The 142,206-nt window shown below is 39.2% G+C and overlaps 11 protein-coding genes, 2 long non-coding RNA genes and 3 pseudogenes across 18 annotated transcripts; 11 read left to right on the top strand and 5 right to left on the bottom strand.

Annotated features, from left to right (window-relative positions):
• Positions 1-38,040: 38,040 nt before the first annotated feature.
• LOC147486058 (uncharacterized) lies at positions 38,041-39,072 on the bottom strand. Its single transcript, XR_015202526.1, has 3 exons — positions 39,023-39,072; positions 38,621-38,765; positions 38,041-38,467 (listed from the first exon to the last, which is right to left on the bottom strand). It is a non-coding gene; the product is annotated as an uncharacterized LOC147486058 (long non-coding RNA).
• A 1,486-nt stretch (positions 39,073-40,558) lies between these two features.
• Positions 40,559-43,004, top strand: LOC147486057 (uncharacterized). Its single transcript, XR_015202700.1, has 4 exons — positions 40,559-40,909; positions 41,078-41,350; positions 41,591-41,800; positions 42,716-43,004. It is a non-coding gene; the product is annotated as an uncharacterized LOC147486057 (long non-coding RNA).
• Positions 43,005-57,024: 14,020 nt separating this feature from the next.
• Positions 57,025-61,694, top strand: LOC147486056 (indole-3-acetaldehyde oxidase-like). The gene is given in 8 exon segments (XM_086573634.1): positions 57,025-57,208; positions 57,531-58,649; positions 58,652-58,773; positions 58,776-59,220; positions 60,052-60,311; positions 60,456-60,686; positions 61,033-61,251; positions 61,641-61,694. Coding segments are annotated over 8 exon segments (2,607 nt in total). The 5' UTR covers positions 57,025-57,051.
• A 984-nt stretch (positions 61,695-62,678) lies between these two features.
• On the top strand, positions 62,679-66,626 carry LOC147486054 (indole-3-acetaldehyde oxidase-like). The gene is made up of 5 exons (XM_086570991.1): positions 62,679-63,581; positions 64,196-64,291; positions 64,562-64,660; positions 65,164-65,353; positions 66,222-66,626. Exons 1-5 carry the CDS (start codon positions 63,333-63,335, stop codon positions 66,449-66,451), a joined length of 864 nt encoding a protein of 287 aa, XP_086427117.1. The 5' UTR covers positions 62,679-63,332; the 3' UTR covers positions 66,452-66,626.
• On the top strand, positions 62,698-63,327 carry LOC147486055 (abscisic-aldehyde oxidase pseudogene; annotated as a pseudogene).
• A 1,118-nt stretch (positions 66,627-67,744) lies between the features above and the next one.
• Positions 67,745-73,416, top strand: LOC147486053 (uncharacterized). The gene is made up of 10 exons (XM_086572467.1): positions 67,745-67,762; positions 69,077-69,338; positions 69,424-69,628; positions 69,749-69,839; positions 69,929-70,074; positions 70,233-70,476; positions 70,615-70,719; positions 71,986-72,168; positions 72,376-72,580; positions 72,688-73,416. The coding sequence occupies exons 2-10, from the start codon at positions 69,116-69,118 to the stop codon at positions 73,170-73,172; spliced, it is 1,887 nt and encodes a 628-aa protein (XP_086428593.1). The 5' UTR covers positions 67,745-67,762; positions 69,077-69,115; the 3' UTR covers positions 73,173-73,416.
• A 181-nt stretch (positions 73,417-73,597) lies between these two features.
• Positions 73,598-76,039, top strand: LOC147486052 (cytochrome c-type biogenesis CcmH-like mitochondrial protein; annotated as a pseudogene). The gene is made up of 4 exons (XR_015202749.1): positions 73,598-73,877; positions 74,741-74,900; positions 75,629-75,772; positions 75,854-76,039. The product of XR_015202749.1 is annotated as a cytochrome c-type biogenesis CcmH-like mitochondrial protein (transcript).
• Positions 76,040-79,566: 3,527 nt separating this feature from the next.
• LOC147486051 (uncharacterized) lies at positions 79,567-83,954 on the top strand (annotated as a pseudogene). Its single transcript, XR_015201977.1, has 10 exons — positions 79,567-79,674; positions 80,276-80,586; positions 80,669-80,873; positions 81,035-81,123; positions 81,215-81,360; positions 81,691-81,934; positions 82,038-82,142; positions 82,304-82,486; positions 82,881-83,085; positions 83,272-83,954. The product of XR_015201977.1 is annotated as an uncharacterized LOC147486051 (transcript).
• A 3,769-nt stretch (positions 83,955-87,723) lies between these two features.
• LOC147486050 (uncharacterized) lies at positions 87,724-92,966 on the top strand. 2 transcript variants are annotated; one of them, XM_086569857.1, is made up of 10 exons: positions 87,724-87,915; positions 88,449-88,733; positions 88,828-89,032; positions 89,110-89,200; positions 89,317-89,462; positions 90,684-90,927; positions 91,019-91,123; positions 91,265-91,447; positions 91,972-92,176; positions 92,320-92,966. In XM_086569857.1, the coding sequence occupies exons 2-10, from the start codon at positions 88,514-88,516 to the stop codon at positions 92,799-92,801; spliced, it is 1,881 nt and encodes a 626-aa protein (XP_086425983.1). In that variant the 5' UTR covers positions 87,724-87,915; positions 88,449-88,513; the 3' UTR covers positions 92,802-92,966. The 2 variants fall into 2 exon arrangements, with proteins under 2 accessions (XP_086425983.1, XP_086425984.1); XM_086569858.1 differs by having other exon boundaries at positions 87,776-87,915; positions 88,497-88,733.
• A 2,695-nt stretch (positions 92,967-95,661) lies between these two features.
• Positions 95,662-105,941, top strand: LOC147486049 (uncharacterized). The gene is made up of 10 exons (XM_086570936.1): positions 95,662-95,778; positions 96,354-96,582; positions 96,659-96,863; positions 97,397-97,487; positions 97,626-97,771; positions 97,875-98,118; positions 98,225-98,329; positions 98,447-98,629; positions 98,840-99,044; positions 104,626-105,941. Exons 2-10 carry the CDS (start codon positions 96,363-96,365, stop codon positions 105,111-105,113), a joined length of 1,887 nt encoding a protein of 628 aa, XP_086427062.1. The 5' UTR covers positions 95,662-95,778; positions 96,354-96,362; the 3' UTR covers positions 105,114-105,941.
• Positions 105,675-108,481, bottom strand: LOC147486048 (uncharacterized). The gene is made up of 2 exons (XM_086570935.1): positions 108,329-108,481; positions 105,675-107,211 (listed from the first exon to the last, which is right to left on the bottom strand). Exon 2 carries the CDS (start codon positions 107,152-107,154, stop codon positions 105,994-105,996), a length of 1,161 nt encoding a protein of 386 aa, XP_086427061.1. The 5' UTR covers positions 107,155-107,211; positions 108,329-108,481; the 3' UTR covers positions 105,675-105,993.
• A 1,565-nt stretch (positions 108,482-110,046) lies between these two features.
• Positions 110,047-115,523, top strand: LOC147486047 (syntaxin-132-like). Its single transcript, XM_086574964.1, has 13 exons — positions 110,047-110,235; positions 110,401-110,499; positions 110,603-110,659; positions 110,793-110,841; positions 112,410-112,498; positions 112,587-112,660; positions 113,593-113,635; positions 113,715-113,775; positions 113,879-113,904; positions 113,998-114,075; positions 114,341-114,421; positions 114,962-115,027; positions 115,145-115,523. Exons 1-13 carry the CDS (start codon positions 110,218-110,220, stop codon positions 115,316-115,318), a joined length of 915 nt encoding a protein of 304 aa, XP_086431090.1. The 5' UTR covers positions 110,047-110,217; the 3' UTR covers positions 115,319-115,523.
• Positions 115,524-115,998: 475 nt separating this feature from the next.
• LOC147486046 (uncharacterized) lies at positions 115,999-116,388 on the top strand. The gene has a single exon (XM_086573633.1). It carries the CDS (start codon positions 115,999-116,001, stop codon positions 116,386-116,388), a length of 390 nt encoding a protein of 129 aa, XP_086429759.1.
• A 178-nt stretch (positions 116,389-116,566) lies between these two features.
• LOC147486045 (putative glycosyltransferase At5g03795) lies at positions 116,567-122,103 on the bottom strand. The gene is made up of 3 exons (XM_086574963.1): positions 121,614-122,103; positions 117,407-117,971; positions 116,567-117,120 (listed from the first exon to the last, which is right to left on the bottom strand). Exons 1-3 carry the CDS (start codon positions 121,987-121,989, stop codon positions 116,592-116,594), a joined length of 1,470 nt encoding a protein of 489 aa, XP_086431089.1. The 5' UTR covers positions 121,990-122,103; the 3' UTR covers positions 116,567-116,591.
• Positions 122,104-122,344: 241 nt separating this feature from the next.
• Positions 122,345-131,299, bottom strand: LOC147486044 (putative glycosyltransferase At5g03795). 2 transcript variants are annotated; one of them, XM_086574961.1, is made up of 3 exons: positions 130,524-131,299; positions 129,348-129,912; positions 122,345-123,024 (listed from the first exon to the last, which is right to left on the bottom strand). In XM_086574961.1, exons 1-3 carry the CDS (start codon positions 130,894-130,896, stop codon positions 122,493-122,495), a joined length of 1,470 nt encoding a protein of 489 aa, XP_086431087.1. In that variant the 5' UTR covers positions 130,897-131,299; the 3' UTR covers positions 122,345-122,492. The 2 variants fall into 2 exon arrangements, with proteins under 2 accessions (XP_086431087.1, XP_086431088.1); XM_086574962.1 differs by having other exon boundaries at positions 130,548-130,980.
• A 2,139-nt stretch (positions 131,300-133,438) lies between these two features.
• Positions 133,439-141,931, bottom strand: TSL (Protein kinase superfamily protein). 2 transcript variants are annotated; one of them, XM_086571320.1, is made up of 16 exons: positions 141,422-141,931; positions 141,236-141,331; positions 140,950-141,159; positions 140,129-140,179; positions 139,840-139,947; positions 139,705-139,749; positions 138,891-139,003; positions 138,260-138,326; positions 137,350-137,416; positions 136,919-137,013; positions 136,662-136,841; positions 136,084-136,294; positions 135,664-135,928; positions 135,092-135,146; positions 134,146-134,307; positions 133,439-133,762 (listed from the first exon to the last, which is right to left on the bottom strand). In XM_086571320.1, the coding sequence occupies exons 1-16, from the start codon at positions 141,638-141,640 to the stop codon at positions 133,649-133,651; spliced, it is 2,058 nt and encodes a 685-aa protein (XP_086427446.1). In that variant the 5' UTR covers positions 141,641-141,931; the 3' UTR covers positions 133,439-133,648. The 2 variants fall into 2 exon arrangements, with proteins under 2 accessions (XP_086427446.1, XP_086427447.1); XM_086571321.1 differs by having other exon boundaries at positions 133,439-133,725; positions 141,422-141,902.
• Positions 141,932-142,206: the final 275 nt, after the last annotated feature.

Raw genomic sequence — 142,206 nt, 5'->3', positions numbered from 1 at the left:
AGAGAGGAGGAGTTCATTTGTTACCCCATTAGGAAAAGGTGTGTGATTCACTTTATTCAACTTGATATCTCTGTGATCATCATACTTTCTTTGGCTATCTTGATACCATTTTTCAGTATAATTCTTCCTTCTAGAGCAGTAAATTTATTAAATCAGAATAATTGTTTTGTTAGTCACCTTTTTTTTGGATTATTGTCTTTCTTAAATCCTTAATTTTTGGATGTAATTGTGGTTTGGGGCCCTTACACATGAATTGAATAATGGTTGTTCACTGTTAAAAGGTTTCTTCCTTCTCTTTTTTCTTCCTTCCATTGACAATTTGTTTGAACTTAATTTTTGAAAATAGGTTTTTGGCTGCTGTAGTGTGTTTACAGTTACTATTCCCTCCAAATGCGAGACCTCATAATGAAGGATAACTTGGAGTGATCTTATGGTGGTCTATTGGTAACGTTACTTGCATAACTTACTATCACCTTTCAAGGTATAGGTATGGATTCCTTGCTTTTCATGTGAAGTTTGCGATCTCTTTGTCGCTTGTGATGATTAACCTGTTTGCAAAAAGTATGCATTATTACAATGATATCCTTCTTCTAGCATATGCAACCGCCTTATAGACCGTCCTTTTTCGCTTTGCATATTAAGGTTTTTAATATTAGGCATTGGGGTTGGCTGTCGATCAACTCTATACATGTCAAACTAGTTGAGAGTAATCGCCATATGAGGGTACGTATCCTTGGTCCAAGCAACACAAATTTTGTAGGTTTGGCAATACTTTTGAATCTATAATTCTTTTCTACCTACAATTATTTGTCAATGTTCATGGTATTGGAGTTTTTATTAATATTTGGTGCTAGGTTTGTTGCCGATCAACAAAGGAACTAAAGGTGGAGTGATTTGAAAGAACAAATTGTTACTGGAAATAAAAGTCCATTTGGTTACTAGAATTGCCCATATTTAACTTGAAACTTTAGATTTAGTACTAAATTTTTCTGATGCATCAATGTTGCTTGAAGTTTTGTGGTTGGTGTGTTGTGTGTGGAATCTTTTCAGTGCAATTATGCAGTACATATATGGATTGGACGTTCATGACAAAAGAAAAAAATGTAAGTATGCGAACATATAGTTTACCTTCTAACTCTTCCGTGTCTGTATTTTGCGCTTAATACCATGTTGAACTCGATAGTGTTGGTCGTATATTAGTAGTTGACTATAATAAAAAAAATAATAGTAAAATGAAGCTGGGAGGGACTAGATCAATTGTTGGGGCCTGTTTCCCCAAAAAACAAAAGTTTGTCCTGGAATCTTTGCCACCATTGTGCAAATAGCGTCATTTGCCAAATGGACAACATATTGTGTTCGAGTTATCTATCACTATTTTTTATTTCTTTGATTAAAAAAGAATTGAGTCAATTGACATTTACCTTGCAGTTCTAAAGTTTTTAATGCTTAGATGTTAGGCTAGGGTATTGGCATTGGTTGTTTTTAGCTTTTGCTATCCAACCCTTCTAACGTGAGTTGGCATGCAATGCTTACAGTGTTAACATAGGCAGCCATGGTAGTGTATCTTTGAGGAACCATCCCTTTACATCTATTATGGTATCCCTTTACACTAAAGTCACTATTATGAATGATTTTTACTGGTTTGAGAAATAGGTTGAAAGGGTTGATTCCTTCTTTTACCTTTTGAACTCCTGCTGAAGGCAGAGTGCTTGGACAAGGCCGGACAGAGTGATATTGCTTCGAGATAATATAATCGCTCTTCGTGCCTTGTGGCCATTCTTGGCAGAGGACATACCAGGTTTGTGTTTTGGACTTATCTATTGTGCTACCAAATATTCTTTAAAATTACACTGCCATCCTTAGCCAAAGATCAATGTGGGTGTGTCAGGTTTGCCTCCGTGGAGCCAGTTATGGTCTACACATCACACTTACAGGGAAACATACCTTATTGCATCGCCCTGATTTGCGAGGAAAATGTTGGTGTCTTATCAATCCAAGTTTTGGGCAGTGTTCCATTTAATGGTACTCCCATAAGTTAGAAAACTCTAATATATATGTTAGCTTATAAGGTGACATTTGGGCAGTTTTCTGTTACATCAAATGCTTTCATTGTTTCTTTCTCTAGGTTGGTGAGACCCCTTCTAAGGGTGTTATCTGTTGTTGGCCTGGAACAAAAAATACTTAGGCGTTGCCAACAGATCAGCTCCTTGATTCATTTGTGTTATTCGAAGTGAACACTCTAGCTGGATATTTTCCAGTGGTCTGAAAACTTTATCAGGTTACAAAGTATTGCATTTTGAAAACAATAATTCGTCATGCATAATGATTCACAATCAAAAGTTTCCGAGCATATTAATGTGTTTGTCATTTGATATTTAGTTTTAAATTGCAGAGATTTCTAATTAGATACCAACTTGGTGAGCGTGAATTGGACTGGGGGTCGAGGCAAGTATGTTGTTTACCAACCCTATTATCAAAAATGAGATTGTTTAGGAGATCCTGATGACAATAGTCCAGTCTTGAAAAACGCTGGACCTGCGTGGGGTGCCAAATAGATCAGTTCCTCGTTACTCTTTAACACTCGCACGCTAACCCAGAAACTGACACCACCGACGATTGGAGAGTAAGTGATGTTATAATACTTAATTTGATTGTTACTTGAGACGTTAAATGCCTATACCTGAATTTCTCAAGCAATCTTAAATGACTTTAGTTGACAGACGCGTATCATACACATGATGCAAATACGCTTTGGAGCCCAACCGTTACCTTTGCCCTTTCCGAAGTTATCAAGTAATATTGAACAGGAACCAGGCACCAGTTACACCTGACCAATGTGTCCAAAGTTTCAGGATCATTTCAATTCCTTTCAACGTCTTCCACAAGTCAAATCAATGCTTAGGACTTGACTCCGATAGAGTTATCACCATGTGTACTACTATTAATTGTATCATTTAATTTTGTCATGTCCGAACTGTAATCACTTTTGCAACTGTGCTTCATACTTTACCCAATCAATCAAATTTACTTATTGAATATAATTTACCAATTCCAGAGCTATGGGCAATGCCAATTATGTTTTTATCAGGTCTGAATTTCCTTCCAATTTTTAAAGGTTAAACAGCATATATGCTGTCCAAACACGATGAGATATGTAGATATTAACCTCATTGGATACTAACATACCATCACAATATGTTGCTATAAAATACAAATGCGGTGCGCTACGCCAAGAATTCTATTTCACCAAGTATCCTATTAGTATAGGTTCTAAGATGTGTCAGTACTATACAAAGCATATCTTATTTTTGTTAGTGTTTTACTTGGAGATTATTCCATGTGAATTCTCCATATTAGTTGATACATTACTAAAGGTCCTCAAATGCAACAACACTACACAAAGATCCAACCTTTGTTTTAGAGAAAGTTTTTTTTTTAGTTATGCAGATTGCGAACTAAGGATCCTTACAAGAAATTTCATTAACAGAGTGAGTCGAGATCTTTTATCAGAGTTCTTTGGACAAATAAAAGGGTTAGTCCATCACAAGTTGAATCTATGTGTTAATGTGTTGATAGGTTGGATGTTACTATCTAAATCCAACTTTTATATGAACTGCAGGTTTCCAAACATTATGGAGTTGCAACATAGAACTCAACACCACCACTTCTGCCTTCCTAGACTTTGGATTCTTCGCCACTATCATCGTTAGACAAGCGCCGAGAGTCTCACTCTTATTTGTGCGCACTACATGCACAAAGTGTACTACAATTTGTGTACAGCGGAAATATTATGCAATCTTGAAGTTAGGGATGTTAACCCGAGGAGTTTGTAGATGCCTATAGAAGAGAGAAGGTCACTGTTGATGGGATTATTTGACCCGCATGCATATAGTCTAATGTATATTAAACTGGAATACTATGAATTTTTTTATTATATTATATATCCATTTGCATATGAATATTGCAGTAGTTTATTGTTCATATATCCATATTATGGCTTAAAATTATAGCGATAAAAAAAAGACGGAAAGCAATGATTTTGTTTTAACTGATAAATAAATTATGTTGTTTCAAAATTTGCTCCCATACTAAGAGCTAAGAAGATGGTACAGTTACTAGGCAATTACACGTATCTTACATAAGTTGCATGTTAACATTGAACAAACACGTACCAAGACTTTGATATTTTGACGCCCTGTGGGACCATAACACTATAAGCACTGGAACAGGTATTATACAAGCAAGGAACACAACTTTCTCAATATGAAGCGAAACAGTTAACGGATACTGTTAGTCCAATAACATTGTGAGAAATATCGACAGTTGAGCCTTTTGTACTCAAGCTTTTAGATTATTCTTTTATCATTTCTCTTTAATTTTCAATCCGGTAAATCGATCTTCAAAATAGGCTGACATAGATGGCAATGCATATAAAACAAAACGGATGGACAAGAGCATCTCTATACTGCATTCCAATTCCAATACTTTGATCAAGATCATAGTGGGTACGTCATATTAGAACAATTATTTTAGTCCCATAACATAATTATAACAAAAATGACGAACACTCCTTCGTAACAAAAAAATGTTGAAACTCCAAAATCATGTTAGGTCGTTTAGGAGGCCATGATTTTCTCATTGGTTATGGAACATTATGCGAAGTGCCAAATAGTATTGACACCAAATAATAACTTAACATAAGAGTTTCACTTATGTCTTCAGCAGCCGTTTGTTTAGCATGTACTCTCTAGAGGAATTTGAAAGTAATTGGGCTGCCAGTGGTTGCAAAATGTTACTTATGTAGCTAACATGATTGTATGAGACGTGGGAGAGATGGTCTTTAGTTGACACTAATGATACATGTTTTGCATCAATATACAAGAGTGAGTGTTGCTAAATTACTTAATTTGATGGTTACTTGAGACGTGCAATGCCTATACCTGAGTTTCTCCCGAAATCTTAAATGACTTTAGTTAACAGACGTGCAACGGACAAATGATGCAGCGCATCCTTTGAGTCCAGCCATGCATTGCCCCTTTTGAAGTTATCAACTGATAGTGAAAAGGAACCATACACCATTTACACCAAACAAATGTGTCCAAAGTTTCAGGATCGTATCCTTTTAAATGTCTAACACAAACCTGATCAAAACTTAGGACTTGACTCCGATCGAATTATCACCATTCGTACTCCTGTTAATTAAATCACATAATTGTGTCCTGTCTGAACTATAAACACCTTAGCAACTGTGCTTTATACTCTACCCAAACAATCAAATTTACTTATTAAATATGATTTACTAATGCCATGGTTATGGGCAATGCCAATTATGTTTTTATCTGGTCCAAAACATATGATTCTAAATAAACCATTTGGCTTAAAAACAAATATTATTAAATCCCGACTCCATAAAAACATGGTTCCAATTTTGGGCCTTTAATTATGCCTTAACAGTAGCGACCAACGTATCCAGCACTTTCCTTTCAAATGCTTCGTCTCCAACAATATTTACTTCAATTCAGGCAAACCATTTTAAAAACGGAAACCCTTTGAAGCAAATGTTATTACTCTCTCTACATAACTCCTCACCCACCATTATTCCCCACACAACATTAATAGCCGATCAATGCATATGGCTGTTCATTTTATTTCTCTTTTGCATTGGTTTTACTCCTATAAATACTGATAAGTACCCAAAACTGTAATATTAAACCCCATTAAGACATATAAATTTGGTTAATTATATGTTTAATAATCATGAAATAAGTATGTTTTAAATTTTTTTGCGAGTCGTCGCCAGAAAGATGAAAATATTGGTTAAACCTGCGTTAAAGCACGGGGAACGATGTATATATGAATTCTTCCAAATCAGCCATGTGAAGCCCAACAAATCCGCACAGAAGCATCAAACTTCTAAAGCTCCCACCTCTTGAACCAGGACTCCGAATCCGACAAGTGAGCTGCTCAGACAATCAAGGCGATGAACTCTACGCATAGGCGAAAAGTTGTAAAACTGCCAAAAGACCGGACCGCCACTGGAGTGCACGCGGACCCACTATGATGGCCCGTAAGATTTGATGAGTCATCATACAAGTCAAGACAAAGGTGCAAATAATTGGTGCAAAAGTGACACCTTGCATGTAGTTAATAAAGTTAGATGAGATTAGGTGTTAATAGTGAAAAAAGATAGGTGTCACTTTGTTGTGGATTGTGTGGTTAAGAAGGAAGTAAATATGGTTTGGTGTTACACGTGGGAGGAAATGAGATTTCTCTCAAATGAAGAAGAAAACAAAACAAGGGGGGACACTCCATTTACTCCCTTGACTTCTTTTCCTTTACCATATATTATTTTAGTTCCTTAGTCTTAGTTTTTATTTTTAGTTTTTAGTTTTGGTAGAAAGCTTGTAATAGTTTTAATGGAGGAAACCTTGTGTTCTTCTAGTTGAAAATAAATCTAAATGCAAGTGAGTTTATATAGATAATTCTTCTTCTTTTTGTTCTCTCTCTCATTCTACATTCTACACTTGTCATATTTTCCCAAGGAACATGAGCTAAACCTTCCCTTTGTGGGGAGTTAATGATGCTCATGTAAGGGAAACCTTTGTTATTTGATTTTAGTAAGTTGTTAGGAAGAACAACTAGACCTACATCCTATCACAAAATGGTAGTTGGTATAGAGTCTAGTTAGGAATCAAGGTGATGAGCTTAGAGATAAGTCATTGCTTTGGTTCTACATGCTAGCATGTATGATCTTAGAGATGAGTCATATATGTTAGGGATCAAGTTAATTTTTATTAGGACTTGTCTAAGAGTTCTAGGAAGATTAAGATGCACTTACTAAAAATCAAATAATAGAAGTTATCTTCACATGAGAAAAATTAACTCTCCACTTTTGTTTTAGTAAAATTTTATCTTGTCTTAGTTACATGTTTACGTAACTTACGGTTTTCAATTTTTGTGCATTAAAAGAAACCAAGTAGTTAGTATTAATATAATTATAGCTAAACTTACTCACTTGTTTCCTAAAAGAGTAAAACCAGTTGTAAGTGGTCCTAGAATTTAGGTTGGTTCGAATCCCTACTCAAAACCATATGAACACGAAGATCGTGAGTAAGGAAAAAAAATCTTTGAATTCGCACTTTGTTCAATAAGAGATTCATATCTCTAAGATACGCAAAAGGTGAATATCAAATACCGTCTATTTTATTACATTTCCTATACATTTACTCTCCTTACTTCTTCATCCTCTCAAACTCGGCAAACAAAGTACGTGTGTTATGCTTTTGTATTGTGCTCTCCACGGTCATATTTGAATTTTTCTATTTTCTTCATAATAAGTTAACTTCTACTAACTAATTCTTTTGCCTTCTTTGGAGATTCCGTTACAGGCCATGGTGTACAACAACGTACCAATTTCATTCAAGAACTTACTAGATGAGGCGTCTCGGATACTAGGAATGCATTTACCTACTTATGGATCAAATTTCGTCGCCGACCGGTATGTGTTGTGGGTTGAACTACAACCTACGAAAAGGACATTTTTTGGATTGCCCACACTATTTAGGGATGATTCGAAACAAGTGGCGGCAAGGTTAGCCGTTAGCTACCTAAAACAAACATTTGAAGTTGAAATAATTGATTTCAGTTTTAGTGAACTTCATGAAACACGTACGCAAGTCCAAACTCTTGGAAACCAATTAACTAACCTTCGGAACGAAATTTCCCAAGTTCGCAATAGGAACCTAATACTACAACATCAAGTTCAAAATTTGCAACACCCACTTGCCAATCCCGAGGTTATCAAAATGGCGCCGCTACCGGGGAATATCAAAATGGCGCCGCTGCCGTTCTAAAGACCAAGGACTTGTGCTACAGACTAGAAATTGCTCCAAGGGGAACCCCTACCCTCATCTTTCCTTCCTTTTTGCTGTTTTCTATGTTTTTGTTTTATTTTCACATTTTTGCCTCGTAAACGACCTGACGATTATCAGATTTTTTGCTGTACTTCCAAGAACAAAAAGTTAGGACCGGAAAAGTTAACTACACAAGAATCTAAGGTTGCTGTGAAAATTTTAGCTCATTGTGGGAGAATCCTCGGCGTCTTGTGATGGTCAAGTCCCCGGACTCAATACATGCGTCACGGGCGCCGATCCATCGTCCCGTGCAGCGATAAGCCGATTTTCTCTCTTACGCTCTATCCTTCATCCTCTTTTTTCGCGGGCTTTGGTCCAAGCAACGAATCCTTTGGCCTTGGGCTTCCAAATAGACTTTAATATAGGTCCAAGTCGCATCTTTAACGTAGCTCGATTCTTTGGCCTTCTCCATGATTGTCCACGGACCTCCCATGTGATCATTAATGCTCCGAATTGCTTCGTTTTACCCTATTTTCTCTAATATTCTACAAAACTCTCTTTTTCACCTGTAGAATCTTAAAACACAACTTATAAACACTATTAGTCCACTAAGATGGCTAAACAAGAGGCATAATCGAGGGTTAAATAGCACTTTTTGAGCACTTATCAGGTACTAGACTCGCGTCCGCAGGTGGAGCCTGCGTCCACGGGTGTCTTTTCTTTTTTGCTACTCATGTTCTAGCTCCAGCATCTACTGATATATCTTGAGACATATCCAGGCCTAACTCTCTGGAACTGTAACAGAAAATTCAAATATCTTCTGGGATTAATTACGTTGACAGATTGAAACGTCTACTTCATTTCTTTGGCGGACTAGCGGGACGCTACAAGAGGGTTTATTTTCTTCCATACTCATTTATCCATCCATTTTGCCTTTCTCCTTGCCCTTTTCTTTACTTCATCCACCATGGCATCTTCATCAAACATTGCATCTTCATCAAGCATGACACCTCTAAAACTCATTCCTGGGCAATCCTTTCAGTTTATGATGTATTCCAATACTTATGGCCATCTCTTCTGTGACTACATCACTAACATTGGGTGGTCTTCCCTAGTTCTTCAACCTGACCAAACTTATTCTCCAAGTTTGGCGCGATACTTTATGCTAATATGGAGGACACACCAAAGATTCAATCATGCGCGTGGCTTCTACTTAGACAGGTTCACAATCCTAGTTGGTGACACACATCATATTTTTTCTGAACAACAGCTTGCCCGAACTTTGGATCTTCCATATCACGAACCGGCCACATAATGGCATTACATCTATCATAATTCTTACCGTTCCTTTCAGTGGCAAGTTTTTCACAAAACTTACGGTGATGGTCTTGAGATTAAACGAGAAGGAGATGGCCATGTACCATGGCGCGACATCACCATTCCCTTAGCAAGCATGACCATGAACATGGGGACTGCGATGTTGTTTATACTCTTGAACATCATGGGAGATTGGCATTTTTCTACTGCCAATGAGGCTGCCTGCGTAGTATTCAGTGTACTAGCTCAAGGTTATACATTATTTAACATTTTAGGTTGTGTTATCTCCAACTGAAACGAGAGCTCGCGACTTTTCGGGATAAGTATATTCTTTTACCCAGAACCGCTTTGCGAATCATGAAGACACATTTCCCACGGTTTGCGGCTACTTTTCATGATCGGGTCAAGGTAGATTCTATGTGCCCGACAAAACAAAATCATTCGTTCATTAAGGTTTAGGCAATGGAAACGTCATTTCGGTACGAGGCATGTTAAGTTGTTACCCGGAAGGATGAAAATATGAAGAAACATTTGAACAAATCAAGACAAAGAATGGGCGAAATTTGGCGGACTATTAACTTTTTGGTGCGATGCTAAGGAAATGCATTTCCTTATTGAGGGCGCTGACCAACACACATCCTTGGATGGATGGTAAATTTGAGAATGACATTGTACATATATCTAGCTAAATAATTATGTTTCATGTGCTATTGTTTTTCATTGTTTCTTTCTGTATAATATATTATGTTCTCCAACCTTTGTGACCCAGCAATCCAGACCTAATTTTGCTCACGGTTCTCAGGTAATTTCTTTCTTTATCTATTGATACTTCGAGGACTAAGCATCATTTTGTTTGGGGGTGTCTTAAACCTGTAGCAAAAATTAGGCAAATTGTAGCATGTATATAGTTTTTATTTTCTTGTTAATAATTGCACTTAGTGACAAAGTCTTGTCTCCTTTTCAATGATGAAAATTGTCTTGAAATCTCACATTAGTATCTGAATTAGGATTTGTTTTTAAGAAACTTAAGATAATACGTATGTAATAGTTTATACATCTTTTCATGAACATTCATGAACTGAGTATCATTGATTGTACATAGCAGTAAGTTTCTGGAATCAACGGTTAGTTACTTAAACGATTAATCCTATGAGAATCTAACCAAAAAGCTTCGATATGTGTGATATGTGAGTAATGACATAGAGGAGTAGTTTTTCCGATTAGAGAAAATCACGCGTCTACTTACTTGATCACCACCTGAACCCTAGGCGAGAATTTAGGCCTTCTTCGGATCGACATAGCTAAAAAAATTCTTACATGTTACAAATTTTACCGCTAGTTACTCCACTGAATCTTTCATCAAACCTTTCACTTTCACCAAAAATTCCTTACCCATCTATTAAACCAAATAAAATAACCTACCTAAGTGATGAGTATGAGAAATAGGATGAAATGTGGAAAAATAAAGAGAAAAACTTGTCCCAAATAAAAGTCAGTTACTTACTTCAGGAAAGAAAAATAGAATCATGTTCTTAAGTTATACAAATAAATAAATAAAAAAGCATCAGTATCCAGAGGCTTAAGAACAAGGTTGGAAAACTCAGTTAGAAAAAGGAAAGAAAACAAGGATTTCTCTAGTATAAATATCTTGAAGACCCTATTATCTCATACTCGTAAATTTTGATTATCCATTTACATTTTCTTCTACACCATCACCTAAGCCCCATAATACCTAATAAAGACCTCTAGCTCATTTAGGAGTAGGAAGGTGTGATAATAAGTAGTAGATGTGATTGATCGACCTCAACTCCTCTGACTGTCATTGAGATGTGAGGAAACGTGTGCCCACTGCACACTGGAGTTAACGAAATCTGAGTGGAAAATTTTTGAGTGAATTTGTGTTTCGACACAGACCTGTGAGAACCCATTTAGGTACGCTCTCCAAAGGATCCTGAAATGACCCTGCTAGTACATTTCAATGAAAAGTTCACTGCATGTATGATCATATGTAGATGTTTTAATTATTGAATGCATATTAACTTGAGTTTCAAAGAAATCAATCCTCGTTCCCTGTTAAGGAGATGTATGGATATCTGAGATTAATTTAGGAAACAAGTTTTTGTCACTGAGTCGTTGTAGTATAAATGAAGTTTGTGAATATCTTCTCTGGAAAACTCTCACGAGGCTATAACTCGTCCACTAGGGAATTCCTAGAGGTTTAAAGCCTTGTTGCATATGGTCAATGCAACCGCACTCTGCGAAACAAGAATTAGTTAGGACTACACATTTTTGGTCACTTATCTGTTTTAATGTCTTTCCTTTGCTTGAGAACAAGCAAAGTGCTGTTTGGGGATAGTGTGATAAGTACCCAAAATTGTAATATTAAACCCTATTGAGACATATAAATTTGGTTAATTATGTGTTTAATAATCATGAAATAAGTATGTTTTCGTACTTTTGCAGGTCTTCGCAGTAAACATGAAAATATCGGTTAAACCTGCATTAAAGCACGAGGAACGATGTATATATGAATTCTTCCAAATCAGCCATGTGAAGCCCAACAAATCCGCACATAAGCATCAAACTTCTGAAGCTCCCACCTCTTAAACCAGGACTCCGAATCCGATAAGTGAGCTACTCAGACAATCAGGGCGATGAACTCTACGCATAGGTGGGAAGTTGTAAAATTGCCAAAAGATCGGACCGCCACTAGACTGCACGTGGACCCACTATACGGGCCTGCAAGATTTGATGAGTCATCATACAAGTCAAGACAAAGGTGCAAATAATTGGTGCAAAAGTGACACCTTGCATGTAGTTAATAAAGTTAGATGAGATTAGATGTTAATAGTGAAAAAAGATAGGTGTCACTTTGTTGTGGATTGTGTGGTTAAGAAGGAAGTAAATGTGGTTTGGTGTTTCACGTGGGAGGAAATGAGATTTCTCTCAAATGAAGAAGAAAACAAAACAAGGGGGGACACTCCATTTACTCCCTTGACTTCTTTTCCTTTACCATACATTATTTTAGTTCCTTAGTCTTAGTTTTTATTTTTAGTTTTTAGTTTTGGTAGAAAGCTTGTAATAGTTTTAATGGAGGAAACCTTGTGTTCTTCTAGTTGAAAATAAATCTAAATGCAAGTGAGTTTATATAGATAGTTCTTCTTCTTTTTGTTCTCTCTCTCATTCTACATTCTACACTTGTCATATTTTCCCAAGGAAAATGAGCTAAACCTTCCCCTTGTGGGAAGTTAATGATGCTCATGTGAGGGAAACCTTTGTTATTTGATTTTAATAAGTTGTTAGGAAGAACAACTAGACCTACATCCTATCCCAAAATGGTAGTTGGTGTAGAGTCTAGTTAGGAATCAAGGTGATGAGATTAGAGATAAGTCATTGCTTTGGTTCTACATGCTAGCATGTATGATCTTAGAGATGAATCATATATGTTAGGGATCAAGTTAATTTTTATTAGGACTTGTCTAAGAGTTCTAGGAAGATTAAGATGTACTTACTAAAAATCAAATAATAGAAGTTATCTTCACATGAGAAAAATTAACTCTCCACTTTTGTGTTAGTAAAATTTTATCTTGTCTTAGTTACATGTTTACGTAACTTACGGTTTTCAATTTTTGTGCATTAAAAGAAACCAAGTAGTTAGTATTAATATAATCATAGGTAAACTTACTCACTAGTTTCCTAAAATAATAAAACTAGTTGTAAGTAGTTCTAGAATTTAGGTTGGTTCGAATCCCTACTCAAAACCATATGAACACGAAGATCGTGAGTAAGGAAAAAAATCTTTGAATTCGCACTTTGTTCAATAAGAGATTCATATCTCTAAGATACGCAAAAGGTGAATATCAAATACCGTCTATTTTATTACATTTCCTACACATTTACTCTCCTTGCTTCTTCATCCTCTCAAACTCGGCAAACAAAGTACGTGTGTTATGCTTTTGTATTGTGCTCTCCACGGTCATATTTGAATTTTTCTATTTACTTCATAATAAGTTAACTTCTGCTAACTAATTCTTTTGCCTTCTTTGGAGATTCCGTTACAGGCCATGGCGTACAACAACGTACCAATTTCATTCAAGAACTTACTAGATGAGGCATTTCGGATACTAGGAATGCATTTACCTACTTATGGATCAAATTTCGTCGCCGGCCGGTATGAGTCGTGGGTTGAACTACAACCTACGAAAAGGAGATTTTTTGGATTGCCCACACTATTTAGGGATGATTCGGAATAAGTGGCGGCAAGGTTAGCCGTTAGCTACCTAAAACAAACATTCGAAGTTGAAATAATTGATTTCAATTTTTGTGAACTTCGTGAAACACGTATGCAAGTCCAAACTCTTGGAAACCAATTAACTAACCTTCGGAACGAAATAGCCCAAATTCGCAATAGGAACCTAATACTACAACATCAAGTTCAAAATTTGCAACACCCACTTGCCAATCCCGAGGTCATAGTTGTCAGCGATGATGAGGAGCACGATAATGTTGGCTCGGAATATGAACCCTCTGTGGACTTCAACTATGAGACGGCGACCGAGGATTGAAGCTTTTACTGTTTTAGCTGTTTTTTTATCCCGTTTCTTATTGTTTTTTTTTTAAGTTTCCCTAAAACATCAATTAATTACTTCATCCAAATCTTACTTTGTATCAAAGTGATTTATGGATATGCTTAGTATTGAATTGAGTAGTTCATCAATGTAAAGAGTGTTTCGGTCCTCTAAGGCCTATCTATGAATTGAAGTATCAATTTTATGCATGTGTTTGTCGAAAAAATCTAGCTGTTTGCTATTATATTTCCTTTAGCATTGCAACTTATAACAATGTTTTACATGCTTTCACTCTTATTCTGTGTTCATGGTTATTAGTGTTGGCTATAAATTCAAGACATAATATGTGTTATGTTTTATTTTTTTCCCCGATCGTCCTGTTATATATCTACTCAATAGCCACTTTATGTTCTTAATTCATGTGATGCCCTCGCTGCAGGTCTAGCTGCATAAAGTTTGTCGAACTGTATTGAATATGGAGTGTTTGTGTTTGTGTTTGTGTGGGGTGAGGGGGGAAGATTGTATATCATTCAAAAAGCTTAAGCAAAAAAACTTGCGGAATTTCCAATTACAGGAAAATTAGGTGTGATACATCCATATTAGAAACTTACATAGAGAAGCATGCTGTTTTCTGGACTCAAGACAGTGATATCTATCAACTTCAAAATACCAACTTTGACTCTGCAGACAAGAATTGCACAACAACACCTTCAACATTATTAACAAAGACAAGACACAACCACGGTCAAAGGCTGCCATTTGAGCCTTCTCCATAGCATATAGCGGGTCTCCATTTGGCCAATTCAACTTGGTTTTGTAGAAGGAAGGCAGTTGGCGGCAAAGAAACCCCTCATTTCAGCAAACCTTCATGTTGTTTGTGGTATGTTAAAGGAATTGTTATTTTCTCTCGGGTCTATACCTACATCTATGTTGTCAAAAAAAAATGCATCTGACTTCATCGTCTCATTCACTCTCCCTTTGTTAGTTGAACTGTGATAGTGGTATGGCTGAATGTGTTTTGCAAATACTTTGATATTGGTATGGCTGAATGTGTTTAGAAATACTTGCTGAAAGTTGATGAGATGATAGACACTGCTGCAAGTGAACCAGTAGTTGTGGTCCTTAAGTTGGGGCAAATGAAACAATTTATAACCATCATATTGAAGAAGATACCACCACTTTGTTTATCTTAATTTAACTGTTTTTTTTAATTCAACTCCATTGCCTTCTGGACTGTCTGGTGACATTATGCAATACTTTTGATCTAGATCCTCATTGGCACAGATTGCTTTTGTTAAATCTTCTTCTGATAATAGTTAAAGGTTTATCATTTTTTTTTCTTCTTCGATCAGTTAGGATTTTTTTTTTCCTGAAATAAGTGTTTTCGCTTTATAGGATCGAAGTTGTACTGGAACTTAAGGATTTCTATCACTATTGCATAGGTTTGTACCTTCCTATTTTTCCTTCTTTTCTTACGATAGTATTCTGCATGTAGGATCAGTTCTTGCTTCCGTTAAAACTATGCTTAATTATTGACTATGATTGTTGTATGATATAATCAGTTAAAACCACGTCCATTCTATTTAGACTACTGTTTTAGTTAACGAGAATGTAGCTGCATTTTATTTCTGTCATGCAATTCTTATTGATTTTTAAATCCTATAAGGCCATCTCTGTGGAGACTATTTTATCCCTAAGCCTTTCTGCCCCATGCGGATGCTCATTTGGAGCTCTGTAGCTATGTTTTATTTTCTTCCAATCACACATTAGATCAATGTCGTTCCTGTGCTTTTTAAATCTATGTAAATAAACGATGTACATGCTTGGATCGCATCAAAGCTATATCCGTTGCAGCAAAGCAATATCCGATGCATTTGTTTAAAATCTGCTTTTAAAAACTGTTTCACTCGACCTTCCTTTGGTTTACCAGGCGTCTTAGTAACTGCAGCTTGCAAGGACCAGTTCAAGACCTAAGCAGAATACCAAGTCTTGGCTACTTATAAGTTTGTGCGTTTCGCTGGTAACTTCTTCAGTTTCTTATCGTAGAATGAATCAATGGTGAATCTCACCACTTCCACAGGTTGAGATAAGCTGCATTTTAGTAATTGATGATGGGAATGTTTACTTTGGTTATGACATTCAATTTCCAGAGATCTCAGCTGGAACCAGCTCCATGGATCAATACCATCAAATTAGCTTTCTGATGAAATCGCTACCATGTATGTATTGTTATTCAATTCTGTTTGTTATGCTTTGTCTGTCTCCATTTAACATATTTTATATTGTGGAGAACATGTATATCTATGATTTAAGGGAAGTTTTAATCTCCATCTATTCAATCTAGTGATCCTTTCCTTGGCTGTGGAACAACGGAACTGATTATGTTGTACTATATGCAGTGATGTGTCATACAACAACCTCTGAATTTTAAATCCTATACGGCCATTTCTGTGGAGACTATTTTCTCCCTAAGCCTTTCAGTCCCATGCGAATGCTCATTTGGAGCTTTGTAGCTATGTTTTATTGTCTTTCAATCACATGTGACTGTTACAACTCTTTTTATGTTACAAGAACTGACCCCTTAATCCCCTGACACTTGCTACAGTCCCACTCCACCCTTGTTACAGTTCCTTCCCTTTCTTCTCTCGCCTTCTCTCTTTTGGACCCTATCCCCCCCTTTCTCTCTTGATAGCCTCCTCTCTTTCCCTTCTCCTCACTTTCTCTTTATATCCTTCTCCTTTCTCCATCCGAGCCCTCCACCTGTCCCCCCATCTCGCGGTCCCATTCTCTACGCGTGTAGGGTTTCAGATTCGCGACCACGTGACCTAGCTTCTATCCCATGCGCCAAGGTATACTATCTTCCGCTAACTCGGGTGCATCCTCTCCTTGACTCTTTGGGCCCCCGATACTACCACTACAGATGCCCCCTCTCGAGTCCGCGACCATTTGGTGATCGAGGGGTCGAGAGTCCCTGATATCACGTTTCCCTCCGCGGTTCCCCACGATCCTTTTTCCTTCTTTGTACTCCACGAGTCCCATCACCATTATAGCCCCGCAACCCCTCGTTTTTCTTGGCGTCCGCAGCGTCCACTCCACTGGCCCGATCCCTTTTAGTGTCGCCTCGATTTCAGCCCCTCCCAATTACTCTTTTGCCCTTTCCTCTTATAAAAAGCCCGCTCGATTCTTTTCTTCTTCCATTCAGTTCCTCATTTTCCTTCTAACTGCTCTCCCTTTTCTCTACTCTTCTCCTTGGCTAACTGCTCCGGTCACGCGCGCGGTTGTGCTTCCTGTTTTCCTTTGTGAAGGATTTCGTTCCTGCTGCTCCTCTCTTCCCTCAGGTTGGTCCCCTTTCCTTCTTAATCCATTATTTGCTATATTTCGAGTTTCTCTCTTGAATTCGTGACTATCCAGCTTCTTCTCTCTCCATCTGGTCTTGTCTGTTTACCTTCTCCCCTGACCTCGATGTCGGCTCTCAGATCCGACACCTCATCCTCCTCCCCGTCCCGTGGTGCCGCCTCCCCCCCTCACACCGATCAGATCGGGGCTCCTTCCACTTCCGGGCGCCCCTTTGCCCTTCCTCAGGCCCCACCCCGCAGCCGCCGACCTAATCTCGAGGCTGTCAAGGCGGCCTATGGCATACCTGGCGCGGCGTCATCTTTGGAGCATGTCCTCGCCCTAACCTACTACCCTCACCGGGTTCCCTATAAGCCGGCTGTCTAGTTGCCCGCGGTGGGGGCAGATTAATAGCCGACCTCCGTTTGCCCCTTACCGTCTCGGCGTCGGGTATGCAATCACTTCAACATCCCTCCTTGCCAAGGCATCGGCAACCGGAGGGTTATGTTTGCCATGAACCACTATAACCGGTCGAAGTCCCCAAAATAACGGTCCAGCGACATGACCGCCCATTTTTATATAAAAAAGAGCACCAAGGATGTTAGCGTGGGATACCACTCCTTCTGTGTTCGACCTAGGAAACAACACTTTATACTCCGTGTCACCTCCTCGGACAAGTTGTGGCATCATTACCCCCTTTACATCTCCGGGAACTTCCTCTCCGCGGATCTCCCTCCCAACTTGAGCCTTAATCATCTGGCCTTTCTCCCCAGCGGTGAGTTTGCCTCTTTACTAATCCCTTGGTGTAGGTTTTCTTTGCTCCCCCTTCTGACTTTTTGACTGCTTTCTTTTTCAGGTTGGCGCCCGGACTCTAAGTCGCAGCCCTACGATAATTTCTTTTCCACCACATTCAAGAAGATTCGCGACCTGGGACCGGCCCAGTCTGCGGTATTAGGAATTGACCCTGTCACTACCACTCCCCTCCTCTCCGACCCCCAGCTGAAGTTTATTGGGAAATACTGTTCCCCTTTTTACCGCCCCCACCACCCAAAGAGAGGAAACCTCGGGATTCACCTCCTCCCAAAAAGAAGAGCCCGCCAAAGCTTCCCCCCGACACCGATCAACTCGCCGCCCCTCAGTCATCCTCCGTCTCCCCACCTCATTCCGCTGACCCACACCCTTACCGATCTCTGACCTCTTGGGAAGACCAATACTCTTCCCCTCATTCGCTTTCCACTTCGTCCCCTCATTCCGACATGGGTGCCCACAAGCGCAAGCTTTTTGACAGTGACTCCGATGACGAGGGTGTCACTCCTGTCGTTCCCCCGACTGCCGCTCCCTCCCCCCCTCCTCCGACTTCCAAGCGTCCGCGGACGTCTGTATCTGAAGAGAACCCCACCCAACAGTCCGCGGACTCCCTGCTTTCCCCACCGGCGGCGGCACAGAAGAAAGTTGCCCCCGCCTCGAAAGAGGGGGCTCGAAACCATTCCACCTTACGCCCCACCTTCAAGGTCCGGAACCGCACTCTCTCAATATCCGCGACTTCGGCCTTGGACAACGCCGGTTGTGGCCTCGTCTCGTTCTATGGGTCTCATCTCCCGGGGACATGGTTTCGGAGGAGGGACGTTCGACTCTCGGACCTCATACCTTTTAATCGGGGGAGAAGGTACTCTCTCTATTGTACTTTGTCTTTCCCTTCCTCCCCTTTGAATGCTTTAACCTCTGTTGTTTCTTTTCGGATGAGCTGGACATCTCTTATATGATCCGGGCCTTTTTTGGCGAGGGGCGGATCGACCAATTTGGGCGGCGCCGCTTTGGAGCAAAAGAATGAGGCTTCTGAGATGGAAAGCTCGGGGCCAGGGCGAAATTGAAGGCTGGCGAGCCGCCACCTGGCATATATGGATAAGGTTAATGACCGCTGAGTAGTCGGAAAACCCTCTTGGCCCGACATACCGCGCCACGGCCTCCTCTCAGAAAGCACCGCAGGCGGGCGGCGGCACTCCTCAAGCAAAGATGACGGAACATGGATGAGCTCCGGATCACTTTCGTTTCGGGCCGACAAGAGGGTGGCCAAAAGATTAAGGAGGAGCACGGCGGCTTGTCAAAGAGGCGACTTCTCCCGGGAAGCCCGACGGCCCCCCCTCGGTGGTGGCGGAACCCCCCGGCATCGATCCCGCCGGCGGATGATGCGGCTTGTGATAGTGGCGGGGTGTTAGATCTTTTTTCTGGCGCCGCCCCTCGAGGAAGCCGTGGAGTCAGTGATTCAGGGAGAGTGTTTAAGAGTGTGTTGCTTGAAATGGCCTGTTTTGTGCCCTGGCCAGGCTTCTTTGTTACTCTGTGTAGTATCTCTGTTAACTTTTGTTTCATTTTTACTCTCCCCGATTGAGGTTAACTGATTATAGATATGTCGAATATTTTGTTTTTGTAAATCCCACGTGTCCTTGGCGGTATCCGATATTTGCATGATTTTAATGGTAAGGATCCTCTATCCTCATCTTCACCAGTCTGGCTGGGAGCCTCGCTCCCTTTGCCCCGGTTCAGGTCGGGACAACGCCCTGGACCTGTGCTCATGTCGGACCCCTTGTCCGCGGTCAGAGGAGGCCTCTTCGCCTCCCCTGGCCGGCACCTCATCTCGGGTCCGGGGCGACTCCCTTCGCCCCGGCTCTCCTGAGATCTCGCACCCGTCGGGGACACTCTTTTTGCCCCGACGGAGTTTCGGACTTCTCGTCCTTGGAAGGCTCTCTCCTTCCGTTACCTCTACTCTGAAGGCAGTAACATTTCACGCAACCTTAACCACCTCAAAAGTGCTAAAGTTTTATATATGTACAACTAGCTCATGTGGTTTACATCCACTCCCCATTACATTTACTCATGAAACTTTTTTAACAACCGTACATTCCAAGGTTTTTCAACAACTCTTGCCTCCACGGTTTGCAACCTGTAGGTGCCTGAGCCTCCCACCTCAATCACTACATAAGGTCCCTCCCAGGTTGGACCCAGCTTGCCCTCACCCTTCTTGGTGTTGGGGTTACTTTCGCCTCGATGCCGGTCTCCCACCTTAAAGCTCCTCGGCTTCACCCTCTTGTTGTATCGCCGTTGGAGGCGGCGATGGTACTCTTCTAGTCGGATCTTGTGGCGGTGTCTCTTCTCTCTTCACCAGATTCATATCTCGGCTAAGATGCCCCGATTTGAGCGTCCCTCGATGGCGCAGATCCTAGTAGTGGCTGCCACCAGTTACTGGTATCCGCGGCCTCAACACCATCACGCTAAAGAAAAGGGGGTCTCCATTGTAGTAGTCCGCGGCGTGGTTCGGTATGCCCATAATACATGGTTGAGCTCGTCGGCCCAGGATCCTTTCTTGCTTTCCAACTTTCTCTTGAGGTTGTTTAGGATGGTCTTGTTGGAGGACTCCGCTTGCCCATTGCCCTCGGGGTTGTATGGGGCCGAAAACCCCTGCTTCACATGATAGGCCTGCAGAAAGCTCTTAACTCTGCGCCCGTGGTGAGCTCCATTATCTGCAACGATAGCATCACGCAATCGAAAGCGACAAATGATGTTCTCCCACAAGAACTTAATTACTTGGGCTTCCTTTACCACTTGCAAGGGGCGGCCTCAATCCACCCGTAAAGTAGTGCATTTGCGACCAACGAAATCTCCTCTTTCAGCGGGCCATTGGCGTGGCCCCATATGTCGAGGGCCCACATTGCAAAGGGCCACGGACTTGATACACAGTGCAGCGGCTCGGCTGGGGCCCATATCAGCTGAGAGAATCTTTGACATTTCTCACACTTCCTGGAGAACTCCACAGCGTCTCTTTTCATATGCGGCCAAAAGTAACCCTGCGTCAACAATCGGTTAATGCCGTTATGCGGCCCAGGAATGGCTCCCCGATCCCCCCTCGTGAAGCTCACTGAGCACCTCTTGAGCCAGCTTTGGCCCCAAACATTTCAATAGAGGCCCGTTGAAGTTCCTTCTATATAATTCTCCTCTAATCGATTGTTATACCTCGGGCCTTTGTTCCAATCGCCTTTTCTTTAGGGTCTTTCACCTCAATCCCTCAAGACTGTTTGAGCGGACCCATCCATCCATCATCACCCTCCGTCGTGCTCATTACCTCTAACTTGTCCTCCGTATTTTCGGTTTGCTCAATTTCCTTATCTCATTGTCATTTCCTCGGATCACGGTATGGCGGCGCTACATAAGCGAGCATCGGCGTGGCGGTTCTCCCCACGGTTCGGATGGATGAATCGGTTTGGTTGAACCGAGGCCCAAACCCGCGGGACCCCCAAATACCTTGCCATTCTAGGACATCGAGCCGCGAACCCTCCATTCGCTGGCATACCACCAAATTGAGTCGAATTATCACGGTGAGTTCCCTCACGCCCCCCTCTTGCCATTCTCATGCCCGCCGATCACAGCCTCATACTCCGCCTCGTTATTTGATCTTTTGCAAAGCCCAATCTCATTGTTTGCTCCAACCTATTGTTCTCCGGCGTGACCCGATTACCATGCCTATTTCCGCGCCGCATCATTTGGCTGATCCGTCCGCCAAACACCCTCCATCCATTCCTTGCATCGGGGGTTCGGACAATCCAGTTCCTCCTCTCCTCGGGCTCCAAAACCATCTCCCTCCCCATGTTGGATCCTCTGCGGGGAACTCCGCCAAGAATTCGCCATTGCTGAGCCTTCTTCTCCCCCGACTTGATCTTGAATCTCATTATGAGCTAAGCATTCTGACCCCATTTCAGCATCCTCCCTGATTTTTCAGCCCTCAGAGCCTGCTTGAGGGGCAGGTTAGTCACCACGATTACTGCGTGAGCTTCGAAATATGGCCTCAGCTTCAGGGCCGAGAATACAAGGGCTAGGGCGTACTTCTCCATTCGACTATACCTAGTCTCTGCGTCCAATAAGGTTTTGCTCTGGAAGTACCGCGTGGTCTTTCTATTTTATCTACTACCCGAGCGAGGACCGGAGCTGATGGCGTGTCTGTGACCCCAAGTATAAAAATGTTTCTCTCCTTCCGGACGCGGCAAAGAACGGTGTCTCTTCTAAATAACTCTTAAGCCCCCGGAACGCCTCTTCGCACTCCGCTGTCCATCTGAAGTCCGTGGTGTTCCTCAACAGTCGATACAGCGGCCTACATTTGTCGGATGACTTTGAGATAAACCTGTTGAGAGCTGCGACTCTTCCTGCCAACCGCTGCACCTCCTTCACTGTCTGTGGCGACGGCATTTCCACCAGCGACCTTATCACGTTGGGGTTTGCCTCTATTCCCCATTTAGCGTCCGCGATGTATCCCCTAATTTCCCGTGGTGACTCCAAATGTGCATTTCTCCGGGTTAAGTTTCAGGTTGTGGGCCCGCAGTATCTGGAATGTCTCCCTCAACCCCTCCAGGTGCTCTAATTCTAACATGCTTTTCTCCACCATATCATCGATGTATATCTCGATGCCCCGCCGGATCTTGCCCTCGAACATTTTCTCTCCCAACCGCTGGAACGTAGCCCCTGCATTTTTCAATCCGAATGGCATCCTCGTATAGCAGTATGTGCCCCCTTCCACCACAAATGATGTCTTCTCTCGGACGGGGCCGTACATCGCGACACGGTTGTATCCCATGGACGATCCATAAATGAGAATATTAAAGCCCGCCCGTCCGTCTACCAATTCGTCCACTTTCATGGCATAGGATAACTATCCCGGACATTCCGGTTTACGTCCGGTGAAGTCGACACACATCCGCACCCTTCCATTTTTTCTTGGGACGATGACCACTATGTTGGACTGACCACTCCGTGAACTTCGACCTCTCTTATGATCCCGCATTCTTTAGTCTAGCAACCTCTTCCCGGATCCTTTCCGCGTATTTAGCCCTCATTCCCCTCATCTTCTGTCTCACCGGCTTCGCGTCCTCCCTCATATGTAGGCGATGACATGCGAATCCCGGATCCAAGCCCATAACATCCTCTATTCCCCATGCGAACACGTCCTTGTTCTCCGCCAAACATTGCATCAACTTGGCCTTCCACTCGCTTGACAGCCTCGATCCAATTGACGTCAACTTCCCCTCTCCGCCCTCTCCCAGATCCACAACTTCTGTTTCATCCAAAGTCTTTGGAACCTTCGCGGACTCTTCAGCCCCCTCCACGGCCCCACACTGTAATTGCTATGCCGCCCGCTTCCTCGGGTTCGCCGACCCATGCCCCGGCTCCCAGGACATCCTCTTAATTGTGTTCTGGTGGCTGTTCTTGGCGGCCACCTGATCTCCACGGACCTCGTATGTTCCCATAGGGGTAGGGAAACGTATGACCTGATAATAAGTCGAGGGCACCGCTCTCATCTCATGTATCCATCTCCTCCCTAGGATCGCGTTGTACTGGGATTGGGAGTCCACCACCATAAACCTCGAAAACACCGTCACCGGCCCCGCTGTCACTGGCAACAAGAGTTCCCCCATAGGCTCCGTGACGCTCCCATTGAACCCATACAAGCTGGTCGGCGGGGGCCTCAGTTGCCCCGGGTCCATCCCCATCTCCTCTAGAGCTCCCTTAAACAGCAAATCCACGGCGCTGCCACAGTCAATCAGGACTCTTTTGACCACATAATTACCCATTGCCACCGTGATGACTAGCGCATCTTCATGCGGAGTATCCACAGTTCGGAGATCCGCATTGGAGAAGGTAATCCCCTCTTCCCCTTTCCTCATTCCCGCGCGTAACTCTCCCTCGCTTGGGACTCATTAACTTGTTGGATGCTCGCTGTCCTCCGGACCTTATCCCGGTGGTCATTGTGGCTCAGTGCCTCCCCACTGAAGATAACGTTTATGGTTCCCAATATTCTCCCCGCATTGGGCACCGGCTCCCTGTTCTGAGGTTCCGCTACAAACTCCCTCATCACTCCTTTCTCAACTAACCTCTGGACCACCATTTTAAAAGCATAGCGATCGATTTCCATGATTGTGTACGGTGATATTCGCGGTAGGGTTTATTAGGCATTTCGCAGAAATGTTCGCGGACCTTCATATCCCGGCACATTCTTTATCAACGGCGATATCTCGCTTCAACGGTCTCGCCAGAAGACTTGCTCCACCTCGCGGTATGGCTTTCTCTCCTCGCTCTCTGCGTGCCACTTCTCTCCCCTCTCCAAACCAGCGGTGTCTTGTCTTGCGATACCTTCCCTCCTCTGTCTTCTCTCTGCCTTCTTCCCCCCTCCTCCTTTTTCTACGGCTGAATCGCCTTTAGCTCCCCTCTTCGAGTCCTTCTGCATAGTGTCCTCATATCTGATATACTTCTCTACACGCGGATAGAGCTCGTGCAATGTCGCAATCTCATTCTTTGCCACGGACTGATGTACCGCTGTACCTGGCCGCAGCCCTCTCTCGAACGCTATCACCGCCGTCCTCTCATCCAGATTTTCCACTTTGAGTGTTTCTGCCTTTGAAGCGACCGCCAGTACTCCCCGACAGATTCGGTCGGACCTTTGTCCGCGTTGAATAAGGTCGCGCGATGTCTACCACCACCCCGCTTCATGTATAAAGTGATCCACAAAGGCTTGCTCCAACCCTTGAAATTGGTTATGCTCCTTGACGGCAACCGATAGTACCAGGTCGGAAGCCCCTCCTTTAAGACTGGCCGGGAACATCATACACCGCAGACCGTCGTACTTGGCCTCTTGCGAGAGAGGCATCTGTTGTCGAAAATGATGAATGTGATCTGCCGGGTCTCCCGTTCCGTCATATCTCTCAAACCTTGGCTGATTGAAACGTTTTGGCACCTCGGTCCATCCATATCGCGATCTGCCCGGCCGGTTTTCGCGGTTCGATCCGCCACCACCGGCCGGCCGCCCGTCTGGACTTTCGTTTGCAGCATTTCGCCTCCGGTCGTTGTTAATCATTTGTTGAACTTGCTCCATCGTCAGCCCTGTCACCGGGTTGTCTACCAGAGTCGGACCCTGTTCCTCCTCCTCTTCCACCCTTTCGTTCTCCGATTCCTCCCTCGTCTCATCCCCGGACTCCTCCTCACTCCTTTCTCTTTCTCTCCTCAGCCCCTCATTTTCTTCCCTCAGCCTTTCAATCTCCTCCCGCATAAGTCGAATTTCTTCTTCTCCCCTTCCTTCCCCTCGCTCTTCCCCCTTCTTCCACCACAACCGGCATCTGCTCTATGACTCTTGCTTTCCAGGGTCTACCCCGCCTTCTTTGGTGCCATTTCGTTTGTTCCCACAGACGGCGCCAAATGTTACAACTCTTTTTATGTTACAAGAACCCGAACCGACCCTTAATCCCTCGACACTTTGCTACAAATTCCCACTCCACCCTTTGTTCTGGTTCCTTCCCTTTCTTCTCTCGCCTTCTCTCTTTTGGACCCTATCCCCCCCTTTCTCTCTTGATGGCCTCCTCTCTTTCCCTTCTCCTCACTTTCTCTTTATATCCTTCTCCTTTCTCCATCCGAGCCCTCCACCTGTCCCCCCATCTCGCGGTCCCATTCTCTACGCGTGTAGGGTTTCCAGTCTTCGCGACCACGACCTGCTTCTATCCCATCGTAGCGGTATACTATCTTCCGCTAACTCGGGTGCATCCTCTCCTTGACTCTTTGGGCCCCCGATACTACCACTACAGTGACATTAATGTCGTTCCTGCAATTTCGAAATCTATTAATGTATTCCTCTGTTTGTATTCCCTATTTTAGAATCCTCAATTTGTTATTTACTTCTTTACTTCATTGGAATTAATACTTTTGCCACCACGCATGAGGGTTGTAGGTATAGTTGTTAATTTAGCAAAAAATTAATGTGTAAGTAGGTAGGAAGTTTTGGTTTAGTCCTTGGGTAGTCCGCGTTGTGGTTTACTCGGCTTAGAGATTATGCAAGTACCCAAAATTTCCACGATTTTTTGTGGAATGGCCTGTTTGCGGATGTGTTACAATCTTGTTAGATCATGCTTGGAAGTAGGGACCATTCCAAAAAGTTGTTCTCTCGTAAAAGTTTTCAACCGGTTTCAATAACTTAACCTAACCCATCTCCGTGGGTGCGGAGAAATAGTTTTTGAGTTGAGTTATACAATAGAGTGATTATCAAAAGATCTAATGCCGTAACTTCTTTGTCGAGAGGGACTACTCCAGTGCAGCACCTTGCCTAGATATAATGGAAAGACCATAAAGGATCTCACTTTCATCAGCAATTGGTTTGAAATTTGAAAACTGAAAGGGTTCTGCACTCTGCTTAATGTTGTCAGAACATGCTCAATATCTGTATTTGGATGCGTGGAAGGGCTGTTTGCTTTAAAACTAACCATGCTCTTGGCTTCCTCAGTAAAATGGACAAAACAACCTACTTAACGACATATGTAACACGTACATTGGGAGATACAAAGGATCCAATAATGATTTGTTAATTTCATCGAAAACTGCTACGTTTCTTCGGTTAGGGACCATGCAGTTATCTATCAACCTTAACACACAAGCGAATGAGATTTATTGAAGGACCCGATGTATGTGCCATACAAGATTTATTGAATGTCATTGCGTATGGAACGTGGTTATTGAATGTCAACCTTGAGAGATGTGGTAAATATTTCTGCTCCTCCTGGTATGCTTCTATGCAATCCTACGAGCAGCAACTTCTCATGATTTCAACTCCATGGATTTCTTTGCGACCAGATCGATGCATATACCATTTATTCTTCTTGGCATTGGTGACAAAACGGATAATGCAAGCTCTTCAGACTAATCTTGATGAAAAATCAAAGCAGTATATGGATCCGGCCTTGACTCAATCGTTTCTTATGAACAACATCCACTATATGGTCATATCTGTGAGAAGGTCTGAGACAGCCGCTGGCAGTTGGAATTAGTAGACTAAGGATATATAATTGACTAGAGATAAAGCTTTTTTCTTTTCTAGGTCAGAGACAAAGGATTTGTTAGGCGATGATTAGGTGCAAATACATCGTAGGACAGTGCAACAACATGCAAATCAGCATAAAAGAGTCTCATGGGGAAAGGTTTTCTTCTCCACTTTCTTCTTGATTGTTATGTATATCATTTGTCGTATCTCAGTGTGTGCTGCTTAAACTGTTTTTGCTTGAGCTCTAAATTTGGTTTAAAATTCCATTCTTTGAACTTCAGACTTTTATAAAACTTTTTTGCTCTGCAAGTCAAACTTGCTCGCAATTCTTTTCTAATTATATAGATATTTGAGGGGTGAGGTTGAGCATTTGTCTATAGACCGTCTTATTGCACATTAGCTGAATTTGACGAACCTGATCTAGATTCAAAATTAACTGTTAAAGCTTTATTGTGCAACATCACTTCAAGGATTCCCGTGTATGCGTTTCGGTCGTCAATTATCAAAAACTTAGCAAGTAGAGATAGTCTATGGGGATCATGAGCAAAAAAAGTTATTATTTGGGTATAATTAGTGATGTGAGAGAAGCTATCTTCCTATGGATTTTCGCTTCTTCTTTCCTCTGTTAGTTATTGCCTGTAAACTCTCTAAGGTGGTTATTCCATCATAAATGGATGTTCCTAGAGAGTTGTCGTACTTAGATTAACTATCTTGAGTTTGCTGTAGTTTCTCTTTTGAAGTTTATAACAGATAAGGAAAGACAATAATGTATTAGATTGGGCTTTCCCTTTTGGGAAGTAGGATGTAGCCTCACTTCCGTAACTAGCTTGCAGTTCTCTAAGGGGAGTGAAGCGAGGTCCCTCCTCTATCTAGAAGGAGGAGCGTAACGTCTAAGAGTATGATCTACTTTTTCTTTTGATAGCTCGATAGTGAAACCTGAGGCAAGTAGCTAACTGCATCGAAAGCATTCCGCCTTCTTCCTCTATCATTATCACAATTGCTTCCGCAGATCTTTGGAAGCCAAGTTGGTTACACCCATACCTCCCGGGCCATGATCGATCCACCTTCCGGGAATCATAATCCTAATACCAAAGCGTGATTATCACATGGGAGGAGCAGGCACCGACCGATAGATGTTACAATCGATAAACCCGGTGCAAGATCTTATTGACAAAGAACTTCAAGTTTGAACCACCGAAGAGAAGCCTCGGCGTCTGCCGCTATTGATGCATCCAATTGCCATTGAATTTGCTGTTGTCTTTGACTTACTTAACTTGGTCCAAGGCCTTACCTTAGTTCCTTATCTTTAGCTTGAGAGATGGGAATTGAAGGAGAAGCCGTGATCTGAACTTCTTTTGCCCGTTCACAACTCTCCAATGAAGGCTTTCGTGCCTAACCACGCTTATTTTTCGAGGAAGGATGGAAAGGATTGACCCTACACCCGTTCAATTCTGAGTGAAATCCCCCAAAGAACGCCCCTTTTAACTTACCGGCTCTAGGGAAGACATTCTTTTCTTTAGGAAATGACCTCAAGCTTTGATTTATATTTATTCTAAAGGCAAAAAGGGGGGTGCATCGCGATTTAGCCTGTTGTCGAAAGGGAAGATAGTTCTTTGATCCGGTAGTTCTTCCTCGAGTTGAACCCATTCGGTGAGACCCTCTTAGCTCTTTGAAGCAGATGTTGAAGGAATAAGGGCTGCTATTAAGCGGAATCAGATCTCTTAGTTGAACTAGCCGAGGAAAGATAAGTCAGAACCCAAAACCCGAAAAAGGTCTTCCTTTCAAAAGGCCTATTTCATCATGATCGCGCAGCCCACGACGAGAATATTTCAAATCTTAGGCGGAAAATAGATTATTTTCGCATGGCGGATGAGACCTTCATGGCTGATAGGCCTACGACGCTTTTACGCCCGGAATAGACTTGCTTTCACGCCTTTCAGCTCCCCTCTTTCCTTAGATCAGGTTAAGCGCTTATGCTTTGCTTCACGCAATTATATTCAATAAATTGAGTCGAGAAGAAAAAAGCAATTGAATCGGCCGTCCATACTTCCTTTTCGCCCTTGAGTTCGCTAGCCGTTGTATGGAATGACCGGACTGACTTCAGTGAAGAAAGTGGTGACCTACCAAAGGCAAAGAGTTGGGTTCTCTACCGCACCAAGCAAGCCGTTATTGGGCTTTCCCTTTCACCAGCTACTGGGAAACTTCCACGAGCTTCGTTTCCCGGTAGGGTAACCTCTGCTTCATGTTCACATCTTTATCCGACTCTTTCTTTCCTTGCACCTTTCCCCCTCGAAGTCAAATCTATCCTCTCGGTCTCGAACTCATATGGTCCATTGTCCTCATCCTTGAAACTATCATCTACTCGGTTTTGAAAGTTTGGAAAGCCATCACTTTCGAGCACGCTTTTGAACCCTATATCCGTCCCCTTTCAAGCCATTTTCAAAGTCACCGTGATCGGTCTTACATCAAGTAAGTTAGTCACTTTCGAATTGGAAACGTCTTCATTTAATCATTCAATGTCGCTAAATCTATCATTTGATAAACATCGCCAGGGTCGACCCAAGGCCGGGGATTCAAACTAAATCAAGTTCGTCTTGGAAGTTGGAACTTCGTTCTTTGCTTTGTTTGCTTTCGCTTTCGACTTGATCATTCTTGCTTTCTCCTTTCTTTATATCGTACTTCACTTTCCCCGCTGCCGGCTCTTTCTGCTGAAGTCTCTGTACCGGTCAAAATTGAGGACAAGGTAAGGGCTATGTTCTTCTTAGCTTGACTCTCCTATTGATCCTCGGCTTTGCCCTTCTGCCTTATCGTTCGAGTGATTTTTCTTTCTTTCTCCGTCCAACCGTGAGCTGGGATTAGGAATAGAGTAAGATAAAGGCCCACCGAGAGTTAGTTGTACTCCAGAGGTTCTTTCTCTCTTTCTTCTTTCTTTAGTGGACCAAAGTTCCAGCTATAACCAAACAACTGTTTTGCTAAGATTTCGTGCCATTCTTCCAATCAAGATCGAAAAATCAATCATTACCGGTTGCCCGTGAGGCAGCTGATGTTGAAGTTGTGTTCGACAAGCCCAGCACGTAGATGAGAAAGCCTTGAGAAGTAGGTCCATGTAGGGGTTGGAACTCTCCCTATTCAGTTGCCTACTTCACTTGGAATAGATGGTGACAACTATCAGAGCTATTCACTTATTTATAGGCAGGACAAAAGAGGTACTAACATCTGCGACATCTATCAATTAAGAGACAAAGAAGAGAAGGGATAGTTGTTGATTCATCTTATATGAAACTCTTCTTACTAATCACTCAGGCCTCTGGTATCTGTTGCTGTTTTGAATGTTTTCATGGTGGCTACACTAAAACTGTTGGAAGCAAATTTCAAATCTTAGGTTCTTCCATGTTAGTTTTGAAGCAAGATTAAAAAATGAAATTCTCTTGGTTGTTTTCACCCATGCATCTTCTACTGCAGATTTTGCAAACTCTTTCGGTTCAGGGCATGACTTCGTCAGGGGGTGGTAGTGGAATGGGAGGTGACGGAGGAAGTAGCAATGGGGTTTCAAGAGCATTGGTTAAGGACAAGTCATAAATATGATGAAAGTGTACCAGTTCAGTGTACTGGACCTCAACTGGTTTCTCTAGCACCAACAAAAGATGCGTCTATTGTAAGAGGTTTCCCTTCTGCTATTAAAACTCACATGGAGAGCCAACATAACGGGGGATAACTTATTGAAAACAATAACGTATTTGTGAACTCTCAATCTGAAGTCCCCCATCGGTGGGAAAGAGTTAGCACACCGCAACTGGATAGTGGGGCCTCTGTGCTACAGGACCAACCACAGGTATGCACATTTACTCAGCTACTCATCAGTAAATCTCATTCATACTTGAATCTATAAGTACCTTGCTTTATGTCTTTCTATAACTGTTTTTTATTTACTATACTTCATCTAAATCAATTAGCCTACTGTTAATCAAGAGTTCCTGAAGTTTCATATATTGTCACAACACGTGAGTAGAATCAGGTTTCCCGTTTAATTAGGTAGTCTAATTATTGTGAGTTCAAGACACAACACACATACGTACACTCTCCTATAAAAAAAAAATTGTGTGCTTTCTCTCAAAATTTGCTAGCTTCCAAAAAACCCAATTTGAAGATTAATAAAAAATGGCGAAGTAAAATTATGTTTACACTTTTCGGCAATTTTTTTTTAACATCGCGTGCATAGCACGTGCATCTTGCTAGTATATATATATATATATATATATACGGCCGGCTACATCCACATACTATTCTAACATACTATCTTGACATACCCAGCCGACCCTTAGATCAAACAAAATCTAATGGCCAGATCTACTTCTAGAAAACCAAACAAATAATTAAAAAAAATAAGAGCAAAAATGACATTTTATTTCACAAAAGGAAAAGCTTTCTTCTTCTTTGTAGCTTTTAAACTTTTACACCCAAAGAAAACACCAAAGAGCTGAACTTTTGAATGTTTGCTTCGATTGCCTGCTATTTGTTATCCCGAAGAAGAACGTCGAGGTTCGACCATTTAGTCTCATCAAAAGAAACTCCAACTTATTCTTTTGTGGTATAGGTGGGCGGAGGAAGTCGTGGTGTTCTCTCTGTTCCTCCCATAGACTATTTTTTGAATCAAAGCAAAGAAGTTGTAATGAATAAAAGAAAAAATCTCGCCCCGATTCGGGTTACCGGTTTTGAGCGTGGAATTCCTTCATAAATTCATTCAGTATGACGTAATTATCTGATACTGAAAAGAAATGACCGGATGAGTAGTGGACCAAGATCCTTCTTGTCTTCTCGCCCTCTTGTTGAAGCACACCTTCATTGATCTACTCCTTCCGTGCCTTTGGATAGCACGCCTTCGCTATATTATTACGATTACGGAAAGTTAAAAGAGATGTGAATTCTTCTATTGCTTCATCACTACTTTTATGACGAAGAAGTACATGCATGCGTGTTTTAAGCATCAATAGAATCCCAAAACGAAGCCAAAGATTGAAAAGTCTAAGAAATGAATGAAAAAAGTGAAGGGGCCAAAGAAAACACCTCCAAGTCGACTTCGAGGAGAGTAGCTCCCAAACCGACGACTCATCGATGACAAAGATAGGACTTTAACAGATAAATCAAACAACCAACGTTACATTGACTCATCCAAAGGCCAAAGAAGATGAAACTGCATCTCTTGATGAGCTGTGATCATACTGATTCGTTATATGTTAAAAGGTTCTTATCCCCATTTTTCATCAGTGGTGAAAGTTAATCGCTGATTGCAAAGGTATAGGAAAGGTGTTGTAGCTTCTTGAAGCAGTAATTTGTTGGGAGATTTCACTAGAAAGTCACACCTCAATCTAGTTACTTTCTATCCCAAATGATTTTAACTTGGAGCTCACACCAAGGAAATCACCCACCCAAGACTTTGGTAGTTATCACAACAAACTCAAACAAGCAAAGCCACTAATTTATCATCACCCATAGCAAGCAAACAATAAATAAGGAAGTAAATATGCAAAGAGACACAAAGATTTAGGTGGTTCGGTAAATGTTACCTACATCCACACAAGAGCCAAGTTTCCTTTATAGCAAAGATTGGAGAGTTTACAAGAGATATCAAGAATCAAGAACAAGAGGCCTCACTCAAACCCTAGCTCAATAGAGCTCCCACAATACCCAAGAAATGAATCTCTCAAAAAGTTGTCTCAAAACCCTAATCTATTTCCTTTATATAGGTGTACATAGAAAAAAGGGAGAAAAGGTTTGGGGCCGAAATATCGACAAATCGTCGAAATTCCGAAAAGTTTCAGAACTCTAAAGCTTGCTGGTGAGATACCGGAGCTTCATACGCTCGACGGTTCCACAGCCCAACAATCTCCCACTTGGAACCTTCGAGATTCTACATGCACATCACATCTCAATTGTAACAACTCCATCCAATTCTAATTTACTAAAGAAACACTCGGCTCATCCATCATGGTCTTCAAGCAAGAAGACCCACCGAAGTTGAACACAACTTCAACTTCTCAGTAGGCACGGTCTTGGTCAACATATCCGCCGGATTCTCACTCCCTTGGATCTTCTCAAGTGCCAAAACCTCATCCTCTAACAGAGATCGGATAAAATGATACCGGAGACCAATGTGCTTGGTCCTAGAATGAAAGGCGGAATTCTTAGCAAGATGTATAGCACTCGACGGCGTCACAATGCAATACTTCTCTCTTTGCTTTATCCCAAGCTCTTCCATCAATCCCTCAGAACCGGATCATCTCTTTGCTTGCCTCTCATGAATCTGCCACATACTCTGCTTCTGTGGTAGACAAAGCAACAATCTTCTGTAACTGAGAAATCCAACTCACTGCAGTAGCACCTACTGTAAAGACATAACCAGTAGTGCTTCTTCTGCGATCTACTTCTCCTGCAAAATCGGCATCCACATACCCTTGCAGGTTCACAACACCCCTTCCATAACATAGGCATTTCTCTGTAGTACCTCTCAGATATCTCAATATCCACTTCACGGCTTCCCAATGTTGCTTGCCAGGATTAGACATAAATCTACCGACAAACTCCTCCCTGCGCTAGGCTGTATCCGACGACGACAAAACCATGGCATACATAAGACTTCCAATGGCAGAGGCGTATGGTACCTTAGCCATGAAGTTTCTTTCCTCAACAGTCTTGGGAGAGTGTTCCTTGGACAACTTGAAGTGGACTGCCAAAGGTGTGCAAACTGGTTTCGCACTACCCATGTTGAACCTCTTCAATACCTTCTCAATATACTCAGCCTGAGACAACTCCAGAATACCTTTCTGCCTATCTCTTCTGATCCTCATCCCTAGAATCTGTTTCGCTGCACCCAAGTCCTTCATAGAGAACTCACTTGCTAACTTCTCTTTCAATCTCCCAATTTCTGACATATCAGAACTTGCTACTAACATATCATCAACATATAGCAACAGGATGACGTAGCTGGAGTCGAACCTCTTGAAGTAGCAACAATGGTCAGCGTTGCACTTATAGTAGCCATTTCCTTGCATGAAGTTATCAAACTTCCTGTACCACTGCCTAGGGGCTTGCTTCAAACCATACAAGCTCTTTCTGAGCCTGCATACCATATTCTCTTTACCCTTCTTGATGAAACCCTTCGGTTGCTGCATGTAAATTTCCTCAACTAGGTCACCATGGAGGAAGGCAGTTTTAACATCCAACTGCTCAAGATACAAATCTTCCGCTGCAACAATACTCAACACTGACCAAATAGTATTCAGTTTCACCATTGGGGAGAATATCTCTATGAAGTCAACGCCTGCTTTCTGCTGAAAACCCTTGACTACTAGCCTCGCTTTGTATCTCTGGGAACCATCATGTTCCTCTTTGACTCTAAACACCCATTTGTTCTGTAGAGCCTTCTTGCCCATGGGTAGTTTGGCTAACTCCCACGTGCCACTAGAGATGAGGGACTTCATCTCATCTTGCATAGCAAGCTCCCACTTGCTTGCATCACTCACCTCCAATGCTTCATCATAGCATTGGGGCTCGCCACCATCGATGAAGTAGCAAGTAATTCACATAGGTGGAGGGTGGATATCTCGTTACTTTCGGTACATGTGGCCTGGATGTCTTCCTTTGGGGGCCGCGAGGTGGAGATAGACTTCGGTGGTGTAGTATCCTCATTATTCTCTCGAGTCACTACTACTTGTCATCCTCCTCACCGGGGGCTCCCACTATACCACGACTTACATCGAAGTCTTCCAACTCAACATACTGCGTGCGCTCTCACATGCCCGATTCCTTGGTTTGTGCTTCATCTCGTCCTTGTACATCACCTTCTCATTAAACACAACATCTCTACTACGAATGATTTTCCGATTTTGATCATCCCAAAAGCGATACCCCAAAATCATCACCGCCATAGCCGATGAAGGTGCACTTTAGTGACTTAGCATCAAGCTTGCTTCTAGCTTGGTCACTAATGTGGACATAGGACACACAACCAAACACCTTCAAATGGGAAAGGTTCACATCCTTCCCGCTCCACACTTCCTTTGGAATCTTAAAATCCAAAGGTACTGATGGTCCTCTATTGATCAGGTAAGCTGCGTACTAACGCGCTTTCTGCCCAAACTGCTTGGGCAAGCCTCGCTAGTGTAATGATACACCTAGCTCTCTCTCGTCGGTGTTCTATTCACCCGCCTCTGCAACCCCATTCTCTGAGGTGTCCCCGGCAAAGTCTTTTCCATCTTGATGCCATTGTCAACCGACAAGATTTCTTAAAACCTGAATCCTCATACTCTCCAATCGTTGTCCGGATCTCGGCTTTTTACTTTCAAGCTTGTCTCATTCTCAACCATGGCCTTCCAAGTCTTGAATACTTCAAATACTTCGACTTGTGTCTCAAGAAATAGATCCACACCTTCCTAGTATGGTCATCAATGAAAGTCACAAAATATGACTTTCCGCCAAGTGAAGAGACATTAGTTGGCCCCCGCACATCTGATGAATCAACTCGAAGCCTTCTTGCTTTGAGTCCGACCCATTCTCACGAAAACTCACCCGCTACGCTTTCCAAATACCACGGTTCTCCGCGAAGTCAATTTCAGTCGACCAGTAACTTTGGGAGTTTACCGTAAGAGTGAAGGATTTTCATTCCTTTCTCACTCAAGTGACCAAGTTCAAGGTGCCAAACATTCGGATCCTCTTTGCCATGTGCCCGCGGCAATCTACTCACAACCATGTGCGGTCATGTAGAGTTACCATCTTTCTTACCATTTGCAACAATCAATGAACCGCCCGGGACCTTCCAAGTATCACCGTGAAGATCAGTAACAAATCCTTCACTTGCCAATTTGCCCCACAGAAATCAAATTCTTCCTCAATCCGAACGCGTGTCGACATCCCTCAATAACCATGACGAGCCATTCATCTTGACATGCACGTCACCCTTGCCGATAATGTCACAAGGTTGGTCATCACTGAGAAAGACCGTTCCAAGGTCACCTTCGGTGTAGTTCTCAAGGAACTCTCGATGTGAGGTAGCATGGAAAGATGTGCCGGAATCAAGTACCCAAGACTCCTTCTTATGCTCTATCGAACATATCAAAGCGTCATCTACCATCTCAACAACATTAGCTTCTTGATTCTTTTTCTTGTTCTTATTAATGTTGTTGTTGTTTCTTGGTGCCGGACAATTGGGGCTATAGTGGCCAGGCCTACCACAATTATAGCACACCACTTCACTTATGTCTCGAGGTTTGTGTTCAACACTTTGCAATTGGGGGGCTTGAGATTTCGATCTCCCCCTCCACTTCTTCTTACCACGATTCCTGTTTGAATTTCTCCCCCTACTTTCAGTGCTCAATGCCGACCCCGAAGTTGACCCCGAAGATGAAGGACAATTCTGTCTCCAAATTTCCTCGGTTAGTACCATACTAACAACGTGCTCAAACTTCAACTTGGTCATTCCCGCAGAGCCACTAATAGCCGCAACTGTAGCCTTCCAACTTTGAGGCATTTGTCCAAGTATCGCCAAAGCTAGCACCTCATCACTAAATGTAATCTCAACCGACTCCAATTGGTCCTTAGTTTGGTTGAATTCATTTAAGTGATCCTTGAAGGATGTCCCCTCCGACATTCTCATACTAAATAGCTTGGTGATCAAATAGACTTTGTTCGCGGCCGAGGGTTGTTCATACATCGTAGTAAGTGCCTCCATGAGAGACTTCACCGTCTTCTCAGTCTTAATATTGAAGGCTACCGACTTCGAAAGACTCAATCGGATTGTGGCCAAGGCCTTTCTATCCTGCAAATCCCATTTGTCTTGCGGAATCTCTTCAGGCTTCTCACTTATCAACGTTTCCATCAAATCCTTTTGATAGAGAACGTCCTCAATTTGTATCTTCCAATAGCCAAAGTTTGTTCCATCAAACTTCTCTATCCTGTAGCTTTCTTTGTCGGTCGTCATGACTTTACTGAATCAAAACCAACGGTGGAGAACCTCTCAGAGGAATTTCCTCAAACACCTAGCCTCCAATGCTAAAGGTGGAGTCTTTTCCTCACACACCCTGTAGCTCTGTTACAGTCCTGTAGCTCTGATACCACTTGTTGGGAGATTTCACTAGAAAGTCACACCTCAATCTAGTTACTTTCTATCCCAAATGATTTCAACTTGGAGCTCACACCAAGGAAATCACCCACCCAAGACTTTGGTAGTTATCACAACAAACTCAAACAAGCAAAGCCACTAATTTATCATCACCCATAGCAAGCAAACAATAAATAAGGAAGTAAATATGCAAAGAGACACAAAGATTTAGGTGGTTCGGTAAATGTTACCTACATCCACACAAGAGCCAAGTTTCCTTTATAGCAAAGATTGGAGAGTTTACAAGAGATATCAAGAATCAAGAACAAGAGGCCTCACTCAAACCCTAGCTCAATAGAGCTCCCACAATGCCCAAGAAATGAATCTCTCAAAAAGTTGTCTCAAAACCCTAATCTATTTCTTTTATATAGGTGTACATAGAAAAAAGGGGAGAAAAGGTTTGGGGCCGAAATATCGACAAATCGTCGAAATTCCGAAAAGTTTCAGAACTCTAAAGCTTGCTGGTGAGATACCGGAGCTTCATACGCTCGACGGTTCCACAGCCCAACATAATTTTGATGCGGCATCAAGTTATTTTCTTGCAGGGTTGGCTAAATTATTGAGATATATGCCTTTGGGCTTGCGGCATCCTACACAACTTGAGGATAGAATAGAGAAACTATATTGATTGGGAAATATGTAACCTGCACTAGTTGGTAAGCATATGTACAATTATGGTTTATCTGTGAGACAGAGTTTTGTTCTTTTTTCATCTTGTTTTTCTTAACCACATAAAGTTAACACCAGTTTGTTTCATTACAAGTCAATACCTACATACTTGCAAATTTGTTATTGAAGATCGAGTGAACCATTGATAGTACTATAGTAGTTCCAAAGGTAGTTAAAAATCTGTCTTAAACTGAAAAAACACAAACTTTTTATAACTATTCAAGTAGTGTTCTGGAAATATATTTGCCACATAAATTAACAAACCGCTAAGTACAAAATTTATAGAAAGCTTCTGGGAACATAGACCAGGCAACAAACATAATCAAGAATCATATACCAATCCACTATAAAACCATGCAGACGGGTAGGGATGAAATAAAAGAAAGTCCCTGCCAATTTCAAAACCTCAACTGCTTCCACATTAAAAGCTTCTCTCCAAAACATACAAAACTACAATAACAGACACTAGACACTGAGTGACTATAAAACCCAAGCAAGCTTAGTATCGTTTTCCTAGGATAATGCCAATAATCACAGATGCCAAAGCGATTCCAAAGATGAACTTAAAGTTCATGGCAGAAGAACCCTTTGAAGTCGGAGCATGGATCACTGAAGTTGAAGAAGTTGGAGTGGATGTTGCTTCTGATGACCTTTTCTTATGCTTCCTTTTTGATGGAATCGAGACGCTCAATCCGATATCTCTGGATTTCACCTCTACTCCTTCATTCTGCTCAACCTGAAAATGGATGAAAATACTTGCAATCAGGAACACACTATCGATCTTTGAATAAAAACAAACAAAACCTTCACAAAAATTCATAATTAGTTTCATATTACTGTTTTTCGTAGTCGTGATGGAAACAAACAAAGTTTGACATGGTAAACTTGCCTGTTCCTGGGAGATGTTACTAGCCAACTTTAACTTGTTCTCTAGTTCCTCAATCTTCTTCTCTAGTTCAGCAGTCCAACTAGATTTTTTTCTTCAAGTCATCTAACTCTGCATGGATTACGGCTAGTTTCTTGGTTTCTTCATCCTGTGAGAGTTCTGAACAGGAGAGAACAAATGAGTATGAAATTGTTTTTGAAATGCACATTCTGCAAGAACTCACAAGATAGCTACTTGTGAAATCCGGAGATGCATGCTTAAGGGAGCAGCGACTTAAACCAAAACAGAGAATTGTAAAAATGTATATGTTTAATCAAATCATGCAATGACTTGGGTTTTCAAATGTGTAGGTAGCTAGTGTAGGTTTAATGGTGAACAAGCAATAGTCATGAATATTGAACTGACCTTTTCTATAGATTTTGCATCAGCAAGATGCAATTTCTGTTCAAGTTCCCCGGCCCCCGGAGAGATGCGGAAAGAACGGTCAATTTTGGAAAGGAGCCTTAAGACAGCTGGGGCAAATCGATCACACCTTTTAGCTCAGGAGAAGAAGACGGAGGATAGATTCTCAACGGGTAAAACCTTGATTCAGGGATTTCCTTCCAGTATGCTAGTTCAGGAGCTGCCGATCCGAGGCGGTAATGCCATGTATCTGAAAAATCGGGATATCGGGCGTCGAAATAGGAGTTGTAGCGACCCAATTTATGATGGCCGATGGTCCGGCGGGTGATGGATCCAGAAAGAGGACATGCAGTGGGGTGAGAAGTATTCTATTAGGGCCGCGGACATAGGAGTCAAGTATGAAGGCTGAGAACCGAGGACTGACAGTGTAGAGCCGCGACTTGAAGGGATAGCTGACCTGGAATTGTACCATCAGGACACGTTCCCAGTAGGAGCACGGGAAAAAACCTAGGGTCGTACGGGAACCCTCCACGCGACAATCAATGAACCGAGAGATGGAGGGACAGGTGGATGGCCTAAGAGAGAGATGAGGGATTATAAATAGAACAGGAGAGGATGAGAGGAGGGGAGGTCACAACATTTGGCGCCGTCTGTGGGGAGAGAGAGTGGAAAATAGTGAGATGGCAACAAAAAGAAGAGTGGGTCGACCAAAAAAGACGACGGTCCACTACTACAAAAATGCACATTAGCCACGGTTGGTCATTTGGTATATACCACTGTTTCCCTAATAACAATGGTTTATACTCATTTACCACGGTACAAAATAGTTTCCTAATTTTGGAACAAGCAAATACCACTGATGTTGTAAAACAATGGGATATAATACACCATATACCACGGTTGTATCAAATATAACTTAATAATGTTTTTGTATTCGTATACTCCACTGTTTCCTTGAAAACAATGGTTTATATTTTGGGCAAAATTAAACCAGCCGTGGATAAAGCAGATTTAGAGAAAAAAATTAAGAAGAAGCAAAAAAAAAGAAACCCACTTCTCCCACTCGCACTAGAACTCTCTGTTCCACTTCTTTCTCTCCTTAATTTATGTCCCTAGGGTTCACGAGTTTCTTATAAAAAAACAAAAAAAGGGTTCACGAGTTGAGAGAAATCAATCGTCCAACTGCAAGGTTTCTGCCTTTTCGTGTAAGTAGGTTCTTCTCAAACTGTGTTGACTAATCACTCTTCGTGTAAGTAGGTTTTGTAATTCTTGAATTCGCTTTCTAGGGTTTATAAATTTCTTGTTGATTGAGTTTTAAATTTTATTGTTTTTACCCGGCTATATCAGCGTCATGGGGACTAAGAGATTACCGTATCCCGGCGGGGTCTTTGATCTTGTCCGATTATTATTAATGCGTTATAAGGTACCGTGGCACATTGAAGGTATTTCTATCTTGCAATGGCTTTACGGTGATGTTATTTAGTATAACTGCTCTTACGTTCGAACTCATTGGGATTTGAGTATGCAAGTGGCAAACTTCTTTTAGAGTTGAACCGGGTTTTGCAACCTGGTGGTTACTTCGTGTGGTCTGCTACTCCAATATACCAGAAGCTGGTAGAAGATGTTGAAATTTGGACATGTATATTACGTTACTAGTTGTCTATTTTGAATAGGGAATTGATAGATCGCTAGCTCTGTTCTGCAAAATTGATGCAGCCATGTCTGCACTAATGAAGAAGATGTGCTGGGAACTAGTAGTGATTAAAAATGATACAGTAAACCAAGTAGGTGCTGCTATATTCAGGAAACCCACTCAAATGAATGCTACGAGCAAAGAGCATAAAATGAACCTCCACTGTGCAAAGACTCTACTGATGCAAATGCAGCCTAGTATGTGTTTTTTATTTATTTTTTTATGTGCAATTTTAAATGTTTGACCTGGTGAGCTATACGCATGTTAAAAATAAAGGCGATTTAGTGCCCTCATTTGATAGGTTTCTAGCCCAGTTAGAACACATTGAACTAAGCTTCCTGACACTTGATTATTTATCGTCGTAGGAATGTGCCATTGGAGGCATGTATGCACAAGATCCCAGTTGATGCATCTGGGTAGGGATCTCAGTGGCCAGAACAATGGTCTGCAAGGGCGAAAAAGGTGCCTTATTGGCTAAAGAGTTCCCAGGTTGGTGTTTACGGCAAAGCATCCCCAGAAGATTTCGCGGCAGATTACGAGCATTGGAAACATGTTGTGAGCAAGTCATATCTGAATAGGATGGGAATTAGCTGGTCTAAAGTGAGGAATGTCATGGACATGAGATCTGTTTATGGAGGGTAAGCAAACGGATTTATAGTGACAATATCTTGTTATGCATTGGATGGTTAAGCAATTGCTTTACTGTCGTATTTTTGTTTCACTGTGTTTTGCGTCAAAATTGAAACACTTGTAGTTTTCTTTTTGGTAATCAACATGTGCATAATTTACTAATAAGATAAAACAAGTGAAATGTATGTATAATCACTCTTCTAATTTTCACTAGTCTTTCATGTTCATTTTGAAATATTTTTTTGCAGTTTTACTGCAGCTCTGAAAGACTTAAATGTGTGGGTCATGAATGTGGTGCCAATTGATTCTCGAGATATATTGCCCAGCTGTATCAAAAGAAAAACAAGTTCCAATTTGTTTTCAATTCATTAGCATTTGTTAGTTCTCCATAGGAAAGAGAAGCGAGCGAGCGAGACCAAGGAGCAGCAATGGTTACCACTCTCTCAATCTATCATCAGGTAAGAATTAAACCTGTATGTTTTTATATTAATTAGCAGCTTTGATTTCTTAAAGGTTTTTTTGAAAGTGAATACTGGCTGTTTGATTAAATTTTTGAAAGAAATTGATTTTTCGAAGGCTTGGTCTTGTATGTGCTTGTTCTTTGGCTTATCGTTGGTGCACCTCTGTTGGTTTCGAGAGTCTAGCTAGGGTTGGATATGCAGAAGATACATACTAAACATGAATGAACATAAATGCTAAGTTATATTGACGTAGACCCACATGTCCGTATCCAATGTGGCAAAATATAAAAAATTGAGGTATAACGCATACAACATGTGTCTAACACGGATATGTGGATCGATAAACAAGGATTATTCTTATAAATATGGCGTGTCCACGTAACATATCATAAAGTTGTGAATTTCCTGGTCAAAAGTGTAGAAGTACTTATTCTTTTTACTTAATTATCATATTGAGTGTATGCTTGAAATATTTTGCGTTTCCAAAAGTTGATGTTGATTTTTCTCGATCCTCTATAGATAGGTCATACGTAAAGGTTATCCGTCGCATCGGCATAACCACTATCTTCCTAGTTCCTCTGTGTGATTCTCTTGATTCCGACATAATTTCTCTTAGTGATAGACCTTGGTTATTGCAAGCTGCCATACATAGTCTATCATATACATCTATCTCTTTTCAATCAACCACTCATGTCACCCCTGTGTGCTCTTTAGACTGCCCTAAAGGAATATTATTTGTTGCAGAGAGTAGCCTACATCTGGTATTTATTGTCTTCTAACACTGTTATGCGTGTCTTTTTATTGTTTGGACTGACAATGAAAAGTTTCTTTTGTTAAATCTAGTGATTATCAGTCATCTTCATTATTTATATAATTATGTGTGTCATTGATCCTATTTGTGTCCTGTTATAGGTGGAGATGGTCCACAGTAAGGCTTAATGTGCAGAAATTCCATCTTGGAGGCACCCCCCGCAAGGTTCTGTATAACAATGAAAGCAGGTTATGTCCAAGTTAGGTTTTTTTAAGAATATGAAGCGTTGATGTTTGTATAAAAGTGGTTGCAGGCAAATTTATTTTGTTTATAATAATCATTTTAAAAAAAATTGACTTGGGCATGTGCGTGGCATGCAGACTTAGGCACACTTAAAGGTGCAATCTAGTGAACCTACTGATGACTGTAGGGTTCAATGTGGGTGACTATACTGTTGTGTCACCTTTCCTTGTGTCTCAGGCAGCCTTCAATGCACTTCGACTATCCAATGAGTGGATATTCATGTCTTCCTCAAACTAGAAAGATTAATATTTATCAAATTTTGTTGAAATCTCTGATACACTTGTATTTATTTCACGTTTCAAACATACTTACTCATCCTTTCTCAGTATCTGTGTTTATCCAAATTTTACCAAAGGGTGTGTACTTGTCCTCTGCCTTGAGCACATACATGCAAAATTCAAATAGCAGTTCATTGATATATTGTTCAAAGCCGCTTTCATCTTCTCATTCTTCACCATTTCGCGAAATAGTTGGGTATGCTACTGAACAACCATCAAGCAAGTAGTCTTTCTGCACCCCCTGATGATAATAGCTGTGATGGAATTAAACTTGAAGAAACCTGAAGCTTGGCAACTCGATTAGCTTACCAAGCCATGCTTCCCGGAGTAGTACTTCTTTGTGTGCCCATATCTTGATCGCTACTTTTTAGCATCTACTGGTAATAGCGTAAGTTGTGTTTCACTATTGTGAAGATGCAGGGTGAATATAAAGTGTATCTCGAATTCATCTATATTACAACACATTTTTCATCTTTTCATGGCTAATGTGGATGTCTAAATTTTTTTTTTTTTGTTAGTTGCAATATGTTTTTTAAAATCAGTGTGGAATGTTGTATGGCGGGGCTATTGCAATGGACAGGCTGTTTGAAAATAATTTTGCAGGTGGTTAATATGGTGAAAAGAAACAATAAGTGATTTATTTATTTTTACAAAAAATATTATAAACCACGGTTTCAAAAAAATTGAGGTATACAGGGACATTATGGTGAAAAGAGACATTATAAACCACGTTTATTTCCAACCATGGTAATTGTTAGCGCTATTAGCCACGGTTTTGGATATCCTAATATCACGGTTTTAACAAAAACTGTGGTAAATACTAGGAATCTAATACCACGGTTTTGTTAGGAATATTAGTCACGGTGGCTGTTACCACGGTTCTAAAACAGTGGTTAAAAGCTTTTTACCACTGTATATAACAGTGGTATATGAGCTTTTCTATAGTAGTGGTCGCCGAGATAGATGTGGAATCAGTAAGGAGTGAAGGGGAGGAGCAAGGTAGGGAAGAGACAGTAATGTCAGAGGCGGAGGAAACAAGGTTGTTGCATGAGGAGATAGCGAGGTTGAGAGAAGAAAATGAGGGGTTAAAGAGAGAGAAAGAGACAATAAAGGAGTCGGAAGGGGAAGTATAATGTTCACCGATGCGGACCTTCAGGCCATCGATTCCCCGCATGAGGACGCGTTGGTGATCACAGTGGCGATGGGAAATTACATGGTAAAGAGGGTGTTAGTGGATCTGCTTGGCGGTCACGATAGATTTCTTTTTTTAGAGGGACAATGGAAGAAATGAAGATAGAAAGGAAGCAGTTGAGACCCTCACCGACAAATTTGTATGGGTTCAACGGAAGCATGACGGAACCTTTAGGGGAGCTTCTGCTCCCAGTGACCACGGGACCCGTTACAGTGTTCTCGAGATTCAAGGTGGTGGATGCCGACTCGCAATACAATGCCATCCTGGGAAGGAGGTGGATTCACAAGATGAAAGCAGTTCCCTCTACCTACTACCAAGTGATTCGATTCCCTACCCCTACCGGGGTATATATAAGAGGTCCATGAGGGATCGGTGTCGGCTAAAAGCACCGCGAGTACAGGTGAAGAGATTGATCCGCGGATCGAGGAAGAGACTTTCGCGTTCGGGGAAGAAGGCGGGCATAGCAATTCTGATTACAACCGTCGGGGGGGTGGGCGGAGTTAACGAGGACCAAAGACCTTGGATGAGATAGAGGGTAGTGAATTTGGGGAAGGCGACGAGGAGAAGTTCACATCGGTGGGGTCTAGTTTGTCGAGGAATGGAAGGTTAAGTTAGTACAATTTTTTGTCACTTGATAAAGATGTGTTTGCGTGGGCGATTGAGGAGGTCACCGGATTAGACCCGCACTGCATGTCATAGGTTACATATGAGGGAAGACGCCAAGCCGATAAGACGAGAAGATCACGAGGAATTAGACCGGCACCCGAAGGAATTCGCGAGGAGGTCGCGAGGTTAAAGGGGGCAGGTATAATACGAGAGGTGTCGTTTACCGACTGGTTGTCAAATGTAGTCGCGGTGCCTAAGAAGAATGGCAAGGTACGTATGTGCGTCAACTTCACTGACGTGAATTCAGAATGTCCCAAGGACAGCTACCCCATGCCGAGAGTAGACGAGCTGGTGGATAGAACTGCAGGGTTTAAAGTGTTTTCCTTCATGGACGCATCAATGGGATATAACTAGGTTGCTATGTATGGGCCAAATCAGGAGAAGACAGCCTTCGTGGTGGAAGGAGGTACATATTGTTATACGAGAATGCCATTTGGATTGAAGAACGCCGGGGCCACATTTCAGCGGCTAGGGGAGAAAATGTTTGAAAGCAAGATCCGAAGGGGATTGAGATTTACATAGATGACATGGTGGAGAAGAGCATGTCGGAGGAAGAGCATTTAGAGGGTTTGAAAGAGACGTTCAATATACTGCGGTCGTACAATTTAAAGCTTAACCCAGAGAAGTGTACGTTCGGCATTACTACAGGAAAGTTTCTGGGATACATAGTTACTTACCGGGGAATAGAGGCCAATCCCGAGTAAATAAGAGCCCTAGTGGAGATGTCGTCGCCTCAAGACGTCAAAGAGGTGCAGAGACTTGCAGGAAGGGTCGCGGCTTTGAATAGGTTCATCTCAAAGTCATCGAATAAGTGTAGGCCGTTGTATCGGTTGCTGAGAAACACTCTGGATTTCAAATGGACCGCAGAATGCGATGAGGCATTCCAGGAGTTGAAGAGTTATCTAGGTAAGGCTCCTCTGCTGTCCATGGCCGGACGAGGGAAAAAATCAACACTTGTATTTAGGGTCACGGGTATGCCATTAGCTTCGATTACTAGTTAGAATTGTGGGTAAGTTAGAAAAGTGATTGTACTTCCAAAGTAAAACATTCTTTGGATGCGAGACCCGGTATAGCGAGTCGAAAAATATTTCTTGGCATTGGTGTTCTCTGCCAAGTTGAAACCATACTTTGAAGCACACTCTGTAGTGGTGGTGACAAATCTGCCTTTAAAGCAAGCATTGAAAGCGAAAAAAGTCCGGGAGGATCTTTGAAATGGGCGAATGTTGAGTTCTTCACGAGATACAATATCATATCGAACAATGGCGGAGAAGGCGCCAGTGGCGTAATTCTTAGCGAGTTTCCACGGAGGATCCCACAGGGGAGAAGAGATGATGATGGGCGGAAAAGATCATTGAACAGGGGACTGGTTGGACCCACAGGATCGAAGAAATGGGTGGAGAGTGTTCGCCCGACGTGTCAGACCACGCAACTTGCGATGGGATAGAGTGGTGTTAGTCACGCCGAGAACAACGAGAATGGAGTTAACCATGAAGTTAGGGTTCGCGGCATCCAATAATGAAGCAGAGTATGAGGCGGTAATAGTGGGCATGAGAATGGCAGAGGATGTGAGGGTAAAAGAAATGACAGTGTATTCGGACTCGAATTTGGTAGTGTGCCAGGCAAACGGGGGGTTTGCCACGCGATGCCCGCGGATGGTAAAATATTTGAAAGTGCTGCAAAAGAGGGCCGCCAGGTTTGCAAAGATCAAGTTCATGCATTTAGGTCGCGGCGAGAACAGACATGCCGATGCCCTAGCATATGTGGCTGCCGCAATTCCTGAGTTTGAAGAGAGAGTGATAAAGGTAAAGTGATTGGAGAAACCTAGTACAGAGGAAGTGGAAGAGGAAGAAATGCTGATATGTCGGTGAAGGAGGAAGAGGGGGGTTGGATTAAGCCCATCAAGAGTTTTTTGTCTGGGGACGTGGTGAAAGATAAAAAGGAGAAAAAGATATTAGAGCAGACTTCTCAGAGATACGTACTAATAGAAGGGGAGCTGTATCGAAAGAATTTTAACGGGCCTTTGCTGAAGTGTCTCGGGCTGAAGTTAGCCCTAGAGGTGCTGGCGGAATTACATGGGGGAGACTGTGGAAGTCACTCAGCGGGCAGAACAACGGTGCACAGATTGATAACGCAGGGCTACTTTTGGCCACACATGAAGAGGGATGCCGTGAACTATGCTAAGCGATGTGAAAAATGTCAGAAATCTGCTCAGATGATCTTTGCGCCAGCGAAATCACTACATAGTGTGTCTAGTCTGTGGCCTTTCGCAATGTGGGCAATGGATATAGTGGGTCCGCTGCCCATGGCTATCGACAAAAGGAGATTTATGTTGGTGGCCACAGATTATTTCACCAAGTGGATTGAGGCAGTGTCCCTGCAACAGGTCAAGGAAGCTCAAGTGATCAAGTTCTTGTAGGAGAATATCATTTGTAGATTTAGGTTGCCATATATTATCATAGTGGACAATGGAGCCCAGTTCACCGGATCCAAAGTGCAGGCATTCTTATAAGCATACAAGGTGAAGCAGGGGTTCTCAGCTCCGTACAATCCAAAAGGCAACGGGCAGGCGGAATCTTCTAACAAGACCATTATGAACAATCTTAAAAGGAAGCTAGAGGATAAGAAAGGTGTGTGGGCAGATGAACTGAGTCATGTTCTCTGGGCATACAGGACAACGCCTCGAACGTCAACCGAGGCCATGATTCCCTCGGAAATGATGGCAGCCACAACGCGGACAAGAGCGGTGGAAACAGGACTAAATGAGAGCATACTGGCAGTGGATATGACTTTAGCAGAAGAGAGAAGAGACGCGGCGCGAATCAGACTAGAGGAATATCACCGCGGTCTTCAGAGACGTTATAACAAGATAGTAAAGCCACGATAGTTCAGAGTAGGGGATGTCGTGCTGCGACAAGTGACACACAGTACCAAGAGAGAGAATGACAAAAAGCTGGAACCGAACTGGGAGGGGCCCTATATAGTGGTCGACATAGGAGGAGCTGGTACTTACAAGCTGCGAACAGCGGAGGGAAAAGTGCTAGAAAAGCCATGGAATGTGAGAATGTTAAAAAAATTCTATGCTTGAATGTAATGAAAGTCCAGAACGACACACTAGAGCTGTTTGTAAATATATAATACAATGGCACTTTTGGGGAGTAAATTTCGCCCTTACGCATAAATGTAACAGTCAGGCTAAACACGGTTTGAGGGAAAGAGATGGCCAAGTACGAGAGGTCCACCTCAAATTAAAGCCGCGGATTCGGGAGAGCCATCCGCGGAAGAAAGGCATACGCTGCACCCGGGGGCAAAAAGAGAAGCCTAGCGGTTAGCGAAGCCACTCCAAAAGAGAGGCCGCGGTGGGGATGAACCCTCCACGGACAAACTACTCAAATCATGTCCATGGCAGGTTGAGCTACCCCGATGGACCTCGTAGTCTATGAGTGCCTGCGAAGTGAAATGAGATATTCACGAGTGAGAGGCTTGGGTCACACATGGGGGCAAGAAGAGAGAAGGCCCCAGTGTATAGACTGAGAAAGGGAGAGAGAGTAGAGACGGAAAGGGATGAATAGGAGTATTTCAGGAAAAACAATAACTAAAGCCAAGGGATCATACATACAATGTGGGGGAGTGAAACAGTTCCTAACCAAACAAACACACAAGTAAAAAAAGAAAAGAAAAAATAATAACAATGGCACACTTAGTCGGAAAAGTTAGTTACAAGACAGCTAGTAAAATGACAGATAGCCAACATGGGGACTAATCTAAGTTCGGCAACAAGTCTTCAGCGAGGGGTGCATGGTCGAGAGCACTCGAGGCATGGCCCGGGGAGGTGGCCTCACAAACAGGGTCTTCGGGCAGTAGATCAAGAGTGGCAACATCAACTGAATCAGAAATAGTCTGGTCCTCGGCAATTGGGACAGTGACAACTGGATCTTCTGACATGGGAGAGGGAGGTTTTTCTGGGAGGAGTCGGCCTTCTTTGATTAAACGTGCATGTTTGTCAGCAAGCTTCTTGGCCACACGCTTGTCGGCTTGAGCTTTGAAGCTTATCCGCAGCTGCTCCATGTCTTGAGTGTGTTGCAGAAGGAGAGCGGCAGTATTCTCGGTGTGTTGGAGGACAAGGGCTTCCCGCTGCTTGCTCAAGCGGTCATTCACTCCGTTCATAAAGTCCTGGTGGGAAGCTTCGCCAGTCCTTAATTCATCTTCATCTCGAAGTTTGGCCATGTTCGCGGCTGCCAGATCAGCTTGAAGGCATGCACAGGTGGCCCTTAGTCCATTGGGACTGCCGACCTCCTTCTCTAAAGATTCCACAGTACCCAGGGAAGAGAAGAGGTCACGGATCATGTAGGACATGTCCAAGCTCACCTATCAACGAAGAAGCAGTCAGAACAATGGATAAAGCAAACAGTGGAAGGTGTGGAAAGAGGGACATACCTTCTCCCAGTCGGCATAGAGGGAGGTGCGATGCTGTTCAAAGGTCCCAGTATCTGCATAAGCCAGGTCGCGGGGGAGATGGGAACCATAGAACATGGTTGAGGCCACAGCAGGGTTTTCTAGAGCAGAGTCCTCCACGTTGACAGAACGACCGCACACCTTGAAGGTGGGGCAGAAAATTTCCAGAGCCGCGGACCCGGGGAGAGATCGAGCAGTTTCCTTACCAGGGCGCTGCATCTGGGAAGAGGGGTGAGGAGCTGCAGAAAGTCTTACGGGAGGAGAGGATCTGTTGCGCTTGTGTGAGGGCTCTTCAGACGAGAGATCCGTGGACGTGGGGGGGGGGGGCAGCTGAGGCCGGGACAGCTTGAGAGTTGGGGACTTCAGTTACTTCATCGTCAGAGTCACTGTCGAATAACTTAATCTTTGATACATCCATGGGGGAAGGCGGGGAGTCGACAGGAGGGGAAGTTGGAGGAATATATTGATCTTCTCAGTCAGCGAGGGAGCGGAAGGAAGAGGGTGTATATCAGTAGGACTGAGAAGGAAAGTGGGCAGTGGATTTTCTGACTATCTCCGCTAGAGCACGAGCCTTGGCCTGAGACTTGGTGGTTTTGTGAGTGAAGCCGCGACTGCGAGGCTTACTCTTGGGAGGATGGGACGCGGATGGTGGAGGAGGTGAAGGCCAAGGCTTTCATTCTTTGGGGGGCGGTGGACAATAGAATGGAGCAGAGTATTTACCCAAAGTATGCAAAGTGGGGTCTGTCAATAAGGGGGTTCCGTGGGAGGGATCTATCTTGCGAGAACTTCAAAGAGAAAGAGCCAGTTCTTGGATTTGTTCAAAGACCGCGGACTTCACACCGGTTAATAAAAGCGAGATTTCGAAATCGGTCCTCCAACCTGCATAATAGAGAAATAAAGATAAGGAGTGAGTCCACCGCCTGTCGATATAAGAAAGAGATGTAAATAAATCGAACTCACCGCGAAGGCGTGAAGGTGAGATGATTGAGAGTCACTTCGGATGGAACATCCGAGACAAGAAATTACCGGAGACGTCTGAGGGGTAATGGTGCCAAGTTTTGTCCGAGGTGGTGAGTTTGAGGATCGAAGATTTCTTCAGGGACGGACCGTAGGAGTGATATCCAACGCTCACGTCTTTGGTGCTTTTGTGTATATAGTAGTGAGAAATTATGTCGCGGAGGACTATTCGAGGCTCCTGGTGGAGGTTGTAATGGTTTGCGGCATACATGATACGCCAAAAATTGCCTATACCCTGGCAGGGGGGAATGTTGAAGTGGTTACATACTTTGTCATCTAGTAGAGATAGTGGTAGCCGCAAGCCAGAGACAATTTGACCAACCGTGGCCATGAGACATCCAGGTCTGGGGGGAACCAAATGGGGGAAGTGAGTCACATCAGGCACGTGCTCAAGGAGGATGTCGTCAGGTATACCATAGCCAACCCTAATCGTTTCTAGGTTAGGTCGACGGGAGCGTGGGGGAGGCGGCGGAAGTTTGAAAGGCCGCCCAGTGGTGGAGGGGGCCGCTGTGGGATCAGACGGAGGAGAAGACGCCTCCGCATATGACCGCGAGGAAGTCGAACCCTCTGATTGGGAATCCGACATGGAGAGAGAGCTAAGGAAGATGAACAGTTCATGAAAAGAAATGCAAAAGAGAAGAGGAAAGATTACCAACCTGATGCGTCAACCCAACAGTAAGAGCAAGCACTTGAGCAAGCAAGGTATATAGAGAGGAAGGGTGAGAAGAAAACTAGAAAGGGGAAAGGGTTGAATGTAAAGAGGAGAGAGAGTAGTGTAGGAAGAAAGTAGGAAGTTCAAAAATGGTGTCTGGTGAGAAAGAAGAAGAAGAGTGAGGAATAAGTGAGAAGGAGAGAGGGAGCGAGTGGAAGTTGAAGTGTGAAGGGGGTAAAAGGGTAAAAGAAGGGGAGCGGAAACCAAGAGCCGTCAGTTGAACCAGAGGATGCGTGACACATGGAGGAGCGGGAAACGAGGTGATCCGAACCAAGCACGCATGGGACACGTGTGCCAATGATAAGAAAGCGTGAAACAGAAGCCAAGAGAAAAAGCAGGCAAAATGAGTTCTCGAGCCCACGAACATTCAAGAGGTTCGCGGACTCGAGAGGGGGCATTGTAGCGACCCAATTTATGATGGCCGACGGTCCGGCGGGTGATGGATCCAGAAAGAGGACATGCAATGGGGTGAGAAGCATTCTATTAGGGCCGAGGACATAGGAGTCAAGTATGAAGGCTGAGAACCGAAGGCCCGGCGATGTAGCCGCGACTTGAAGGGATAGTCGACCGGAATTGTACCATCCGGACACCGCGTGCCAGCAGAGCACGGGGAAAACCCTAGGGTTCGTGCGGGGAACCCTCCAAATGGACCGAGAGATGGAGGGACGGTGGATGGCCTAAGAGAGAGATGAGGGATTATAAATAGAACGAGAGGGAGGAGAGAGGAGGGAGGTCACAAATGGAGTTCTACGATAGGGAGTGAGACCGGCCCCTTTGTTAGAACTTCTTCTTCAGGATAACAAATAGCAAGCAATCGAAGCAAACACTCAAAAGTTCTTCTCTTTGGTATTTTTTTTGTGTGTAAAAGCGTAAAAGCTATGAAGAAGAATAAAGCTTTTCCTTTTGCGAAATAAAATGTCATTTTTGCTCTTATTTTTTTTTTAATTATTTGTTTGGTTTTCTAGAAGTAGATCTGGCTATTCGATTTTGTTTGATCGGAGGGTCGTCGGCTGGGTATGTCAAGATAATATGTTAGAATAGTATGTCAACGTAGCCGGCCGATATATATATATATATATATTTGTTTTTGTCTCATTGAATGATTAGATATTTTATTTGGATGTGATTGAGCAACCTATGATTACCAGGAGCAAAAGGCATTGCATGCTGTTACGTGTATTTAAGTGGTTAGGTGTGTTGTAACATACTTTCCAGCGTAGCTTTTTTCTTTTCCTTGAAACATGACAGTAAATACATGATTGTAGCATGCTTAAGTCCCTAGACTGAACTCTAGAACCTCCAACATATTCCCTGTTTATTTTGTTTTTGGGTGCATATAACTTATATGTATAACACTATCAATACCTTGATCCAACTTGAATTGGTTACACCTAATTAAACAAGTCTGTCACGTTTATGTTTGTCGCAATTTGGTTAAGTAAGCTCTTAGTCATATGTTGTTTTAAACATGTTTCACTTCTACTTTTGCTCTAATATATATATTTATTTATTTTCGTTATATCATGCACAAAGGCGCAATATCTAGCATATATGCTATGTCAATCATTTAATAATATAGCCAACAATGTCGTATTTGTGCAAAATCAAGTGAAAAATCCACTGCGTAGGTGTCAAAACTTTATGATAATTGGAAGCGCCGATGGCATTGGCATTCAACAATTTGGAAACCTCATAAGACGACCAACTGATTTTGTCGGCTTTTATTGAAATGAGGAACTCACTATGATCTCTTGGGGGCTAATCAGCAAGTATGTTGACACTTGAATCTGAAAGGTGCTGGATATTGCAAATTGTTGAAGAAAGAACACGCTTTAAGTTTTTTGTGCTGGAGATGTTCTTTTACTGTTAGTGCGAGATCTGGTGTAAACTTAAAGCCACCTCCACTAATATTGATATTAGTAGTCCGAAAATATACGTTTTATTTAGCGTTGTGGTTATTTGATTCCTCAGATGCAGTGGAAGCTTATATGGGACGCTTACCTTGCACAATTTGTTACCTTTACCAACATCAGACTCTTTCGACATGTCGGGAATTAGTTTTTCTAAAAAGTCTTTGAGTTTTTTTATTGTACTTGTTTAATAATCTCTCAATCTTATAGAGTGCACGATTTTGAATTTCCTCATCAGTGAGTGTTAGTTCATCGTTTTTGAGTCTGTTTCTTTCGTCGAAGAGAATGTCATCAGAAAATAATTTCCAATTTTTGTTCCATAGTTCTAAAGGATCGATTATCTCGCAGTACATCAAAAGAGTGACGAACATTTGTCTCAATGTTTTTGGTAATGCTGAAATTGTTGCTTCTTTGATTGCTTCATGCCATTCACCATCGTCTTCCAACAGTCCTAGTGCAAGGCACGCTGACTTGTAGGTCCGATGCACTTTTCCATTTACTGTTCTTATCTCTTTAAAGTTCCTTGGACCCTTCACCGTGTTAAGAAATAGACGAAGATAAAACTGTTCACCTGTTGTCGGTGGGGTATAGTATATCCTGCCTATAGTTCTTCCTGATTTCCTTCTTGTCCATTTCTTGTCATTGTTTGCATCCCATACCCATTTTGTAGGAAATTCAGCATATGTCAATTGCCTTGCATCTTCGTTCTCCGCATTCGTCTTCATCCACTCGGTGAACTGAGTGTCGTGCACTCCACTCCTATTTGCCACATCATGTATATAATCACTGTCCTGGTATATGGTATATGGTAGGCTGTTGGTTTTCCAAGTGGAATGAAAGACGTTCGACTGCCGGGTTTCGATATTGAATGTGAAAACCGAGAATTCTCCAAGCTGCCTCATGTCCTGATAGATAATGACAGTCTTGATATTGTTTGACCTCGTCAACTTCACGCATGACCTGTTCTCCATTTGATTCGCCATTTACATGGTTTATCTTATGTATCCTTTTGTTTTTGGATACCCTGGAATGCTTCAAAGAATCCATGGTAGGCACCAAAAAAAGAAAAAGAAAAAACAGTCTGGACTCTGGACCATTAGCATAACAAACTGCTTGTCTTATTTCCCCTCTAAAAATGATAATATCCGATTGTTTTTAGCACAGCCAGCTCATCTTACTTTAGTGGAATTAAGTGTAACCAATTAAGTCTAATCGGCTTCTTTTCGGTTCATATGATCTTGTTAATTGTATGCAATCTTTATTACGATTATGAATTTTGGGGTTTCATCAACATTCTTGTCAGAAACGCTTTTTGCAGTAGGTCTTGGGTAGTTAGGTGTACCAAAGGAAAGTCTGAAGAGACTATAAAGAACAAAAACATCAAGGAGAGACAAATTTTCGAAAAGAAGAAAGGAAAATTCGAAGCTAGCTAGGCGCTGCCAAGATTTTGATCTATTTCGCATTCATCTCAGTTCTCAGCTATGATTTTTTTATTCTGTTTCCTAAACACAACAATAAGAACCTTAAAAATACACATTGCAATTTGCAGTTTTACGCCAGTGTAAAGAACTTAACTATCCTCTTATAGATTCGATTCATGTTATGCATCCGTATGCGATGGTTCATGGGTGACAAAGAAATCGGAGCCGGGCAGATGGTTAATGGGTGACTAAACTTCGAAAACGGATTTATTTGTAGTTCGATGAAGTATGACGTTTGCTTTATCTGCTTTGACCGTGTATTTCTTCCTTCTCTGGGTGTGCGTCTGTATATTGTAGCTTTTTATTGTAGTGTTGGGTCTAGAGCCGATAGTTCTGATAAAGTTGATAAGTAGTCCAGAAATAAAACAAAAATAGGTGTTTAACTTGGTGTGGGTTGAAGTTATTCTATCTATTGCTGTTGTATTCTACTGACTTACAGAGAGTCTAGGTAAGTTATTCTATCTATTGCTGTTGTATCCCATTTATTTTGTACGAACATTTGAAGAAAATCCTAATGACCATAAGTAGAGTTTAAAGAAATAGAACGTTTAGCTACAGAGCTTAAAGATGCTCACAATAGTAACGATGAACTTGTCATGGAGAAAATCCTTTTAGAAGAAGAGTGCATAGACAATATATTCAAGGGAACTCGATGGGAATTCACTAAGAATCCAGGACCATTCAATGTCAAAGAGCATGTTCTGATAACTACAGACTCTGGATTTTCATATTCAGTTCATAACTATGATTCTTTCTGGTGATTCTGGTGATTGCAATTTGGTGTTTAAGGATAGACATTGATTTTTTTTTTTTTTTTTGCTAAGATGCTTAGTGTTACTGTATAGAATAAATAGATAATGAGGAAAAGAGAAAAAAAGAAAAAGAAGTGAACCTTTCAATGAATCAGCAGGAAGAACGTTGAAGATAAAGATGAGCAGAAGATGAGCAGGATGATGAGTAGGAAAAATTATTGTTAATATATAGAAGATGACCGACACAATTCGATTGCTAATAGAATTTGTTCTAATATATTTAATAGATTGCGATGTTATCTATGAATTGAGTTCGCTATTGTCTCGTGAAAACTCTATTGTCTTCTGAAAACTCTACAGAGTTGTAGTGGAGAGATGAGTCTACGTAGGAAAAGTCTACAGAGTTTTAGTGGAGAGATGAGTCTATGTGGGAGAGCTCTGTTATAAGAAATTGCCACCTAGGATTGTGATTGCCACCTCAGCTGGACTCTGCTTTAATATAGAGAGAGGTGATAGTAGATCTCAAGACTATTCTCATTCGTAAAATAAAAGACAATTCTCACGTTTGTGTCACATAACCATGCCAACAAGATTTATTCTCACTTGTAAAATAAATGATAACAATTCTAAATTTATAGCAATTAATACTTTTGTTTTGTTTGGTAAACAACAACAAAACTTACAATTATCTATCAAAAGAGGTGTTTTTTCTTGGTTACATCGATTCATGAGTGTGAAAACAAATGATATATATCAATCAATGCAATAAATTTTAGATATTATGTTACGAATATTCACAATAAATTTTAGATATTATGTTACGAATATTCAAACATGAACTGCACTTTATACGTGACGTAAGCGATATTAAAAGTCCAATAGAACATAAAGAAAATGATTGTAACAAAAATTAATTTATTGATAATATTGAAGAGTTGATTACAATTTTCGACCATAAATCTCTTTGTATAAACTATAAATAATTTATTCAAATCATCTTAGAAACCTTTTAAAACACTTCCTAACCTATCTATTCCATAATACTAATCTTTTAAAATTACTAAAATTCGTAAACTAAATTTCTATACATTTTAAAATTGTACTTAAATAATAAAAGCGAAAATAATTTGATTTTATTAAATTTGAATTTACTAAAAACAATTAGACAATAAACATAAGCTCTATGTTCTATATTATCATCTATCTATTTCATAATACTAATTTTTTAAGATTACTAAAATTCGTAAACTAAATTTCTATGCATTTTTAAATTGTACTTAAATAATAAAAACGAAAATAATTTAATTTTAATAAATTTAGAAGTACTAAAAACTATTAGATAATAACCATAAATTCTATGTTCTATATCATCAATTCATCATGCACTACATTTGTCAGGAGGCTGCAATTATTGACTTAGTGATAGCGATCCAGACTGTGGGGACCATGTTTCAAACACTCACTCTTTTAGTCTGTGTTTAAGTCAAACCTCTCCTTTCTTAGTGGCACCCACACATCCACAAAAAGACAGGAAACTTTAAATACCAAAAGTTACCAACCAAAATCTAAGCAAACTGGAGTACTGGAGTAGAATCTGTTTTTTAAAATAAAAATTCAAATCGTTGCTTTCACTGTCCTTTTCAAGAATTATAAGAAAGAATTATAATAATAATAATTTTTTATTATGGAGTTAGTATTAATAGTTAAATATCATTATCACTTAATAAAAAAAAAATGGAGAAAGAGAAGAAGATGGAGATAAAAAGCAAGCTGGTTTTCGCGATTAATGGTGAGAGATTTGAAGTTGATAAGATTGACCCTTCAACTACTCTGCTTGAATACCTACGTACTCAGACTCGTTTTAAAGGAACTAAACTCAGCTGTGGAGAAGGTATATATATTCCCACTCATTAAAGGGTATCCTTTTTATAGCTTGAGATGACAAAGTAGTCACTAATATGCTCTGTTGAATCTTGATATTCTTCTTTAGTTCAGTTGGATACAGTTAAATTTTCTTTATCGTATTTGGTTTAAATTTATCTTTTTTAGATTACTTGTTATCACTTGGTGAATTGTTACTTCTGCTGAGTGGGAATACATTGATAAGATCAATTATTGCAAAACTATGGTGTCTTTGAAGCTGGGATATAATTCTGTTTTGATATTTATATTCAGATTGTAATTGTATGATTTCAGGTTGATTTTGAATGCAGGTGGTTGTGGAGCTTGTGTCGTTCTTTTGTCCAAGTACGATCCTGTACTTGAACAAGTTGAGGATTGCACAGTGAGTTCATGCTTGACTCTTCTTTGCAGTATAAATGGATGTTCAGTTACAACCACCGAAGGACTTGGGAACAGCAAAGATGGATTCCACAGTATACACAAAAGGTTTGCTGGTTTCCATGCTTCTCAGTGTGGCTTCTGTACTCCTGGAATGTGCATGTCTCTCTTTTCTGCTCTTGTCAATGCAGAAAAAACTCAGAGGGAAGATCCTCCTTCTGGTTTCTCTAAGCTCACAACATCAGAAGCTGAGAAATCTATTGGAGGACATCTCTGCCGGTGCACTGGGTATCGACCCATTGCAGATGCCTGCAAGAGCTTTGCCGCTGATGTTGATATGGAGGATCTTGGTCTAAATTCATTTTGGAGAGATGGTGATAGTATAGATGTCAAATTAAGTAAATTACCCTCCTATGATAGAAAAGATATATGTACCTTTCCCGACTTCTTGAAAAGTGAGATAAAATCCAAAACCCTTTTTGGTTCAGAAGATTGTTGCTGGTATAGTCCTGATAGTGTTGATGATCTTGAGAACCTATTAGACTCCATAAACACAGAGAATGGGAAACATGTGAAATTGGTAGTTGGCAACACCAGTACAGGCTATTACAAGGAGCTACAACGTAATGACATATACATTGATTTGAGAAATATTCCCGAGCTTTCCATGATCAAACAAGATAGCACAGGTATCGAAATTGGAGCTGCTGTGACTATCTCTAAGGCTATACAGGCTTTGGCGGGACAAGGAGAAAGTAAAGTGCAATGGACTGGAGATTCAGTCTTTAATAAGGTTGCTGATCACATGAATAAGGTTGGATCTGAATTTATCCGTAATACTGCGAGTTTGGGTGGTAATTTGATCCTGGCCCAACGAAAACAGTTTCCTTCAGATATTGCTACTATCCTTCTTGCAGCAGATTCATTGGTGGATATACAGAAAGATCACAGAAGGTCAAAGCTTACACTGGAGGAGTTCTTGGAAGGATCCACATGTGACTCTAATACTATCCTTCTAAATGTTGGAATACCACGTTGGGAGCCAGTAAAAGCTTTTCTTCTGAGAACACACAAATTAAGTTTGAAACCTACCGAGCAGCACCACGACCCCTTGGAAATGCATTGCCCTTCCTCAACGCTGCTTTTTATGGCTCAGTTTACTACTGGTCAGGCGCCTGACAGGTGTCGTCTTGGAAAAAGTTCGTTTGGTTTTTGGTGCCTATGGGACAAAACATGCTATAAGAGCAAAGAAGGTTGAAGAATTTTTAACTGGAAAATCTGTTGGTGCGGATGTTCTTTTTAAGGCTACTCATTTACTTAGAGAAACTATTGTTCCAGACGAGGGCACTTCAAGTCCAGCTTATAGGTCAAGCTTGGCTGTCGGCTTTCTTTTCGATTTTTTTCGGCCTCTGCTTGAAGCTTATATGGCAATTCCCAACGGCATCGTTGATGGATATTTAGATACTCTGGAGGCTTCTGAACGAAAAAATACACGTAAGCTGGTTAGCCAGTCAAAAAATTCATCTTTGCTCCTATCTGGAAAACAGGTGGTAGAAATCAACAGGCAGTATCATCCAGTTGGTGAGCCAACAAAAAAATCTGGAGCAGAGATCCAAGCTTCAGGTCTGCTAACTTATTTGGTGTATAATATGTCAGTTATATCTCATTTTTCTTCTTGGGTTACCACCTAAGGAATTATTTTTCTTTTATCACCATAATCTCAAGCAAGTAATGTCAAAGTAGAAAACAAGAAGGACAATGGGCAACTATCCACACAAGACCAAGATATACGTGGAAAAAAGGGAAGAAAACCACAATCAAGCACGATGGTTTCAGTGTCACTTTAATAGAATTGAGAGTTCAACCTTACAACACAAATTACAATGATAACACACAATATAAACCCCCATCAGAGCCAAAAGGGAAAGCAACCCTTTCATTATGAACCTCTCTCTCTCTCTCTCTCTCTCTCTCTCTCACACACACACACACACAATCACTCATCAAAGATGCTCTAGTTTAGTTTTAGAACTGCACATATCATTATACAAGTTTTGGACTCCAAGAAATACAAACTAAGCATAAATTAGCTTGCCAGACGACACGTTTGAGCATCGCATTCTATTTTATATTTTGTTCGAATGTCCTTTTGCCACCTTCGTACCACAGAGTATGGGCCGATTGACCTTCCTAACAATGACAACTTGGAGCTTAACCGAGCAGTCCTGAAAGCATGAATGTGAAACACAGTTAAATAATCGTCTCTATTGTGTAATGTCAACATCTCTTCGGTTATGATAGTGTTGCATGGGATCTTTGTTCTGACTTCTTTTTTGGTCCCGTGTATTAGAGTTATCTCAAGCAAGAAAATTACATTTGAAAAGTCAAAAACATAATTCGAGGTAGGACTTTACGAAGCATTGTGATGGATATTGACTTTATCATATTATGCAGGGGAAGCTGTGTTTGTGGATGACATTCCTCCACCGAAGGACTGTCTTTATGGAGCATTCATTTATAGCACAAGGCCTTTGGCATGGGTGAAGGGTATTGGGTTTAGGGCTCCATCACTTCCTGATGGAGTTCTAAAAGTCATTTCTTATAAAGACATCCCTGAAGGAGGGGAGAACGTAGGATCTAAATCCCTGTTTGGATCTGAACCTTTGTTTGCTGATGATCTTACTCGGTTTGCCGGACAGCCAGTTGGTTTTGTGGTAATCCATCTCTTATTGCAATGTTCTCATGCATACCTACTGCTATATTGCTACTGGTAATCTGAACTGTGCTAACAGTTGGTTGGGCATTTCATATGCCTAGTCTGTGCTTGACAACCATAATTGTTCAATTTGTTGTTGTAGGTTGCTGACACCCAGAAACATGCAGACATGGCAGCTAATCTTGCAGTTGTTGATTATGACACTGGAAATCTGGAACCCCCAATTTTGTCAGTAGAAGAGGCAGTTGAGAGGTCCAGCTTCTTTGAGGTCCCTCCCTTCCTTAAAGCACAACCAGTTGGAGATTTTTCAAAAGGAATGGCGGAAGCTGATCATAAGATTCTTTCAGCCGGGTGTTTCTCCAAATCATTTATTGTATTTATAGCATGGAGTAGGATCAAACTTTATTGAAGAAGACCCAAAACCAATCCAACTCAAAATTCACTGATATGGTATGTTCTTTTTCGAAAGTGGATAGTGTGATTCCTGTGAGGTAATGGTGGTTGGTTATATTTTCCGATGAATTTATTTAATCATGAGAATGCACTGGGGTGTGGTTGCCCTGCATCTGGAGTTCTTGAGCATTTTTTGGATTTCGACAGCTAATATTGCAAGAATTTTGGGTGTTTGTGTGCGCATGTGTCACTAAAGTGTTTTTGTAATGGTGGTTTTCAAATCAAACTTGGGTTCACTAAAGTGTTTTTGTCATGGTGGTTTTCAGATAAAACTTGGGTCTCAATATTATTTCTATATGGAGGCGCAGACTGCTCTTGCTATACCAGACGAGGACAATTGCATGGTCATTTACAGTTCAAGCCAGTGCCCTGAGTCTGCAGGCCACGTGATTGCCAGATGCCTAGGTGTTCCAGAACACAATGTTCGTGTGATTACAAGAAGAGTTGGAGGAGGATTTGGTGGGAAGGCATTTCGCGCAATGCCGGTGAGTTGCCCCCACCAAAATATGTACTTAATACTTGTATGAATGGTTCTTTGGGTCTCATTTTGTTAGACACTGAAATCTTTATCCTGTTTTAAATGAGATCAGTAACTCTTTGATGCTGGCGGGGTTCGAGCCCTAGACCTCTGGTATCATCACCCAAAGGTTTTACCGACTTTGCTAGTCGACACTTGCTTTATCCATATATATTAGCTCAGTCAGAAATATGCCTAGGGCAGGATAAATTCATAATTAATGATTTCGTGAACTGGAACCATACCAATACCTTTAACGATGTTTCATCATTGGGAATAGGAACAACAAGTCAACAAGTTCTTATCACATCATCATCATCATCATCTTAAGTTTCAATTGTTTTTGTTCTTCTGCAGGCAAAGCTGCTTTGTGATTTCTTTGAAATGATATTTTGTATTCTCTCAAATTAGTCAAATGCAATCTGACACTATGTTAAGAGTTGTCATATTTGAGATCATGTTTAGACTTTAGAGCCAAGTCGGTGGCAGTGTGTCATTGTTTAATGCATGCTTAGTGACTAAATTAATGTCTTGGCTTCATAGTGAAGTCGGAAAGATCCTTATTTGGCTTCCTAGTTATCAGTTAGCTCTCTTATTGATTATTGTTAGGGTTAACTAGTATTACCCCCCCACTAGATGAGCCAATTAGGATTTCCCCCTTACTAGATGGGGAAATTAGGGTCTCCCCTAAGTACACAAAAAAAGTCAGCTTGGGTTGACCGTGTTTTTTTTTTTGTGTATTTGGGGAGACCCTAATTTCCCATCTAGTGGGGAAATCCTAATCGCTCATCTAGTAGGGATAATACCTGTTAACCCTTATTGTTATTGGTTATCTAGATGTGTCAACATTATACTACAAAGTAAAAGTAAGAAGGAATCAGACACAAATAAAAATGAGAGGAAGAGAGAGGGAGGAAGAGAGTGTGTGTTAGAGAGAATGGGGCTGAGTTGAATAGTCTCAACCCTAACTGTAATAGTATATTTATAAGTGTCAATTACAGATCTGCAGAGATCTGTAGAGATGTTACAGTTGTATAGTTGCCATAAATACATTCTCTCATATTATGACATATTCCATACTATTAGGGTAAACCCTAATTAATGATATGGTACTCTACGTACTAGAATACTTTATTGAGTTTATTGTCAACAATTATAAACAAAACTGACTCCTAGTGCTATTCTTCTACTTCTTTAACTAGCTATGACATGACTAACTCTTGTTCATTTTTTTATTGATTTATTTTTTTGAAAATTTACAACACATGGCCTGGCTATTAAAAGCAAGTTTGTGTTTTAATGGCTATTAAAAGCACCCCGTGATGTTTCAGGTGTCTTCAGCTTGTGCACTCGCGGCACACAAATTACTGACGTCCAGCACGAATCTACCTCAACCGAAAAGACTGATATGATCATGGCCGGAGGAAGACATCCTATGAAAATAAATTATAGTGTGGGTTTTAAATCCAATGGGAAAATCACAGCTCTGCACCTTGATATTTTAGTCAATGCGGGGATATCTGAAGATATAAGTCCGATAATGCCACACAATATGTCGGGAACAGTGAAGAAGTACAACTGGGGAGCTCTATCTTTTGATATAAAGGTGTGCAAGACAAACCATTCAAGTAAGTCAGCAATGCGAGCACCAGGAGAGGTGCAGGCATCATACATTGCCGAGGCTGTGATTGAACATGTTGCATCTTTCCTATCTATGGAAGTCAATACCGTAAGGAACAGGAACATTCACACGGTGGAGAGCTTGGCATTGTTTTATAAAGGTAGCTCTGGGGATCCTCTGGAGTATACTTTGCCTTCCATTTTAGAAAAATTAGTTAACTCTTCAAATTTTCACGAAAGGGTTAAAGTTGTAGAAAGTTTCAATATTTGTAGCAAGTGGAGGAAAAGGGGAATTTCTTGTGTACCTATCGTGCATGAGGTTATGTTGAGGCCTACTCCTGGTAAAGTGAGCATTCTTGGTGATGGTTCAGTTGTGGTTGAAGTTGGAGGGATTGAGCTGGGCCAGGGCTCTGGACAAAGGTGAAACAGATGACGGCGTTTAGTCTCAGTTCCATAGGGTGTGAAGGAAGTAGAAGTCTGTTGGAGAGGGTACGAGTCCTTCAATCAGATACCCTGAGCGTAGTGCAAGGTGGGTTTACAGCTGGGAGCACTACGTCAGAGGCGAGCTGTGAAGCAGTCCGGCTTTGCTGTAATGCATTGATCGAAAGACTAATCCCACTAAAGGAACATTTGTTAGAAAAGATGGGTGTTGTGTTGTGGGATACTTTGATAAGCCAGGTGACTATTTGAACACAGTTCTAGCAAGTTTATCAGTTAACTTCAATTATGATATCCTTTCCCCAAGTTACTAGATCAGTTTTGGGAGGTAAGAAACGCCATGACATTCATATAATAATGTCATTGTCAGATTGGCGTCATGGGTAGTTGGAATATTACACTCAAGTCAGACTTCACATGCTATTTGTTTATTGGAGCTCTGTATAATTTAGTCCTAAGTATTTAGATATGTGTATGTCACATATTCTCAAGACAGTTTTGGCTGTCTGCCACTGGACCAGTTTGATGCATTCCCTGACCAAACCCTATCCATTATGATCAAGGATTAGATTAGATCTGATCTATGAGACACACTTTTACTGGTTTAAAATCTAGCTGATGTAACCTCAAAAATTGGACTTGCACCACACATGTAAAAACAGTAATGATATTCAATGCCTGGTAGGTGGATCCAAATGGAATGTGGACAAAAATAAAGTTCTTGACTGAAATCTACAATTATGATGGTTTTCGTGGAGCTGAAAAAGGGTTGGACCTGACCTGATTGACAATGAACTCCTTAACTAGACAGTCTTGAGTGCCATTCTCACTCTTTTCTTTTATAAATTTTTCAGGCAACGATGCAAGCTGTGAATTTGTCATCAAGTACTTACTATGTTCCTGATGTAACTTCTAGTCGGTATCTAAACTATGGGGCTGCAGTAAGTGAGGTGAGGTTACTTCATTCCTCACATTTATCATTACTGAAAGCTTGTGTAGTATTTTGCTTCTTTGTAAGGTAAGCAGGGTTAGTGTGACATTAGTACCAAAGTTAACACTATTCTGTCCAGTGTGTGCTCTGTGAAAAATTCTTGGAACATTGAAGCCGAGGCTAGAAATTATAAAACTGTTTACATTAGTTCAATAGACATCTATTCCCTTGGGGATTTTATTACCTAAATGTCTTACTTGCTAGGCTTTACTAACTTGAATGTGAACAGGTGGAAATTGACCTTCTCACTGGAGCAACCACAATATTGCAGACAGACATCATCTATGATTGCGGACAGAGCTTAAACCCAGCTGTGGATTTAGGACAGGTTAGTTACGCTAAAGCCAAATGTAATTTTGCTTCCATTCTTATGAACCTACTATTTTTTCTCATTGGCTTCTTTAGACTTAAGATCTAAAGGTATGTGTTCGGTATGGTTTGTCTAGTCTGTAACTTACGGTACATCTGACGACATTTGCACATGTAATTTTAATGTTAGTATTTGGCAACTGTTACCAGATGTTTAGGAGATGCATGCTACCACTACCAGCTGGTTTATGTCATAAAGGGAACTTAATTAGACTGAAAATCTGGTAGATCTCCATAGGGTGTCTTTCTCACCAAATCAAGTGATTCCGCTCATTTAACCCCGGGTCTAAAATTTTGAATATGATGAATAGTTCAGAAGAAATTTTTAGATCTGTTATGTATTGCCTTTAGCTTTTTGTGTGTGTAGTAGGTAGGCCTCTTCAATGTGGAACCTGTTGAGTGCTGACTTCATCTTTGACTAGACACTTTGAATCTAATACTACTAGTTTTTTTTTTTCAAAGATTGAGGGCGCTTTTATTCAAGGAGTTGGATTTTTCATGCTGGAGGAATATCTGACAAATTCAGATGGATTGGTGGTATCGGAAGGAACATGGACCTACAAGATTCCAACAATTGACACCATTCCTAAACAGTTCAATGTTGAGATACTGAGCAGCGGGCATCACCAAAAACGTGTTCTTTCCTCGAAAGGTTAAGCCCGAACTCTTGCCTTGAATGGTTAAAAGGAATATTTGGTATTTTTTTTTTTGCTAGAAGGTAATTTTGTATTAGCAAAACTGAAAAAAAATATGTCTGTTACACCCAGTGACAGTCTGGTATTGTTGTATTCCAACATTACAAATTATTCAGGAAATAAATCTAAAATAGGTAGAGAAGGGTTTTGCTACCCTGATCACAAAATCTACCCTATTGTTCCACTACTGTTTTAACCATTAGAGAGTTAAAGGAACATTTTAGTAGCTCTCTTGTAGACGACTCGTAAATGTAGGAAAATGCTCCCGAAAAATGAAATAAAATGTAGGAATATGCTCCTAGTGGCCAAAACCTCCTACTTAGAATGGGGCCTAGGAGGGAGGAAATGCAGAATTGGTTGATTACACAGTACTAGACTGCCACCATGTACTAGATACTAAATCAAATCTGCTTCCCTTCTCTTTGTAGTGACCTTTTCTTTTACCACATTTCTCCTAGGTCAGCGTCCTTTCCACTCTTTGAAATTGAAAAGAAAAGGCAAGCCATAGTAATGTGTTGTTTACCCCAAAGAAGGTCTTGTCTTTCCTGATGGACCCACCTATCACATTACTTCACCACAACATTGTTAACAAGAGTTCGTCTCTGATCATTCTTAATTTATAAAATTAACCTGGATTTCGACTGCACTCTTTTAGTTTATCAGGATAAATAATGAACAATCCAGAGAAAGAAATTTATTAATGTATGGTTGACTTCATTCATCGTCCATTTAGGTATTTTGCCACAGTTCCCTTAGTTTGGTTCCCTTTATCACAGATCTTCACATAGTTCTTTAATGGATATTTTTTTTTATCCTTGTTTTCAGCTTCTGGGGAGCCACCATTACTTCTGGCAATCTCAGTTCACTGCGCAACAAGAGATGCTGTTAGAGAAGCCAGAAAACAGCTTCTTTCTTGGAGTGGGACAAATGGGTCTGATTTAACCTTCCAACTTGATGTCCCTGCAACCATGCCAGTGGTAAAGGAGCTCTGTGGACTAGACAATGTGGATAGGTACTTACAAAGCCTGCTTTCTAGTAACGGATATGCAGTTTAGCTTGCTTTGTTTCATTATGACTGATTCATGGTTTGTACATTAGATTTGGGCATTGATTTGTATCTTATGTTCTGGTAATTAACAGAAGTCAAGATCATATTGTAACATTGCACAACTAATAAAAGATCAACGGCATTACTACAAGATGAATTGAATAAAGTTATTTGGCCATCCATCTCTATTAGAACTTAGACCTAGTATTTACAGTGTTTATGATCCTTGGATCCCTATTCCTAGAACTAACTTGGCTTATGGTAGATAGAATAGTATGTAAAATCATGGGTTAAATTATAGTACAGTAAACATTTACTTTAAAGAGGAAAACTAAAAGGAAACAGTTCAATTTCGAGAAGACTACAAAATGTTGCAAACCGGCGAGATGCTACTGCCATATGGAAAAATGATTGACGGATGTTGAGGAGGATTGTCCAAGTGTATGATATTCATTAATTCCTCCAAATTAGTATGCTAAAAGCACCAAGGTCAATTACTAAGACCATGAAAGCAGAATAAGCAGAATTTGTTTCCTGGTAAACGTTGATAATGCAGACTCTTTTTTATACCCTGATTTTCCTTGCATAGTTTCTAAAGTGGACCACAGTGCCAGTCCAAAATGTGGAGCGCCAAAGCGGGAACTCCAGAGCGGCTAAGTTCAACACTCTTAAATCTTAATTACCATAACAAATGCTTGTTGAAAAGTCAGTTTTCTTTCTTAATCCATTTTATCTATTCTAATTTTGGTAAGATGGTCAGAGAGATATGACCTGGTCAGTTAGACAAAATTCATCCAATATCCACCAAATCATGCTTAATCCGCAAATCCTTTTCTATTATCCAGCCTATTGATTATAGAATTTGCCAACTATCAGATTTTTAAGCGAGAAAAAGAAATTTCCAAACTAAAATTTGCGAATATAAATCCAAATGTGATATTATTCTAGCTGACTTATTCTAGCTGGAAATTGACCACTAATCCACGGTTGTGGTTCATGAGTTCATCACATTACTTGATAAGGAGATTACCGTTTTTTTTTTTTTTTAAATGTACAACAAAATCTATGTCTTATTTTTAGCAAAAGCTTAAAATATAGGAAAAAAACGGTTACTAAAAATTAAAGATGGATGCATGCATGCCGTTAGTTTTGAGGGAGTCCAGTAACCCAGTTGTAGAGGTGTACGTTGTGGCTAAATTTAGTGGGTTTTCTAGTGTTGTCCCCGTGATGTCTCAATCTTGAATTCAGTTTTCTTCATATAAATACCACGTCGTTATCCTCTCTAAGTAAAAAAAACAAGGTGGATTGCAGAACTTTTGTAAGTTCTTTCTAGCTCCTCTTTGAAGCACCTTGTTTTTTCTATTAAGTATTCTGTCATCTTTTTAGGAAGTGGGATTTGTTACTATGATTTCCTTAGAGATAAGCAAGCACTCTTCACAATGAAATGTATATAGTAGTCATGACTTCATGACAGCTTATGTTTATAGCAATCTCTTAAGTGCTAAGATCAATGCAAATTGAGATGTGTGGACATTCATGCACATCGTAATCCACAGTTACCTTAGTTTGGTGCAATATGATTTTGTTCCTAAAGAGGTCTAGAATCTTTCCTATTGATTCCTATGAAAACTTTTATTAGAAAAATTTTGAATTCGAAATTTTCATACTGAATACGAAGAGGTATGATGTGCTTACTGCATTTCTTGACTATCAATCTTGGAAAGCTTCTTTGTCAAGATATCTTCATTGCTTCATCTCTTTTCCCATTCTGCCCTGAATTTTGCTTGTTTTTTCTGGTTTTATTTGTATCTTCCCATATGAATAGCATACATATTTGTTAAGGGATTACAATCTTGAGCATTATGTGCTACATAGTCAAAGAGACATTTCAAGCATGTCTGCCTATTCAGCATGCTATGTGGTACACCATTCCTAATGTGGACCATTACTTCCACATCTGCTTCAATACCTTTCTCATCTCATCTGCTGATGCCCAACCTGCCATGATGGCAGAGAATTGAATCGTCTCTTAAAGGAAGTTTTTTTGAAAATTGACTCATAAGTCCATCTGTTTCATTCAAAGATTTCTTTTAGAGGGTATTTGATATGTTGTTTTAGATAAGAATAGGCATTGCTCTTTTTGTTCAATTCGATTGCTCTTTTAAACTTGCTTTTGACACAAAGTTGAGAATGGTAAGATATTCTTCTAGGTGTCTTTTCCATGTATATTCACTCGTTTTGTTTAGGAATGTCCATTTTACAAAAGTTATTATTTTCATTTTTGAGGCCTGTCTTTTTAAATTCTCAGCCGTGGACTTCTATACTACCATTCTTTTGCTGCAGAGCAGACCCTCGTTGTACATTCAAGCAATCAAGCCTAGTCATATCTTTCCTTCACATTCTTTGAATAGGTTCAGTTTGTATGGCCTTATACCAGTTTCATCAAGCTTTTGCGTTGTTATTCTTGTTTTTCAACCTTTTTTCACATGTTTGATTGACTTATTTGAATCTATCTGATCAGTATTGATGTTTTAGCTGTAATCGTCTTTGAGTCTTATAGTTACAGTTGATGATAAATATAGTTTTGTTGTGTGCTGAATCCTATGGAACTTCTTGGCTGCCCTGATCTCAGGATTGTACGAAGTGGTGAAAGTTGGACTCGTACTCTTTGATGGCAAAAGTTTTGATCCCCTTAGTGGGGCTTTTGTACTTATGTTGTTGGGCTGCCACGGCGGAAGACACAGGATTCATCAAATACAAGGACCCAAAGCTTCCAATGGGTATTCGGATCAGGGACCTGATGAAGCGGATGACTCTAGCGGAGAAGATTGGCCAGATGACTCAAATCGAGCGTCTAAATGCTACAGCTGATGTTATGAAGAACTTTTTCATTGGTAATGATCAATGACCCACACCTGAACTTGCATCTTCTAGCGTAAAATGCTTAAACAGTTTAACTAAATTAAATATGTTTGCCAGGGAGTGTTTTGAGTGGTGGAGGGAGTGTACCAAAACCTAATGCTGCTGCTGCGGATTGGGTTAATATGGTGAATGAAATACAGAAAGCTGCTCTATCAACTCGTCTTGGGATTCCAATGATATATGGAATTGATGCTGTTCATGGACATAACAATGTCTACAAAGCCACAATATTTCCTCACAATGTTGGACTTGGGGCCACCAGGCAAGCATTTCGTGATTCCACTTGTTCTGTATTTTCGTTTAGGGCTCTTACTGGACAGTCTATATACTTTCTTGATTGATACACCTACATCTTTTTAACAAACATTCTGTTGTGCACCAGGGATGCTGATCTTGTGAAGAGAATTGGTGCTGCCACTGCTATTGAAGTTAGAGCTACCGGAATACCATATGCTTTTGCTCCATGCATTGCGGTATGTCCAATTGACGTAGTTTCACAAAGTTTACGCCCAAAAAATTCTAACTCCCATCGTTATCCTTCTTCTTTTTTCGAATGATTCAGGTATGTAGAGATCCAAGGTGGGGTCGATGCTATGAAAGCTACAGTGAGGATCCAACAATTGTGCAACAAATGACAGAGCTTATATCTGGTTTACAAGGAGATATACCTGAAGGTTCTCGAAAGGGTGTTCCTTATGTTGGTGGGAAGTAAGTAACAAGTTCCCCTTGATTTCATCTTTCCTTTTGTTTATCTCTAATACATAGCTCATTGAGAGAAAACTTCTTATGTCGCAGATGCTTAAATTAGTCGTTGTGTGCTAATCTGAATCGAAGTTTATTATTAACCTGCTTATCTTCCTATGCAGAGACAAGGTTGCAGCTTGCGCAAAGCACTTTGTAGGTGATGGTGGTACAATCAACGGCATAAATGAGAATAATACTGTTGCTAACGGACATGAGATATATAACATCCACATGCCAGCCTACTACAACTCAATTATTAAGGGTGTCTCAACCGTCATGGCCTCCTACTCAAGTTTGAATGGAGTTAAGATGCATGCTAACCGTGCAATGTTGACTGGTTTCCTCAAGGAGGCTCTTCATTTCCGGGTACAGTTATTCTAGCTAATTAAGGGTTTATTCTTCCTGGCCGGTTTCAGGAAAGCCACTTTATGAAATTCCGGTAATGCTGGTCTCACCCACTTGACCAAACCTTAACTTTTGTATGCATTGTTCACAAAATTTCAGGGTTTCGTCATCTCAGATTGGGAAGGAATCGACAGGATTACTCCCATACCTCATTCAAACTACACTTACTCTATTCAAGAATCTATTAATGCTGGTGTTGACATGGTCAGTATTGTGAATGCTGCTTTAACCAGTTTTTTCTGCAAATATTTAGGGAAAGATCTTAACATTATTGTGTAATTCTTGATAATACCTCTACTCATTGTCACCAAGTTCGAAACGCCCTTAAAACCCAAGATATTGGCAAGGCGTCTGGTTCCAGTTTAAAACCCGGGTTTTTCAAAAAAACCCGTTTTAAACTTAAAAAACGTTTAAAACCCAAGATTTTGAAAATCTCCCGTTTAAAACTTTTTTTTTTTTTTTTTTTTTTTTTTTTTTTAATCTAAAAGAAAACACGAAGAAGAAAAAAGGGTTTTGGAGTTTAACTTTTTAAAGAGTGGGCGTTAGATTGACTTATTGAGACAGTTTTATTTTGTTTTGGACTATTAATAATTAATTATAAATTTTAAAGTTATTAACTTATTTGTAGAACTTGATTATGCCATTATGGTTGGTAATTAGTAGTATCTTATTTAGAGTCGTGTTTTGGTACTGAATCTAAAACTTCTAGTATTTGGATGAGTAATGATAATTTGATACTTTCATGTATTTGAATTTTCTTTCATTTGTATTATTTTTATTTTTATTTTATGTGTCAATTCTTTTTTCCACTCTTATAAAAAAATCAAATTCTTTATCTATTATATTATTTATCATCGGTTTTTATAGTTTCTTGTACGTATTGTACTTATTATACGTTTTAAACCCGTTTTACCGTTTTAAACCTGTTTTTTATGTACCACGTTTTTTTACGCTTTTTTTCAGTTTTTTTCCCGAGACATTCCGTTTAAAACACGAACTAAGTTTTTTTCAAATACACCGTTTTAAAACCGTACCGTACTTGGTGACAATGCCTCTACTGCCGGGTACATGTTTTTGTTAGTTTTTCCGCTTAGAAATACTTGTCCTAGTAGTAGTAGACTAGTACGTAGTTATTAATGACATTCTTTGTATGTATAGTAGTTAGCTTTCCAAACGGACTGTAAGATTTCTTGGTTCAGGCCTGATTTAATGTCTTCCAGTGCTGCAAAAGTCTCTAGAACTGTAGCGTGAATTCACTCATCGAGTTCAAAACCCTGTGTACAGAATTTGATTTCATGTCTACTACACAGTACCTGTCATCCAATCTACTCGAGATCAAATGAGTTGCCCGAACTTGCATCAATCCTGCTAGTTCGTTTTGGTTTATGTAGAGCATACATATTTTCATTTCCAGTTTAGTGTGTGCAGTTTGAAACCAGCATATATTAATCTTTTCCTAGTGTGGTACAGGTCATGGTTCCTTACAACTACCCAGAGTTCATCAGTATTCTGACAGATTTAATCAATAAAAATGCTATTCCAATGAACCGTATTGATGATGCAGTGAAGAGAATCTTGCGGGTCAAGTTCAGCATGGGTCTTTTTGAGAACCCAATAGCTGATCTCACCTATGCTAATATGCTCGGATCCAAGGTAAGCTAGTTCTGTTGATGAAACACCTCAGTCCTCAACTAGAACTGAATTCTTGGTATTACAATCCATGTATTCTGCATAACTCTGTAGGATGGTTCTATTATCCATCAAATTAATTATACTAAACTTGTCATTTACTCTAATTTCCCAGTCTTTCTGGTACTTCCAAATAACTCTTAACTTCTCAAATGTTTTAATCTTGAACAGGAGCACCGAGAATTGGCACGAGAAGCTGTAAGGAAATCTCTGGTGCTACTGAAAAATGGCAAAACAAATAATAACCCAGTGCTTCCCTTACCCAAGAAGGCACCAAAAATTCTTGTTGCTGGAACTCATGCTGATAACTTAGGCTATCAATGTGGTGGGTGGACGATCGAGTGGCAGGGACTCACGGGAAACAACATCACAGAAGGTATATTTTGCCATCTTCACCTTCATTGTTAACAGACATGCACTAAGAGTCTAAGACTTAACAAGTATATTCTTGCAAGTCATTTAACTTACATGCTTCAAGAACAGGAACCACCATCCTCAAGGCAATCGAAGCCACGGTCGACAAAAGCACCCAAGTTGTCTACAATGAGAACCCCAGCGACGACCTCCTGAAATCCAATGGCTTCTCCTATGCTGTTGTCGTAGTTGGCGAGGTTCCTTATGCAGAGACTAAGGGTGACAGCTTTAACCTCACAATCCCTGCCCCTGGCCCAGAAATAATCACTAGAGTCTGTGCACAAATCAAGTGTGTTGTCGTTGTAGTTTCTGGCCGTCCTGTTGTGATCGAACCATACATCCAGTCAATTGACGCTCTAGTAGCTGCATGGCTCCCTGGTAGTGAAGGTCAAGGTGTAGCCGACGTTCTTTTTGGTGACTTTGGGTTCCATGGCAGGCTTGCTCGAACTTGGTTCAAGTCTGTTGATCAGCTCCCAATGAACATAGGCGATGCACATTATGATCCACTCTACCCATTCGGATTTGGCCTTTTAACTGAGCCAACACACCAGTAGAGAAAATTTTTGTGTTGACATAGGGTGCTATGGAGAGGTTATCAAGTGTTTTATTTTACCCCAAAATGTGCCTAGCTATACGGCTATGTATACTGAAAAAGTAAAAAAAAAAAAAGAAGAATCACAACATGGTTTGTTTGGTAACTGAAATGTTTCAACAATATTCAAGACCAGTTTTATGAGCAATGACTACTAGTATTTGTACATCACCATTATGACATTATGTGATCTTCTACTTGGCACAGTTGCACTATAGAGCTTACACACATTGTATGTACACGAGCAACTCCAATACTTCCAAACTCAAATACACAACAATGGGCTAAATGGTATTTTCGACCACGTTTAACTTGGGCTATAGGAAGGCCCAATAATAAAATAAAACATTAGGCAGGCCCAAATGTTTAGGCCTTGCTATAATTTCGGTTTTCGACTACCTATTTGGCAATTGGCATGGCTGGAAAGTTTGAGCCATTTTCCTCACTGTCTCTTCATTTTAAGTTTTGATACCTTCGAATTTGATATCAGTTTTAGTTCTCTGAGTGATTTCAGGCTTTGGGTATTCTCCATTTTTGGTTAATCTTAGCATAGTTTGTTGGAATTTTCTGAGTTTCAAGTTTGCTTCTAAACTGTTTGAAGTAATGCCACAGTGACAAAAATCTTCTGAATTCTTGTTTCTAAGTAATTCCTTCCTTTATATACAAGGTAAATAGTTTGAATCATTTTGTTATCCTTAGTTAGAATCGAAATGAAAGTGAAGCAAGAAAGAAATGTGTTTTTTTTAGATATTCTAAGTTTAAGGGTACTTAATCTTGTTGCTTAACTTGTTGTTATGGTGGATAAAATGTCTTTGCAAATGTTATTACAAGTATGGTATTGTTTTGGTCGGGATTGAAATGAACAGAATTTAGCATAGTAAACATATGAAACTCATGCTTGACCCTAAACATGGAGGCTTAAAATCCATTTTATAAATGGGTTTTGGTTATTGTTGTATTGTATGTGAGAAATGGTTAGTTCGGCTTGTTACACGAGCAAATATCGTTTGTGTTTGATTGCACTAAGGAGAAGTCAGACTGAAGGTGTTTAAAGGGCTATTTTTTCGTAGTGCGTAACAACATGATAAAATTTTCTGTCGTAGATGTGTCAAATTTAGTAAAAGTTTTCTGCCAAATAAATACAATAATTTTGCTTGCATTTGTCATTCGTGGAATGAGTATGGACTATGGAGTGGAGTGGCTCTTATACCAGGTAATGGCCCCACTCTAACTTCTCAGACCTTATGTTTCTTTGTTTGGTTATGCAATCTTTTGTTTTCTAGTTGTACAGAATGGAGCCTTAGTTGCATGCATTTGTTTCAATTGATTGAAACTACACAATAATGCTTAGTTCATATGCTGCGTCTCTACTCTCTAGTTTGTATTTTTCCCTTAGGAATTTTCGAACACTTTTAGAAGTAATCCGTAGTGCTTATCTGATTTTTCATGTATTCGTCTCACAATAATTTATATAAAAAGAACTTTTGAGTTTCCTTGTCTAAAATTTGTTTACAATAATTGTGGACTCAGGTAATTCTCTTTCAAGATGAACAAAGGAGATGAAACAGTTACGAAACAACGAATAGTGGATGCTCGCGCAAGAAATATAAGCCACAATGTACGTTGCACTGAGTGTGGAGGACAGTCCATTGAGGACTCCCAAGCAGATATAGCCATTCTCCTTAGGCAGGTATACAAAATGGCCTTCAGTTATCTCCAGCTTTTATTTCCATGTTTTCTTTAATTTTTAGAAGAGGGCAAGCTAGATATTTTGTCGAGTGATGAAATATAGCAGGTGGTTGATAGCTGCTGAGTTGACATTGAAGTATATGTATTATTTAGGATAGGATCTATGATGTTCTCATCCTCATTGTGTTAAGAGTAAATTTCAGTAGTTAGCTGGAATATGATAATGTACAATTGATAGTCTATAGAAGCCACATGCATGCAAGATCTAAGATATTATGACTCTTATAGTCATACGGAATCAAGAGCAGATGATGTGATGAGTGGATCCCCAAAATTGGGATCCGTCTGTACAAATGGTTATGACTTGTGAGATACAATATTTATTCATTCGTTTGAAATGTGAAATCACTCAACTAGATGTTGATAACATCCCTCATCATTTTCCTTAAGTTAACCTCTTACACAAGATAATCTAGCAGATTTCTTGGAGTATGTGAATGAACACCTACATTCTTAAAATGGATCTGATCGGTGTACCACTATATGATCAGATTCTTTTATTTTGGGGATTTGAGTGTGGAATATACAGAAAGACTAAGATGAATAACTTGAAAAATGAATTGATAATAAATAGAATAAAAGAATGGAAAATCAACAGATATGTCTTTCTAATATGTGTACTGGTGCTACTTGCTAGTGTACTAATGCTTGTTTGTTTCACTATTGTAGATTATACGTGATGAAATTCGAGGTGGTAAATCTGACAAAGAGATCTACAAAAGGCTTGAGAAGGATTATGGAGAGACAGTGCTCTATGAACCAAAGTTTGATCGTCAGACCGCTGCTATTTGGCTATCCCCGGTCAGTTCATAAGTATTTCTCTCTATGGTCTAAAAGAAGAATTCATATTTCATGTTGTACTAATATCACTCTGGATATTGGATTAGGTTCTAGTTATGGGCTGCAGCTGGGGTTTGGGCTTATCAGAAGCATAGACAGAAAACTAACATGCACATCATGGCACTGAACCTTGTGAGAGGTGTTCCATTGACCCCAAAGGAGAAACAGGTCATGCTGGAAATCTTGACACCTCCTCCACCACAAGGAGGAAAGAAGATGGTGGGGCTTCTGACATCTTGAATCCTTTCATAGGTTTGTCCTCTTCATTGTATTTGGGACTGTTGACAATGTCTTAGCCACTGCACCGATAGAGCGAGGAGATTCTGCTCTTTGGTGTCATATTTCATTATTTTTGTGAGTAGATCTTTCACTATGGTAGCACGGGCGCTGCCTTTCTCAAAGCATTATAACTTGAAGAAATCTGCCTCCACAGCAACTAATCCTTGGTCAAGAATCTCATTGTATTGCGTTTCTGCATGATCATGTAACTTTAACCCTAGACAAGATTTATATATTGGAATTTGGGTTTTGGTTTTCTATATATGAAATATTGTTTATTTGATACAGATTCTCTACTTTTTCTTTCCCCTTTCTTTTGTGTGTCTTGGCACTTAAGTTTTACTAGGAGGTTTAGGACATCATAAGGATTTCCTGTTACTAATTTGGAATCTACTATTTCATAAATAAACTCATTCTGTGAACTGCTTTTTTAAGTATAAAGTATTGATTCCTGGTCATGAGGAACCAGTTGGAAAAATTGATGGCATTAGTCGTTGATGGTTCTGTACCTTAGTAGCATGATACAGGGGATACATTTTTGGGTGAAACTTAATAGAGCACAGACCAGTGTGTTCTGTGCTCTATTAAAACTTTCACTTTACAGGCTTGCAGCTTGCGGGTAATTAGACCTTTCTAAATTGATCATTAATGTGTGCACATATCTGGCTCAGAAGAAATATGACTGTTTCCAGAGAAAGGCATGTTTATTGTGGTCTGTACTCTGCAGACTGTAGAGATACTCCCCATACTAAAGTCAGAATAAAGCTGTTCAAGACTTCAAGTAGGCCATTGCCGTCGAAGGAAATAGAAATGCTATTTTTTTTTTCATCTTCCTTCATAATAAAATATTGTATCACAAATTCACAATCCATTAGAAATAGTGGGAGGACCTTTTTCTTTTTGTTTTGATACTTTTTGTTTTGATTCTTTTCATTCGATGGTCACTCTGCTGGGCTCCTATCACGGAAATTTGTCGACTATTGTCTTGAGTTACTTTGAGATACAATTGAAAGAATACATCTATTTTCCCATGATGTATGGACTATGCAGATTAAAAAAATAATAAAAAAAAAAAACAAACAAACAGGTTTATTTTTCAATGAATTTAGCTTCAATATGTCTTGGCATTTAGCAGTTGCTCTCTTCAAAGAATTGATTCTACAGTATGATTTTGCTATGGTGAACTTTTATCTAGCGCTTGCTGGGAATCTTCGACTTTCCTTTTGCTCGATAAAAGTATGATTTCCTATAAAATTTGAAAATTTGGCAAGTTGTTAAAATTCATTGTCCATGCCAGATATTAATTTCTCTTTCCCTTGGACATAACCCAATAATTAACGTTATCTGCCCTGTTTTTTTTTTCATGAAAAGTTCTCAAAACATTAGAATCTCAACTTGCAGAAGTCTCAATTTGCAACAGTAAGGTGTTTCTCATTCTGCAGTGTCAATTAAAAGATGCTCGGTAGACGATAGGTCTCAGAGTGAAAAACACGTTATTTGGCATAATGTGCATATATCTATAGAGGTATGATGGACGGATACCAACGGTGTTTTTGAAATATTAGGATACAGATACGGCTAATATCATGACATAATGACCTAAAAATACAACGTACTTTGCAGTTTTTTACATTAAATACAATGTATTATTTTTCTTGCCTAAAAATACAACATATTTTCAATTTTTTACAATTGGTACTATCTGTTAAATCGGATTTGACAGAGCTCGATTTAGCCGTTAAAAAGCAGTCACGTGACTTGCACCCACCTCTTATTTTCGATTTTCATGTTTTGGAAAATTCAAATAATGCTTAGGTGGACTGTATTACTTACGTGGCTAAGTCAAATAGTGGACTCGGACATTCCCTCGGTCTAATGTTTTCCCTCCTCAACATTTTCCCCAAATCAGAAACCCAATTTCAATTCTTCCCCAATTTCTTCCCTCCAACTCTCCATGTTTTTGCATCCAACTATATATACCCACCAAAAGTGAGGGTTAGTTATAAGTTAGCCCTCTAATAGCCTCAAATTCATCCGAAACCAAAAGAACTCACTAATTAGTAAGTTATGCCTTCCTCTTCAATCAACTCCAGATACAAATGTGAATGTGGACATCCCACTGTTGTGAAGGAAGACGCTGGAGAAAACTCTTGTAACTTTTTTTCAGGGATTGACCCACCTGCATCTTTAAGTGCCGATTCAAGGGTGGATGATTTGCAATGTCATAATAGGGCATTGCAGAACAACCAATTAGATTTTTCTGTGTTTCGTGTTGAAAGAAGGGACTTGGAGTTGTTGAGGAGGCTGGGAGAAGAGAAGAAAAAAAAACAGAGGAATTGGAGAACAAGTACGAAAAGATTTGCTAGTTATTGAAATTGGCCACTCTGTTGGGTTTGTTTGGATGGTTGATTATTTTGTTGAAGTGAACATTATCTTGTTATATATTGTCAACTGTTGACATTCTTAAGTTTTTTTTGTGTGGTGGTCATCTGTAATGGAGTTTTTGTTGGTTTTTTGGTGCGTTCTTCAACAGAGAAACATTCATCACAACATTCTATGATACGTGCTTCAATTCTTTGAGAGAGGTTATGACTGAGTCCACCATTTGACTTAGCCACGTAAGTAATAAAGTCCACCTAAACATTCTTTGAATTTTCCAAAACATGAAAATAGAAAATGGGAGGTGGGTGCAACTGTGCAAGTCACGTGACTGCTTTTTAACGGCTAAATCGAGCTCCGTCAAATCCAATTTAATAGATAGTACCAATTGTAAAAAATTGAAAGTATGTTGTATTTTTAGGCAAGAAAAATAATACATTGTATTTAATGTAAAAAACTGCAAAATATGTTGTATTTTTAGGTCATTATGTCTATTAATTAATATGAATATTTTAAAATATATATGTATTCTGAAAATTATGGTAGTAATTATTTGAGTATGTGAAAAACTATTATAGCACATGTCAAAGTCAATGTAGCTTGAAGTCTCAAAAACAATTTACATTTCAACGGAGTAAAACTATCGGATCAGGTCTATTTCAGGAATTCTAGTACCCTAGAAGTATCCAGATACGGGTGCAATGATATTTTAGGAGTATATGTGTGCACATCAGTCCAAGTTTTAGGGGATCCGATACATTGTTTGATTTTTACATTTTGGGCATTGATCAAGTGAGTTGAAATAATGCCACTAAAGGTGATGTATTTTTATAATTTTATCTAATTTGTGTCTTAAAGAGTCGCGGATGATGCTATAGAATGAGATGTAGTGGATAACACCTCTTATTTCGGAACAAAAAGTGTGAAACAACTAACCAAATATGAAAGAAGAGCAAGCTAAAAGACCATGATCAAGGTTTAATTTTACCGTTATGATAAAATTATTTGGTCAGTTTGTTACTTTTTCAACACGTAACATTTTTCCAACAGTCTAACGAGCAATGTTCAGTAAAGAAAGCACTTCTATATATATATATATCCTCTTTACTTTCTATGTGATTTCATAGAAGAAAGTTTCTAAGAATCTTGGTTCTCTTTGTAACTTCTCTTAAGCATTTCATTCCTATGCTGCGGAAGTGTTGAGTTCAGTTGTCTCAGTAGGTTTTCTTTCTTCCATGAGTGTATACTATACTTTTAAACTCTTCAGTCTAGTGAGATTAATTTTTCAAACAAAAAAAAAAAATTGTATTTTTGTAATTTTTTTGCATTGAACTTTTCTAGCTTTTCTTTTGTTCTGTTATTCTGAACTTAAAATGTGCTTTGTTAACCTTTTAAAAGCTAGGATGAATGAGTGCTGTGGTAATCTTTGCTATAAGATGAATGCAGTGCTAAAGATGGATTTGTTCATAGATGCTAATGTTTGCATAATATTGGCATTTTGGTTGGTACTTGCCTTTAGCTGATTGGTTGTAATTATATGAACATATTGTTGACACTACAGTGTATACGAGACTAGTTATTGCTGTGAATTTTGAGATTTTCTGTTTTTCTTGTGTTTCTTCCATAGTTGTTACTAAACTAGCCTATGTGTTTAACAACCAATTGACTGTTAGTACCTTAGACGTGATATCTGTATTTTGCAAGGCCTCGTGTTCTCTTCTGTGCATTCAAATGTTGTAAATTTCTTCCCTTGTTTACTTTTAAACTTAGATTCATGTATCATGGTTACTAAACTTCACATGTTGTGTCAAATTTCAGGTCTTGATAACTTTTTCTTTTAACATTTAACTAGGAGTTCTTTGAAGTTTTCTGTATCTGTCTCTGGATTGGAGACATATTGTAAAGGAAAATGGTCAAGGTTCCAGTCTCCTTGGGGGGGCTATTGCTATTGTATGCCTTGGCAACTATTGCAGATGCACAGTATATGATATATAAAGATCCTAAAAGAAAACTAAATGCTCGAATCAAGGATTTGATAAGTCGAATGACTGTAGAAGAAAAGATTGGTCAAATGGTTCAGATCGAGCGTAAACTTGCAACAGGCGATGTGATGAAAAAATATTTTATTGGTAAACACTTTTCTTAATGTTCTCTTCTCATGGCTTTATGTTTCTTAGTTTTAATGGAGTAAATTTGCCCTGTTTTGGACAGGAAGTGTACTCAGTGAAGGAGGGAGTGTGCCAGCTCCTCAGGCGTTGGCTGAGGCTTGGATTAGTATGGTAAATGAGCTACAAAAGGCTGCTCTGTCTACCCGTCTTGGGATTCCAATGATCTATGGCATAGATGCTGTTCATGGCCACAACAATGTCTACAATGCCACAATATTCCCCCACAACATTGGGCTTGGAGTGACCAGGTAACCAGAGAATATGTGCATGAAGATGTTTCTAGACTTTGTCTGAAGTGCCATTGGCTTACATCTCTGTTGTCTCTCTGAATACTAGTTTTACACTCATTTATGCCAGTTCCCTATTTCTTGAGGGGTAACTCTTATTTCAACTATTTACTGTTTTCCAGGGATCCAGTACTCATTAAGAAGATTGGAGTTGCCACTGCTCTCGGTTAGAGCGACAGGCATTCCTTACGTTTTTGCTCCCTGTATTGCTGTAAGTATATACTAAAAATACTTTGTCTCCAGTACCAAATGATATTCGAAGTGTAGAGAATTTCCCTTTCAATCAAATTGAACCCATACAGGTTTGTAGAGATCCAAGATGGGGCCGTTGTTATGAGAGCTACAGCGAGGATCACAAGATTGTTCAGGCAATGACCGAGATCATTCCTGGCTTACAAGGAGATATCCCTGAAGGTTCTCAGAAAGGTGTTCCTTTCGTTGTTGGAAGGTTAAATCCTTAAATTCCACATTCCTCATTTGCATTATAACTTTCTCTATTGTTCGTCATGGGTGTAATTCCTGAACTCATAGTTAATAAACTGCACAGCAAAATTTCTCGTGCTAAAGAGCCATATAAAGTAATATCGAATATGGAAATTAACTTTTAGATATTGTCTGTTAGCCCTTCGTTGCAACTCGATCTCCTCGGACTTTCCATACTCCAGAATATCATTTTAATCAACATTTACATGTAATTTGACATGTAGCACAGCTTATGTACTAGTCGAGTCTGAACTGAAAGAGACTTGCTTTTTGCACTATCTTACTTATTCTGCAGCGAAAAAGTCGCTGCTTGTGCTAAGCACTATGTGGGTGATGGTGGCACAACCAATGGAATCAACGAGAACAATACTGTGATCAGTAGGGATGAACTATTCAGCATTCACATGCCTGCTTACTACAGTTCGATCATCAAGGGTGTTGCAAGCATCATGGTCTCCTATTCCAGCTGGAACGGAGAGAAAATGCATATCAATCGAGACCTTCTCACCACCTACCTAAAGGACACTCTTAAATTTCGGGTAATTCTGAAATCCAACTTTGTTGTAGTTCTGTTTGGACTGTACTTACTTTTATCGTACTGAGGCTAAAGGACTAATAGGTAATATTACTTTGATTCACAAGGGTTTTGTCATCTCAGATTATGAGGGTCTCGACAAGATTACCTCTCCACCTCATGCTAACTACTCGTATTCAGTTGAAGCTGGGATTAATGCTGGAATTGACATGGTTAGTCTTGTTGTAACAAGCTCTTAAGCTCAAAGAACTTATTAAGTGTGGCTGAAATTTTAATTGAAATTGTAATTTGTATTTACTTTTTGATATTTTTAAATGCATGTTATCCATAGGCATGATCGATAAATAGTGATTGTTTCTGTTTGTGTTTGCAGGTCATGGTTCCAATTGAGTATAAAGATTTTATCCATATTCTGACGTCCCAAGTGAAGAACAATATCATCCCTATGAGCCGAATAGATGATGCTGTGAAGAGGATCTTGCGTGTTAAGTTTGTAATGGGTCTTTTTGAGAACCCGTTGGCTGATACAAGCCTGGCAAACCAGCTTGGAAGCCAGGTCAGTTAGTCGATCCCCTAATACTAGATACTACAACAGTAGTTGTGGAAGGGTTTCATTTAAAATGACTTTTGTTGCAAACTTTTGTTTAGCTTATGAAGTTTCTTAGGACGGAACATAATTAAAGACACACCAGAAATATTTTGAGGATTTTGATATGAATTGGATCTGGATTCGTCAAGATGGACTAACTTTACAAACTTGTGATAGTATTGGATAAAAAACAAGTTACTTCATGGTGCAGTGATGCTACATAACCAGAGATCGAGATTGGTCTTTTAGACAGTTTTCATTTGAATTGACTCGGCCAATATATCACTTGCGCTATTACCATGTGCATACATATCCCGGGTTATGAAGTGATAGTCATGAGTGTTTTCTGATTGCTGAACAGGAGCATAGAGAATTGGCTAGGGAAGCCGTAAGGAAATCGCTTGTTCTGCTAAAAAATGGTAAATCTGCAGATAAGCCACTGCTACCTCTATCTAAGGAGGTGCCAAAGATCCTTGTAGCAGGAAGCCATGCTGACAATTTGGGTTATCAATGTGGTGGCTGGACTATCATCTGGCAGGGAGTTAGTGGAAATAACGTTACAAGTGGTATGTCTTCCACCTGTCGCACCCATTGATGTTTGTACTCTTGATAATTCCCACTTACACTCCTTTCTTAAATCCACCTGTATATGCACTCGATTTTTGCACTCTTCATAATTCATTACACTCTTTTCTGAAACATATATTTTTGTAGTTGTATTGAACAAAATGATTTTTGAGAATTGTAAACAGGAACTACAATCCTCAAGGGAATTAGAAACACAGTTGACCCAGCTACTCACGTTGTCTACAGGGAGAATCCAGATGCTGAATTTGTTAAGTCTAACAAATTTTCTTACGCTATTGTCGTTGTGGGAGAGCCTCCATATGCAGAGACCATGGGTGACAATTTGAACTTAAGGATTCCAGAGCCTAGTCCTAGAACCATTGCAAACGTATGTGGGTCTGTGAAGTGTGTTGTCGTTGTTATCTCTGGCCGCCCTGTTGTGATCCAACCATATTTAGCTTCAATGGATGCCCTTGTAGCGGCATGGTTACCAGGTTCTGAAGGGCAAGGCATTCCAGATGTTCTCTTTGGCGACTATAAGTTCACTGGGAAGCTAGCACGTACTTGGTTCAAGACTGTCGATCAGCTCCCAATGAACGTTGGTGATTCTCACTACGATCCTCTCTTCCCCTTCGGATTCGGACTCACAACATAGCCAAAAAATAGGACTAGAAGTCTACTGTATATATTGTAAGTTCTAAATTTGTACCAACCGCCAAAATCTTATACCAAGTGTGTATGGGATCATTGTCCAACTTAGAGTTCCATTTGTTGTTGAAAATTTATTAAGATGAAGGCCTATTCTCTCGTTATTATAATCATCACTTGTTTCTGCAGTTCTGGAATAAGATTCACTGTTGAAGTTAAAGACTGTCTTTCTTGCAAAATTAATTTGTACCTTAAATTTCCATATTTTAAGTGTTTTGAGCAAATAATTAGATGCAAATACCCTAGTACTTTTATCTTGAACATTGTCTGTTTTCATGCAGCTTGTATCACCAGACAGCGGTCGATCTATACCCCACACATTTTTTTTTATGCACGTAATGGCCTGCAAACCTAGGACCTCTAGGGAGCAAACCCAGGGCTGGCCAGGCCAATTGGTCTACCCGTTCAGGCTCTATACCCCACACATTGATCTTTCGACTCCAGCTCTTTGGCTATCGGAGGCAGTTTACAAGTATTGGTATATTGGTATATTATTCAGCCATTCATTATGTTGCGTAGAATCTGAACATTTAAACAGTATCCACTATCCAGTCACTGAGCTCCTACACTTCATTGTAAATTTCTGACGATGGTTATTCTGGTGAACCTGCTATATGCTGGCTTGTTTGGTTGGCAAAATCTGCATAAATCATCTCCATAGTTAGAAAATCAACCATTTTTTAGGATGCAGGTGCCGACTAGTAAGTTGGTAAAAATTTTGAGTGATGATATCAGAGGGTCTGGGGCTCGAACCCCACCAACATTTGACATTTAAATTTGTAAGCTGTTGTCTCAGCTCAGTCTATAACACCCAATATATGCTACAACTGACAAAATAAAGGATCGAAGAAATAAGAGAATTAGATAATTCAATCAAACTATTGACTAAAACAGCGGAAAATATAAACTATATATACGAGCGTAGCATATGATATTATTATTATTATTTGTAAGGATGATATAATTATATTGTTGCTGTGGTAGATACAGTACAGCTAGTCGTTAACAACTTCACATGCAGTGATACAGCAGAGCAAATTAATAGTCCAGTCTTAGTCATTTTTTCAGAGAAGGAACTTAGGCCCGTAATGTGGAATTCTGTAGTTGATCCGTTTCTTACGCTGTATATATGTGGCATATCTTTCTAGATGATAAATTGATAGTCATTGTTGAAATTGCATGCGACGTCTTAATCATTGTCCATTCATGTTAATCACATCGAGAATGTATAAATGATGAGTATTTCTACAGCAATTCACACTTTTGAACCGAATTTGTGAACACACTGACGTGGCAAGCAGAGAGACCTTGATTTTCAGTACTTCTTTGACCAATACACACGCACCCCCTGCCTCATGAGTGCCACGTCAGTGTGTTCACAAATTCGGTTCAAAAGATTCGGTTGCTATAGAATTTTGGATAAATGATAGTTCGCATTAGTACAGAAGACTACAGACTGTATACGAGTAGGATTTATTAAAAAATACTAGTCATGGTAGCAACCATCAAGGAGTGAATAGGATTTAAAAAAAGAACATCAAAATGGATTAAAAGAAGGAAGGTTTTACCTGTCTCATATTCCTCAAGCCTCAAGTTTGTATTTTGTAGCTGTTATTTTCCTTGTGTGTGAACAAACTTTGTTTGTTGTTTCATATTCCTTTCTTTCATCAACTACATTATATTGTCACTATCGTTTTGAGTAATGCATGAGACCAAACAGAAGTGACAAATAGAAAAAGCAAACTCTAGGTAGGAGTCATTGTCTTTCGTATTGCTGTTGCTTTTCCTTAATTATTTCGTCATTTTTTGCTCATTGTGATGAAAAAAAGACTACTACACATCGACTTATCTGTCCCTGTGCGCCATTGTTTGCAAATCCAGGTTAATTTTGGCCACATTAGTAAAAACTCTGCATGTAAAGCAATTTATTGGCATGTACTAGGTCACTGTTCGATAAAAAGATCGAAAAAATAATTCATCAAAAATATTGTAAATTAGTCCGGCATTTCTTCTGTCATCTATGATTTTTATAGAGCCTGGGATACTGTCCAATGAAGTAAACACAGCATAAAAACGTTATTTACAGGGCATTAACAATGTCGCCATTTGGATGTCCATCGAATGGCATATAACAAAGAAGAGAAGAGTGGAACGACAAATTCCACCTCATAAGGTGATATTTGGTTGTGTCACCCCCTCACCATAGCCACTAGATTGTTTTTTTGGAGTGAGTTTAAAAAAAAATCTCATCTCACCCATCCGACCCAAAAAAAGTGTGGACTATTTTTGGGCTCAATTTTTATGGGATATTGGGCTCTAGAAACATGAGTAGAGGGAGGAGGCGTGGATGTGCCGAAAGTGCACGTTGGGGGTGTCGAAAGCGCACATATCTTTGCGGTATGGGGGGCGGATGCTCGTCGGGGGCGCCGAAGACGCGCGTATCTGTGCCGCACGGGAAGAGAATGTGCGTCGGGGGTGCCGAAAACGCATATATATGTGCCCTACAGGAAGGAATGCGCGTTGAGAGCGTATCGTACAGTCACGGCAAAATACTAGTTACCAAAAAAAGAATGGCATATATTTGCTAGTTATATACTTATATTGTTACGGATATGTTGGAAAGGTATCCACGTTGTTGTATGGTGGGCTTCACGTTTGCTTTCGATAATGTTGTCGTCTCAAGGACTGATTTAAGACTTGACTCAATATTATATTAATCACAACGGCTAGGTCCTTTTTTAAATGTAAAGTGATCGGATTATATGTTTAAACTAAACTTGCACGTTTGAATGTGGCCGTTACATGGTTTTTCGAAAAACAGATACATGTCTTTCTAAAAATATCAAATATATATATGATACTTTTTGTTTTTTTCGATAATCTAAAAATATATGATACTATAAACTATGCTAATGGGAGTTTAAATAGGAAATGTAAATCACTACTGATTGAGCAGTAATAGTGGTACTGTAGTAGAAGTACCAGAGTGATTTTTTGCTCCCAACGTTTGACATTTTTGTAAGAAGAAAATGAAGAAGAAATACACACTTTTGTTAGTTTATTTCAATTTATATTTTTTTTATTTTTTATTTTTATTTCTTTTATGAAAGACAAACTAGTAAAATTAAAAAATTTGAAAATTTTGTGTATATTGTAATTTTCTTTTCTTTTTTGTGAAAAAAATAAGAGGTGTAGGACTTAAATCTCCTTAGAGCGTTTGGAGGAACCAACGCTGGGAGCAAAAAATCACTAGAGGTACCCGCAGTGTGCCCCCTAACTAAGACACTTTTGGAGCATAGCACAAATGAGGCCCGCCCAACGGTTATATTTGACTCTCTTTTTGCATATTTTGTTGACTTATCTTGTTCGAAAACTGGGCCGAACCAATGTATTATTATTACGCTCTATGGATAAATTTCTTAATCTTTCTAGGCCATGGTCGGAGATCTTAAAAAATCAAAAGTATACTTTCCAAATCAATATTTTTAGACTATTTTCCAATCTGCAAATACTAACTGGTTATCAAAAAAAGCATAATCTTCACTTTAAACTGTTAATCTTTTTGGCAAATTATCCAATACCCTCCTACTTGGAAAATAACATATGTAGGCAAATCATTTAAACTGTTAATCTTTTTGGCAAATTATCCAATACCCTCTTACTTGGAAAATAACATATGTAGGCAAATCATATGTGTTGTATCATATCTGGATTACAAAATCACGTTATTCTTAAGTGGATAGAAACCTTTAATATGAGGACAAAAAGAATGAGTCTAGTCAAAATATGAATCATCTCTAAAATATCATGATTAGAAGAATTTTAACCTTTTAATAAACAATTAATGTCGGCAACGTGCAGTAAACAAAGAGCACAAATGTATGTACTGGAAAGAGCGAACAAAACAACTGTGGAGTGAACTGCATTGTACAACAAAACCAGCTGTGTTTTTTTTTTAACTGAAGAAACAAAGTGTGACACTTGCTACATTGCTACCATTCTTCTGTATAAATACCAAGACCCTTCTCTTTTACTCACACTCATTTCTCTCTCTGCTTTCAAAAGAAAGATAACTGAGAGAGAGAGAAAGTGGGTTTCTTGGCTTTTCTTTCTTTCTTTATGTAAGTTGCTTCTTGTATTTTTATCTTTCTGTGTTTTCTTGGTGGTTGACTGATAGTTGATTCATTTTGATGAATGTAGTTGTTTTTAGTGATGTTCAGTGGTTATAAGCTTTATGTACACTCAGTGTTATGAAGATCTGATGCTTTGTAGTTATATTTGCATTTCTATGTGTTTTTTTGCTGTGGTTTGTCATCTAATGTATGAATATAGAAGCTTTATTGTTACTTTTAAGGTTCTTCATTTTTTTTAAAAAAGTCTTAGTAATACAAGATCATATTTTTGAGCTATTGAGGGAATGGGCTAGTTTCGTGGTGACTTTTCGCATATATTTGAAGAATGTAGCTGTTTATTGTTTGATTAAGGATGGTTACTGGTTCTACTGATAATAAAATCTGCCAATATTGAGTAGCATCTATAAACCAATGAGACCAGTTCTCTGTCTTTTCAATTAAACAGTGTTATGGTGGTTTTTTGGCTTTGATTAGATCAAATGTTGGGGATACCAAAACTCTGATACATTGTCCACTTTCAGTTTTTAGGAACTGAGTATTTGCCTCTTTATTTGGTATTTGGATTGAAGACGTATAAGAGAGGATAATGGCATGGAATCCGGTTCTCTTGATTGGGGCTCTGCTCTTGTGTGCCTTGGCAGCGACAACTGATGCAGAGTATATGAAATATAAAGATCCTAAGAAACCACTAAACACTCGAATCAATGACTTAATGAGTCGCATGACTCTCGAAGAAAAGATCGGTCAGATGGTGCAGATTGAACGCACTGTTGCATCAGGAGACGTGATGAAAAAATATTTCATTGGTGAGCATCTTTATTCCTTACTTTGTTATGTTCCTTACCATTTTGTGTTTTTAGTGTTGGAAATGACATAAAATTTGCTCTGCTGTGGAAAAAGGGAGTGTATTGAGTGGAGGAGGGAGTGTGCCAGCTCCTAAGGCTTCAGCTGAGACTTGGGTTAGTATGGTGAATGAGTTACAGAAGGGTTCTTTGTCCACTCGTCTTGGGATCCCAATGATTTACGGGATTGATGCTGTTCATGGCCACAACAATGTCTACAAGGCTACTATATTTCCTCACAACATTGGGCTTGGAGTAACCAGGTGAGCAGATAGGATAACCCATACTAATTTATATAGTCTTCGTGACTGCAAGCTCAATTTTCTTTGTTGTTGGTCAGGGATGCAGGACTTGTTAAGAGGATTGGAGAGGCTACTGCTCTTGAAGTTAGAGCGACAGGCATTCCCTATGTTTTTGCACCCTGTATTGCTGTAAGTAAACCGACCCAAAGAACTGATTCTGTAGATGAAGGCATGTCTTGGCAAGTCTGGCACTCTGAGTATTTTCTTTACATTCTCCTCACTGTTTGCTGCTTTATCTCGTACAGGTTTGCAGAGACCCGAGATGGGGTCGGTGTTATGAGAGCTACAGTGAGGATCACAAGATTGTTCAGGCCATGACGGAGATCATACCTGGTTTACAAGGAGATATCCCTGCAGGTTCTCGGAAAGGTGTTCCTTATCTTGCTGGAAGGTTAGACCCATGCCCATGTTTGTTTGCTGTTCTTTTCTATAAACAGTGTCCAACATATCTTCATTTGATGCATTTAATGTGTCATCTGTATTACGCATTATACCCATTAGGGGTTTTGGTTAACTAAGTCTAACTAATCATAAATTTTAATAAAGAGCTCTGGAAATTGAATTTCATGTAATCGGAAATAGACAATAATCTTTCCTTTTCAAATTTAAGCTTTGCAACATGGTGCCTTTTGGAGAATGAAAGAAGGAAGTGTTTGAAACGTCCTATTATCTCACACTGTCGACAGAATCTGCGGTCCTGAAATTGAAAGTTTGAAGTTTTTAAGTTGTACTCCACTCATAAGACTAAAAGTTTCTTGATTTATAGACGGGGATAAACTTACTCTTGTGGAATTTTTGATACCATCCCCATCAATAACAGCTTTGACTAATTAGTCTTTGGCTTCGAATTGTATCGGATATTTAGATGAAAGATTAAGTGAACCATGATAGGATATATACGATATAGATGATAGATTTATCTTAACAATAGTCTCATTTATATGCCATATTGGCTCCTATTAATCTTTCTACTCTGTTCAACTTTTTGTTACATGGAATCATGGACCACTTTAAATGGCGGGCCATGTGACCCTTAAGAAGAGAAAAAAGGTACATGGAAACCAAACCCATCCCATGGAAAGTGATAGCTCTTTTGGACTTTCTCACCTTCTTTTCCCCCTCATTGATGTGCAGCACATGTTTGACCCTTGTGCTAGATCATGTGATCTATTATCATACTGCACCCAAATCTGGTCCCATGTTCGATTCTAAAGTAGTACACCATTACTTCAAGATGTGGACACAACTATTACGTCATCCAAAACTGCCTAAACTCATTTATATGTCTAGTAAATATTACTGCATGCTTTCTTGGTAAAATGCCCAGTTTGTCGCTGTAAATGTTCCTAAGAATAAAGGGCATGTTATATCATGGGTAATCAAAATAAATAAATTACGCAGAGTGCACTTTGTCTTCTAAAGAAAAACAATCACGGAGATTTTTGTTGTTCAGCAATAGTGTTTTGTTCATTAACTAGATATTCCTTCAGTTATTCTAATTTGTCCATTGTTTATGCAATGTTTGTTCAATGAAATAATGAGTTTTTTATAATCATAAAAATGTAAATCCCGGCCAACTGATATCTTTCCTCCAATTCGTCGCTTTCTGCAGTAAAAACGTTGTGGCTTGTGCAAAGCACTATCTCGGTGATGGTGGCACAACCAAGGGAATCAATGAGAACAATACCGTGATTAATAAGAATGGCTTGTTCAACATTCACATGCCAGCCTACTACAATGCAATCATAAAGGGTGTTGGGACCATTATGGTCTCCTATTCTAGCTGGAATGGAGAAAAAATGCATGCCAACCGTGAACTTGTAACCAGTTACCTGAAGAATACTCTCCACTTTAGGGTAAAACCATGTGAAAAAAAACATTTGAGGTTTCTCTATATTGAGAATGAACCTACTGAGGGTGACTGATATGCATTTGTTCCTTCATCAGGGTTTTGTCATCTCAGATTGGCAGGGTATCGACAGGATCACCTCTCCACCTCATAAAAACTACTCATATTCAGTTCAAGCTGGAGTTAGTGCTGGCATTGATATGGTCAGTTGTGAGAAATGGATTTCTAATCTAATCTAGCTGTTGGAAAATAAAAATTATATATTATGAAAACTTCAATCTATCTAGTGTGTTTGGAGATATTTCTTGGGCATGATTTCTTAATAGTTTGTTTGGACTTTGCAGATCATGGTTCCATTCAATTATACAGAATTCATAGATGATTTGACCTTCCAGGTGAAGAACAATATCATCCCAACGAGCAGAATAGATGATGCTGTGAGGAGAATCTTGAGGGTTAAGTTCATAATGGGTCTCTTTGAGAACCCGATTGCCGATACTAGCCTGGTCAATGAGCTTGGAAGCCAGGTCAGTAAATTTAGTTTCCCGCTATGTTATGTTGACACAGATACATGTGTCCGTATCAACATGGATACAAAGTGTCTGACACGGTGAAACATAAAAAATTGAGGTATATACACACAATATGTGTCTGCGTTGTGTCCGACATGGACACCTGGATACGTATCCGACACAGATTATTTATAAAATATGGCGTGCCCATGTAACATAGGACTTTCCCGATCTCTGAGTTTAATTTGTGAGTTCTACTAAAGTCTTTTCCAGTTATTGACAAAGTTTAGTTTATTTTGATGAAAGGCCGAACACTTAGAGCTCGACATAAGTATGAACATCCTGTATCATTCATATAGTAGACACCCATTCTACTCTATTTACAGATTGGTGAATGATTTGGGGATTGCAATAATTCGAACGGTGTCATTGTCCATGCAAACCAACCCCCATCATATAGGATTCTTGTAACATGGCCATAATCCCCATGTATTGCTATGTCCCGACTTAGACTTACTAAGATCCTTGTGTATGAACAGGTGCATAGAGATTTGGCAAGGGAAGCTGTGAGGAAATCACTTGTGCTTTTGAAGAATGGTAAATCTACAGATAAGCCATTGTTACCTCTGTCTAAGAAGGCACCCAAGATTCTTGTTGCAGGAAGTCATGCTGACAACTTGGGTTACCAATGTGGCGGTTGGACTATCGAATGGCAGGGACTTAGTGGAAATGACCTCACAAGCGGTATGTTATACGTTTTCATTTAGCACTTGAAGTTGGTTTTTGCCCAATGCCTTGTATGATACTGTTCTCAAAGTGCACCTAGAAGAAATTAAACTTTCTGCTCCATAACTACATAAGATATTCTTTTTGACAAACGTATACAGGAACCACGATTCTTAAAGCCATAAAAAATACTGTTGATCCAGCTACTCAAGTAATCTACAGCGAGAATCCAGATGCTGGATTTGTCAAGTCCAATGCGTTCTCGTACGCCATAGTTGTTGTTGGAGAACCTCCGTATGCAGAGACAAATGGTGACAGTTTGAACTTAACTATACCTGCACCTGGCCCTAGCACCATTACCAACGTATGCGGGTCTGTCAAGTGTGTTGTTGTTGTTGTCTCTGGCCGTCCTGTTGTCATCCAACCATATCTTGCTTCAATGGATGCCCTTGTAGCTGCATGGTTACCTGGCTCTGAAGGTCAAGGTGTTGCAGATGCCCTCTTTGGTGACTATGGGTTCACTGGAAAGCTTGCACGGACTTGGTTCAAGACCGTCGATCAGCTTCCAATGAATGTAGGTGACCGGCATTATGATCCGCTCTTTGCATTCGGATTTGGACTCACAACAAAAGCAACAAAATAGATATCATCTGAGTGTTAAATTATGCAGCGAGAGGTTAAAAATTTTGTACCAAAATTCATGTACTAGGAGCTGTACCATTTCTATCAACAAAAATGACAAATTGTCCACGTTAGTCAATGAGGTTTTTTGGGACTTAGTACCTCTATAAATTTAGTTGTACTTCAATCCGTGAGTTTTTAGCAAATGCTCCCTGGCAAACATCCTTGTTTCTGTTCACAGCAAGCGGGGACATTACATTTTATCAAATGGAATGACATCTTGTCATCTGCTAGGGTCTCTTTATTTCTAAGCCCAGTTCTTCTAAAGTATTAAGAAAATAGAATTGAGACATCTTAAAGCCTAGGAACAGTTCAAAATAAATTGTGAATGAGTACAGATTAGCACTTGAATTGCTGAAAATAGTGTGGCTTACTTACAAATCCAAATTAAAATTCCTTTCCCAATTTTAGTCGAGATTTTACTTTTTCGTGAGACTTCTTTGCCCAATATTGACATGGATATGTTGTTTTTCTACACGGAAATTCGAAAGGGATGGTGACTTGGTTTTGCTTCTTTAAAATACCATGGTCCCGCAATATTTGTATTTGGATTCCAGTACAAATACTTCAGTACATCTTCAAGAAAAAAGTCGAAAATATTTCAGTACATCTTTAGAAAAATAAGAAAATTACCTGGGCGTTCAGCGAAAAATAAAATAAAATAAAAAATAATTACCTTGGCATTAAATTTCCAAATAGCAAGGTCGCGTAAGAACCCTTCAAATATAGTTTTTGCATGAATACGTTGGGTCATTTTACATCAGCTTATGAATGGAATGTGTGATAAAAACTTACTTTATGAACGTTAGGATTGTTAACATCAAACTTGAAGAAAGTGAAATGGAAACTGGACAATCACGTTCGATGATTAACTCTTTTTTACAATCACGTTCAAATGCAAAACTTTTAGGCTAAATAAAGAGTAGTGGACTTGAAACATGGATTTATTCAGACCACACATATAAATTAGGTAACAGATTACCACATATCAAAAGGTAAAGAACAGAACATGTTTCAAATTGCTATTCTATTCATGAATATTAGTTATAGATGGGAGTAAGATAACGTTCACGGAAAAGTTCGATCACAATGGAACCGGATCGAACCATAAAGCTAACATCATTCTCACAAGTACTTGGAGGGAAGTAAACTTTGCTGCCGATCAGAGTGCTAAAAGAGGAACAATGCCTGCCTGAAGGAGTAAATCCAAGCCTACTTTTGTGTTCAGGGTGGAAAACCCTCATTCTACATATTTCTGATTTCTGTTTTGAACTCTGGTAATGTCGAGAGCCTACTCAAGGTTCTCACCAGTATACAATGTAACATTATTTTATTTTTGCTATCAATACAACCAATTATCCTTAGCAAAAAAAATGATAGTATGGTACCTCCTTCGTCAGACTACACTCATTACTTTTAAGAACAAATCTGCATTTAATTTGGGATCGGATGACACAACTTACAGTGGAAATAAGCAACTAGTGCAGGTGTGGACTAATAAATTCGGTAAAACCTTTGGGTGATAATATCAGAGGTCTCAGGTCGAATTCTGCCAACATCAAAGAGTTACTAATCTCATTTAAAACAGACTTGCCCTAAACAAAAAAAAAAACAACAACTAGTCACTGATAGAGTTTATCATCACCCGACCATTCTTTGTATGCGGCGCCTCATAACACGCGGTCTTAATTATTCGCACAAAAATATGGGACCAGAACCTAAGTTGAACCATGCAACAACTTATTCGACATTTCGACCACATGCCACATACAAAATTTTCAGTCATTTTTCTTAAGACTTGTATAATTGTATTCACCCACGTTTTTCATTATATTGGATAAGAATGCATCCACGATCCACGTTTTTGCTTTTGCTCTTTTCATATTTCCAATGTTTCCGCATTTACCCGCAATTACTTCTTACAACAGTCTTACAAAGTTACAAGTTACAACGCTTCTAATAATCCTAGTTTTTTTTCCCTAAAAAGGGCAATTTTGGACACATTTATAAAAATACTAACTAATCCCAATTATAAAATAAATAAATAAAATTGTTTTAGACACATTTAAATTTCTAAATTAGGCACACCCAAATCAAAACAAATCATTTATTTGAATATATACATCCACATTGTGGGTGAATACCAACTTAATGAGGACCAACTTTCTTGGTATGGCTGGTATTGCTGATAGTTATCTAGTTTTGTTTAGTCACATGACATATTGTTTTAAAAGTTCCCCATATTTGTAGAGAAATCAGTAGGATTAAGACATTGGTATTTGATTCGTTTCAGAATATAATTAGGTTGTTATTCATTCGGAGCAGGAATCGAGTTATTTAAGGGGATGGCTAACTACGCTTGATGGTGACTGTGGAATAATTAACAACATTCACCATGACATCAGGACTCACATGATATATCATCTCTCCCCTCAAATTCCACATGGTGATATATGACGTTCGCATTTAGCGAATAAGTTATGGTACGGCAATTTTATTTATTTATTTTAAAATTGGAAAACAAGAGGGTTTTTATAGGTGTGTTCAAGATTGTTATATTAGAAATATTTTAAATTAATTTGGGAGATATTATTATATTAAAACTACATTAGTTATGGGTTTATGGGGTAAGGGAGTATTTTTTTATGGGTGTATCAAGATCACCCCCAAAAAAAGCGGTGAAAACAAAAACATTAAACTCATACTTATCCTAATCCTAATCCACGTGATTTTATCCAAGAGTTTTACTTTTACTAAACATGTGTATACTAGCTTCCAATCCCCAAAAAACAAAGACCAATCAATCTAATGGCTATATGTTGTCGTAATGTTTGAAACATATTCGATTACAAGAGTCCTAGTTCATACTGGAGTCTATATATACACTCCCACATTTTTGCAAAAACTTCCAAGAAGAAGAAGAAACAAAACAGCTCTCCGTATGTTATTTGCTTGTCTTATTCGCTAGAACAGTCAAGCTTTAGTTTCTTTGTTCTGTACGTACTTCTTATAGAGTATGCATGTATATATGTGTTTTTTTTGGGTATAGAGGGTAGTCTTATAGATTTATTCTATTTGTTCTTGTGAACCACTGCTATGTTAAGTTTTTCTGCTTGAAACAATTTTGTAGGTGTCGATACCCTTTGATGACTTTTATGTGTTCCAGTGGTTCTCATCATGCAGATGCTGCTTTCTGTGTTTTAATCATGCATGTTATTGCTTTTTCAGCCTATAATACATCAATGTTTGAGTATTAAAATTTTGATCTTACATGTCAATAGTGCTGCTTTCTTTGTTTTAGTTTCTAGTGTTAAAAGACATTCAATCATGCATGTTATTGCTTTTTCAGCCTATAATACATCAATGTTTGAGTATTAAAATTTTGATCTTACATGCCAATAGTGTTTTTTGTGATTTTGCTTTAAGCTCAAGACGTTGTGATTTAGTACCTTTTTTTGAGGCTTTCGCACAATTGATGCATGTAGTGTACTTGTTTTGTTGTGTCTCCTCTCAGAATAAAAAGATGGTGAGAATTTCGATCCCTTTAATGGGATTACTCCTCCTGTGTTGCTTGGTGTCCATTACAAAAGCCGAGCACATGAGATACAAGGATGCACAACAGCCGATCAATACTCGAATCAGGGATCTCATGAATAGAATGACTCTTGAAGAGAAGATTGGTCAGATGACGCAGATTGATGTATATAATGCCACATCTGATATAATGAAGCAATACTCCTTAGGTAAGTTACACTGTTTTTCACTGATATAAGAATAGTAGAAACGGCAAACAGATATTTAATTAGTTTAATATGACAGGGAGTATATTGAGTGGTGGAGGACATGTGCCGGGCCCTCAAGCAACTGCCGAGGATTGGGTTGACCTGGTGAATGATTTACAGAATGGTTCTCTGTCTAGTCGTCTTGGTATCCCGATGATCTATGGAATAGATGCCGTTCATGGACATAACAATGTGTACAAGGCAACGATATTCCCCCACAATGTTGGGCTTGGATGCACAAGGCAAGTATCGATCAGTGCCATGACATAAGATGATAAGAGTTCTGTTTATTTTTGTGTTCTTTTTTTGCCAGTTGAGTTGAAATTTATGAACGAAGAAAAATCAAAAGCATGCTACTTATTTTGTCAAAAATTGGTTACTGTTTGGATTTAAGCAAAAATATTTTTACGGAAACGTCTGTTCTCTTTTTTCTGCATTCCAGTTTAATTGCTAGAAGCACACTTGATTTCCATATACTGGCTGACAACTATAATCTAATCTGAGGCACATCTTCCTAGGAGCAAATTACCTGTTTTAAATAATGCATATTATGTAGTAAAACAATGCATATGATTGAGTCAATAGTGGAGCTCCTGACGACATGTATTTGGATGAAATAACATCATTAGGATGACTATATATACAATGCTCGCAATAGATAATGTGACTCATGGTCATGTTTTTGTCAGCTGCATCTTCCCCACAACACACATTCACCGTCCATGGTTTTATTTGCACGGTGTCTCACCAATGTTATGTTCTTTACATCATGTAGGGATCCTGATCTAGTGAAAAGAATAGGTGCTGCAACTGCTCTTGAAGTTAGAGCTACTGGCATTCAATACGCTTTTGCTCCATGTATCGCAGTAAGTAACCAAATCACACATATATGTTCGCGCAAGTCATTCCGACTTTTGATGTAATACAAGTACCTTAGTGCAGATGACGACTTAAAGAACCAAACATTATTATAATATGTTATCATCTTTGTGAATGTAATATAGGTCTGCAGAGATCCAAGATGGGGTCGGTGTTATGAGAGCTACAGTGAGGACCACAAAATTGTCCAGGAAATGACAGAGATTATACCTGGGTTACAGGGAGATATTCCACCAGGTCATCAAAAAGGAGTTCCTTATGTTGGTGGGAAGTAAGTGTTTTCGAAAGGGATCTCTTAAAGTTTTGGAAAGTTTGTTTATCATGAACTTGAATGATATTCTCTGTCGTGTGGTAATTTATTTGTGTCTGTGTAGGACAAAGGTTGCAGCTTGTGCAAAGCACTTTGTGGGCGACGGTGGCACAACAAAAGGCATCGATGAGAACAACACAGTGATTGACGCACAGGGTTTGTACCGCATCCATATGCCTGCTTACTACGATTCAATCATCAAAGGGGTCTCAACTGTAATGGTCTCCTACTCAAGCTGGAATGGAAAGAAGATGCATGCCAACCGTGAGCTTATTACCGGCTTCCTCAAGGACAGACTTCACTTCAAGGTACAGCCTCTTACCGACAGCATGCTAATTCTAAATCTAAATATGAGCATTGCCGGTATGTTATTCAAACCCGGGAGTAAGTCTAATTGTTATGTGCTTTTTGCAGGGTTTTGTTATCTCAGACTGGCAGGGTGTAGACAGGATTATCGACCCACCTCATGCAAACTATTCAGACTCTGTTCTAACTGCAATAGATGCCGGTATTGACATGGTCAGTTGCTCCTGCCTTATTTCATCATTATTTGGACTAAACTGTTTGATGTTCTTTCAATTGGGAGCTTATTTTTAGCTCCGCATTGCTGGACTCATTTTTTTTTCCTGCTTCCAGGTTATGGTCCCCTTCAACCATACTGAATTTATCGATGTACTTACCAACCTTGTTAAGAAAAATAAGATAACTATGAGCAGAATTGACGATGCTGTGAGGAGAATATTGCGAGTCAAGTTCATGATGGGTCTCTTTGAGAACCCAATGGCTGACTACAGCCTAGTCGACAAGTTGGGCAGCCAGGTTAGTTGCATAGTCCAAGTTTCTTTAGTTTCTGTTGGCACACTTGGCATTCCCGAAATCTACACGCGAACTGCTGAGCTCATTGTTTTGATCCCAAGTTTGATCATGCTTCTTGAACTCACACTGCTCCACATAATTTTCCCATATTGTCTCTATAGTTACCATTGGTTTTTGTTTTGTTCCTGAAATCCTGACATGTGCATTTGACAGCCACATAGAGATCTAGGAAGGGAAGCGGTTAGGAAATCACTTGTTCTTTTGAAGAATGGTGAATCTGCAGATGAGCCGTTGTTGCCTCTCCCAAAGAAGGCACCGAAGATACTAGTTGCCGGAAGTCATGCCAACAACTTGGGCTACCAGTGTGGTGGCTGGACAATGGAATGGCAAGGACTTAGCGGAAACAATCTGACATATGGTACTTTTCTCTTTACTTCATCATTTTCATTAAGTAATTACCTTGGCCTTCTAGTGTTTTTCTTCTTAATCTGGAGGCATAAAATGTTTCCCTAAAAGATACTTATTTTTCGTTAATGAACTTAAAAGACACTTCAATGACTGAAAACATACTTTGAACAGGAACTACCATCCTCAAGCATCATCACAGCTGCAGTTGATCCAAGCACACAAGTTGTTTACAATGAGAACCCAGATGCTGACTTTGCCAAGTCAAACAACTTCTCCTATGCAGTTGTGGTTGTGGGTGAGCATCCTTATGCTGAGTACTCTGGTGACAACTCGAACCTAACGATTGCAGAACCTGGGACGGACACAATCACAAACGTATGCGATTCTGTTAAGTGCGTCGTTGTTGTCGTCTCTGGCAGACCTGTTGTGATTGAACCATATCTGCCCCAGATAGATGCCCTTGTAGCTGCCTGGCTTCCAGGCACTGAAGGTCATGGTGTCGCTGATGTCCTCTTCGGCGATTATGGATTCACTGGAAAGCTTTCTCGGACTTGGTTCAAGACTGTGGATCAGCTCCCAATGAATGTTGGGGATTCACATTATGACCCACGGTTCGCATTTGGGCACGGACTGGAGACCAAGCCAAATACAGGAAATGGTTGATAGATGTAGTTATTGATAGATTAGTTTGTAGTCAATGGGGAAATCCATGACTTCTTTTTGAAGCTTCTATACTAGTTTCCAGTGTGATTGTTTATAGCATTTTGATTGGTTATAGATCAGTTTGTAGTAGAAGAGAACTCTGATTTTATTTGAAGCTTAAACTAGTGCTCGAAGTTTTAGATGCTGTGTGAATGATGTTTTTTTAGTAGAACTTGGGTTCTGATTTATGAGTTCAACATGTTTTACTAGGTTCACGTGCGTAGTTTGTGTGTGAAAAGAGGTGGACTCTTTTGATAAACTAGACTGTTATTCCAAGTGTAACAGAACACTCTTCCATCCATGCATCTATTCTAGCTCGTAAGTTCGGCTATAATCCTAAAGAATGGTAATATAGCACCCTGCCCCAGTTGTTAATTTGCAAGAGTCTGGAATAAGGTGCTCTGCACCCAGTGCTGCTACTCTGCTAGTAACAATTGACTTTCTGTGGAATTGGTGAACAACGATAAAAGGTGTTGGCAATGTAAGCAATAGATTGTGTAATGGCATCAGAATAAACTCAAAATCAAGTATCCATGAATCCTTGATGAGACTCTTTTAGTTGAGGTAGTATATTCTTGATATAATTTTATTCATACAAGCTTTCAAACTATAAAATCTCAGAAATATTTATCAAACAAAATAATGTACGTCCACACTGGCGAGATCCAAGCGACTTCCTAGTAAAATCTCCCAACAGTAGTTTATGTCTTATCCATGCTGAGGAGAAAATGGAAAACAATAAAAAATTTATGAGAACATAGCAAACTACAAAATATTGATAATCAATAACTTGTTGAGCAAAAAACAAAATAAATATGATTGCAAAGAGTTAAAGAAGACATTTACAGTAAGAGATAACTAAATGTTAAAGAACAATGAACATCTTAAACCAAGAAAAAATAGTTTTCTACTCAACCTAATGAATGATAGAAGTAAACTTTGTCACAAAAGATGATGTTTCTACATGATAACCATTTACAGAATGCAATATAGTGCACAATCATCTCAATTTGATTGGGTTGATGTCCAAATATGAACACAATAGACACAATATATGCTCTGAAGAGCCTCCAGGAATATAATTATCATATAGGTTTTTTTGTTAATGACTTGATGTAAAAATAGAATTAATAAGAGAACTTTGTGAAAATGACTTGATATAGGGTAAAGCAACCATTCAAAGAAGAAGTAACTAAATACCTAGTTCGAGAAGATAAGTAATGCGAAAGTAGAACAAAATATCAATTTTTAACTAAAAGCAATTTTTGCATATGAAATAAGTAGAACAAAATATAATTTAATTATTTTGTTGAGAGAAAGGAAGCCCTCGTTAAACTTAGAGATGAGAGAATGCATCGAGATAGAGAGAAAAATGTTTCAGATATAGGCAATAGGCAATATGCAGAGAAGATTGAGTGTTAAAGGCATACACATTAATAAAAATGAGTAGAGAATACAATTTAATATGTGAAATCACGTCATTACACCTGTTGAAGAAGCTTGGAGCGGTGGAGAGAACTTAGAGCAATGGAGAAGAAGCGCCCTTGTTGAGTTTCTGGTGGTGGAGTCTCATGTATGTTTGTTTCGAACCTTTCGTTTTTTGTGAGGGTTTTTGAGGAGCACGAATTTTGTGAGGGTCTTAGTTTCCTAATTAAAATCAACTTACTATTATCTCTTAATTGTACTATTAATCGTCAGATGTACTAATTATATAAAATTTAGCCGTCGGATGTAGGTTTCACACTAAGCGCTTAAAAACCAAACTGTTTTATTATATAGATAAATGACTTGTTTTGATTTGGGTGCACTTATTTATTTATTTTAAAATTGGGATACGAGAGGGTTTTTATGGGTGTGTCCAAGATTGCCCTATTAGAAATATCCCAAATTAATTTGGGAGATATTATTGGATTGAGCTGGGTACAGCAAAAACTACATTAGTTATAGGGTTTATGGGGTAAGGGAGTTTTTTTTTTTTTTTTTATGGGTGTGTCAAGATCACCCCCCAAAAAAGCGGTGAAAAAAAAGAACATTAAACTCATACTTATCCTAATCCATGTGATTTTATCCAAGAGTTTTACTTCTAGTAAACACGTGTATACTAGCTTCCAATCCCTACCATCAGAAAAAACAAAGACCAATCAATCTAATGGCTATATGTTGCTGTGGTAATGTTTCAAACATACTCGAATTACAAGAGTCCTAGTTCCTACTAGAGTCTATATATACACTCCCACATTTTTGCAAAATTTGTATTCATAGATGGATATAGGGGTATGTGGGGCGACTCGCACCCGAGATTAGAAAAAATGCTCCACTACCACATAACTAATTGCCTAAAAAAATCTTCAAATTATAAGGACTCGCCCCCAATTTTTTTTAGCAAACTTCCACTACCAAGACTTTTAAAAATTTTCACAACTATAGTGAGAATATAATCAACAAAAAAAAATAATATGAAAAAAAACTAATAAAAAACATTCCAATAAACTAACATTTTTTTTTTACTTCTCTTTTTGCCCTTACAAAATTATCATTTATCATTTATTTTGAGTCCAAAATCATTAAAGATGAACAAATGTGTCTTTGAAGGTTTGATGGGCTAATTAAACTAAAACAAATAGCGAAAGACCCAAAGCCCAACCGGCAAGTTTGTATAATTCTAATCACCCATAACAAACCCGTAAGCTCTCCCTCATTTCTTTCACTCTCAATTCTTAAACAAGCGTCAGACCTCAACCCAAACAAAAAACAAAAAACAAATTCATAAAGGACTTGCGACGCAGCTTGTTGCACGCTTATCCTAATTATTTGTAAAACTCGTTATCATTATCAATAAAATTTCCACTTAAAAAAAACAAAAAACAAAAAACAAAACAAAACAAGGTAATCTTTTACTTTCAATATTAATCTTTTATAGTTTTCTCCACATAATAGTAGGGTTATATAGACTTATAATATTATAAGAAGTTGACAATTTGTTGAATTGTTGTAGATTTGTGGACTAGATTATGTAGATATATATAGATATAGCGTTTGTCCTAATTATTAAAACTCGTTATCATTATCAATAAAATTTACACTTAAAAAAAACAAAAAACAAATATATAACAAAACAAGGTAATTAGGACATGATTGATCTCAGAGGATCACTTCGCATTGTTAAGCTTGAAAACGTTCTCACGGTGGAGGAGGCAGAGGAAGCTGCAGTCTATGATAAGCAGTATCTTCACAGGCTAGAGTTACAATGGAGTCTGGCTTGCACTGAAGCTAGGGAAGCTCTCGAAGGCCACGAACCTCATAAAAATCTAGTAGAACTAGAGGTAGTATGTTATGGTGGTCGCACATTTCCAACTTGGTTGGGGGATTCAACATTCTCCAAGCTTGCAGATATAAACATATACTACTGCAAAAACTGCAACCTCCTCCCGCTTCTTGGAAGACTTCCATCTCTCAAGTCTTTGTGTCTAGGGGAAATGCATGCACTTAAAAAGGTAGATAATCAATTTTGTGGTGGTGGCAGATGTAACGCCCGTATTTAAAATACGTATTTATTCTATTTATTAATTAATTAAATTATTTATTTAAAAATCGGCTGGATTGGATTTGGGATATGTGGGCCTGGTTTTTTGGCCCGAGTCTGTATTGGGCTTGGGTTTCAAACCCAAGTATATATTCGTATTGTTCTAGAGAATAGGGTTCTGGAAGAATAAAAAAAATATAAAAATGGAGGCAGAGATAGAAACTCATTTTCTATAGCGTTGGAACGCGACGACTCATACCAAGAGGAATTCGTTGAGCTGTTCATTATTGTGAATAGTTATATTTTAAATATATTTCACACACAACTCTTTGGATGATACTGTTCTCGATCAAAATGCACCTAAAAAAATTAAAACTCTCTGCTCGACAACTGAATAAGATATTCTTTTGACAAACGTACACAGGGAATCCAATCCAATGAGTTCTCCTATGCCATAGTTGTTGTTGGAGAACCTCCGTACGCAGAAACAAATGATGACAGTTTGAGCACAACTATCCCTGAGCCAGGCCCTAGCACGTACCATTACCAACGTATGCAGGGATCTCAAGTGTGCTGTGGTTGTTGTCTCCGGCCTCCCTGTTGTCATCCAACCGTATCTTGCTTCAAACTCTCTCTCGCCCTGAACTCATTTTTTTCCCTGATTCCAGGTTATGGTCCCCTTCGACCATACTGAATTTATCGATGTACTTACCAACCTTGTTAAGAAAAATAATATAACTATGAGCAGAATTGACAATGCTGTGAGGAGAATATTGCGAGCCAAGTTCATGATGGGTCTCTTTGAGAACCCAATGGCTGACTACAGCCTAGCCAGGTTAGTTGCACAGTCGAAGTTTATTTAGTTTCTGTTCGCACACTTAGCAATCCCCGAAATCTACACGCGAACTTCTGAGTTCATTGTTTTGATCCCAAGTTCGATCATGCTTCTTGAACCACAAGACACGTACTGCTCCACATAATTTTCCCATACTATCTCTATAGTTACCATCAATTTTTGTTTTGATCCTGAAATCGTGACTTGTGCATTTGACAGCCACATAGAGATCTTGGAAGGGAAGCAGTTAGGACATCACTTGTTCTTTTGGAGAACGGTGAATCTGCAGATGAGCCGTTGTTTCCCCTCCAAAAGAAAGCACCGAAGATCCTAGTTGCCGGAAGTCATTCCAATAACTTGGGTGGTGGCTGGACAATGGAATGGCAAGGACTTAGCGGAAACAATCTCACATACGGTATTTTCCTTTTTTCTTTATCGTCTTCATGAAGTAATTAATCTTGGCCCTCTAGTGTTCTTACTTCTTAATGAACTTGAAAGACATTTCAACCACTCGAAACATACTTTGAACAGGAACTACCATCCTCGGCGCCATCACAGCTGCAGTTGATCCAAGCACTCAAGTTGTCTACAATGAGAACCCAGATGCTGACTTTGCCAAGTCAAACAACCTCTCCTATGCAGTTGTGGTTGTGGGTGAGCATCCTTATGCTGAGTTCTCTGGTGACAACTCGAACCTAACGATTGGTGAACCTGGGACGGACACAATCAAAAACGTATGCGGATCTCTTAAGTGCGTCGTTGTTGTTGTCTCTGGCAGACCTGTTGTGATTGAACCATATCTCTCCCAGATAGATGCCCTTGTAGCTGCCTGGCTCCCAGGCAGTGAAGGTCATGGTGTCACAGATGTCCTCTTCGGCGATTATGGATTCACTGGAAAGCTTTCTCGGACTTGGTTCAAGACTGTAGATCAGCTCCCAATGAATGTTGGGGATTCACATTATGACCCACTGTTTGCATTTGGGCACGCACTGGAGACCAAGCCAAATACCGGAAAGTAGAGATCCGTGGCATAGTGGGGACTTCTGAACTATTTTTTTTCTGGCTAAATTGGACTCCACGGAATGGTTGAGGGATATGGTTATCCTTTTTCTTTTATGTCTATTGATAGGTTAGTTTGTAGTCAATGGGAAAATCCATGACTTCTTTTTGAGAAGCAACTACACTAGTTTCCAGTTTCATTATTTATAGCCGTTTGATTTGTGATCAGTTGGTCGACGAAGAGAGCTCTGATTTTATTTGAAGCTTAAAACTAGTGTTCAACGTTTTAGATGTTGTGTGGTTTCTGATTTATGCGTACATGTTTTTACTAGATAAACTAGTCTGCTATTCCAATAGTAACAGAACACTCTTCCATCCATGCATCATTTTTCCACGCTTAAGTTGTTTCGGGTATAAACCTAACAAAAACAGATCTAAAGGACAGTAATACGGTACCCTGCACCAGTTGTTTGCAACAGTCTGGAATAAGGTGCTCTGCACCCAGTGGCCAGCGCTGCCAGCAACAATCAACACTGTGGAATTGGCTAACAACAATAAAAGGCATAGGCAATGTAACAATAGATTGTGTGATGGCATCAGAACAAACTCTATATCAAGTATCCTTGATGCTATTTTGTTTAGAAGTTTAGTGTCTACAACACCAAGCTCGATCTAGATAATGTTGACACTTCTTGTTGCATTGCTTAGTAGCATGATCAGATCAATGTACTAAAACTTCCAGAAAATAAAATAAAAATTGAAAATGAAACATAAGCAATTTGTGAAATAACTCTTTTAGTTGTAGTATAAACTGAGATATTTTATTCATACAAGCTTTTATATTATAAAATCTCTGAAATGTATCAAACAAAGACAACACCAAATGTGTACCATACAACATCACACTGCATCTGAAGTAGCTGGAATCTCTTTAGGACTTTTGGAAGTGGTGGTGCTCTCTTCTCCAGCGACTTTGATCAGCGTCATAAGATCTGTTTTTTCCTCTAAAAGGGCTCCTATCTTAGACTCAATCTTCTCTAGCTTTTGTTTCAGCTTCCCAATATCCTTGGTCTTGTCCTTGCCATCAAGCTTACTCTTCTTCTCACTCTTGTCTTTGTCTTTTTTCTCTTTCTTCTCTTTGCCTTCTTTTTTATGTTCCTTGGTTTCCTTGTTATCCTCCTTTCCATCTCCGAGTTCTTTGGCATCTCCTATTTCGATCTCTCTTGAAGTCACTTCAAGATCATTTCCCTTGCCTTCTATGTCTTTATGCTTCTCTATATTTCCTGTATCTTCATCCTTGTCTTCTTTTCCTTTCTTTTTCTTTCCCTTGGATTCCTTGTCTTTCTTCTTCTCTTCTTTGTCCTTGCTCTTAGGTTCTTTCTTCTCTTTCTTATCATTTTTCTCCTCCTGTTCTTCTTCCTTCGACTCCTTGTCCTCGTCCTTCTTCTTCTCTTCTTTTCCTTTGCCTATGCTTTTCTTTTCTTCTTTTTCTTTTTTCTCTTTCTTGTCAGTTTCCTTTTCACCCTTGCCTTTCTTCTTATCCTTTGGCTCTCCATCTTTGTCCTTCTTCTTCTCCTTCTCTTCTTTTACTTTGTGTTTCTTATCCAATTTCTCTTTCTTCTCTCCTTCATCAATCACTTCATCATCTTTTTCTGTCTTCTTTTCCTTCTCTTTCTCTTTGTCTTTCTTCTCACCTTTTCCCTTGCTTTCCCCATCTTTCTCCGTTACCTCTCCATCCTTTTTCTTCTTCTCTTTCTTTTTGTCCTTTTCTTTTGGCTCTTCATCTTCATTTATGCCTTTCTTCTTCTCTTTAGCCTTTTGCTTCGACTCCCCTTCCTCTTTATGTTTTCCATTGTCTTTCTCCTTCTTTAGTTTCTCTTTGTCTTCTTTGTGTTTTGGCTTCTCTTTCTCCACAGATTTAGTCGTCAGTTCAACTTCAGTCTCTGTTTTCTTTCCCTTATCCTTTACAGGACTTTTCTCTTTGCTCTCTACCTTGAGATGAAGCTCCTGTTTATCCAACACTTTCTGTCCATCAACAATTGATTCAGATTTATCCTCCATCTATTAATTACTTGATCAAATGTACAAATGTGCTCCCTTTTGCTAAACTAATAGCCCCTGAAAATAGGCAGAAGAAACACTAATGTTTGCATAAGGTTTAGTTTGAATGAGCACAATTATGAAAGTAGAACATCTAGTTCTAAAGTTCGCGTAATCTGCATTTCGTTAATGACTTAAAGGTGTATAATTACACCGACATGTACTTGCAAACATGTTAATAACTTAATAACCATGATAGTAGAAATCTGAATGTACAAGTTTAACTAGGAACCCATCTTCAATGAAGAACAAAGGACTGAAAATACATTGCTAAACAATTCAACCTCATTTAAACAGTTGCTTACGTTCACATATAACCCCCGCACACTTAAAAAATGACCTGTTGATCTTGCATAAAGGCGTCACTGCAGAATCATTGAAAGATAGAGGGTGATTCCATCAAAACTTCGCTGCTAAATTGACTGCAGAGTTTTGAACAATTTGCTCAACCATCCAAGATTCTGTAATAAGTGAATTTTAACCAAAGACAAACCAACCCTCAAGACTCTTGTAAATGCATATCTCACCTACAATACGCAGTCCAGTCCTATACAAAGCCAACTAGATTGTTCATAACTTCATATAGTGCAAGGCTAAATTTGATGTCAAATAAAATTTTGGTTGCTAACTTAGAAGAACAGCACTACCGGTTAGAATTCCGAGCAAATGAGCCCTTGACACACAGGCAAACTTCCTCGAACAAAAGTAGTAACTCTGGTTGGTTGGTATTTAACTAAGTAACTCGAAACACATCTGTCTAGTGATGATTAATATCATTCTATAGTATAGAATTCAGTGGCACTGGAGCTTATTGTCTAGACATAAACACACTAGAGAGGACTCTTTACTATGCAAATTCCCTATAAAGGAGAGATAAACTGCCAATCCCCCCATGTAATAGTGTATAGCTGAGTGAAGTAAAGATCTGATATGATGTATTACGCATTTCAAAACGAAACTAAAAAATGTTAAGGTCCTTCCTATACATTGTTGAGATCAGCTGAATCTAAAATGGACCAAACATATCCGAATCTGGTTTAACAATTAACACTACATACAAACTTTAATATATGCTAGGCTTCTAACAATCAACTAATAAACAAAATGAAAAATACAATGTTTGAAACAATCGTACCTTTTTTTTTTTTTTTGAGTTCCAAGGGAGATATTAGACAAAGCCTCTCTTTTATTTCTATTTTTACGTGATTTCTAGATCGTAGTTGCTTTCTTATGATCTTATCTTATTATTTCTTTCCTCTGCTACTATTTATAGTAGTCAGTAAACTTAGCTTCCAAGACTTTATGTTTGGCAACTTGGGTGTTCGACGCGTGTTAGATACGGGCCCACTTTCTTCGATCTGGTGTTTTCTAGTACACGTGGCGGTATCGAAGAAAGCTGTAGAAGTGATGAATGGTTGGATAAATGATGATAACTGCCGAAGACGCGTTTAGGTGTAAAATGGAGACAGAAAACGAGTTTAAGACGTGTGGACTTTGGGACCCACACGGGTGATACTGAACTATTGTTTTGGACTCTGGACTTTGGATAATAAAGAATTTGGGCTGGACTTTGTGGAACACGACAATTTTCAGTGCTTGTTGACAAAGTGCATTTTCTTTCAGTTTACTGTGTCGCCACCGTGGAATTCTAGCATTCATATGGGTGTTGGGACCACGCCCTCGTCTGAGACATGACCCTCCATAAGACTTGAAAGTACAAGGCACTGATGCACCAAGAGTTGCTGTGCTTTGGACAAAACTGTGGTCACAACTCACAACAATATTTGTTCCTTGAGATCCAAAACTCCAAATCATGCAGGCATGCAGCTATAGTATACAACGAGAGCTTAAGATAAGATAAATCCTCTTTTGGCATTTCGTGCGAGCACTACTGTACTGTACTATTGTACAAAGTTTTTTTTAGTAATAGACCCACATTATTGCCCCCCACCCATTATCTCACTCGTAATAGCCATCTAAACTCTGCTGTCATTATCATCCTCGAGGTGTGCTTAACTGGTGTAGGAGTGTAAAGTATAAAATATAAAATATTGCTCTAGCCTCTTCAGTTTGAATTATGTGGTACACCAATCCTTTTTATTCATTCTATGAAGTACGACAACAATATAATAGAAAAAAAAGAATATGATGTAAGAGTAGCACATTATAGCTTTCAAACAATCTAAAATAATCGAGAATCGATAAAAATCGATCAAATAAAATAAATAAACCAAAAATTTCTTTTACAAATTCTCAAGAGATCTTAAATATGCGTCTAAAACCTAAAGATCAAGAATGCGGTCCTAAAATTCACCAATTAAATCCTACATAAAACAAAAAAGGCCTGATTACTCCAGACTGCGTGCGCGCAACATAAGACTAAACCGAGGGCGTGCACGCGTTCAACTAAAACAAAAGCCTGACTTCGAAAAACTCAGAAGGCATGAATGCTATACCAAGAGCGTGTGCCCCTCTACCCCGCTATTCCCTATTAGAAGAATATGACTCCAATTCTAAAATAATAAAAAAGTATTTACATACACATCAGTACATATATTTTATTTTGTATTTTGTGAATTCACATTTCACATGGTGTTATGGTCTCATCTCTCATGGACACAAAACAAAATTTGGGAGAAATGCTAGCTTAGCAAGCAAGTAAAAGCAGGCAACTGAAATTTATTAGTAGTTTTCCTCCTAGTTTCAGTTCTATCTTTGTAAACATTCCTTTCGTGAAAATAAACATGACCCGACCGATTATTATTAGTAGTTGGACAACCTAGCACACGGTTTACACAATACAAAAGTTTCCAACTAAACAAACGGCCCCACCACCACGCCAACATTATTATTATTATCAAATGAAACACAAGTTGAACCTCTCTCTAATTATTTCCAAACCTTTCGCTCAAAATCAGGAAATACAAAAACACACCTCCTCCTCCTCTTTTAATTCTCTCTCTCTCTCCGTTTTTCTCTTTCATCAGATCTGTTTCTTGGAGCTCGTTTTTCTTCTTCTTCAATATGAATGACCTTCTAACGGTACAATTGTTATTTCATTTTTTTTTTATTAGATCTTAGCTTTGATTTTTATTTTACAATGTATTTTCAGAGGATGATATCGTAATTCTTCTTTTTTTTAAAAAAAATTAAACAAATATGTATTTGATAAATATGTATTTGATGATTGTTTTATGATGTTTCCAGGATTCGTTTGAGATACCTCGACGTCAAGGTTCGAGAGGTGGAGATATTGAAATGGGGATCAACGCGGCGGATATGGGCTTAGACCAGTTTTTCAAACAGGTGCATAGATTTTATTTTTTTCATTCTATCAAGAGTGACATTGTAGTAGTATTATGGAAAGGGTGGAGTTTGAAATACTATTTTATGTGTGCTTTCGTTGTAGATTGAAGAAATTGAAAAGCAAATTGTGAAGCTTGATAGACTACTCGGAGGGCTCCAGGTTTGTCTCCTGTTTTTAAATGAAGCTCATTGTGCAAGTGGGTGGTACTTAGAGGACATGTATGTTTACTTAATATGTTTTTAAAAAAAAGAAGTGGGAAAAATAACAGTCTACTCACAAATGGGATCTGCAGGCTGCAAATGAGGAGTCAAAGTCTGTAACCAATGCAGCCGGCATGAGAGGTATTTATGGGGCATATATTTTTTTGTTGAATGAGACATTATATTCCTATCATTTACTCTAGACATATGTTTATGTTTCAAAGTTGCAAAAACTTACACATGCTCGACTTTTGTGGGCTTATTTACGTGGAGCATGATTGGGACCAAAACTGTAGCTTAGTACAACCCTATACAACTATGCAATCTTTTATTTTCTCTTACTTTGAGTTCTCATCTACTATGTATTTTGATCATCACCGATTGTTATGTTTGATATCTGTTAGTTTATTACCTATGTGACTGTAGCCTATTCTTGTATTCTTTATAATGCTTTAGTACTTTCTAGGATGGATATGGTCAGAAATTCTCGTAAAAATGTACCATGTCTAAAGGACTTTGTATTTTTATATCTTTGAGCCCATAATTTTCTTTTCTTCTCATGTATTAAGTATAAATGGTAAAAGTTGCTCACTGTCCTAGAATCTCAATATTTTGGGTTTGCCGAGTCCCATACCTCATACCCTTGTCCAAATCCAACTCACACATCCATAGCCATCCAACACAGTAGTTTATGGCTTATTCAGGAGGAAATCCTGGCTTGATGGTTATAAATATAGGTTCATGTTGGTCAGCGCCTAGGTTATCCCAAGTGGAGTGGTAGCGCAGGATTTCTAGTTTTTATTTTGTTTTTTTGTTTTTTCTTTTTAAAGAAAAATGCTTCATAATTTAAGCAATATGTGTATATGGCCAGGTTAAGAGTGATAACTCATGAAAATATCAAACGTACTTTTGTGGGGCCCACATGAAGAAGAGTTGAAGGCTGATTTGGGTGAAGATGTTCTTCCCACAGTGAAGATCATCTTGACTACAAATCAGCTCACTTGGAGATTTCTAACCTTTTCAGAAGAGGTGTTCAAGTTTTGAATTCATTTTCAAAAAAGATTTGTTCATTGGATTCCCCACAAACTCCCTCTTATTTCTTTCCTTCCAAAGCCCAACGATTTGCTTTTGGAATATACTCTAGTAGCCATGTAGCCTTAGTGAGAAGTGACTTAGTAATAAGATTGTTACCCCTTGATACTTTGAGATTGAGGCCAAGTCTTATTGAATGTGTACTCTCTCAAATGCCAGATGAAACTGAGCAAGATGCCAACTTTTATTTCTTCAATCACAAATAGGAAACTGACAAAATCTTCTAATTCACAATCTAAGATGTTTAACTTTTTGTTTCTAATAGGCTTGCCACCTAGTTTATGATTTTGTGCTCAGATTAATAGAACTGGAAGAATTTTTATCTGGTATTGGAGAAAATGCTTTCTGATTTATAGTACGGAGAATTTCATTCTTGTGATAAATAACCACATTTGTTTTTCTTTAGTGTCAGTTGTAGTCGTGGTGTCTTAAAATTTCAAGCATCCAAATCAAAACCAAATGGCACTAAGTGAAGCGGCCCCAGGATCTTATATACTATGATACATGGCTTTAAATACCCGACGTGGGACTATTAGACTATATTCTATATCTCAACATGTGGCATTCCAACTCAAAAGTCATGATTGAGTATTTTTTTTATTATTTTTTTCTTACAGCAATAAGGCAGCGTATGGAAAGAGATGTAGACGAAGTAGGCCGGATTGCTCTTTCTGTTAAAACAAGAATTGAACAAATAGACAGAGATGTAATTCGCAAATCCTTGCACTTACATATTAATTTGTACAGCTCATTAGGAGTTTTCTTGTATCATAATAATTTCTCTTTATGTCCAGAACTTATCTAATAGACAAAAGCCCGGATGCGGACAAGGAACAGGTGTTGATCGAACCAGAACAGCAAGAACTGTGTAAGCGCTCTTTACGTTACTTCATCCTGCAGCATTGAAATTGTGAGGCTCCTATTAAAAGATAAAATTGCTTTGTTGAAAACTTGAAATCACCTATAAGGGACAGCACAAATCTGTACACATTACTATTTGTTACATAACTATGTTTTACTGTAAAAATTTATACTTAGTTCTTCCAAGGGTAAGTGTGGGTGGGTCTATATCATCAATGGACTTTGTGTTCATGACCTTAGAGACTACTCAGGTTGCTGTTACTCATCATCATTAAGGAAGATACTACTCTGTCCCAGTTAAGTAGATCCCTGAAATGATTACTGCAGTCCTGGACCTATCGTTATGCAGCAAGCCATTATCGATATGTTAGATGTTTCTGTCTATATACCAGAATTGTTTTTTGTTACCATTAGTCCCCCATGAAGAGGAGTTCTACCTTTAGATTCTGTGGGGTATATGGCTAGAACAGAATAGGAGACATTTTGAAGGAACTGTAGCCACTATGCAGGAGACTGTTATGTCTATCAAAGCCCTCTTATTCTAGTGGTCTAAGGTGTTAAAGGAGGTTAGAAACTGTCGTTTTGAGCAATTTGCGTTTAGATGGGACCAACTGCTAGGTTTGGATTTGTTGTGATTCGTCTTTACTCTTTAGCCGTTTGGTTGTAATGCTTTTCTATTGATTTTTTTTTTTCTTTTGTATTGTAGTCATTCTATTTTTTATTGATGATAAGGAATTTTTACCGAGCAAAAAAAAGAAAAAAAAAAGGCCAATTGTTTTCTGTAATAAGGCCATAAATTTTGAGAAGTGTGCTTATCTATTGTTTGAAATTCTAACTTTATGTCCACGTGAACCTATTCATGTCTGTAGATTGTTCGCCTCAGAAGCTTTTTGTACAAGTCTTCGATATCTCATTACCTGGTTTTCCATTTATCTGCAGGGCGTTGAAAAATAGATTGAGAGCTAAGATGACTGAGTTTCAGGTATTGTCTTTGTGTCAGAGCGTCTTCTATGACCACAGTCCCCTTTCTATTTTTTTCTAACAGTACTCCAATTTATCAGACTCTAAGAGAAAACATCCATCAAGAGTATCGTGATGTTGTTGAGAGGAGGGTTTTTACAGGTAAGAAATTCCTTTCAGCTATAATATGATTGCAGTTTATACAAGTTTTCAATCTATTGTAGTATTAGAGCTGACTTTTCCCGTTGGCACTTGTACTTAACAGTAACGGGTGCAAGAGCTGATGAAGAGGTGAGACTGTTTACCCTGTTCAAATATTTAGATGCTCTTCTTAAGTTAGTATTTCTCTGACCTCTTTTTATGGTTATTGTATGATGCAAATAGACAATTGACCGGTTAATAGAGACTGGAGATGGAGAGCAAATATTCCAGAGAGCAATACAAGAACAAGGCCGAGGACAGGTGTTTTTCCTTCTCTTTTCCCATTCAAATGAGACTGGGGAATATCATTTTGTAAAGCTTGAAGTAAATCATACCTCCAACTTCTTTATTCACATCTATCAAGATTCTTACTTGGTTATGCTTGAGTAGTAATTATGGCAGAAGCCACTTTTGTAGTGTTGCTGAAATTCCCAGATTACTGGACAAGGCTTTGGAGGTCAAAAGTAATATGGCTCTCGCTTTTTGAGAATTCTCTTGTTATAACTTATATACTGTCTATTTACAGGTACTGGACACCCTAGCAGAAATTCAAGAACGTCATGATGCTGTAAGAGACTTAGAAAAACGGCTTCTCGAATTGCAGCAGGTATTATTATGTTTCCTTGTGGGGATGTTTTAAATTGGATAAGCTTGATCATCCTACTTTGTTCAGGCTCTGGTTGCATTGAAGCTTGTTCAGATTTTATGTCACTGCTGTGAAGTCACACTCGGTGTGGATTGCACCTATAAACAATAAAAGCAAAGTGTGTAAGAGAGGGATTTCAGGAATGCACCTAAGGGTATCCTGGTATCTTAGTCTTAATGTGAGGTGCATTAGGCTCGCAACTCAATGAAGATTGAAGATGAAGTATATAGATCAATGTGTTGCTTTTCGGGCTTTTCGCTGTGGATTTTGTCATGTGTACTGTGTACAATATTTTTTGCACTAGATTTCCACTAAACTAATCATATAAACTCAGAAGTAGGCATCACACACAAAACAGACCTGTCAAAACAATGGTCGGTTCTTTTTTCACTAAATTTAATCACACAGAAAACCAAACTGGCGAAATTAAAATCTATGAATTGCCTCGGACTCTGAACTGGAGTTATTTCTGGTCTCAAATTTCACATGTTCTGTTTACAGATATTCATGGACATGGCAGTTTTGGTGGAAGCACAGGGTGACATGCTAAACAACATAGAAACACAGGTAATTGATTTTCATGGAACTCTTTCAAATGACTACTACCGGGACAATTTTATTTTCGGCTATGTCTTATTACTATTTGCTTTTACAAAGGAGGATTCTGAAACTACTCTTTCTTAGGTTTCCACTGCAGTTGATCATGTACAATCAGGGAATACTGCCCTCCAAAAGGCAAAGAAGTTACAAAGAAACTCGAGGAAATGGATGTGCATTGCCATCTTCATCCTTCTTGTAATTGTGGCAATTATTGTTCTCACTGTACTCAAGCCTTGGCAGAATAAAAAGGGTGCTTAACTATGATGGTATCTACTCTGTAAAATAATAGCTTTTATTTTGGGTTTCATTTGGAGCTCTCTTGGTCTTTGATTTTAATTATTTTGTCCTCCAGTCCTTGTTATCTAAAAGGTTTTGCTTCCCCGTGGATGGGTTTGTTATAGTTATAGAGTTTATGGCTATTTGGAATATATTGCTATTTTAAATGTTGAGAAAACTTATACTCTGATTTTTTTTTTCATCTATTTGTTGTCACTAAAGATCTTTAAAATGTTTTATGATGGAAGTGTTTGGCAGTTCCTAATAAAACACGGGCATGCTCACCATATCTTTGAATGATTAAATCAGCTTTTGTCATCAGTCTATGGTTGTCTTTTTACTGAATTGTAATAAACATGATTTCAAAGATTTTAATGATTTCAAATGAAGAAGAAAACCGTATTTTTCTCTTTTCTGAGCGGTTATAGATTTAATATAATACCTAAATTATCACAATCATTTCGAGAGACGACTTGCCCTTAAAAACCTGACTCAAGAGGTTAACAAGTTGCCACATTGTCCTTCATAGTGAAGGAGTTCGTTTTCCCGTTATATCAGTATGGAACTGTGGATGCAATTATTTCAGATAGTTATATAGGAACCAGGTCAACTTTTTAATGGGAAAAAGCAATATTAGTATGAAATGGAGTTGGACGCTTGAAATGGGTATGGAGGTCTGTTTAGGGATGCAGATGGAAGAGTTTTGCTCTTATACTGGTGCTTCAAAGAGTAAATCTATTCTGTTCCTAGAGTTACAAGGCACTGAGGTTGGACTGAGCATTGCAGTTAAAATGGGGTACAAGCATCTAATGGTTAACTCTGACTCAGAAAGGGCAGTGAACATTGTGAATGGAACTGAAACACCTCCTTGGTATAGCTTGAACCTTGTTCAAGCTATCAAGGCACATCAACAGCACATGACTACTTTCATGGTGGAACATATCTATAGAGATGGAAATAGAGCTGCTGATTTTGTAGCAAAAAATGCAAATGAAGGTAAAATAGGTGTAGTATGTAGTATAGGGCCTTCAGTTAGTTCAGGAGGATTCTAGTGGATGTATTTACACAAGAATTTAATGAATACAGGTTGGGGTCAGCCCCTAACTTCGAAAAAAAAAACTTGGACGTTAGACGCCTTGACTGTATAGATTATTAGTTCAAGAATCTAACGTCTTAGTTTACTCTGCAATTTCATGTACAGTTTCCAAGCCGAGTTATACACGACAGCACTTCCATACAAAGATAGATCTGCCCTTTATTTCAAACAAGTTTTATAGTGCTGATCAAAATTGAGCAACTCACTCGAAGAGAACCTCAGAGAATTTCTTCGAAGCCACAACTCATACATTACCATGTAAAATGCATCATAATCTGTAGGAAAAAGGTTCCACTGAAAATGTTTACGCACTTTCAATACATTCCTTTGTAACACTGTGTACTCTTCCGAGCTTACCCTATGTAGGATTTTCTTCAATAGTGGTATATCCAAAGTGGCAACGACAAGTGAGAAACTCTTCCAATTTAGTATATCTGTGAAAGGTAGATCATAGTGATTGGCGATGATTACAGGGACACAACCGTAATATAACGCATCCCCTATCCGTGCTGTGTTGACTTCAAAACCTTTTACATGGAGGCAAAACTTGCTGCCAAGAAGCTCGTCAGAGTAGGGGGTTGGCAGCCGACCGAAATGGACATATATCTCTGAGTCGTTCTTCCATACTTCCAGAAGCTTCTTACGTACTGGTGAATTTATAGCTCCAGCAAAGAATGCTAGGTTCTTTCTGTAATCACATTTAGAGAACAGCAAAAAAGTACATATGAGAAAGGAACTTATCAGCTAAAGCAGTTACTGGATCATATCAGCCTATAGAATTCACTTCAGGTACTGAGCGCTCTTGTTTGGTCTTATAAAAAGAAAACAAATACCATCAACTTATAAATTGACCACACTTATTCATTACAGCATCAAAAATTCAATAGCGTATGAGTTTGTTGATGTTGGAGTATTAACTTCAGGCGTAGATGTCAATGTTAAAGAAAATCTACCACATGAAAGAAGTGGTTTACCTTCTAGACAAAGCAACATTTGGAGGATCTCCTTGTCTTGGCCAGATTTGTGGTAAAGATGCATCTTTGTGAGCGATGTACCCAGGTAGGAAATAGCTTGAAGAACAGACAACCTGAATTGCATTGAACTTAACCTCCTCTGCTTTCTCCATTGCTGACCTTCCAATGGAATGACAAGCAACGTAAAAATGGTCTGTTCCACCAGTTCGATTCCAATAAGGATATTTCTGGCTGATATTGAAGATATAAGATCGAACAAAATCTGGGATTCCTCCAACACTCACTCTTTTGTCATGCCGCAACCTTGCAATAGAGAAAGGCAAGAAAAAAAGATCTGCCTCTGCAGGTTCCTCTGTAATAAAATGGCTCTGCATAAGAGCCTTCTTAAAGTAACTTTCACTTGCATAGTTTCCACCTGGTTCGAAGTCTACTGGTAAGAGTGCGTGGGCATAGGGATCATCCTTCTTATGAGGATAGACATATATCTTAAAGCTCCTATTCATCTCATTATAATCTTTGAGAAAGATATCTTCGTCATGGAACACCTCTTCATTCACATTAACGCCTGAACCATAACAATCATCAATTTTGAATTCAAGAGATAAATCCGTATATTGCATAGATACTCAAACTTCTCTTCATCTTCCTCGTAAATCATAAGATTAATTCTATTATATTCAGTAGTTGATCCTGCGCAATTAACCATTTGTAAAACATAACCAGCATAACTGTCACAGCCCGAATTTCTAAACAATAACAAAGTGAATATTTGAAATATAATTATCTCAAACATCACTAGGTTCACTTGTTTAAAAACCCAGACTATGACGGAGAATACTACACATACAAACCCTAATAGTCATGTCATAAAAGAAACAACTTAAAATAAAATCATCCCCATAATTATCCGAAATCTCTTTATTTAGATAACATCCTTCCAAATAAAACATCAAACAAACTCTCCAAATAAAGTTCATCACTACCATGTCCTCATGCCATGAAAAAGGTAAACTATGTTATTACATTCCTCCAACAAAGAAATCAAACCTAAAAGAAAACTAACTAACCGCCTCCAGGGCACTAATCCCAATCACACGCGATTCCATCAGCCTTCCACCTATGTTCCTAAGAACACACCCACGTTGCAAAATAAAGCAAACATGGGTCAGCAAAATGGAATTTGCTGGTATGAGTAGACTAACTACATATAAACATTTCAAAACCTTACTTATCCCACTAACACTTTAAATCTATCCTAACCTAATCATTCTCAGCTTGGAAGACAAGTAGTTCCGTCATCTCAAACGGCATAGTTTCTTCCCAAGCAAAACTTCCTTTTTTATTAACCTCCATTTTATTAACTCATTCTAATAACTCCCTTTTAATATCTAAATAATTGAATTACACTTACCGATATCTGCCGCTGTATAAGGGTAGGACCGCGTCCCTGCACAAAATATTATTAAGTCCTACCTTCCTGCAAAAGAAAGTTAGAACTTGTATATATAACATATGTAAATATCCTATATGCATTCAAAAGTAAGCCCAACACACTTGCATCATCAAATAAATTTCTCTTATCACTTAATCAATTACTTTTCTTATACACCCACCTTTTAGTACCTACTCCACGATTTGCACTCCACACATTTGCCAAATCACACATTCCTGTGTGCCTCTCTCCCACCGAATACCACAATATCATAGCCATCTCCTCGCTTTCATACACATATTTCATGACCTCTTTGGGCACAAAACTCGGTCATTCATGACACATTCAATGAATACCTTAGGTCATTCCCGCCACATTCAAGGAATACCTATCATATCACTAATCGGGCCATTCATGGCACATTCAATGAATGCCCCGGTCATTCCCGCCACATTCAAGGAATACCCAATCCTACATTCCCCGCATATTCAAGAAATACAACTCACCCGCTAGGCTAAATACCTTAGTTCCTCTTTAGGGCGGTCTAACTACAATTTGGTCATTCATGACACATTCAATGAATACCCTTTATATAACACTAACGGCTATTTATGGCACATTCAATAAATGCCCACCTACATATGACTTCATCACTATAAACTCAATTCTAAAACTTGAGTGGAGAGTTCTAAAAGGTGCGGTAAAGTTTGTTTTGTTTACGATTATTGTATTTTATTGCATAGATTATTTCGGAGAACGTGGAAAAATCTTGATTCAATTATTTTTGGTTTACGCGTTATTAATTTCATGGATGTATAAATGTCATAACGTTGTGTATCTCAAAAGACGTAAAATCACAAAGCAAGAAATACACGCATACAAGTATATTTATAAAGGTCTTAGCAAAAAAAAATCAAACACGTTAATAGTCCTAGACTTATCCTATTAGACCGAATCATAATTTTAGGAAAAAGTCAAATTTTCGGGTCAACTGGTCAAAGTCAACCCTGGTCAAAGTCAACAGTCAACTCTGGTCAACCCGGCCTAAACTCCAAAAACCCAAAAGCCCAAATCCTAAGGCCCATAGTCTAATCTAAAAGTCAAAATTTTAAAATCCAAAACAAAAAGATAATAGCCCACGATTTTGGCCCAAGCCCAAAATCGTTTTTGGCTACTGTTCATCTCCTCCCTCTCCAATTTCAAACAACCACCACCGACCACCACACAGCCACCACCGGCCATCCATGGCAAAAAGAAACCCCGCGGTTTGGTTCAGGGAGAAAAACCCTATCTACCCATATCAACAATACTTGATTCTGTTATACTGCAAAAATCGACCGACGCCATTAAAAGCTCTCCGAGCTTCCACAGGTATAGCTCGGCACCACTGAGCCATCTCCACTCAACACACAACCCTCAACACCTTACCCCACATCCTCCATGTTCAATTCCAACCAACAAAACATTCACACAACAAAAAAAAACGGAAACTGCTTGTGATATGGTTCGAACGCCATTATGGTCAAGCTTTCCAAAGGCTTCCCATCTCACCCAATCAACCCAAACACCAAACAATAACATTCACAGTTAACAATTATCATTACCACAAATCAATAAAAACCATACTTCAGGAAAAAAAAAAAAAAGAACGGTTTTGTTCAGCTGATGGCGACGCCATTGATGCTATGTTCCGAGAGTTTCGGCCGATTCAATTTAGAGTCCAGTTATTAACCAATTCCCTATGCTAACATATAACCAAATTCCATAGCTAAACAAGAGGAGAGAAAGCTAGAATAACGGCAGAAAACGAAAACCGTAACAAAACACAATATCAAAACACAGTATGAACACAGCCTTTTTTTCTAACAGATAACGAGAAATTAATAAAAACATTAAGTATCTACTCACTGTTATAACCGAACAGCTCCCCGAAATCGAAACCCCGTCGTCTACTGTCACGCGAAACGATAATCTTCCTCGTTCAAAAACCCCTTTTTTTTTCTCAGTAAAACTCTCACCTTTTTCTAAAACTCTCGTTTTGTTTTTCTCCCAAAAAAACTCTACGTGAGAAACCCCTACTTTCTAGTTTTTCAAACCTCTCCGAAAAACCAGGGTTTTAAACCTATCTACTTACTTACGGGCTTTTTTTTTTCCAAAACTACTGGATATCCTATTTCTGTTTTCTATTTACATTATTATTATTATTATTACTATTAATATTATTATAGGAAATGCAATAAAAAGACGGGGTGTTATAATAACGGAACTTTTTTCTGCGAGACCACCTAGGAAGCGAGGAGCCTAGGACTACTAATCAGTCCATTTTGGCATTCAAAACCTCTTAAGATCTTTTATAATTTTGTACTGCCACTGCACTCAAAATTGTTTTCTAAAATGGTCTCTTTAAGTCGAAGAAGCATACTGACTTCAAGAACTAACTAAATGTCTACAACATTCAAAGGACACAGTGTGTCACAAAGAAATCGTCCCACAGCTGCACTTTGGCCAAAAGACTATACAAAAGTGAACTACATTACTTGAATTCACCATTACCATACGCAACAACATTTGAAGCCTACAGCTATACAAGTTTTCCTTATTGTATAGCAGACTGCAGAACGATATCAATTTCCTCCAATATTCACATTGCACTAAATTATAAGCACTTGAAGATCATTATTTAATAGAACAGTAATATGAGCAATAACCAAAACTTAAACAAACTGATCAATAATTAAACATTACCCATTACCATAAAACTTAAAGCAAGCATACCATTTGAGTTAAAAGGTTGTTTACCCTCCTGAATCCCATCTTCTTTTCTACCAATATTATGCAAAGAGTTCCAACTTTGACCAGCTACCTCAGTTGACTCAGGAGCATAGAAACTAGACTTGTGATGGTGAGACTGAATATCTTGTTGAGTTTTAGAAGAGTTAAATGAATACCCAAGTGATGGTTTAAGTAGTAGCAGATCATGTTCTAACTGAGTGTGATGAGTGAAGAAAAGCTTTGAAGTTGACGAGATGTAAATAAGAATGAAAAGACAAGTTACGAGTGCTAAAGTTGTTGGTATGAAAAAGATGCTTCTGAATGAATTTGAGAAACTATTGTTAGAGAAGCTGTGAAGGAGTGATGAAGAACGAACCATGAAGACTTTTTTGGTGCAAGAATGCAAAGACGACGGGAAATACAAAGTGAGTAATGAGAATTAGTTAAGGTTAAAACACAATTAGTTAGTGTAAGAGAAGTCCCGGGTTAATTAGTACAAAAACGCTAGTCCTTCACCGTGGACGTGGACGTGGACTTCAATGTTTCTTTCCAAACAAGGCGTCATACAAATGTACAATACATGAATTTTGATATACGAGTTATGTATTTTTGGTAAAGATATAGGAGCTATGTCAAATGTTCTATAAATTCTTTCTGTTTTTTTTTTTTTTTTTTTGCAAAGTGGAAATTGTATTAAAATAAAGTATAGAAAAAACAGTACAAGGACCAAAACGTTAACAAAAACTCCCATTTTATATAACTACTATGGGAGCCGGTTTCTCATGTACAAGAGTGTTTTAAGTCAGCACCATGTTTGGCAGAAATCGGCAGCCAAATTTTCTTCCCTCCAAATATGTGACAGGGGGAGTGATCGAGTGTAATTTATTTCATACAAGTTTTATTGTGCTGATGATCAAAATTGAGCAACTCACTTGAAGTGAACCTCAAAGAATTTCTTCGAAGCCACAACTCATACATCACCATGTAAAATGCATCATAATCTGTAGGAAAAAGGTTCCACTGAAAATGTTTACGCACTTTCAATGCATTCCTTTGTAACACTCTGTACTCGTCCGAGCTTACCCCATGTAGGATTTTCTTCAACAGTGGTATATCCGAAGTGTCAACGACAAGTGAGAAGCTCTTCCAATTGAGTATATCTGTGAAAGGAAGATCATAGTGATTGGCAATGATTACAGGGACACAACCATAATATAATGCATCCCCTATCCGTGCTGTGTTCACTTCAAAACCTTTTACATGGAGGCAAAACTTGCTGCCAAGAAGCGCGTCAGAGTAGGGGGTTCGCAGCCGACCGAAATTGACATATATCTCTGAGTCGTTCTTCCATACTTCAAGGAGTTTCTTACGTATTGGAGAGTTTATAGCTCCAGCAAAGAATGCCAGTTTCTTTCTGTAATCACATTTACAGAACAGCAAAAATGTAGATATGAGAAGCGAACTTAACTTTTTTTTGCTAGATAAGTCACTGTTTTGGCCCCCACTCAAGGTGACCTACAGTATGTTGGGGATTACACCAATACCAATCGGTTCCCCCACTACACAGATAACTTGTATGAACACAATTCAACTCCGGACAAAATCTAAATATCAACTACAACCTATACTAACATGCCCAACTCGCTAAACAACTATTAACAACGGATAATAATGTAAAGCGGTAAAAAGCAAAACCACAACACAAAGATTTACCGTGGTTCGCCCAATGATGCCTACTTCCACAAGAGCCTTAATAAAGTGGGAAGGAAGATTACAATCTCTCCTTTTCTGATCTCACCTTACTAGATCATTCTTTATCTCTTTACGGGGTTGTATCTCCTCAGAAAGGTTATCTCTTTTTGTTTTAGTCCGATTCCAATCCTTCCGACTTGTTTGGTTACATTGGTTAGGTTTTCCAAAACCTTGATTTTTGGTTTTATCTCCAAAACCAAATTTCGCGGTATCGTTGTAGCAAGGCCCACAAAATTATGTCCGAGCGCTGGCTCACTCTGGCCGAAGTCGCTACGAAGACTGAAGACCGGCTTTCGGGGTCGCCTCTATGTTATTGGAACTCGAAGCTGGGCGCTTCTCATCCGATCGCTGGCGCCTCCTGACTTCTCATTTGACCCCGTTACGTCGGCTCAAAATTCTCTCCTCATGTGAGGGATAACTCGACAATCTCCCCCCGAACGGTGGGGGATACCTCCATGCAATTGTCAAATCAACAGGGAGGTGTCTTTGCCATTCCGCAATAGCACAACAAACATCAAACTTACCTTTCGGTAAGACTTTGGTCATCATATCCGACCGTTCTTGTCGGTATGGATGGATCTTCGATACACAAATGCTTGTCTTCGAAAGTACTTCTCTAATCCAATGATAACGCACGTGTATGTGCTTGGATCTAGAATGAAAACTCGGATTCTTGCTCAAGTGGATGGCGCCTCGACCGTCACATAGAACTACAAACCGTTTTACGCTTTTAGCCTAGTTCGTCGAAGAACCTCTTCATCCATAGCAACTCTTTGCAACACTCGATGGCTGCAATATACTCGCTTCAGAAGTGGAGAGGGCAACACACTTTTTGCAACTTAGATTGCCAAGAAACCGCCCCCCCAAAAGTAACCGATAACCGGAGGTGGACTTCATCGAAGTCAACATCACCGCCATGTTCCGCATCGAGCCCTTCAAGTAAGGGCTTACTTCCACCAAAACACAAACATGATTTGGAAGTGCCTTTGAGATATCTCAATATCCACTTAACACCTTCCCAATGTTCTTTACCCGGATTTGACAGAAATCGCTTACAACCCCAACGGGCGAAAAGCAATATCCGGTCTAGTACACACCATGGCATACATCAAACCGCCCTCGGGATGCATAAGGAATCTTTTTCCATCCGACTCGCTCATGCTCACCCTTAGGACACATCTCTTTGGTCATGCGAACGGGCCACCGGACAACCGGACGGGCTTTCGCTTTTGATCCATGTTGAATCTCTTCAACACCTTCTCAATGTATCTTTCTTGAAAAGCCACAACTTTCCACTCTTTCACACGAAAGTGATCCGCGATCCCAAGTATCCGCTTTGCTTGACCCAAATCCTTCATCTCAAAGGACTTACTCAAGTCTTTCTTCACTTGATATCTTGTTGATGTTTGGGCCAACTATCAACATATCATCCACATACAAAGAATAAAGACAATGAAATCCCCATCCGAAATCTCTCAACAAACACACAATGATCGGAAGCGACTTCTTGTATCCTTGCTTCACCATAAAGGAGTCAAACTTTATGTACCAATCGTCTCGGTGCTTGCTTCAACCCATACAAGCTCTTTATCGGCTTGCATACTAGGTGCTCCTTGCCTTTGACCTCAAACCCTCCTCGGCGGTCCATGTAGACATCTTCTTCAAGGTCTCCATGAAGAAAAGTCGTCTTAACATCTAGTCGCTTTCAACCTCTAGGTTCATACTTGCGGCCATACCCAATACCACCCTGGATAGAAGTCATCTTCACTACAGAGAGAAAAATCTCATCAAAGTCAATCCCTTTCCTTTGACCGAATCCCTTCACAACAAGGCGAAGCTTTGTGCCTTGGGTGAGGATTGTTCTCCCTCATGCTTGACTTTGTATATCCACTTATTCTTGAGAACTTTTCTCCCTCGTGGGTTTCTCAACTAACTTCATAAGTGTGATTCTTATGCAAAGAATCCATCTCGTCATGCATGGCCTTCAACCACTTTTCTTTGTGCGTACCTTCAAGTGCCTCTTGATAGTACATAGGTTCTCCACCATCCGGATAGTAGCACGTGCGCATGTGGTGGATACCTGGTTGAAGCTAGTCTCTCTCTCGCCGGACCTCCTTGCCCCATCCGGCCGGTGCCTCGGGAGGATGCACTTCGCTTTGCTCGGGTGGTGGTTCATGCATCTCATCTCTGCATCTTCTATACCAATAGGTTCTATCCCATTATGAAAGCAATAGATTCTCATCATGAGCTTCAAACTCATGGTTCTCTCAGATTCTCAATGCCTTCGCGACGCTCCACGGTAGGAACTTCGGTTCAATCAACAAGATCATTGGTGAAAGCCCCAGAAGCTTCACCCTCCTCAAAGTCTCCGCTATGGTTTGGTCTTCTAAGAACACAACATCTCGACTTCGGATTACCTTCTTGTTAATCGGATCATAGAGTTTGTAACCAAACTTTTCATCTCCATAACCCGAAAAATGCACCGCTTGGCTTTGTCATCAAGCTTGATCTCTCATCCTTCGGAATATGCACAAATGCCCCGCACCCAAATACCCTCAAGTATCCATAATCAACATCTCTCGCCGACCATACTCTCTCGATAATCACTATTCGTGAGGCTTTTGTCTTTGACAGTTGATGATCACATGCACGGTACAGACGCATTGCTTCTACCCAAGTAGCTTCTAGGTAGCTTAGAGTGAGATAGCATGCATCTTATCCTCCTCTACAATGGTACGGTTCATTCTCTCGCTATTCCATTCTCGTCGGTGTGTCTTGGGAACGGTGCGCTTCATGACGAATCCCATGACTCGGCAATACTCTTCAAATGGCCCAATGTACTCACCCCCATTATCCGGCGAATACACTTCAACAACTTCCCAGTCTCTCTTTCCACCATGTCGTGGAATTTCTCAAACACGCCAAGTACTTCATCCTTGGTCTTCGGACTATAGGCCCATATCTTTCTTGACGATCATCAAATGAATGTCAAGTCGCGGCTCTCCCTCGGGACTTCACTCATAGGACCACATAAGTCGTATTGCACTAGCTCAAGGACGATGTCCTTTCTCGTGAGACGAATCTTTGGAAAGACACCCTCGTGTTGCTTTCCTACCAAACAAAGGAGTACATGTATTTAAATGTGTACCTTTAATGTCCGGCATGGCCTTTGCTTAGCAAGAACTTCCATCCCTTTTATGCCCATGTGACACGCCTCTTGTGCCACTCTTGTGATGAAGATTCTTCTTCTCACAGATTCGCTTCGCTTTACACAAACTAGCCTTTGTGTTTTGTAAAGAGAGCAAGTTTTCTTTCCTCCGGTCGCTACAATGGAACCTCCGGTCGGGTTTCCATACCCCGCTACCAAACGAGTTTACAAAGCCATCGCCATCTAATTTCCCCGCCGAAATTAGGCTTAACCGTATGTCAGGGACATGTCTTACATCCTTGAGTGTCAAGGTGTAGCCGACATTGGTTTCTATATGAACATCTCCAATGCCTATAATCTTCGAGACGCCACTGTTACCCATCCTCACTTCACCATATTCACCATACCGTAGATAGTGAAGAATCCCCGTCGCGGTGTGACGTGATAGGATGCTCCTCAGATCTATCACCCACTCAGTATCCCCGACATGAGGTACTAAGACAGCACACACCACAATCTGACACAATTCCCACTAGGTCGTCGACTAGTGCGGTAGTATCTCTGCCTGTGTTTCCGTTCCTCTGCACCATGTCTTCATGTACACAGTTATTCTTCTCATCCCTCTTCGTTGTTCGCGACTCATATCCTGAAGTGGCCTTTGGTGGCAAAATAGTAACATTGCCTCTGCGCTTAGGAGTTCTAGCTTCACCCCTAGATTTACTTCGCCATCACCTCTAGAACGAGATGGTTTTCTGCTTCGACCTCTCCCCCGTTTCTCTGTGAAAAGGATCTCTGAGTGAGAAGAGCTGCTTCTTGCACTCTTTCTAGTCTCCTCATTCAACAAAGATGTGGTAGCCATCTCCATGGTAACAATTCCATCCTTGGTCGCTCCATGTAGAAACCGCTAATGTCTCCCAACTTTGGTTAGAGCCTAATAGAAACAAAGCCTCAACTTCGTCTCCCAAATTGATCTTCATCAAATGCATCTGATTGATGATATTCTGTACTTCATTAAGATGCTCAGACATTGAAGAACCTTCTTGGTACTTCGTGTCTGCAAACTTCTTAACGACTAGCACTTTGTTTCCACCCGACTTCCTCTCATAAAGGTCTTCGAAGTTTCTTCCATAGATCAAGGTCAGTAGTCTCTTAGGCCACATGGTGAAAGACACCGCTGCCAATCCACCGTCCGAATGTATCCAATCGCTTATTCTCACAAGCTTTTTCCACTCAAATTTCATCGGCCTTTTTTTGGGTTTTACTCCCTCATTCTCAATGGGAAGTGCTAAGTCCTTGCGGTTATAGCAAGTCTTCCATCTTGGCTTTCGATGGTGGTGTAGTTCTTCCTATTCGGACTCATCATACGAGTGTTCACGGAATGGTCCATCTCTACAAGTTATTTAACCTCAAATCTTCTCTCAGGAATTTCATCAAACACCTTCTGACCAAGATTCGGATAACACCCTAGGCTATTCCAACCTGGCTCTGATACCACTTGTTGGGGATTACACCAATACCAATCGGTTCCCCCACTACACAGATAACTTGTATGAACACAATTCAACTCCGGACAAAATCTAAATATCAACTACAACCTATACTAACATGCCCAACTCGCTAAACAACTATTAACAACAAATAATAATGTAAAGTAGTAAAAGCAAACCACAACACAAAGATTTACCGTGGTTCCGCCAATGATGCCTACTTCCACAAGAGCCAGTTCTTAATAAAGTGGGAAGGAAGATTACAATCTCTCCTTTACAGTCTCTCACCTTACTAGATCACTCTTATCTCTTTACAGGGTTGTATCTCTGTAAAGGTTATCTCTCTTTTGTTTTAGTCTGGATTCCAATCCTTCTGACTTGTTTGGTTCTGTTGGTTAGGTTTTCCAAAACCTTGATTTTTGGTTTTATCTCCAAAAACCAAATTTCTCATGCAGCAGAGGCCCACAAAATTATGTCCGAGCTGGCGCTGGCAGTCACTCTGAGCAAGACCTCGAAGTCGAAAGACTGAAGCCACTTTGAGCTGGTCGCCTCTATGTTATTGGAACTCTGGCTGGCTTCTTCATCCGAAAGCGGCTGGCTTCGACTTCTCAAGGACACCGAATTTGTCTGCTTTTACGTCCGGCTCAGGTTCTCTCCTCATGTGAGGGATAACTCCAACACAGTACATACTAGCCCAGTTTTGTTTTCACTTTGTTATTTGTGTGGCAAAATTCCCAGACAGAGATCTGAGTTTGAGGGTATCACGTTGCAACTCTTGTAGGGGCAATAGTTGGAAAAAAAATTGGGGTGACTTGCAACATTTTAACTAATTATACCATATAATAATTGTTTTTCCTAAATTTTGTTGGGCTGGAGCCAAGGGCGGCCTGAGCACAGTCAGCGAGTGGCTGGCCCCCCAGAAGTTGGTGCAATATAAGGGCCCCATCCTCCAGAAAGTTTAGTGTATATATTAGCTTAGTAAGAACTATAATGTTGAAACAAGAGAGCCTAGTCGGTAGCAACAGCATTTAAGTTTTAAGTGCATAGTCAAAGGTTCATGCCTCTACAAGGACTAATTTTACTTCTTTTTTTTTAAAACAAATATTAGGATTAATATTTTAGACTTATAAAAACAAATATTAGCCTCTACAGGTACTGAGCGCTCTTATTTGGTCTTATAAAAAGAAAACTAATACCATAAACTTATAGATTCACCACAATTTATACATTATTTACAGCACCAAAAAATCAATAGCATATGAGTTTATTTATCTGTTGATGTTGGCGTATTAACTTCGGGCGTGGATGTCAATGTTAAAGAAAATCTACTACATGAAAGAAGTGGATTACCTTCTAGACAAAGAGACATTTGGAGGATCTCCTTGTCTTGGCCAGATTTGTGGCAAAGATGCATCTTTGTGAGCGATGTACCCAGATAGGAAATAGCTTGAAGAACAGACAACCTGAATTGCATTGAACTTAACCTCCTCTGCTTTATTCATTGCTGACCTTCCAATGGAATGACAAGCAACGTAAAAATGGTCTGTTCCACCAGTTCGATTCCAATAGGGATATTTGTGACTGATATTGAAGATATAAGATCGAACAAAATCTGGGATTCCTCCAACACTCACTCTTTTGTCATACCGCAAGCTTGCAATAGAGAAAGGCAAGAAAAAAAGATTTGCCTCTGCAGGTTCCTCTGTAATAAAATGGCTCTGCATAAGAGCCTTCTTAAAGTAACTTTCACTTGCATAGTTTCCACCCGGTTCGAAGTCCACTGGTAAGAGTGCGTGGGCATAGGGATCATCTTTCCTATGAGGATAGACATATATCTTAAAGCTCCTATTCATCTCATTATAATCTTCCATAAAGATATCTTCGTCGTGGAACACCTCTTCATTCGCATTAACACCTACACCAATAACAATAATTAATTCCCAATTCAAGAAAATAAATTCAATATCTAGGATACTCAACTTTGTAATTTTCGTATATCTCCTGAGAACTTTTATAATTGTGTACTGCTACGGCACTCAAATTTTTTTCTAAAATGTACTCTGTATAGTGTATACTCACTTCAAGAACTAAATGTCTACAACAATCAAAGGACACAGAGTATGTAACAAAGAAGTCGTTCCACTTTAACCAAAAGACTATACTAAAGTGAACTACATATATTACTTGAGTTCGCCTACCGTACGCAGCAACATTTGAAGCCTACAGCCTATACAAGTTTTCCTCCTTGTCTAGCAGAATGATATCAATTTCCCCCAATAATCACATTGTCCTAAATTAAAGTCAGTTTCCTCCATATATCAATTTACTAAATGCATGCTCACAACTACTTTTCAAAGTCTACTAGTCAAATACAAGTTTATAGTTTCTTTTTCTCTTTGGTTGCTGAAACATGAAAGCACTTGAAGATCATTATTTAATAGAACAGTAACATGAGCAATAGCCAAAACTTAAACAAACTCAATAATTAAACATTAACACAAAACTCAAAACTCAAAACAAGCATACCATTTGAGCTAAAAGGTTTTTTACCCTTGTGAATCTCATCTTCTTTTCTACCAATATTATGCAAAGAACTCAAACTTTGACCAGCTTCAGTTGACTTAGGAACATAGAAACTAGTGTTTTGATATTGAGACTGAATCTCTTGTTGAGTTTTTGAAGGGTTTAGTGAATATCCAAGGGATGGTTTAAGTAGTAGATCACGTGACTGATGGTGATCAGTGAAGAAAAGCTTTGAGGTCGAGGAGATGTAAATAAGAATGAAAAGACATGTTACGAGTGCTAAAGTTGTTGGTATGAAAAAGAAGCTTCTGAATGAATTTGAGAAACGATGGTTAGACAAGTTGTGAAAGAGTGAAGAAGAAGAAGAAGGAATCATGAAGACTTTTTGTTGCAAGAATGCCAAGAGTGACGGAGAGATACAAAGTGAGTGATGAGAATTAGTTAAGGTAAAAACACAATTAGTGTAACAAAAGTCGTGGGTTAATTAGTACAAAAACTCTAGTCCTTCACAAACTGAAGGCGTTGATGACTTAATTGATGTCGACGTTAATGTTTCTTTACAAACAGGATACTGCACATGTACTAATAAGTTAGTGCATGAGTGTCAAATGATTGGGAATTGGAAACGTCTTTTGATACATGAACAACTTGCAATGTCTTGTTTGAGAAGAAATAGTTGGTCAATGAATTCACTATCCTGTTTGTAAATTTTCCTTCTTCAAGCAGTTTCTGTGAACTCCAGTCCAATTAAGACAGATTCTAGGCTCAACCCTTAGGCCAATTAGGCAGCCGCCTTGGAAGGCCTCAAATATCCTAAATAATCCTGTGCATGTTAGTGGCATCGATTTTCGGAGACATATCTTTCAAAGGCCGGACAATATTAAAGTCTATGAATATAACAGAATCTCATGTTTCTAGAAGTGTAAGATGAGATCTAATGGTTACAAAAGTTTGATAACATCAAATTTTTGATACCTCGTTGAATCTTGTTTCAAATTAAATTTTTTATCCAAATCCATATCTCCACGCTCGCGTCAGCAGCAAATTAGTAGTAAAATTTTTGTTCTCATCATATAGAAAGTCATTGGAGTGGTTATTCAGTATTGCCCTCGATATTCTCAGCCCAAGAAATTGCCTTGTGCAATTCCTCAAAACTACTAAAGAACTTACATTGGTTTCCTCCAACATGGTACTTCAAATTTCAAATCGAAGAATTCAATTAGCATTGGATGATTTGTTTCCCAATGACCAAAATTGATACCCTTGAATGCCTTGATTTATCACCTTGTCCTTAATTCAAGAATAACGTTAGGATTAAGATACGAAATAATTTTTTGCTCGTGGAGATCTAGTATAATACGAACCACGAGTGAGGACACGCTAAGTGTGTTTGGAACACGATTGGGTGATTGCAAGGATTTCTTTGTGACACAACAACCTAAACCTTGTGTAAATCTAACTTACACAATAATTTTTCAAGAAATTACGTATTTTCAAACCGAATCGAACTCATTTGCTGAGGAGGTTCTTTATTGAGAATAAAAGTTTGCGTTCACATTTTAAATGAATTAGAATGAACTTTGAAGCACGGCAAGAAGGGAACATGTTGATCATTTACAAGATCCTTTTTGTGCTCCACTTTACCCATTATTTAGTTCTTTGACTTCTTTCACATCCGCTGTCTACAACTCCACACTTTTTCCAAGGGTAAATAACGGGAAGCCTAAACTCTAAAAAGCAAAGAATACGACAATTTATGTTTTGGATAACCAAGAACCACACATAAGAAATAGACTTCTGTTTTTATCGATAAAAATAAAAATAAGAAATAGACTTGTGTAAAAAAAGGAGGGCAATAAGAACTAAAGACTAATAACGGGTATATGGAGTTGTGCGTTAGACTTAAGGATGGAGTCAAAAATAAGCAGCCCAACTAAACAAGAAAAATTATTTTTGCTTAGTCATCATATTCTATTTCGACTGCTTCGCGACTAATAGTGTTAGTGTCATGTACGTCAGCCAACTCATAAGTCAGAACTAAAACCTAATCATATGAGCCGAACCTAAATAGACTTCAGGGCTCAGTCTAATAAACGAAACCGGGCTTGAACGTACAGAAGTTTTAGTGGGTGTTTGGTCCATTTTTTCTTAAAAAAAATTTTTATAAAAAAATTTTTATTCTAAAAACAGTTTTTAATTGTAATTTTTCTTAAAAACTATTTTATCAAATCAGATTTAACATTATGCTTTTAGCGCCAAAAGTGTTTCCCTTAAAAAAAACAGTTTTTTAATTTGAAAAACAAATTTTACTTAATTATCATAAAACAAGTTTTTGAAACCAAAAAGTGTTTTTTGGATGAAAAACTATTTTTTTTAAATAGAAGCATTTATTTTTTTACTAATAAACACTTTTTTGCAATAAATAAATAGAATCCAAATACCCCCTTACTTATCCTGTCTTAAATACTATTTTACAAGGTAATCTATCCAAGCTACTAAGGCTCGGCTCTAATTTATTCGCATCTGAAGCTCAGCCCTAACTCATTTGGATTGATATCATCTTTAAAATTACAATCCCAGAAAAAGCGTTTTCAGTCCACCTACGGGAGCGTGTTACCCTTCTGAATGATTATCCCTCCTTTAATTTTAAGGGTTAACTCGTATTAATCCCCCTCCCCAAATTACACTTAACAGATTTTAAGGGTTAACTAGTATTAATCCCCCTCCCCAAATTACACTTAACAGCCAACTGAAGTTGACTTGGATGTTAAGGGGGAGACCCTAATTTCAATTCTAGTGGCTTATCTAGTGGGGGGTAATCCTTGTTAACCCTAGTCTTAAACTTTTTAACTAACGAAATCATTAGCTTTGCAAACAAAAATGTCCCTAGTAAGAAGCCATTCATTGAGACCTTAACAAAACAGAAGAAAATAACAAATCTGATAAAGAACAATACACAATATACATGATACAATCACACTTCCCCAAAGGAGAACAGGAAAATAATAATGGGGAAAGAAACAGAATGAGAAGCATAAGAGCTTTCTGGCATTTACAAAATTTCATTCAAGTAACTTGAAATTTTACAAGAAAATAAATAAAATGTTAAATCTGTACCCTTTGTCCCTTCAGTTATCTGTCTTTCTATCCTTCTTGGTGTAAGAAAGATAGGGATCTTGAGCAATGCTTAGAACATCAGGCCTTTCTGCTTGGTTATAAGTTAAACATCGGCGTATTAGATCCTGCACAGTTCCAGAAAATGCTATAATATCTATTAAATGGACAGCTATAACCCAATACAGACTTAAATGTATTCTAGATCAGCTCTAAAGCCCCAAACCAGATTGCAGGCCTATCCAGTAAGAGAACTACACGGGCACCTTATCAGACAGGTTGAAGTAACGTATATTAGTACCATGTACATACGAAGCATAAACCCAGTTCGTATGCACACCCTAATACAGAAGGAACGCAATTCTAATTAACCAGAGTGACATCCACAGTCCCCCCCCCCCCACACACACAATCTTTCTTTCTTTCTAATAAGCATGAATAATTAAGACCGACACATGAAATAGATAACCATCATCTTCAGTCCAAACTATTCAGGGGTAGAAGAACTAACCTTTGCCTCATTTGACACAGCAGGCCGTGAAGGGAACTCAACCTTGCGTGCTTTGATGATAGTGTCTTCACGGAGTATCCGCTCCTGTGTTTGGTCATGTCCAAAAGGGCGTTTGCCAAAGAGCATTTGGTAAAACAGAACACCAGCAGACCAAACATCAACCTGTTACCAGAGTACAGTTAACACGCTAGGGTTAATCATTTTAAAAACAAAACGTCAAGACTGATACACTGAGGGTGAAAATAGTGTGCGTTGAAATCAAACCAGGACTGAGTCATCTATACTACCAGCTTTCAATTTTAGGAACTCTAAACACCAAGTAGTTTTCCTTCTTTTTTTGCTCGGTAACACCAAGTAGTTCAACTATAGTTCTATAGGTTTTGCTTGGAGAGGGTGTTGAAAAAAAAAATAGTAATGATAAGCTCAGCACCCTACTTCAATTGCTAGTTCCTTTCATCCTTCTCAAATTTACTAGCCCCGTAAAATAGGTGTAGGTGATAAATGTGAAAAAAAAAGGATATTTGACCACAATTTTCCCTTGAGAGACGTATGCTGCAAACGACAGTGTGCTTCATGCAAATGCTCAAAGCGTACTGTGGTAGGGGCATACAAGCTTATGCTTCTTAGCACACAACTAATCTTCTGGTAACTAAAGACTGCTCGACTCGAGTTACATGGCATCCAAAAGAAGCCCAACACTTGGACAGTGGCCCAGATAATAAAAATAATTTTAATAATTAATTAATTTTAAAAACAAAATAAGCTTACGCGCAAATGCTTAATTAAAGTTACAAATAGTTAATAAATATCCTTTCGTTAAATTTATTATACATTGAACTTTAAGAGGTCACAGAGAAGGGGAGTAACACTGGAAGGAATTCCAAGCAGCACGTCTTACTAATCCTAAGTCACAATATACCCATACAATCATTTTCTGGAAACTGACCTTTGATGATATTAGTGGTGTCTTGCTAAGCTCAAAACATTCTGGCGGCAAGTACCTGAACTTGCAAATAAAACATGATGTTATAAAGTGAGCAACTCCAAAAAATAAGAACAGTAACACTACAAGAACACATTCATGGCATACGAACGGAAAGAACTTATTCATCACAACAAGACAGAATAAGTTCTTCACTTTTTGAAACTTGAAATATTTCATATATATAAAGAAAGTGTTTTTTTTATAACTAAAATTTATTGATTAGGATGTAAAAAGATACAAATGTGAAAGAAAATCTCACTTTCATGGTGCAACCAGTTATGTACTGGAGGACCAGACACCTCCCAAATCCTAATGTCCGTTCTAAAATTACGCCCCTATGACGACCCCTAAAACAAGTTCCCAACTAACTACATTCCAAATGTTAGAAACTGAAGCTAAGATATTTTACATGTCAAGAGTAAGTGGGAAGAGCAAAAGAGTTGTTTTTTTCCCTCAGCGCCTACAAATTTTTAACAGGAAATAACACTTATAAATCACCCTCCATTCTTAAAGCCATGTGATGCACCACTCACCAATATGTACCAGCACCCTGAGAAGTTAATTCCATGCCTTGGGATCCGACGTTATCCTCCACTATCTTGCTTAGACCAAAATCCGTCACTTTTGCAACACCAACCTCATCAAAGAGAACATTTCCAGGCTTCAAATCATAATGGATAATCTTCTGCTGTCTCTTGTTCAAATATACAAGGCCTTGAAATATCTGAACAATTACAATTTTGGCCTCTCTCTCAGGCAGTATTGGCGTTGCTTTTAGAACTGCATCAAGATCTTTACCTGAGACACAAATAACCAACATGCGCAAAATCAAAATCTACGAATAGCATGATTCTTCAATGATATTCACTTCACAAGAAACATGTACACATTTTCCCTCTTCACTTTCTGAACCTACAAAGACAAATGGAAAAATTGATGGTGTGATATTTTACCGCTGCAATAATCCAAGACGGTGCAAAATGTGTTCTGGTCTATCTCAAAGATGTCCCACAATCGGACAATATGACGATGCACCAAGGACTTGTGGATGTTATATTCCCGAATTGCATGGCGTATATAACTCTGTTTCTTCTCTTCACTCCATTGAGCATTCAAACCGTGAAGCTTGCATGCAACATATCTATACTCCACCAGATCATATGCCTGCTTGAAAGTACCCACTTCAAATCACTGCAAAAATGTAAATACCTGTATATAGGCAAACTAATAACTGCAGAATGGTTCCCAACCAGTGGGGGAACCCATAGACGTTTTTCAGAACTAAATTATATGGTTTCAAGGCTCTCAGAAAAGAGAACACATACTTGCAACAGATTTATGTCAGCAAATATTTCCTTATATAGTTCTCACAAAACTGACTAATAATTCAAAAGTCCTCCTAAAATTAGAGGACAAACAGATTTCTGTCAGCAATTATATACTTAAATACTTCTCATAAGACTGACTGATAATTCAAAAACTCTCCTAGTATTATTGGAAGAACAACAGGAAATGAGCAGGGGAGTCGAACCTTGTAAACCTCACTGAAGCCTCCCTTCCCAAGAAGGTTTAAGAGAGCATATCGGTGATTCAAAATTTGATAATTATTAAAACGGGACCCATCTTCATCTCTTATACGCTTCATCTCACGGATAAGCCTTCCCTTCTCAAGTTCATAGCGATCCCTCTCTCGCAAAAAGATTTCCTCTTCCTGAATAAATGCATCAAAATGGTTAACGACAGCAAACCTACAGATTACAAGTCCAAGAAAGCCGGAAGCAATCTTACGCGTTTGATGCTTGCCAGACGGGATTTACATATCTCATCCTGAATGAGGAAGTCTTCCTCTGGTACTGTTTCAGCATCACTTCCATCTCCCTTATCTTCAAGGAAGAAGATAAAATATTAATATATTAGAACCTGTCATTAGCGATCATAGAACAATGGAAGAGCTACGATTTCGTAAGAAAGACAAAAGGTAACTATCCGTAATAGGAAAAGGGAAAAACTATGTTTAAAAAATATTTCGCTACAATTCATATGATTCCTGACTCAAATATTTAAATTTGACAGTGACCTTTTGGTTCTACTAAGCCACAGTCACCACAAAACCCTCCAAACAAGAAGTTAATCCCCCAATACAAAAAAGGAGAAAAGGCAATACATTGATCACATTGAGAAGAGGATAGAATGTGAGGGAGGGGGTAGAGACAACATACCAGATTGTCGTTTTTTCAATGATTTCCGGTGCCGCTCGATAGTCTCCTTTGTTTCCAACAATTGTTTCTAGGGAAAAATAAATAAACAAAAACAAAATAACATAACATAATAATAATAATAATAATATTAATGAAAAAAAAAAAAAAACAGATGTCAATTTGTCATGTCTTCTTACATCATCAGTTCTGTTTTATTAATGATGATATATTCGCCACAATGTTGTGCGTGCAAGACTAGCTAAGTGAGTAGAATGCAAAAAAACTCCCAAGTACTAGTTTGAGAGATTTGAATTTAATTATCCCCGGGTATCTTGAATTCAGTGCAAGTAGAAGTGATGGAATGACAGAGAAAACTTGCATTTGGGATAGAAAACTTCATGAAAAAAACAAATGCATACAGGAGGGCAGAAAGCTTTAGTGGAACTGCTCCAAGTACATGATGCCTCAAGAAGCAAGGGAAAAGAGTAATAGTGTATCCTTATATGATTGGGTGTGTGTCAGATCATATCAGGGAGCCAACCAGAACAATGAAAAAATCTCAAAAACCTGGTTCACATGGAAACTACATCTAATAGAATCTCTTTCATACCATCCATCTAAACTACTACAGTACAACTCCTAAACCACTCAAGATGTGATCAATTTCAGACTGTATATCAGAACCATGCCACTCATTCATTGAGATCCTAATCTTGGATACATTTCATCATCTGGAAAACTCATTTCTAAAGCTATAATCACCCAGCATCAAGATAAAAATATGATTTCAAAAGGTTTTCTCACCTTCAAGAATAATATTTTCAGAAAAATAATATATATATATATATATATATATGAATAGAACCTGAGTCAGGCATGTGAGTAGACTTCCTAACTGTTAGAGAAAAACAAAGGGCTGAAAATAACATACCAGATGAGAATTCAGATCCTTCAGTGCTTGCCCATCCTCCCATGTCTCAGAAATAATTGTTCCAGCTCTGCAATTAGAGGATGGCACACATAGAAGCAGAAAAAAATAGTAAAGTCAGTGATACTGATGCTTACTAGACAACAAGCACATTGAAAGTGCAAAAAGACTTGAATCTGAATAAGATAAGTTGTCTTTTAAAGTGCTTTTGTTACTAGAAACAGCCGAAAAGATTTGGCTATTGAGCATATTTTTCTTGGTGTTCACTAATCTAGCAGGAAAAAAAATGCATTTGCATCATCATTAGCATGTTTCAAATTTAAATGACCGTGCAATTTCTTTGTTTGGTACAAGAGGGAAAATCCCAAAACTCTCTAAAGAAATAAGTGATTCAAAATACTTGTACGGGCCAAAGAAATAGAGAACGTCCTCAACTACACGGATGGGGATGAACTTGCAGGATAAAGATATTGAAATGAACAGATGGTGAGCCAGGATTTTATCATAGAATCACTGTTCAGTTCCCATAGGGTCCGTAAAATAAGACACTAGAACTGTAGAAATCAACGCATAATGTGAGTTAACTTTTAAGATTACTCTCCCCTTGTTATCATAACATCGTAACGGACTCTACCTGATCACTCCCACATTGCCAAGCCTCAAAGAATCGTGTCGTACTTTTGCCCTTGCTTCTTGTCTCTCGGCTTTTGAAACGGATATTAACAGATCAGATATTACTTTTACTCTCTGCATCAGAGTTGACAAACAGGCCAACCAATTATAAGTGAAATTTTCCAAGCACAAACTGACACGCAAGATAAGTTTCATTAAAGAGGACAATAATGCCTACTCTAAGTAAGAAACGTACTAACAGAAGATAAGCATTCTCAACGATTTTTGCTATGAACATGCCAGTCAAAGTTATTCAAATAGAATGGACAACGTTGGATTAGTAGATACCCTTTTAGTAAATGTTTAGAAATTAACAGTATACAAACAAGCGCTTATCATAGAATACTGATGGGATCATGTAACAACTTTTTCCCTATGTTACAGGACACTCCATATTTAAAAAATAATCTGTGTCAGATACGGGATATGTGTTCGTATCGGCCACGGTATAGACACATATTGTATGTGATAAACCTAAAGTTTTGATATTTTGACGTCAAACACTTCGTATCCGTGTGTATCCGTGCCATTGTAATTTAGCTTTTCCCTAAACAGAAGGCGTCAAGTTGGTGATAGAGGAAAACTTTCAAAATAGGGAGTAAAATCCTAGACACCAAACTTTGAGCCTATAATTAAGGATCACAGCAAACTACTAAGATTTAAGAAGAAAAGGTACATGATTCAGCATGCTAAATCATGATATCAACCCTAGTTAAGCACAAATCACGAAAATAGAGGAATTCCATTTGAAAAGCTCTAAGCTGCAGAAGTAGTACCTTGGGCTTCATTTGCTGCTCTTGATCTTTGACGTCTTTCAATTCCTGGCCATATAAACAAATCCGAATAAATTAAAATTATAGAGGGATTAAGAACTTCCCAAATGCAAGCAATATGAAAAGAAAAATGGACACCTTTTCTAATTGACGAGAAAGCTGCTGATGATCAGACATTTCTTGACGTGATCTACGCAGATCTTCTTCTAAAGATGCAACTTTTGCACGCAAGGATGCCATTTCCTCCTATTTCCAGTAAAAGTGGATAAACAAAAGGAAGAAAAGTCAAATTTTCAAGCTCATTGTACAAAGGAGAGAAGTTCCTTTTAAAAGCTTCTAGCGAATTAAAGATATAGGTCAATCAATGTGTAGCATGATGGTGAATGGTATGGAAAGTTATTATAAGAAAAATTACAAGAGATAATACCTCTCGAGAAGTCAAATCATCCTTCACAAAGTGATCTATAGGACGAGTCTCCTGCCAGAAGTAGAAAATGATCCTCAATGTTTTGAAATTAACATGTTGAATAAAGAACCAAGGTGATTATAGTAATATGTCCAACAGAAAACATTCTTCGCTTCAAACCATCATGCTTTTTTTTTATTGGTAAAAATGTGTGGACAACAAACCATCATGCTCAGTCGCATATATGTTACATGACAAATGTATTGAATAAGTTCTTGATCATATCATTCTGGTAAAGTTGGGAATGGAAGAACTTGAACCCATCAATCATATGTATACAAACTTATATATTGATAGAGACGGTCAATATGTAAGATATTGATTGGTGCAAACAAAATGCACAAGAAAGTAAGAAACAAAAACACAAGTAGTCAAATACAAATACTTGGGACAAGGATTTGTTGAATAATGTGCATTCTATTATTTCAAGAGAACGCCTCAGTTCCCCATAGTCACTAGATACTCAGAAATGTGAATGTGTGTTGATCTGGTATTTTGAAAAGTGGAAAAAAACATAAAAAGATAAAGGAACGTCTCAGTTCCCTATGGTCACTAGATCTTTCATTTTTCTTTACTTTGAAAGAAATGCATGAGGCCTGTACGAGTCCAGTGAGTTATATCTGACCATGTGACTCTGAGAGAAATTCTGATATATTTATAAAGATGGTGAATTCTTGTATAAATTCTTGAGGCCCAAACTTATCCAACACTAGTTAGATGAAACCCAAAGGAGACTCACATTAGTTAAATCAGTTCATGACTTCATGGTAGTAAATGTATACCTTGTGCAAAGAGTTCTCAATGTGACCATTCGATAGTGAACTTGTCGAAGAAGAGACTTGCGGACGAGCTTGATCATTACCCCTTGATCCACGCCCCCTTCCCGTACCCGAGCGTCCCCTACCACGACCTTGTTTCTTTCTATTTGAATCTTCTATACCAGATTTTACATCCACATTTTCCACAATGTTCAGTCTTGCTTCGCTTACTGTCTGAATTTAAGTCTGTGTTATTATACAATCCATCTATAATCACAACAGATTAGGTAATAACGAATAGACGCAATACCTCAGAGAGCTTTGAGTTAGAAGCAGTTGAGTGATCATCCTCATCAAGTTTCTGTCTCTTTTGAGTATTTGCCTGTATAAGAAACTCCCCTCCAACCTAAAATTCCAAGGGCATAACAGAGCATCAATATAAATATATAATGTATATATGGCATTGTAAACTAATTAGGTAAACAGTAATACTGACATCGTCATCAGAATCACTAGAAGTAGACGGCTCCATTACATCACCAGCTTTCACTGAGCTGATAGACGGCCAAGTGGACTGAAGAGGAGTGTTCGTATTCGAGGCACTCTTGCCAACCATTCTAGCTTCAAGCATAGCTAACTTGTTTGGAAGAGATGGGTCTGACTGATTCGATGAATTCGATTTCGTAGAAAACTGGATTACAAAATCCTCTGACATTGGCAGTAGCTAAAATGCGCTGGGTTTTTGCTAAAGTGCGCAGGAGGGGAAGAATCTAGGGTTTTGGGAATTATTGAAGATGAATGATCAAGTGAATGAATGGAGTGGAAAGTTTATTAGTTTTCAAGAGTGGACTAGTATTGGTTAAACTGTTTTTGTGTGGAGTGACATAAGAATGAGGACGGGTACCCTTTAAATAATATAGGTGACTTGTGATGGGGAGACGAACGAAATATTCCGATATGACGAGTGTAGGTTAGGCAAGGTGTTAGCTCTTCAAATTTTATTTTCTTATACTACATTTGGTATTTTTTTTAAATTACTTGGGCACCTTCCATTTTGTGTTTGGCAGACTCAAAAAAAATAAATAAATAAATAAATATATATATATATATTGTCTTAAAAAATATGTTTTGTGTTGAGCACACCCAACCATATCAAGAGTAACTTGTTGCAACCTCCTGTTGCCCCCCTTATTTTCAAAGACTTCACACCTTCTTCTTTGCCTTCTCATATAAATGTGTTTGTTTTGTTTTAATTGAAAACAACAAACTTTACCATTTTTA

Source organism: Coptis chinensis, chromosome 7, assembly GCF_015680905.1.
Source record: "Coptis chinensis isolate HL-2020 chromosome 7, ASM1568090v1, whole genome shotgun sequence".
Classification (NCBI taxonomy): Eukaryota; Viridiplantae; Streptophyta; class Magnoliopsida; order Ranunculales; family Ranunculaceae; genus Coptis; species Coptis chinensis.
The sequence above is the reverse complement of the archived record's forward strand: the minus strand, read 5'-3'. Positions and strand labels throughout refer to the sequence as shown.

Coding starts and splice junctions, on each gene's coding strand:
- LOC147486047 (XM_086574964.1), top strand. Junction 110,842..112,409: donor CAATGCAGCCGGCATGAGAG/GTATTTATGGGG, acceptor TTTTTCTTACAG/CAATAAGGCAGCGTATGGAA. Junction 112,661..113,592: donor ACCAGAACAGCAAGAACTGT/GTAAGCGCTCTT, acceptor ATTTATCTGCAG/GGCGTTGAAAAATAGATTGA.
- LOC147486053 (XM_086572467.1), top strand. CDS start 69,116: ATGGCAAAAGTTTTGATCCCCTTAGTGGGGCTTTTGTACTTATGTTGT. Junction 70,477..70,614: donor AGGAGGCTCTTCATTTCCGG/GTACAGTTATTC, acceptor ACAAAATTTCAG/GGTTTCGTCATCTCAGATTG. Junction 72,581..72,687: donor GGGAAACAACATCACAGAAG/GTATATTTTGCC, acceptor CTTCAAGAACAG/GAACCACCATCCTCAAGGCA.
- LOC147486046 (XM_086573633.1), top strand. CDS start 115,999: ATGGGTATGGAGGTCTGTTTAGGGATGCAGATGGAAGAGTTTTGCTCT.
- LOC147486054 (XM_086570991.1), top strand. CDS start 63,333: ATGACGGCGTTTAGTCTCAGTTCCATAGGGTGTGAAGGAAGTAGAAGT. Junction 64,292..64,561: donor ATGGGGCTGCAGTAAGTGAG/GTGAGGTTACTT, acceptor GAATGTGAACAG/GTGGAAATTGACCTTCTCAC. Junction 64,661..65,163: donor CAGCTGTGGATTTAGGACAG/GTTAGTTACGCT, acceptor TTTTTTTCAAAG/ATTGAGGGCGCTTTTATTCA.
- LOC147486045 (XM_086574963.1), bottom strand. CDS start 121,989: ATGGTTCGTTCTTCATCACTCCTTCACAGCTTCTCTAACAATAGTTTC. Junction 117,972..121,613: donor ACAACCTTTTAACTCAAATG/GTATGCTTGCTT, acceptor GTTATGGTTCAG/GCGTTAATGTGAATGAAGAG. Junction 117,121..117,406: donor AATGTTGCTTTGTCTAGAAG/GTAAACCACTTC, acceptor ATGTGATTACAG/AAAGAACCTAGCATTCTTTG.
- TSL (XM_086571320.1), bottom strand. CDS start 141,640: ATGTCAGAGGATTTTGTAATCCAGTTTTCTACGAAATCGAATTCATCG. Junction 137,417..138,259: donor AGGATCTGAATTCTCATCTG/GTATGTTATTTT, acceptor ATTTTTCCCTAG/AAACAATTGTTGGAAACAAA. Junction 135,147..135,663: donor CAGGGTGCTGGTACATATTG/GTGAGTGGTGCA, acceptor TTGCAAGTTCAG/GTACTTGCCGCCAGAATGTT.
- LOC147486049 (XM_086570936.1), top strand. CDS start 96,363: ATGGTGAGAATTTCGATCCCTTTAATGGGATTACTCCTCCTGTGTTGC. Junction 98,119..98,224: donor AGGACAGACTTCACTTCAAG/GTACAGCCTCTT, acceptor TGCTTTTTGCAG/GGTTTTGTTATCTCAGACTG. Junction 99,045..104,625: donor CGGAAACAATCTGACATATG/GTACTTTTCTCT, acceptor TACTTTGAACAG/GAACTACCATCCTCGGCGCC.
- LOC147486048 (XM_086570935.1), bottom strand. CDS start 107,154: ATGGAGGATAAATCTGAATCAATTGTTGATGGACAGAAAGTGTTGGAT.
- LOC147486050 (XM_086569857.1), top strand. CDS start 88,514: ATGGCATGGAATCCGGTTCTCTTGATTGGGGCTCTGCTCTTGTGTGCC. Junction 89,033..89,109: donor ATTGGGCTTGGAGTAACCAG/GTGAGCAGATAG, acceptor GTTGTTGGTCAG/GGATGCAGGACTTGTTAAGA. Junction 89,201..89,316: donor TTTTTGCACCCTGTATTGCT/GTAAGTAAACCG, acceptor TATCTCGTACAG/GTTTGCAGAGACCCGAGATG.
- LOC147486044 (XM_086574961.1), bottom strand. CDS start 130,896: ATGATTCCTTCTTCTTCTTCTTCACTCTTTCACAACTTGTCTAACCAT. Junction 129,913..130,523: donor AAAACCTTTTAGCTCAAATG/GTATGCTTGTTT, acceptor TTATTGGTGTAG/GTGTTAATGCGAATGAAGAG. Junction 123,025..129,347: donor AATGTCTCTTTGTCTAGAAG/GTAATCCACTTC, acceptor ATGTGATTACAG/AAAGAAACTGGCATTCTTTG.